The sequence below is a fragment of the Ictidomys tridecemlineatus genome, chromosome 13, assembly GCF_052094955.1.
Source record: "Ictidomys tridecemlineatus isolate mIctTri1 chromosome 13, mIctTri1.hap1, whole genome shotgun sequence".
Lineage (NCBI taxonomy): Eukaryota > Metazoa > Chordata > Mammalia > Rodentia > Sciuridae > Ictidomys > Ictidomys tridecemlineatus.
The window spans coordinates 16,949,042-17,080,811 of NC_135489.1; the positions used below are offsets into that span (position 1 = coordinate 16,949,042).

Below are 131,770 nucleotides of genomic sequence, written 5' to 3' on the forward strand. Positions count from 1 at the left end.
GGATCATGACATTGCCGAGGAGGACCCAGAATCCAAGGCTGAGCATGTCAGGGCCATTGACAGCATCTTTGGGGTTCATCACAGTTTACCCAGGGCAGACACTGCCATACTTTTTCTGCTCCCTCCTGCCAGCTGCAGAGGAGCCAGGATGCATGTAGTCTCTGCCTAGGACCCAAGACCTGCCCACAGCTCACTGCTGGCTCCCTATCTCCTAGCTTTCCCAGAAGTTCTGTGGTTTTGCCTGTAATTTTTGTGTCTCTCTCCTTTCTCTGGCCATTTGCCCATTTTTGCTTTGTTGAGCTACTCTTTAAAAAACCAAGTAAACAAAACCCCAAAACCTCTCTCTTTTTTTGTCTGGCGCTTTAGCCCAGGGATACTTTACCACTAAGCCACATCCCGACTCCCTTTTTAATTTTGATTTTTTTGGGGGGGGGCGGTTTACGGGGGATTGAACTCAGGGGCCACTCGACCACTGAGCCACATCCCCAGCCCTATTTTGTTTTTATTTAGAGATAGCATCTCACTGAGTTGCTTAGTGCCTTGCTTTTGCTGAGGCTGGCTTTGAACTTGCAATTCTCCTGCTCTAGCAGGTTAAAAGTTGAGCCACTGGAATTACAGTTTTATGCCATTGTGCCTGGCAAATTTGATTTTGAGACAGGGTTTTCCTAAGTTGTTGAGGCTGGCCTCAAACGTGGGATCCTCCTGCCTCAGCTTTACAAATTGCTGGAAGTAGAAGAGTGCCTCCCCCTTGTTCTCTAGTTAAAAACAAAAATCTCTTAAATGATTTATTGTGGGCAATTTAAAACATGTATTGAGTATAATATAATGAGCCTACAGGTATCAATTACCAGTTTCAACAATGATCAACTCATGGCAACTCATCGTAACATATCCATTTCCCTCCCAGCGGATTACTCTGATGGAAATCTAGGCCATTACATCATTTCTGGAAACTTTCAAATATCCCCTCTGGCAATTTGCGATCTTACCTAAAATGCACAGGTCCTTCACTCAATACCTCGGCTAGATCCAATCAGTTATATGAAGCTCAAGCTTTATTACTCTAATTACATTCCAATGTCATATCTCTCTAGGTATTCTGCATACATCTTTGGTAAAAGGAAGAGTATTTTAATAATTGAAATAAAAATCCCTAAATTTATCTGTTTTAATGAACAAAACATACTAATATAAAAGGGTTTTGTTGTTGTTTTAAGAAGTGAGTGTTTCAAAGGCAATTTTTTTTTTCTGTACTGGGGATTGAACCCAGAGAGTGTCTACCACTGAGCCCCTCTTGATTTCTTTTGAGATAGGGTCAGGGTCTAGCTAAGTTGCTCAGGCTGATCTTAAACTTGATAGCCTCCTGTCCCAGCCTCCCAAGTTGCTGGGATTACAGGTGTGCGCCACCACTCCTGGCTATCTCAAAGGCTATTTTTGTTGTCATTTTGCAGCACTGGGTTAAACCCAGGACAAGCATTCTACCACTGAGCCACACCCCCAGCCCCTTGAAAACGGTAAAGTGGTTAAAGGTTGCTTCTCTCTAGTACTTGATATTTCTGCTCTCTTTCTCCTTCCTCGGTGATATTCCTCTAATCATTTTGCCTAGCAAACCCTGTTTGTGCCGACTGGTCAGGGAAATTTCTCCCCAGAGCTGGCAAAAGTGAATGAGTGAAGCTGTGCTTAGTTTGCATAGCTTTCCTCCAGAGCAGAGGAAGTGCATATGTAATTCCTGGGCTCTCCGGTTCTAGTCTATTGGGAAGACTGGGTCTCTAGGCACCGGAGACTGACAGCTTCATTTCTTGGGTGGATCTGAACCTGTTCCTGCAATAGACACATTTTCCTAAGACACAATTATACCCTCTGCTCTTGTGTAACATGTGTCATCAGTACAAACCTGGATTCTAGGTTCCTATAATGGTAGAAATGGCCTCAGAGAGACCTGCTTAGCTCCTCAGCAGAACTCCAGAGCTTTGTGTTTACTGGAAACACAACGTTCCTAGGATGTAGTTTGTCTCTAAATTCTGTACAGTTCCCTTGCTAGTGACAATAGTCACTTCTGGGGGAGAATCAGTGACTAAGCAGGTGACCTGGCCTAAATGTTTAGTGTTGAAATATGACTCACCTAAGCCTGTAGGCCTATGTGTTGTTAATATTTTGTCAGAGAATAAACAATTTTCCAGTATATATTTGCAGGCAAATATTCTTATCACTATTATTGTTCTGTATGAAATGTGAGCTTCTCCTTCAGAAATACCATTATATGAAATAGCTTTATGAATATGGATCATGTTGGGGAAGGTATATTTTCTCCCATGAGTAATTCCCATTTACGTGTTTTTGGCAGGGGTACTAGGGATTGAACACAGGGGCACTTTATCCTGAAGCCGTTTCTCCAGGCCTTTTCATTTTTTATTTTGAGGCAGGGCCTTGCTAAATTGCTGAGGACCTCATTAAGTTGCTGAGGTTGTCCTTTAACTTGTAATCCTCCTGCCTCAGCCTCCCAAGTGACTGGAATTACAGGTATGCACCGCCAAGCCCAGCTTCCTGTTTACTTTGATTTAAAGCCTCTAAGTTTTAAGTTTTGGTTTTTTTTTCTTAAAATTCCTATAAAGGTCAGTTTCTAAATCTTAATTCCTATTTGTGGTTTGTATTATTTAGTGATTTCAGGAGAGGAGCAACTACAAATTTGATTCTTGAATTTTTTTTTCTCAAAACTAAGAGTGTTTCCTGGGTGTGGTGGTGCCTGTCAATAATCCCAGTGACTCTGGAGGCTAAGGCAGGAGAGTCACAAGTTTAAGGCCAGCCTCAGCAACTCAGCAAAATCTTACCCCAAAATAAAAATTAAAAGGACTAAGCATGCAGCTCAGTGGTAAAGCAACCCCGGGATTAGTTCTCAGAACCAAAGAATGACAAGAGTGACAATCTCAATACTTACTCTAGAACGCCTTAACATTCTGTTTTATTTAAAATAATTTCTGGGTGATTTCAGCATGATTTTATGGCTCAGTCATTCTTTAGCTACCTTAAACTGGGATTACATACTAAAATATATTTAGCTTGTCTACGATTCCATTCCCTTTATGGAAATAAACCGTGGAATGTCAGGAGTGATTGGAACTCAAGAGAACAATGGAAATGCTGGGGACAGAGCCAAGTGTAAACCTCCTGTGCTCCTGGGCTCTTGGCTCTTCCTAGAGAGAAAGATCTTCGGTCCTTTGTAAAGGGAGGATAGTGTCGCCCACTTCGCGGGGAAGATGAGTGACTTAGTGAGCATTGCACAAATAGTGCCCAGTTGCTGGGTGATGAGTGAGGAGCAGAGAGGCAGGAGGGTAGGGCTGGAAGTTGATGATGGTTAGCAGAAGGGCACGGCGTGTTCCATGCCAGGATAGATTAGCAGGGACCGGTTATAGTTCAAGATGAAGACAGTTTGAGGGAAGCATTGCACAGTTATGCATAAGCTGAATGGTAGAAAGATCTCCCTGACTACATCCGCTGTGCAAGACCGAAGATGAAATAAGAAAATATCAACAATGCCCCCAGGCCTGGTCACAACCCCTTGACCAAACTGAGATCCTCATTTAAATGCATTTGCATGTTAAAAGATATGCCCAGGAAAAGAACTAAAACAATTTTGTTTTTGTTTTTTTGGGAGGAAATGGGGGTACTGTGGATTAAACTCAGGGGCACTCAACCACTGAGCCACATCCCCTTATTTTGTATTTTTATTTAGAGACAGGATCTCACTGAGTTGCTTAGCACCTCACCTTGCTGAGGCTGGCTTTGAACTTAGGATCCTCCTGTCTCAGCCTCCCTAGCCACTGGGATTACAGGCGTGTGCCACCACACCCGGCTAGAACTGACACAATCTGAAGCACTTTTAGAAATTCGTGTAAACATTTAGACAATGTGCAAATTGGTGTAGGTGCAACAGGAGATTATAACATTGCTTATGAATATGTTAATGTCTGCCCCCAAATGCATGTAAGCTGTTTACCCCTGGACTTCCTTGCCACTCTGCCTATGGGGTGGCTACCTCTCCCTGCCACTCTGCTTGTGGGATAGACCCCTCTCCATGCCCCACTGTCTTGGAGTGGTCACTGTGTTGTCTGGCTACCTCTGCTGCTACTCTGCCTGTGGGGTAGAGCCTCCTTGCTAGACTAATCAATTCAATAGGTGATTTTTTTTCTAGTCCTCTCTCTTTTAGTCATGTTTGATTTCTATCCTGCAGGAGCTGAAGGGCCCGCAGAGCTGGTGACAACAGGAGTGCCTGTCTGACTTTATTTTAGTGTGATGATGGCTCTGGCAAAGTCAGGCTGGAAGAAATTGGAAAAAGCACCTGGTTCTCTTATTTTATAGATTAAAAAAAAAAAAAAAGGTGAGGCTCAGATAATGGAGGGTGTTGGCCTCGAATGGTCTCACCACATAAGGGAGAGGTCTCACCACGTTAGGGAGAGTGGAGAAGAGCTTGGAGAGTGAGTTGTGGAGACAGACAAACAAGAACACGGGGTGCAGATGCAGTTCCTAGGTTCCAGCTGCTCACCTCTTGCTGGCGCTTCTCTACATAGAGGGTGTCTAGTGTGCATGCTATCAAGGTTGGTCTGGATGGCGTGGATAACTTGACCTTGAATCCCGTTGTGAGAATGAGAGGTATTCCTTTTACAGGGAATACCTTTCCAAATCCTTTTGATTATTTAAAGTGAAATTTCTCTAGCTCTTGCTGATCTCCCCCATTCCCTTAGGCTGGAAGCTCAAAGGTCTCAGTAGCTGACTAGAGTAGTGTTGTTGTCGTTATGGTTTATGAATTTACATCATGTGTGACATACAGTAGTGGTTTTCCATTTATGGAAAAATAAACCAGTGTAGATAAGAAAGTGAGTTCTTTTGTAGGAAAAAAAAAAATGTCTAGTGAAAATAGTTTATTCGGCATGAAGATATGACAGAATTAGCAAGGTAGTAGTAGTAGGTGACCTGCCTGAGAAACACTGCAGCGAGAAGGTAAAAGTGGCCGGAAGGGCAGAAATGGAATTTAACACAGATCAAATGACAGGAATTTGTGTACGGCCTGGCTCATGCCTTTGAGGGGCTTAATTTGAGAAAACAAGGCATGTGCGTATGAAAATAAATATATCATAAATCTAAATGGCAAACAGTCCGAGAATGGCACATCTTGCCTCTTTTTCTGCCATAGGAGGGAAATCCTTGCTTTAGGTACATGGAGTAAAGATAGCTCCCTCTAGGCTGAGCCTAAGCAAGTGGACACTAAGTAGGTGGGACTTCAAGCCTAGAACAGTCCAACTTAAAAAGTAGACAGAACAAGACATTTCCCAACAGAGCTGGGGGTTCCAGCAGACTTTCCTTATGATTCTACATAGAAGCGTATAACTTTTTTTTTCATACTTCTTACAATTCTTACTAGTTTTTAGAAATGTAAAAATGTACACTCACATCCACTTCAAAGGGAAAGAAATTAGTTTGAACATACAGAGGCAGCGGCAGGTTGACTGTGTCTTCCACAGGCTAGCCTGTTTTGGAAGACCTCGGTCTCTTCATTACCAGGCTTGCAAATACAGACAATGTACCAGGGGTGAAAATAAAATAGCTTATTCCTTTATTTTGTTGAAAATTTGTTTTTGTTTTAAATAAGCAAGTAAAATTTATTTGGCAAAACAATCTTATCTTGTTTTGACAAATAAATTTGGTTACTTTGAAATTTTCAGTTAAGTGTGAGATTTTCAAGTTTCTTTTTATTTACACCAGTGAATAGTCATAATGTTATAAAATATATTGGGAGAGTTGTTTCTACAGACAGAAAAAATTTCAAGTGGCTTAGAAGGCTGTTCATTAACACCCTCAAAATTAAACAATCACCAATTAAAGATTATGAGCCCCTGCTAGCTACTTTCTCCACAGGCTTTGACTGGGAAATGGAAATTTCCTGTAACTCGACTCTCAAGCTTCTGGAGGACTTAAATGTGTCCTGAGATTCCCCAAACAAGCTACAATTATTACCATTTGCAAAACTTAACTGAGTGAATAGAAATTTTCTTGCTACCGCCAAACAACTAAAACCAAACCCTCATACCAGAAATAAATAATATGTAATTTAGACAGAATTCGCTGTTTTCAAGAGACGAAACCAGTAGGGACCACCTTATGTAAAAAGAAAAAAGGTAGATTTATTGCAAGAATTTCAGAAAATACCAAAAGATCACTGCAGAGATGATGAAGTAAATCTTGGCAAATGGTCAGAAACCAAGGTGGTTTAGAGGTCAGACCACAAGCAAAAATTCCACTGCATGTGATTGCCACTGGGGTCACCTCTGGTAATCTATGTTCCCGAGATTCTGGCCCATTTGGGTTTAAATTCCCAAAGGAAAACATTCAGTTGGCTGAGGTTAAGTCACATGACTCTGTTGGAATAAGGCAAAGAGCATTCTGGACACTTTTGTTTCCATGGTGATGGAGTCACCACCTCTCACCAACTACACACCCCATGGAAGACGGGGCATTACTAGGAAGAAGAGAAGACTGAATGTGGGTTACCCCAAATGACAAGTATCCGCTACAGATGGTGACCTGTTAAAAGACCACGACTATTAACCACAACTCCCAGGTTCAAAGTTTGTGTTTTTTAAATTCAGCTCATATTCAGAACTCAGTCTCTGATACCACGAATCAGGCTCCATGGTGGAAAGACTGATTCCAGAGCTGGGGTGGAGACAAGTGTTATGGTTTGAATATGAGGTGTCCCCCAAAAGCTCATGTGTGAGTCAATGCAGGAAGATTCATAGGAGAAATGATTGAGTTGTAAGAGTGTTAATCAGCGATTAATCCCCTCATAGGGATTAACTAAGTGGTAACTGAAGTGGTGGAATGTGGCCAGAAGAGGGGGGAATTGGGGCATGGCTTTGGGATATATATATATCTGGTGAGTGGACTCTCTGCTTCTTGATCACCATGATGTGAGCTGCTTCCCTCTGCCACATACTCCCCATGATGTTCAGCCACATCTGTAGCCCTGAGGAATGCAGTTGGCCTTCTATGAACCAAGACCTCTGAAACTGTAAGCCCCCAAATGAACTTTTCCTCCTCTATTGTGGTTCTGGTCAGATCCTTTAGTCATAGCGGCAAAAAAGCTGACTGAACTAGCCAGGCATGGGGTTACCTCTATGTTCATGGGAGACTAGGCAAATAAATTTTGTAAGTTCTCTATCTAGATAATATTTTTTTTGATTAAAATTTGCATTATAAAACTCATGATACCATATGAATTACAAAGATTTATCAGTAAATATGTAGATTTAGTGATAGAGAAGAACTTCTTATGTCCATTGATTGTTCAAACAGCACCCATGAAAGTGCTTCCTAGTATCCAGACACCACCTCTTCCCGTTCTTTATTGTCAAAAGTGTTGTTCTGGCTAGATTCATCTCTCTGGTCATGAGAGAAAAGCTAGCAACCTTGTGATTGCTCACCATGCCCTGGCTCTTCAGAACTGGTTTATACAAGATGACACAGTTTTTTTCCTGCCTTTGCTGTTCCCGGCACCTTTACTCATGACGCTGCCTCATCTCTTAGCTTCCTGGGAACGGGGCTTCCAATGACTCAATCAATTGTTGTTCTTGTGCTTTGTGGATGATGTTCATAAATGCCTCAAGTGCGCAGGTAAAAGTAAACTGTAATTTATTTTCTGGTCATATTAAATTTACCAGCAGACTTTTACAGGCTAAATGTAGAAGAACGTGTCTTCCCCCGTATCTTGTCTTGAATCACTGCATTCCCGAAACCTGCTCTTCCTCTTTTGGCTGCCCCTCCCCCCTGGCCTTGCACACACCACTTGAGAACAGGGAGGAGACGTGTTGGACTCCAGAGTAGAGTGAGAAGGGCAGTCCCATTTGTGGGAGAAATGTTTATCTCTCTGCTGTCACAGCTCAAGACTCACTGGGAGGGCAAGAGATAACGAGAGGAACGGCTCAATGACACTGCAGTGTATAATGGTGAATTGACCTTACCCAAACTGAGAGGTGGCCTTTGTCCTTGGATACTTAGAGGTGATCTCCAGGCCCCTGAAAAAGTCCTGCCCAGTGGAAGTATCTTGGTTCGCCTGGGGCCTTTGGCCATGGGACACTCTAGCAATGTCACTTATGATGGGTGTTTTGGGACATGCTGTACAGTTCTGACCTCTGGAGGAACTGGACATTATAGGCATTGGCCTGATCTGTGGGAGGGGCTGGCAACTCAAGATCAGTCATCTAGGCAGGCCCAATAAAAACTGCAGAGGATCACCAAAGGGTCAGGGCGAGCACCCCTTGTTGGCAATTCAGGAGGTACTGCCATGACTCCGTGGAGAGAGGTTGACTAGAACTCTGCTTTGGACCCCTCCTGGACACTGCCCTACACATCCCTACTTTGGGTGGATTAAAGCCTTCATCACTGCCCTTCAACTAACGGTAACTGTTAGTATAACAGCTTCCAGCAGGTTCTATGAGCACTCTTATTGAATTAGACAAGCTGAGTGTGATTTGGGGATCCCCTGACCTTGCAATTAGTGTCAGGAGCAGGGCGATCTTCTGAGACTGGTTTCTCACACTTTGCAATGTGGCCAGCAGACTTTATAGACAGGGTACAGAGCAAATCTCAAACACCTTCAACAGGGATAGTCAAGGCCCATTAGCTACAGATCAGACATGCATGGGCAGGAGCCGATGCCCAGGACCACCTGGGCTTCTGGTTCAAGGGCTTTTAGTAGACGGTTGGCAGCCCAGAGTTCTGAACTCATCCTGTGTCCAAATACATGAAAGTCACACCAAATCAGCATGTCAGACCATCCGAAATGATTCAATGAAAGATTCAAGAGAGGGGAGACTAGAGCTGGGAAAGTTCTTTTTAAAAATTAATTAATTAATTACTTTTAATTAGGTATATATGACAGCAGAATGTATTTTGATTCATTGTACATAATTGCAGCACAACTTTATATTTCTATGTACCTTACGGTAATGATGTCCATCTCATTCCTCCATCTTTCCTGTTCCCATGCACCCTCCCTACTCTCCCTTCCCTTTGTCCAATCAAAGTTCCTCCATTTTTTCCATGCGTCCTTACTCCCTGTTATGGATCAGCATCCACTTATCAGAGAACACTTGGCCTTTGGTTTTTGGGGATTGTCTTACTTTACTTAGCATAATATTCTCCATTTCCATCCATTTACCCGCAAATGCCATAATTATATTCTCTTTTATTGCCAAGTAATATTCCATTGTGTATATATACCACAATTTCTTTATCCATTCATCTATTGAAGGCATTTAGGTTGCTTCCATAGTTTAGCTACTGTGAATTGAGCTGCTATGAACATTGATGTGGCTGTGTCACTATAGTACACTGATTTTAAGAACTTTGAGTATAGACCGAGCAGGGGGATAGCTGGGTCAAATGGTGGTTCCATTCCAAGTTTTCCCGGGACTCTCCACACTGCTTTTTCCAAACTGGCTGCCCCAATTTATAGTCCTACTAACAATGTATGAGTGTGTCTTTTCCCCCACATGCTCATTTTTTGTTGTCTGTATTCTTGATAGCTGCCATTCTGACTGGCATAAGATGAAATCTTAGAGTAGTTTTGATTTGCATTTCAAATGTTGAACATTTTTTCATTTATTTGTTCATCGATTATATATCTTCTTCTGAGAAGTGTCTGTTCAGCTCCTATTTATTGATTGCGTTGTTTGTATTTTTGGTGTTAAGGTTTTTTTTTTTTTTTAATATTTAGTTGTAGTTGGACACAATACCTTTATTTATTTATTTTTATGTGGTGCTGAGGATTTAACCCAGTGCCTCACACTTGGGGGGCAAATACTCTACCACTGAGCTACAGCCCCAGCCCTGGTGTTAAGTCTTTTTAGTTCTTTATATATTCTGGAAATAAGTGCTCTACCTGATGTGCATGTGGCAAAAAATTGCTCCCAAAACATAGGCTCTCTGTTCACCTCATTGATTGTTTCTTTTGCTGAGAAGAAGATTTTTAGTTTGAGTCCATCCCATTTATTGATTCTTGATCTTATTTCTTGTGCTATAGGAGTCTTGTTAAGGAAGTCAGGGCCTAATCTCACATGATGAAGATTTGGGCCTACTTTTTCTTCTATTAGGTGCAGGGTCTCTGGTCTAATTCCTAGGTCCTTGATCCTCTTTGCGTTGAGTTTTGTGCATGGTGAGAGATAGGGATTTATTTTCATTTTGCTGCATATGGATTTCCAGTTCTTCTAGCACCATTTATTGAAGAGGCTATCTTTTCTCCACTGTATGTTTTTGGCACCTTTGTCTCATATGAGATAACTGTATTTATATGGCTTTGTCTCTGCATCTTCTATACCATTGATCTACATGTCTATTTTGGTGCCAGTACCATGCCATTTTGGTCACTGTAGCTTTGTAGTACAGTTTAAGGTCTGGTATTGTGATGCCCCCTGCTTCACTCTTCTTGCTAAGGACTGCTTTGGCTATTCTTCATCCATTCATCATATTCTTTATCCATCATCCATTCATCATTTTTCCAAATGAATTTAATGATTGCTTTTTCTATTTCTATAAGGAATGGCATTAGAATTTTAATTGGAATCATGTTGAATCTGTATAGCACTTTGGGTAGTATGGTCATTTTGACAATATTAATTTTGCCTATCAAGAACATGGGAGATATTTCCATCTTCTAAATTCTCATTCAATTTCTTTCTTTAGTGTTCTGTAGTTTTCACTGTAGAGGTCTTTCACCTCTTTTGTTAAGTCAATTCCCAAGTATTTTATTTTATTTTTGTGAGGCTACTGTGAATGGGGTAGTTTCCCTAATTTCTCTTTGAGAGGATTCATCACTGTAGAGATGGGAAAGTTCTTTAGAGGGAGAATGAGATAGGACACCACAGCCAGGCAACATGGATGTCCCTGGTGAAGCCAGAGGAGGACTTTGAAAATGATGAGGATGATGCTCCTCAAGCACATAGTCTCCTGAGATGCTGACCCAGGAGCTTGTCTGGACCTAAGAGCAGTGCTGGCCTGGAACACTTCCCTAGACCAGAAAGTAAGGAATACTCTGAAAAATGATGGGGCTTGTCAGCGTCACACAAGGAGCCAGTGTGAGGGGGCTGCCCTCGCCAAATATGGCACAACCCGAGCACCACAAAGAAGCTTAACCACAATTACAAACTCTTTATTAACTATTTATAATTTATAAACTACTGAAAAATAGGAATTCATGAATCCATACAGATAGATGATAGAGAGATAGGTAGACAGATAGGAGATTACCATGGCGAGGAACCAACCAATAAATGTAAAGAGCGCACAGGAACTGAAAATTACCTTTTTTGCAAACATCTAGTAAAGATGGCGGCAGACACGAATCATGAATGCATGCTCTAGCTGAGAGGATATTTTGATGTGGAGCAGGTATTAGTATAAAGTGTCTACTCATCAGTGGTATCTTACTTACAAGGAAGAAAGTAGCTGCTCTATATTGGAAAAATCAGATGATGCCTAGAATTGGTGATAAAAATGAACCACTAACAAGGGCCAGATGGGACTCATATACCTTCAAATATGCAGTATTCTGGCTCAGGGTGCAGAACCTCAATGTAATTACAAAGAAATATCAGATAAACACAAAATGAAGAATGTCTTATTTTAATAGAAGAGGTGGAGAGGGGAGCATATTCTTGAAAGATATTAATGAGAGAAAAGACAAAGGTTAGCTATGGAAATGCTCCAGATTGAAGGAGCCTGGAGAGACATAAAAACTAAATGAAATAATGGACTTGATCTTCTAGTGGAGGGGGGAATGTCATAAAGCACATTTTTAGGTTTACAGAAAAATTGGGAAAAGGATGGTTGAGTATTGAATCAATATGAATGTACCAAGCTGATAACTGTTCTATGGTTACATAATTGAACATGTCTATTCTTAGAAAATACACAAAGTATTTGAGGATGAAAGGTCATAGTGTATGTAACCTGTTCACAAATCCTTCAGAAAAAATTGTGTGTGTGTGTGCTTGCACATGTGTGTGTGTAGAAAAGGGGTGAAAGATATACAAACATACAGAGAAAGAGAGTGTGCAATGCTCAAATAAGTAGGGCAAAATGTTTATCGAATCCAAGTAAAGGATATACAGGCATTCTCTCTGTGCTATTTTTATTCTTGCAACTTTTAGTAAGTTTGACATTATTTGCAAATAAAAAGATCAAGTGTTTTGTGTATATGGGTCATAGATTGCCTTTCTTTTCTTTTCTTTTCTTTTCCTGTACTGGGGATTCAACCCAGCAGTGCTCTGTCACTGAGCTACATCTCCAGCCCTTTTAATTTTTTTTTTTATTTTGAGGCAGGTTCTCTCTACATTGCCCAGGCTGGACTCTAACTTATGATCCTTCTACCTCAGTCTCCCAAGTCACTGGGATTACAAGCATGTGCCACCACAGGCATATTATTGCCTCTCATATACATAAATACAGCCATCATAAATTTATTTGTTGTATGCAGCTTACACAAGGTTTTGTTGATCTGCTTTGAAACCTAGGTTTGCTTTCCAGTGATATAAAGGCATGATCCAGGAAAAGCATTCTGAATTAATTGTGGATAGCTGTAAATGAAGCAAAATCAAAAGCATATTCAGGCCAGGCATGTTGACGCATGCCCTGTAATCCCAGCTACATGGGAGTCTGAGGCAGGAGGATCTCAAGTTCAAGGCTAGTGTGGGCAAATAAGTGAGACCCTCTCCAAGAAGAAAAGAGCTGGGGATGTAGCTCGGTGATAGATTGCCTTGGGTTTAATCCCCAGTACTGCTTTAATAATGATGCTGCTGCTGCTGCTGATGGTGATGATGATGAAGAACAACACCACCAGACCCCATGCACATTAAAACACGTGTATAGACTCACATGTACTAAATGTATTTTGGAGAGAACCGAAGGGGACAATGGACACTGTTGGTCTAGTGTTCTTAGAGTCACAGATTTGAAAAAAAAAAAAATGTGAGAGTTTATTTGGTCAATTCTCTTGCTCTAATGCAAACAACTTAAACTATCTCAAGTTAAGGTTCTTATGAGATAAGATTCACAACTCCCTAAGACAAGTCGTTTCAGTATCTCACCATATTCTTTTTAAAATTTATTTTTTGCAGTACTGGGAATTTAAACCAGGAACCCACATGTGCTAGGCAAACACTTTCCCACTGAGCTATGCCCATAGCCCTTTTTATTTATGCTTTTTAAAAAATTTTGAGGAAGCATCCTACTAAGTTGCCAGGGCTGACCTGGAGCTTGGGATCTTCCTGCCTCAGCCTCCTGAGTCTCTGCAATTACAGGCATGCACCACCACACTGGGCCGAACTTTTTACTTTTTTCTTTCATGTTTTGGTTTGTTTTGTTTTAAAAGTAGCTGTCATTGATTTAGCTTCAAGTCTCTGCCAGAGATAAAAAATCTCCCATTTGTTGAAACTGTCACTTGTATTTATTTTGGGGACATTGTCCATCTTGCTGCTGTGCTTACTCTGGGGCACCCTTCACTGTGACCCTGGGACATGCTTCACTTCCTCCCATGATGCATTCTTGGTTTGCTAGATCCCAGGTCTTCTACTTTTGTGATTGAGCAGAAGCTTCTGGGTTCTCACAATAGACAAATCTCTTCACTCCTGGTTTGCCTGAGATTTTCCTTATTCTACGTTCACTATTAATTGAGATCAAGAATTTGGCTGCAAATGAAATCCTGGCCTGGAGATAATTTTCCTTCAGAGCTGTGGGCTGTGCTCCATTGTCTTCTGGCTTCCAGTGCCTGCCGCTGAGAAATCTGACGCTGTCATTCTCAATTCTTTGTGTATTACTTTGTTTCCTCTTTGGAAGAATTTTTTTTGGGATCTTTTCTCTACCACACAGGTTCTGCAACTTCACAATCCTAGATCTTGATGTAGATATTTCTTACTGTGCTGAGCATACAGAGGTCACATGGAGATTCAAGTCCTTTAGTTTTGGAATTTTTTTTCTTTTTCTTTTTTTATTTCTTTATTTGATATTTTATTTGATATCTTATTTTCTATTTTCAGACCAAGTGTTTTCAACTTGTTTTGAACCATGAATCTCTTCTCAAAATAATATTTTTAATGCACAAAATGAAGTACTTAAGATTGTAAAGAAATATGCATCTACTGAAACGTGATCGAAAAAACATTTAGAAACAAATCAATCACATAAGCATGTATGTGCTTAACTAATAACACCTAGCAACAAGTTTAATAACTATCATTTATTAACTAATACAATTTAAAATATATGTGATTTCTATTGGTGGCAAAGTTGCAGGTATTATTATGCTTTGTTACTTACATTTTTAACAAAGAGAAATGCTGTATATCTGTTAGGAAAAATAAAGCTGAATTTTTTTCCCATCCAGTTCATAGACAAATGTGTTCCATAGACCTTGGGTGTCAGTGGGTCCCAGAATAAAAATGTCTGACTAAGAGCTGGGGATGTAGCTCAGTGGTGGAGGGCTTGCCTGATATTCCTGAGGCCCTGGGTTTGAATCCCAGCACTGAACATAAAATAAAGTAAAATAAAATAAAGCCTGATTTAGATGTTGGATCTCTTAAATGGTTTCTCTGATTTTGTCTTTTCTCCTAATTTTCCATCTCTTTGTTCTTTTACTCTGATGTATAGGAAATGACCTTTATTTTATTATCCTATTCTTTAGTTAAATTTTAAAATTTCCAATAGCTCCTTTTTGGTCTCAAAAAATGTTCCTTAATTTTAATATCTGTGCCCTCACTTTGTATCTGTAATATTCTTTTCTGTGTTTTGAAGACAAAAATAAACGCTGCTTTGTTTGTTTTAGTTTATAGTTTTCTTATATGCTTTACATCATTATCTCTTTCACCATAATTACTTTTCAAAATTTAGTTGTTGGTGATTGTGACTTCAAAATAATCAACCACAGGACTTATATTGATTTGATCCATTATCCCTTCAGTACCTTCCCTAAAATGGTAGATATTTTTAAAAATTATTTTATAATTTACATAATATAAACTGCATAAATCTTAAGTATACAGCTCTAGGAACTGTAAAAGATGAAGAAGGTTTGTATTAGTCCACGGATGCCCTCTGATCCTTTTTCAATTAATAGTCCCCTCCTAAATATAACCCTATATTGGCACCATGACTAAGTTTTGCCCACTTTTCAATTTCATATAAATGGAATCATAAGAGGAATTGTGCACTCTTTTGGGTTTAGCTTTTTGCATTCAACATGTCTGCAAGATTCATCCATGTTAACACAGGGATCAGCTGCCCTTTTTTTCTTTCACCTGAATATTTTTTATATGAACATATCACATTATCAGCCATTCACCTGTTGTACATTGTCCTGTTTCCAGTTTTTAACCAGTCTAAATAAAACCTCTCGGGTCCTTCTCATACCTCTACACTAATACTTATTTCTAGTGTTTGAATTTTATCTTTTTAAAGATTAAAAAACAATTCTTAAAATGGCATTTCTGAAAAGTTGGATTGATTTCTGGGCTCAGTTATTTATTGTATCTTGTGCTGTTTCCTGGGTTCACGTGATTCCTTGGTGAGATGAAATTTAAGAGTGAACATGGTTGGGTAATAATGAGTTCTTGATGTCTTCATTGCCTTCATTCTTCAATATTAGTTTGAACAATAATTTGTATTTCCCTTGCCACTGGGAAGCTTTAGCTCCATGATCTTCCGGCTTCTGCTATTGCTGCTGAGAAACCTGGGACTTTTTCATTCTTATTACTTGTTACGTAATCTGACGGCTAATAGCTAAAATCGTCCTTCTGCACTTTATATCTTCATTATATCACTTCTAGGTGTGGTTTCATTTTTTTTAAACTTTTTTTTATAGAGAGGATACTCTTGATTTAAAGCCTTATTTTCAATTACAGAAAATTCTTAGTTGTTATGTCCTCAAATATTGCTTCTTTGCTATTTCTTCTTTTTTATTTCCTTCTTTATTCCCTGTTATTGCCTGCCAAAATTTCTATTAGATATGCAGTTCCCTCCTCTATTACTTTGCAGATCCTAAATATGCTTATTTTAGTGTTTTATCACTGCAGTAATTCAGAACAAATGAAGTTATCGCTCTCTCTCTCTTTTTTTGAACCCTGGAGTGCTTTACCTCTGGGCTACATCCCAGCCCTTTTTATTTACTTATTTATTTTTTATATAGAGACAGAGTTTCTCTAAGTTGCTGAGGGCCTTGCCAAGTTACTGAGGCTGGCCTCAAACTTGTAATCTTCCTGTCTCAGCCTCCCAAGTTGCTGGGATGACAAGTGTGCTCCACCGCACCTGGCACAAATTTATTTTGCAAATTTGTGGGACTTTCTTTCTTTTCTCTTTCTTTCTTTCTTTTTTCATGTATTCTGGAATTTTGGCCTCTCTCTCCTTCTTCCTCTCATTACTCCTCCCTCTTTGTCTAATCCCACAATTGCCTTTACTACTGGCCCACCCAATCAGATTCAGTTCTTTATTGGCAACATGGAAATTCTACCCCACAATGATATAGAGAATATTTAAAATCAGTCATCAAGCCCTTTGCAGCTTGTCTTTATTTCAGCAAAAGTACTTGTGTTATTTTTAGTGTCCTGTTTCTGTATTTTTTTTTGCTTTTATATTTTATCTATCACGTTTATATTGTAGTCAAAGTGAATCCTTAAATCTTGTACCTACTAAACAGTCTTTAACTGGAAGCAGTCCCCTCTTTAACCCATAGAAAGCTGACTTCTATCCCTACCACATCCAAAAACTACTTTTTGAAAAGAACGTTAGTGGTCATCATGTTGCTAAACTAAATCAACATCTTCATCCTAACTTTTGAGCATGCTTGCCTGCTCACTCCATCTTCCCTCTCTATATGCTCCGTTCTCCTAGCTTCCATGACAACACATGCTTTTTAAAAATGTAGTGAAATATACAGTCTACAGTGTACCATGTTAATCCTTTTTAAGTGCTTGGTTTGGTGGCATTGGGTACATTCACATTGTTGGGCAGCCATCGCCACCATCTATCTCCAGAACTCTTTCTGTCTTGCAAAACTGAAACTCTGTACCCAATAAGCAACTCCTTGTTTTCTCCTTCCCAGCTCCTGCAACCACCCTTCTTTCTTGTGTCTGAATCTGACTCCTCTATGTACCTCACAGAAGTGGAATCACACGGCATTTGTCCTTTTGTGATCGGCTTATTCACTTAATGTCCTCAAAGTTCTTTTGTGTGGCAACACACTCTGTTTTCCTCCTAAAACTCCTAGTAACTTCTGTTCAGTCTCCTTTTTGTTCATCCATGACTTAAATATTTGTTTTCCTTCAGGTTCTGCCCTGGATCCTGTCCTCCGTTCATTATCCTCCATCTCTGATGGTCTTCACTCACATGACATCAATGGTCACTGGGGACATGGACCTCTTTCTAGCACAGACTGCTTCCTTAGCTCCAGGCTTCATATTTCTAATTATCTATAACATGCTCTTTCTTGGGTGATTTTTTTCAGAATCAATATTTTCAAAGTTGACTTCTCATCTCTTTCTTCCCCATAACTAAACTGCTCATTCTGTTTGCCATCTTAGTGATTGTCACCCCATCTATTGCTGGCTCAGTCCATTCCCCTCTTACCCCACCTCCGATGTGGGTCAGTCATTTCCTACTCCCCACACATCCTGTCGGACCCATTTTCTCCATACCTGTATCTGATCTGGAACAGACCACAATTTCTAGCTTGAAATATAGCCTTCAGTTTCACTTCCCCAATTCTTTTATACACACACACACACACACACACTGGGATTGAACTCAGGAGAACTCTATCCCCCCCGCCAGTCCTTTTCATCTTATTGTGAAACAAGGTCTCACTAATTTTTTGAAGCTGGCCTTAAACTTGGAATCCTCTTCCTCAGTCTTCCAAGTCTCATATGATTACAGGCGCGTACCACAACACTCAGCTGACCTCAAGTCTTATGCCTCCCTGACATAGTGTTTAAATGGTACTGCTCAAATTATAAGTCTGATCATGACTATTCTACTTAAAACTTTTGGTGCCTTTCCACTGCCTTTGACATAGGTCCAAATTTCTTGGTATGGCTCCTCCTAACCAACTATGAACCCATCTCCAGATTGCACACTAACAACCAAATATCCACAGCAATGGTAGCCAACATTTCTTTCCTAGATCAGGAGAAGGAGGACAAATCCTAGAAGCTTACAGACTCCACCCCTTAGGCAGATTAGCAGGCAAATAATTAGCATATGTGTGCTGCTCCAAATGTCACAGGACCCTGGTGAGCAGGAACAGGGTGCTGTGCTGCTGACCATGTGACACAGGGTGCACTGGACATGAACATGAAGTCTAAAAGGGAGAGTCAGCATCTCACTCATGATGAGAAAAAAAAAAAATGTCCTTCTTTGGCTTGGATGCTGACTGTCCTGGAGTTTTTCTGTTTCATAGCATGATTAACTCGCCAGGACATCTTTGAGTAGGATCCACAGTTCCAGTTTATAAATGAGAACAAGTTAAAAATCTTAATAATGTCCATTCCTGGGGGGGGAAAAATTAACCACTTTAACTATTTGAGGGTGAAGCATTGTTCTCTATTTCATTGCCTGGATTTGGATTATGAACTACCTGATAAAAATGCAAAGGGAGGATTTGCAGAAGCTAGCTAGGGCTGATTCAGTAAAGAGGAGCAGCCCCCCAAGGCCCTGAAGAGCTGGCTTAAAGGGGAAGCACCCAACCAAGGAAAATCATTTGTTTGCAAACTTTTAAAAATCAAAATAAGAAAAACAGTGTTTGTTTGTTTTTTAAGCCTGGTTTTAGGAAACTTGTTCCCTCCAGAAGATGAAGAAAGAACTTTACCCTGAAGAGGCCCAAATGCCAGCCATGTCAAATTTTCTTGGAGTCTTTGAAAATAATCTATAAATTCTTAGGGCTCATGAGATTCAAGTTAAGAACTCCTGATGAGAAGTAAAGTGAGAACTGAAAGGATAGAATTTATTTGGGCAGGGTCATAAGCACTTTTTAAGAGTAAAGTTAAGGAAACAGTTATGAATGTAAATTGCTAAGGGCAGGAACAGGAGTGGACAGGGGAATAGCAGCAGTCCCCTAAGTCATGCAAACACTGGGGGACCAGCTCACAAACTAGAAATTGTTTATATTTAAATTGCAAAGATTTTGCCCCTCCCCCTTCTTTAACTTAAAAAAGACCCCATGCCTTGGAAATAGCTACCAGCTCAGAAAAGGTAGGATAGCCTGAGGCTGCAGAAAGAAACACTGAGAAATCACACTCAACTATCCTTATAGGAAAACTCCAGCACTACCTGACTTGTGGCTTCAATGAAGAGAAGAGAGGTATTTAAAATAAATAGATGATCACATTTTATAATAGATTCTAATTAATTAGGACCTCAATAAAGTAATAGAGTAATTAACACTGCCTGGAGGACTTGTCCTGAACTGGCAGAGGGGAAAAAAAAATGACACAGTTAATGTGTGATATGGGAAGAAAAGAGTTGAATAATGTGACCTTCAGGGTTGAGATGTTTTGACATGTTATTTCTTAAAAAATCATTTTTCATGAATATTGATAAAACATTCAAACCCCCTTCATGAATAAGATTCCTGAGATGAGCTTTCATGAGTGCAGTGTTCTGTAGACAGTGACATCCACAAACTTTCAGAGTTTAAGAAAAACCCCTTTCTTTCTTGCACCACCATTTCTACATTGATGAGAGAAAAACACTGTAGGGTCTCTGGTCTGTGGACAACTTTATAAAGTTGCCTAATCAGTCTTTACGAGGTTCTCCCAGAACAGCCCTGACAGCCCTTGACAGTCACTCGATCCCGCTCAATCCATCCCAGTTCTGGAACTGGAGATACCCACTACTGATACTGACTTGAGGTCTTCAGAAGATGTCCCAGGGCCATTACTCTTTCAGAGGGGTCACACTGATCTGTCCAGGGCCTCTCCTGGTTCTTGTCTTTTTTTATGACTCTAGACTCAACTAGGATATTGGCCTTTGCACTTGACTCCTTGGATACTGGCACCTCTCCTTGTGTGAACTAGTGTCCTCAGTAGGGCTTGACTTTGGGACTCTTCTTGCCCTCTAGCTTCCCTTCTGCCCTTGCCATTTCAGCACCCACCAGCCTGACTCCAGTTGCCAGTACCTGCCTCTTTGCCTTGAGGATTTTCTCTGGCTGTCAGAGCCTGCTGCACTCCAGCGTACAGCTGGTGAAACTGCTAAGTGGTCAAAATCCTGGGATCACTGATGGGATCACCATTGGTACATTCTCCAGTGTCCTTGCCATTCAGAGGGGACCACTCTGAAATGCATGCTGTAGACTGTGTTTCAGCATGAGGATCCAGTTGTTTGATAATGTATACCCTACTGGGTGTTTTCTCTTTCCTGTCTTATCCTTGCTTCCTACCCTGTGCTTCCTTGCATCATTTCCCAAATAAACCATTGTCTTCAAACTCTTCTTTTGAAATTTGTTTCTGGAAACCAAAACGAAGGCAGGAATCTCAAGTTCACCATCATCAAAATAGCTCAGTCTCCTTTGCCCCTTTATTTCCACTCCATACATACTCACACCTAAAGTATTTCCTTCTGTCTTCCTTGTCTTAGCTAAGGCTCCAACCCTCTCTTTAGTTGGGCAGGCTACAAATCTAGAGTGATCTTTAGTTTGGGAGTCATCTTTAGTTCTCTTTCTCATACCTCATCTCCACCCCAACCACAAGGCATATTAGCCCTACTCAGTGGAGCTGATCCTAAAGCTGACTGCTTCTGGAACAGCTCCACTGTCATTTCCCAAATCCAAGTTTCTATTATCTCCTACCCTGCTGCGCCTTACAGCAAATATAAAAGCTCATCTCTCAAATGCAGTTTCTCTTGCTGTGCAGCACTCTCCTGGTCACTTCTCTGTCGCATTAATTGGTACTGAAAAATGCAAGCTCATTTCAGCACCAGCTTGAGCAAAGTACTGGAAAGAAGGGCACACCAATTGTGGGAGGAGATCAGTTGTCGCCATCCCAATCTAAAGATAAATGGTGAATTTTTAAAATCAACCTTTGATTCATATAGTAATCAACCAATGAAAAGTATTTATTGGGTAACTATGTGTCCAAAATAGGCAGGGTACGGTATTGTTCTTCTCCATCACCACTGACAATGGAGAGACTTTGAATAAATGTCGTTGACTGACAGATTACCGGATTAGTTTATATGTCTCCCATTTTAGAGGGTGCGTTTCCAGAGTCTGGCACAGAATATACTGAGAATGCACAGGAATCCACTCTTGATTTTAACCTGTGGCCCTTATGTGTTATGCAACTCCACAGCGCTGACCTCATGTGACATGTGGATAATGAAAGAACTGGGCTAAATGAATCTTACATTGAAAATGAATTAGTGTTACTGCATTAAGAAGTGCTCACTGAGCTCCTTGGAGCCTTTCCAAGGGCTTTCAGTGGGGCTTGCCTGCAGAACACACTGTTTGTTGTCAGCAGAGCCTGGAATCTGCCTTAACCCAAAAAGAGCAGAAGCTGCCACTCAGCTGCCCTAGAGGTTCCAGCAGAAGGGTGGCCTCTCCACCACCCTGCAGCGACCCACATGGCACTTAGCTCAGAAGTGCTTCCAAATCACTGCTGGCAGAAGAAGTGGCCACCTAGACCACAGAGCAGGGAACACATCATCTCCCACATGTACCAAAGCAAATGAATTACTAATAACGGGGCTGGCTTTTTGATCTTGAAGTACTTTCTCCAGCACTCTGAGCTGTACCACAGTGTAAAAATATTGCAGAGCAATATATTTTTTTTCCAAATAACATTTCCTTTCCACAAATTAAAACTACTCAGCATTTGTTTCAGCAGAACTTTAATCCAGTTTGCTAAAGTATTTATGCAATGCTCTGCTTAAAGTGAGGGCTAGAGGTATCCTGGTCTTGAGACTTGAATTGGTCAGCGACCTAGCCCAGAACTTAAAACCTGGAAAAGACTGGGATTCAGTAAGCACACTTTGAAGGAGAGTTTGAGGAAGTCATTTCCACAGTCTTTTTACAACAGGGTGCTGCCTGCAGAGGCCCAAGTCCAGTTGGATGACCCTTTCATCCAACATGGAAAATAAAATAAAGCTGATATTTTTAATTGATATGTTAAAAATTAGAGATTATCTTGAGTAGACATGGTTTTATACATGGAGGAATCAGTGCAAGGATATAGTACTGGGACTCAGAAACCAATACCGTAAAGTATGGTGTTTGGGCATACTAAGTACTTTGAACTGATAGACATGGGAAGAGCCTTGGAAGTAAAGTTTCTGTTCTTCTTCTGCCCTTCTTTCTCCTGCCCTTCTCTCCCCTCAAGACAAGACCTAGAAACTAGAACTCCTTTTCCCCCCGAGTAAGTTTCAGAGCATGTGTGTCTACATTGGTGAATTTTACTTTGAATTTCCATCACCTTGGACGGTGATGGGAAAGGCTGTCATCTGCAGGTGCTCTTACTATTTTCGGAAACACCTGAGGAACTGTCTTGCAGGGGAGGAACTGGTTCTAATGTGAATTCTCTAGAAAGCAGAGTATTCGTTCTGGCATAGGTAAAATAGTCTGTGAATGAGGTCATAGTGGTGGTGTTGACACAGATGTGGTGTTGAAAAAAAATGTGCCAATCAGGAGGGCAAGAGACAAAAAGGAACATAATGGATAACAAATACTGAGAGAAAGGCAGTTACCATGATAGTCTGCCTTCAGCATCATCCTGAATGTGTTCTTCAGTCAAATGTCAGGGTGTGAGTCACTGTGGAGCACCTTTTCTGTGGAAAAATGAATGGATTAGGCAAATCACTCTGATTCAATTAAACAGTCGGTTTCCAAAACTCATTTGTTTTAGTCTTCTATGTTGATTGGCCCATGGGGGACCATGCACTGGATTTTCAGGCTTATGTAATTTTTTTTCTTATCATGAATTATGAGGTAATATCAGGGATCACCATTATATTCTTGTGCTTAGCTGTTTTTGAGGTCATCCCCCCAAAATTGGATCTCATATTACTGATAAAATTGGGGATCAAGGCCTTCTGCTCAGAATTCTGGCCTGGACTACAGTGAACTCACCAAAGTGATGTCCCTGGGAAGTTCTTTTGCATATTGGCAAGCAAAGTTGTCTTACAGTATCTATCCCTGCTTTGCTGAACCCCAGGTAAACCTTATGTCTGCCATCTTAGAAATGGGGAAACTAAGTTGAAGCACAGGACAGGTTTAATCTTCAGATCCCCAGTCTCTGTGTTTCTAATATCTTGATGCTGAACATGTTGCTTAAATAAATATGGAGGTGGGAGTGTAGGAAGCTGTCTCTACTCAAAACAGGTACCTCTATTAGTGGCTTCTCTTTGTGGTTCTGCCATGGGAAGCTATTATCTCTTCCTCCAAACTGGCCTTACTCATCTTTCCACCCCTATACTTAGCACAATATCCAAACAGAATGGACACTCATAAATAAATGAGTAGTGAATGACATGTCTAAATTCTGGCCTCAGAATTTCTTTTCTTCTGACCCTATAGCTGTCACCCTGAGCCTTGATTGTTGTCTACCCATGTAATGGAGATGCTAATGCCTACCCACATTATCAAGGTGTTGTTCCATATCTAATGCATTTGGGCTTGTGAGCAAGCTTTTACAAGTGGTAAAAATATTATTTAACTATAAATATTTTAAGTGAGTTCATCTCTAAGATTCCACCCATACACGATGTGTGCATATCCTCACTGCCCTATCCAAGTGACAGAGGTTTTATTTGTTCAAGACACTGGAAAGTTCTGTTTTTCAACTCTTGGCAATTTCAGGAGGTGGTTGCCATTCCTACGTGTATTTTATAGACGTGAGACTCAAAGAGTTTCAAGAATCTGCCCAAGGCATAGCTAGGCAGGGAAGAAATGGGATTTGGATCTAGGTATTTAGTTATTAAATTGTTAATTGCACCCTACTTTAATGTGATTAAATAGTCTTTGCCATACCCTTTATGGAATTTTTTTTTCTAAAACTGTAAGATATCAGAGGTAGAAGTGGTCATCTAGTCCAACCCTCTTCATTAAAGAAACAAAGAGAATGAGGTGCAAAATAAATAAATAAATAAATAAATAATTGGACCTTGAAATGTAAGAACTTGGCTGTGGGTCTGATCCTTGGAACGTGGTCTTTCTGTATGGCATGACCCAAAAGATGGAGTAGACTCCCTCCCAGACACAACCAGGGACATCCAGGTCACCCAAGAGAACATCTTAATTTCAGTGCACAGAACAGGTTAATGCTTCAGATCCCCAGTCTTAGTGTTTCCAATATCTTGATGCTGAACATGTTGCTTAAATAAACATGGAGCCATGTGGGAGTGTAGGAAGCTGTCTCTGCTCAAATTATTACAGCCAACTATGAAGTAGTCTGTCACACCAGCTACAGTCCCCTCCCTGTATACTAATGACAAATGAGGCAAGAAAAGATGGAGCAGAGTTTGGGAAAGGTGGGTCCCCAAAAAAGGATTGTTCAAGCAAGGCTTTGACTACAAGGTTAGAAAGTCTGAAGATGTGGAGAAACTTGGAGAAGTTTAAAATCAGTGAACTGCGAAGTGGAGCGGAAGCTAGAAAGGGGAACAAAGAGGTAAAGAAAGCCAACAACTCACTCATCTCACACACATCCACCCCCAGTGCAGGAGAGTTTGGGATTTTAGTGAGCTAAGCCCCTCTCTCCTACACCACCCAAGGCTCCTCCTCATCTGGAAGCCCTGGTCAGCCTACAGCAGCCTCCCCAGGTAGCCAGGAGTGGGATCCCCTGCAGATTGTATTTCTTAAGGTAAGAGACAATAAAGGTGAAAAAGAGCATCCTTTCGCTGTGGGAACTTTACTGAACATGATCCCCTTTCTGCAGGAGACCCTTACTGCACAGAGCTGAGGATTAGCTTTTCCACTGAGGTGATGGAGAACCTGGGGCAAGGAGAGGACTTCTCGTGTTTCCCACCTGGTGTGTATGTCACCTAGGGTTACCTTCTGTATATTGCAATAGTAAAAAATTTTTCCCTTATGAATATAATATGACACATCTGAAGTTTCATACACATTGAAATTTATGCAATTATTATATAAACATAGACCATTTATGAGAAATCAAACAATATAAGAGAATTAAAAAGCAGAGCCCACCTTGCCCATCCCAGTCAGTTCTCAGTTTAACCACTTAGCATGTTAACATATATGTATTACTGTATCGACCTCTTAATATGTGTTTACATTTAAATACTTCTATCCATCCATCATTGTATTTCATATATAATTTTAGCATTTTGATTCTTTCTTTCCTTCCTCTCTTCGTTCCTTCCGTCCTTTTTGTAGGGCTAGGGATTGAATCTAGGGCCTATGTTCTCTATAAACCTTGGATGATAATCTGTAGTCAGGGTATAATTGCTTGACTAGTTTTCTTTTGTTGTACATACATGTTGTTCCAGTTTTTCTGTTTCTGCAAACTGTGCCAGAATGCATATCCCTACACATGTATCTCTGTGCACATGTACAAACATGTAGAAAATATTTCTAGAAGTGAATTTGCTAGGTCAGAAGGTGTATGAAGACTTCCAAATTGTTCTCCAAAAAAGTCTGTTTAGATTTAGGCATTTTCTGCATAGCTGGTTAACATTGGATGTCTTGCTAGTAGAATGAGTTAAAATGGTACCCTGTTTCAGCTATTTTGCATTTCTTTAATCATTAATTTCTTTAATTGTTGGAGAAGTTGGGTTTCTTTGCACATAGTTTTTTTTTAAAAAAAAAAACAACCTGATTTTTAAAAATATTTTTTATTTTATTTTTTGGTTGTTGTTGTAGTTGGACACAATACCTTTATTTTATTTATTTATTTTTATTCGGTGCTGAGAATCAAACCCAGGGCCTCACACATGTTAGGCAAGCACTCTACTGCTGAGCCACAACCCCAGCCTCTCTTTGCACATATTAATTGCCATTTGCATCCTTCTTTTGAGGATTAAGTCCTAAGATTTTGCAAAGAAACCAAACATACCTCGATTCCATAAGATATTACTATGGACTGAATGTGTCACCCCAAATTCATTGAAATCCTAACCCCTAAAGTGATAGTGTTAGGAGGTGGGCCCTTGGGAACTGACTAGTCATGAGGGTGGAGCCCTCATGATGGAATTGGCTCTCTTCTGAAAGTCACCCCAGAGTGTCCCTCACCCACTCACCTCACTCTGGATAAGACCAGAGTCTGTGGCCCAGAGCGGGACCCTCACCAGAACCCTCCCATGCTGGCACCAGGATCTTGGACTTCCACTCTTCAGAACTGTGAGAAATAAATGTCTGCTCTTTATAAGCCACTCAGTGCATGATATTTTGTTACAGTAACCCAAGCTAAGAAGAGAGCCATATTTTCTGAGGTGTGGATAAAAGGCAAAAGTGGGCCACAATTATTGATAGAATTGGACCGTTAACAACATATGCATTTGGTGGCTTGTTATAGAAGTGATATTCTAGAGGTTGCATGGATACAGATGAATTCTAATTAGAACGGTGGATAAATTTGTAGAGCACTTCCTTCAGATGAATCTGATCTAGGATACCAAAGTCCAGATTTAGAGATAAATTTATTCAGGAAGTGATTATTTGCTTTACAAATGGTTTCATCATAGGATTCCCTTATATGGTCAGCTCCCTATGTGTATTTAAAATAAAATATCCTCTTATAAACTTATGTGGCACAGACACAGTGTTAAGAATACATCTAACACTTGAAGGTAGGTCTCCAAAAATGCATATTGTTGTTAAAGGTGAATCTGTTGCATTTTTAAAGATGTGTGTTGAGTTGGGCAATGGTGCAGGGTATATTTATTCCCTTTAATGTTTCTTTTTAAGAGTTGATGTTCTGTCCTCAGGTAGGCATGGGATTATTAGCTGGGATCAACTTGGTATGATCCAGTTGGTTTTCCAGCATAGTTGGCACCTCCTTGCCCTCAAATTCTCCAGTAAGACAACCAGTAAATACACAGCTTCTTTGACAGTCCTGGTTGCTGATGACCAGCTTTTATTCCAACCATAACTCTACCATCCATCAGGGCTGCTCCCAAGGTTCAGGGTCACCCTTGGAATCGCATAAGCAGCACAATGTAGAAACATTCTGACCCTGGCCCTAAGATCCAATGGCACAGATTTCCTCCAAGGTCCTTCTAGAGGCAGACCCCTAGCTTACTCTCTGCCTCCTAAAATATGCAGGACACAGACCTCTTTGATTTTTTTCCTCTTCCAGGGGAGAGTGGCCACTAACTTTGGAACACAAAAGTCTTGAACCTTTATCTGGAGGCTGATGTGTTTCAGATTCAGATACTTGGGTTGGAGAGCTTGACCCACCAGTGGGAACAGGCATGCTTTATCCTTCTGTATCTACCACAGCTACCTGAAAATAAGCAGCTATACCTGCCCCAGATCCAGAGTCATGACAACATCCAGAACTTTCCAGATCAGGAAATTCTCTCCTTTAACTCAGTGACATGCAGAGAAGATGTCCCTGATCGTAACAGTTTGTTAAAAATGTGCTTTTCTTTGCAAGTACTTCTACTGCTTGAAAAATGTTTACTAATTTCTTTCTTCAGTAATCTCTTTCTGTATTCTGTTTTTTTAAAAAAAAAGTTTGTAATTAATTAATATCCTTCATGAAAAGTGTGGGTTCAAATTAATTTTCTACTTACTGAATCTAGCCACAGGGATACCAATTTATGACTAATGATTCCACTGTTCATTGTTTTGCTTGATTTCTTACATATCAAAGTTTTATAAATAGACCAGAGCCTCTTATATTAATGTCCTGTTCTGTTGTTCTATACCTATATTTTATTTTATTTTTTTAGTTGTAGTTGGACACAATACTTTTATTTTTATTTTTTAATTTTTTTAATGTGGTGCTGAGAATCAAACTCAGTAGCTCGCACATGCTAGGCGAGTACTCTGCTGCTGAGCCACAACCCCAGACCCCTATGCTTATATTTTATAGCAAACTCCTAAAATGCCATTTTGCCTATTTTGGTATTATAATAAAATAAAATTTCAGGTAAAGCTTGCTGTCATCTGCTGTTCTTTTTATCAGTATTATCTTTATTTTTATAAATGAATTTTAGGTTTATTTTATTAAGTTTTATAAAGCAAGCTATTAGAATTTTAATTGAAATAGTGTTAAAATTCCAATTGATAATTGGGTAGAATTACCAGCTTGACTATATTTCTTCTTTCTCTCAAGGAACATAACATTTTGCTCCAATTGCATTAGATAAGTTCCCCAACATTTTCTATTTTTGCCTGCTTTTATGAACATTGTAATATTTTCATTTGAAATAGAGCACTGAAATTTGGAGATGATTCTTATACATTTTATTGAACTTTTTAAATGGTCATTACTAATTTTCATGTCTACTTCTTTATGTTTATTAGTAGTTCATTTTTGCCACTTAAAAATAATTTTTTTCCAGAATTTAAATTCCCCCAGCCCATCTATCTAGGTCCTATGACTTTAATGACCAGCCATATGCAGAAAAGAAAGATTGTAGGTTCACATTGAGAGCCTGTTATGGAAGAGAAACTGAGGTACTTGAAGATAATGGTGACCCAAAGTCAAAGGAAAGAAGAATTTCTAGGTGAGAAGATTTTTCCCAGAAATTCTACTTAGTAGAGTCTCCCTTCGAAACGAAATATTAATAATAAAAAATGTGGACAAAGTCTGATGTGTGCAAATGTCCTGAATACAGCCAACACTTGAAAACAACCTAAATGCACTCCAATTGGGGAACTGATAAATAAGATATGGCATTACATAAAGTGGAATAGTATATAGGCATTAAAGAATAATGTTTGCAAATGGTATTTGATCATTTAAGAGAATAAGCATGAATTGTTTATTTAAAAAGCAAGGCATGAATTAAATATACATATAAACTACAAATCTAAGTACATATGTGTAGAAGAAAGAATGATGGGACACATTTCTTGTAGTAGATACCTATGGATAGATGGAGATACTGATATGGTTACCTGTGATGAGCCATCCTGTGATGCAGGTGCGCCTCCACCTCTATGGAAGATCCCACACAGCAGCTGAGATGGGTGTGCCTTGTCAAGATGTCAATCAGTCCCCTCACCGTGAGACATCACAAAGCAAGACTCCACCCTTGAAACCTTATGCCCCTCCAATGCCCCTGCTATAAAATAAAAGGATTCTGGGCTTGCTCTCTATTTCAGGGCTCTTTCCAGTGTGGAACCTGACCCTTAAGATCACAGATCCATTCAGACCTCCATCTGAAAAACTTAAGTGTGTGAGTTGTGTGATTTTTTGCCACTTTCTTAGTTTAATATTGCAGCCAGCTCTTTTAAACCAAGTTTGTCTGTCTCTGCGGGTCACAGGCAAGAATTATCTCCAGATATATGTAGTAGTATGACCATTCCCTCACATAGCTTTTTTATTTTTTATTTATCTGTACTGAGCAAGTATTAGTCTGTAATTTAAAAGAACACTGCTATGGACTGAATGTCTGTGTCCCCCCAAGTTCATACATTGAATCCTAATCTCCATTGTGAAGGACTAGGAGATAGTGCCATTTGGGAGGTAATTAGATCATGAGTGTGGAGCACACATGAGAGATTAGTGCCCTTATAAGAGACTAGAGAGATGATCATTGTCTGAACCATGTGAGGACACAAATCAGGATGTAGATCCTCACTAGAATCTAGATCTGTCGGCAATTTGATCTTAAACTTCCATAGCTCCATAATTGTGAGAAATACTTGCTTGTTGTTTAAGCTATGCATTTGTCTTAGTCTGTTTTATGTTACCACAATAGAATAATATAGATAATGGGTAATTTATAAAGAAAAAATCTACTTCTTATAGTTTCTTCTTCTTCTTCTTCTTCTTCTTCTTCTTCTTCTTCTTCTTCTTCTTCTTCTCCTTCTCCTTCTCCTTCTCCTTCTTCTTCTTCTCCTTCTCCTCCTCCTCCTCCTCCTCCTCCTCCTCCTCCTCTTCTTCTCCTCCTCCTATACCTCTTCCTTTTCTTCCTCTCTCTCTCTCTCTCTCTCTCTCTCTCTCTCTCTCTCTCTCTCTCTCTCTCTCTCTCCATTTACCATCAAACCTAAGTCTCCATGCATTCTGGACAAGGGCTCTACCACTGAGCTACGTTCCCAAGCTTATTATATTTCTTGAGCCTGAGAAGGCCAAGGTTGAGGGGGCTGCATCTGGCAAGGCCTTTGTGCTGCATCGTCCCATGGCAGAAGGCAAAGGAGCAAGATAGCACAGGGAGAACAAGAGGAGTCAAACTTGCTTTTACAGTAAAACTACTCTTGATATAACTCAACTCTTCCCTTCAAAATGACATTAATCTATTCATGAGCCCTCATGATCTAATCACCTCTTATTACATCCTGCTTCCCAACACTCTTGCACTGGGGATTAAATTTCCAACATATGAAGGGCTGGGGTTGTGGCTTAGTGGTGTGAGGCACTGTATATAAACAAATGAATAAATAAAAACAAATAAATAATAAATAAATAAAAACAAATAATAAATGAATAAAAACAAATAAATAATAAATAAATAAAAACAAATAAATAATAAATAAAAACAAATAAATAAAAAGGTCAGTCAATAACTAATAAAATTTTTTTTAAATTTCTAACATATGAACTTTAGGGAAAATATTCAAATCATAGCAGCATGGTAAACTATTTTTGTTATAGCGGCCCACTTATACTAAGACATACACTATAATATTTATTACTGATACAAAAGAAAGAAGGAAGAAGAGGTTGGGTCAAGTAGAAAAGAAAAAAACACAGACTACAGAATTGGAGGTAAGCCATTAGCATTTGGGTTAAGTGTTATGGGCTTGAGGACAAAAGCCCTATGTCCTTGATTAGATGTATAAACTCTGATGACAGCCAAGCAGCAAAACTTATAACGGAGCTAAAAACTCACTTGCCTTGCTATGGGCAGTTTTCCTTTTAAGGTGGGATTAAAGATGGCTGTAATTCATTGCTACTCTTCCCACCGAATGGAGAAATCTAATTCATCGTCCCTTGACTACAGCCTGGACTTATTGACTTCCTTCATGAATAGAATGCAGCAGAAGTGACATCCTGAGACCTCTGGGGCTATTTCAAGAAGCCTTGCTCTCCCCCTGGCTTCTTAAAACATTCTCTGTGGGAGCCCTGAGCAGCTGAGGGCATGTTCAACTGCCCCGAGACACCTGTGGGATTGGTCCTGTATAACTTCTGCAGACAGTGCCCCAGCTGAGCGCACCTTCAGCCATCTCCGACAAGGCAGCAGGGCCAGGACAGATGCCTCTGTGCATCTCCAGACCCACCCCACCAGCAGTCGCTCTATGATTTGTGGCGTGGAAGAATCATCCAGCCACGCCCTGCCTGAATTCCTCAGCCACATATTGGGGAATATCACAAAACGGCTGCTGTGTGAAGCCAGTAGGTTCTGGTAGCTCTTCAAGCAGCAAGCGATAACTGGAGCTAGGGAAGTGGTCTGTTTTTGCATGAGCTGCTCTTTATTTGGGTTGGGAAGTGGCTGGATTTCCTTGCTTGTTGAATTTCCTCTTGGTACTCTTAAGAATCCTGGGGCACACTGTGGGAAGTGCAAGGGCCCCTGATTGAGGAATTCCAGTAAGAATATTCTGCATTTCACAGGCCTCAGTCTCTTGAAACCCTTTAAAAATTTTTACCACGCCCCCCCCACCCCAGGGGGGGACAACTTTCCATGCCTGTCTTCCTCAGTGAGTATCTACTAACTGAACTTATCCAACACGGCATTGGATGGAGTGAAGCCACTTTGGAAAGAGAGGGACCATAAGAAAATGCCAAGGGAGAGCCCCGGTGCTGACCGCATGCTGGCCCGGGCAGGAGGGCAATGATTTATCAGTGGGGTGGTTCAGAGCTTCAGCAGGCATTTTCATTGTCCCCCTATAGTCACCCTCTCCATGTTTGGGCTGGTTCTAATACTCCTAGAGGAATCCTCTCAGATATGTGGAGTGTTGTCTTGGTCACTGAGTTGTCAGAGCTGGGATGGTCCCCGGGGGTCATCTGATCCTTGCCCTCTCCTTTTACCAAAGTGGAAACGGAGTTTTCATGTGTATTGGGGGGTTCTAAATGAGATCGTCTGTAACTGGCAGAGAAATGGCAAAAATCCCAGGCGACTGCACCAGACCCACATTTGTGTGTGGGGGGTGTGTGTGTTTGCATATGTACACTCATGTGCACGCCCTCGCATTCCCTTATATAACATCAGTATATGATTAGACACAGGAGAAAAAAAAAACCCAGAAGTTCATTCACCTGCTGGTTTATTAACTTCCTCCACCAATAATAAGTGTTGGAAATTTCTCTCTCACAGGCACTGGTCAGTAGGTTGAGGTTATTGGACAAATGTCAATGGGTCCTGAGATCATCCAAATGGGTGCCAACTAGAGTCGAATTTGAGGGAAAAGGGGAGACTTCAGGGCAAATGGGGAAGAGGCCGTGGCCTCCCACCTGCAGAGCTTGGGCAGGTGCAGGACCCACCCTGCTGCTTGCTGGCCTGAGAATGCCTACGATTTTGGAGCTTTTGGAACCACCGGCAGGACATTGTGTTTGCTGGAACATGCTCTCGGAAAAATCTTGTACTGGGTACGTGCCTTGTGTCCGCCATATGTTGTTTTCTCTTTTTAGCTTCTGAATATGAATGTGTGGTTCTTTGTATGAATAACAAGAAGTTACATAAGGAAAGATTCAATAGGTAATATTTACAACCGGGCTAATTTTCTTAATGAAAATGTTGTAAGAATTCCCTTTTAGTAAACTCTGCTCTCCTGACTATGTATCTATCTTTGCAGCTTCCCAGGCATTTTGAGATCTGCTCACCTTAATTCTATTGCTGAGACCAGATAAAAGTAAGCAGCACTTAGCTCCTTCTTTTCTTTCACGTTCTCTGAAATTTCAGGTTAAGGAGGAAGGGGGTTGAGTTAGTATTGGCCAGGAATGCTCTGATGTGGACTCGGTTTGAGTGTGTTCCCCAAGGGTTCCTGTATTGGAAGCTCGCTCCTCAGTATGGCATGGAGACTCTTAAGTGGGACTCTTAAAAAGAGGTGGAGCCTAATGGAAGGTCACTGGGGATGCTGCCTGCAGAGGGGATTCAGGTAGTTCTCATGGGTTCGAAGTTAGTTCTTATGAGACGGTGATAATAAAAAGGGCAAACCCAGAACTTCCTTCTATTTGGCAATGTTATATCTCCCACTTGCAGGGGCTCCTGCCAATTTGGTGCCATCCACTGCAAGTCAATGCTAGTACCATGCCCTTAAACCTCTAAATTGTGACCTAAATAAACCTCTTTACCTTATAAAGTTAACCTGTCTCAGGTATTCCATTATAGCAACAGAAAATGAACTAATACAACATATCTCTAAAGTGTGCAAATGTGTTCAGGATATTCTATTATGTCCCCAAGTTGATCTCTGAGCTGGTTCATACACACAATTTTTAAAAATGAAATGATTGCAAGCTCATGTAATAATTTCACACAAAAATAAAATGCTCATGACCCAGAAGCTGGGCGAATACTGCTCCCCCCCCCCACCCCGTGCTATTTATATGGTGGTAAAGATGAGTTCTGTTCTATTTGTTCAGACCCTGTGCTTGTTTTTGTATGTAGCATTGGTATTTTATTTTTGTTCCAGACAACATCTGTCTGGTGCAGAATCCCAGCCAGTTCCTGTAATACCTGAGTGAAGAAGACTGTGTGGAGTGCCCTCAGTGGCCCATAAATTAATTCTGAAAACACCAACACAATCAGTTCTCTGGGGTTTAGCATGGTGATGCATGAGCCTGACAGTAAATCTGTCTACAAAGAATAAAATCGAGCTTGGAGTTGTTAAAGGCAATGATCTTTGTTAAATTTAATGCAGAAGAAAAGGCTATTGAAGTAATAACTCCAATTATTCCCACCTGCTTTTCTCATTTCTTTAGGGTTTCTTGACTATAATCAGCAGGGAAGTTTTTTCTTATGAAGGTTCGTGAGACTTCACTGTTGGAATAAGTTGACAAAGTCATATTGGCCCAATGTAAAAAATGTTCCTATTAATTATCACTTCTCGCCAGCACACGCTTGCTCATGTGGGCTAAGCAGACCCCGACTAATCCCACAAACCCTCACATGTGGCAAATTCACCGTCAATTGCTTAGGACTCTGCATACTCAAAACAACAAGTTAAAGCGTCAAACATAAGACTTCCCAGGGCTACAGAATATACAGTTGGCAGCTCCTGCTGGAGAGGAAAAAAAAAATGTGATTTGACATTTGTGTAACTATTTTAAAATTTAGTCAAGGATTTTGCAGCCCAATATTTAGCAGCATGAGCTGAGCCTTGTCAGAGCTCTCTACACTGATAGGAACCCAGCCAGAGACCCGAGGGCCGCTGGGGCCTGGTCCAACTGGGAAAGGAAGCTGAGCAGAGCCAAGGCTTGCATGTGGCCTTCTGCCAAAGGTGGCATTGCCCCCGGAGTGCTTTGAAGGTAGGGAAGGAATATTAGATGGGATCAAAATTAAGGAGAGGAAACCTGGACAGAGACTCAATCCTAGTGGAGGAGGGTGGGAGGCAGTGGTGTGCTGCTAGATCTCCAACAACCAGCTCTCTGAGAAAACCATATGTAGGTTATGACATATAATGATATATAATGGAGGCATAGCACACATTTTTCAAGCAATAGTGACATATACTATACTGTTTATTATATATTCCATATAGAAAGTTGATCCTCGTGGGGTTGTTTTCTCAGATTTTTGTATCTGTAGTCAACCTGTGGTTTGTGAGTCCATGATCATTTGATTAGTGGAGTTGTGTCCCAATTGTATACCTATTTTCCAATAAATTCGTTGTTATGAAACTTGATGTATGATCTACAATTAGACTGTTTCTCTCTCGGACTGATTATATTCATTAAATTGAAGGTTCTTCCAGCTTCATCACAAGATTACTGTCATTTTGGCATTTCAGAGATTAGAATGTAAAAAATAATTTTATATGACATTGGCAAGAGTCACAAGACCATTTGAGGATTACTGTAGAATTTTCTGATAACAGTTTTTTATATAATGATTTTAGAAAACTTTTTTTTTTCCCCAGAGCTGTGGATCAAACCCAGGGCCTTGCACACATTAGGCAAAAGCACTCTACCATTGAACTACATGCTAGAAAAAGAAATTAAGCTAAAACATTTACCTTGGCTATCCATCTTTTCCTCCACATTAGTGTAATTCAAAATTTCTTAAAAATCCACTACAGTTTTAATAATTCTATCATCAACAATAGGGTCAAAAACATCAGATGATGAGTAAGTGTTTGATTACCATCCAGTTCAGCAGAGAAAGTTTCTCACATCATTGACAGATGAATGTGGCCATGACACAGATGTTGGCAGATATTTTCACGTAGTTCACCATGTAAAACCATGAAATAGTGAAGAGGAACACTGGATCTTCACTCACTCTCCACAACAGGAGTGACTTTGCTAAATCGGGCAACAGTTTTCCATACGGGAACAGTATTTTCTCAAAAATATTTCTAATGCTTCAGTATGTAACCATTGCTGACATTTTAAAGTTTAAGCCACATTATTAACTTTCTCAAGTTTAGAAAATCAACAAAACAGTAAATCGATGCCCATTTTGTAGCCAAGTCTAGAGTCTAAATACTTCTACCCAGCCAATTTCAAGCTATCTTGTGGGTACATCATTGAACTTGGAGTTGAAAAGAGATACACAGTGGTATACTATCATATATTTCCCCCATACAGATTGGACAGATGTAAACAATAGAAAAATGTAGCTGAGATTATGAAGTGGTAAGTTTTGAGTGTTTATCATCTCCATTTTTAGTAACTTATTAAATACGAGAAAAAAAAAAAAAGAAAGATGGGCCGGGGTGGACTGCTAGATGCCCTTCCTCATCCATGAACTTTGAACCTGAGTCTGGTTGGTAACGGGGTTATTCTAGATATGGCATGGAAACACCACTTCATCTGGGGCCCACTGTCTTCCAGGTGTGGGTGGGTATTAATTCCAGGCTTATTTTCAATGTGATAGAAGAAGTTGATTATGTCCATCGTGTTCTCTCTTTTTTTTTTTTTCCATCTTGTTCTTTTTTGGCTCCAATCAGAAATGAAGTGGCTCTTGGTTGCTTTGGGGTTGTTAGTAGGTGATGTTGTGAGAAGCTATAAATGAGGCAGAGACAAGAGAGAAGTGGATTCTGTGGAACCTGCCTTTACTGGGCACTCGACAGCTAGTCCAGCAACCATGCACATGTCAACTCCTTGCTTGCTCATGAAAAGACTCCACATGAGCCAGGGGTGCTACCGTAGCCGCATCGATCATTCCAAACCTTCCTGTGTTTTCTCTAGACTGTTCCTTCTGTCAGCTCCCCTTACAATCTCTTTGGGACATGCTGAACTTGGTATTAATCTCTGAGGCCTTGATTCTTGGATGCATCTTAAAGCTCTGGCTTGAAAAATGCTTCTAAAATTATATTTGTCGGTGGCAAGGTTGCATGACATAGGCGTCTTCTAAACTTCAGTGGGAAAGTAAATTAGTATATCCTTTATAGAGTTCAATTTGGCCGTATTCGGTAGAAGTCTTTAAAACATATAGTTTTGGACTCTGTATTTCCACTTCTAGGAATGTACATCATAGGAATACTCAGAGTGCTGCAAAGCTACTTATGTGAAGGATAATATGTTGATCATAACATGTGATCATATGTTGTAGCAAATAATTAGGGCCAGCCAGAATACCCAGTAATGCAGTTGTATTTAAATTAATTATAATTCCATACTAGAAAATATTATATGATTTGAAAATTGAAATTTTAAATAATATTTAGTCATAGGCAATGATTATGGCTATAATAAAAGAAAAAAGCAGAAAACAAAGCTGTGCATGCAATATGATTCCAATTTTTGTTACACACACAAACACACACACACACTTACACACACACACACAAGGAAATATACAAAAGGCAACCAGTGGTTTTCTGTATTTATTTTGGGTGATTTCTGTTTTCCTTTTTAAAATTTTTTATGTGTTATCAACCTTTCTAGAATTACTACTTACAGTTCTGTGGGGAATTGATTCCAGAATCCTGTGAGGATACCAAAATCTGCAGATGCTTAAGCTATGTATATAAAATGTCTTAGTGTTTGCAGCTAACCTACACATATCCTTTTGTATATTTTAAAACATCTCTAGATTATTTAAAATACTTAATATGATATAAATTATATGCTAATAGTTATTATACTATTTTGGAAATAATGACAAGAAAAGTCTGTTCATGTTTAGTACAAATACATTTTTTCACATATTTTCAATCTGCAGTTTGTTGAACCTGCAGATATGGAACCCACAGATATAGTAGGTGGACTTTGTGGGGTTTAATATTAAAAAAGTAAATGATAATTTGCTTTTTTAGATATTGGCTTGTGACAGCCTTCAGCTGCTGCTTGGCTTATCGCTCTGAACATAGAGTTTGCAAATCTATGTCTTGAAAACATTTTCCTCTAATTTCATAAAAAGAAGCAATGAAAAAATACAATTGAGCATAATGAAATTAACTTTACAATCAATTTGGGAACATAAACAAAACAATAGTTACATATGAAAATTTGCTTTATTCACAGTAAAAGAAGCTATTGGGGTTGGGGTGGTGGCTGAGTGGTAGAGCACTTGCCTAGCATGTGTGAGGCACTGGGTTCGATTCTCAGCACCGCATATAAATAAATAAAATAAAAGTCCACTGACAATTAAAAAATATTAAAAAAGAAGCTACTAATGGGGTAAAATGATAGTATAAGTTTATATTTGGATTCCCAAGAACATTTTCTGAAAGACCCCTCTAAAAATGTAAAAGAAACACATGCCCTCTGGAGAAAAATCTGTCATTTGGTGGCTCTACCTTGTCATTCAGTACCTGTTCAGGGGGGTTGGAGAGTTAGCTTTGTCCCGTGGAATTTGGTGCTCAAGACTGTGACAACATGGGGCTAGGGATTTGGCTCAAGCGGTAGCGCGCTCGCCTGGCATGCGTGCGGCCCGGGTTCGATCCTCAGCACCACATACCAACAAAGATGTTGTGTCCGCCAAGAACTAAAAAATAAATATTAAAAAGTTCTCTCTCTCTCTCTCTCTCTCCTCTCTCACTCTCTCTTTAAAAAAAAAAAAAGACTGTGACAACAATTTACCAAATGATATTAGGAGGTAAGGTTCAGTAGCTTAATAATAATTTTATTTTAATTTTTAATTACATTTTCTGCCATTATAATCAATATTTATTAAGTGGTCTAAAAGCTAAAACAACACTCTGCAGAGTACTTTGTGAATTATTCAAAGGAAAGTTTTTAGAAAAACGAAACCAAGTCTTCAGCAGGACTCGCATCATCCTTTCTACATCTCGTCTCTCTTTTTGCTGCTTTTTTATTCTCAGATCCTGACTTCGCCCCCATACACTGTTTTCTTCCTACATTTACGGCTCAAATTTTCTTCCCCACATGATTTCAAATTTGATACAGTTTGTCTCTTCTTCTTTAAAATGTTTTTATCTTCATTGATTCATCAACTCCTTGAAAGTTGAACCTCTGCTATTTGCTTATGTCTCCCTAGGCCTTGAACCAGTGCTGAGCAAGAAATTTACACTGGATAGGTTCGTGGGCTTGACTGGACTCTCCTTGCAGAGGCTAATTTAGGATTATAAATTCCAATGGACTAATACAAAGTAGACAATGTTCTGAGGCTCAGTGGATATGTCAAAAGAACTGTTTTACTATAACCTAAGGGGGTTTTTTTCCATCAAATTTAGACTATTTGCAAGATGAACAAAGATGTTCACAAGCCACATCTCTATGATTGACAGTTGGGGTCTATTTATTTTCATTCAAAAAGCATCAACCAAGTCCCCAAAAGAAGTAGAAAGAAGAAAAAGGCAGTGGAGTGACTCCATTTCCCTCCTGAGCTATCAAATAGAACAAAAATTCAAATTCATTTTATTGTATGTAGGTGTTTATCCATGAGGGTCTGAGAAGTGGGATGGACAGGGTGTCTCAAGATATATTTGCAATGTTTGAAGCAAATAAGGTGAAATGCTAGTATCAATTAAATCTGGTTGATGGGAACTGAGCTTTTAATTAAAAACAAAACAAAGAGGGAAAAGATATTAATATTTATATTTTGATCAGAGAGTAAGATGTCTCTACCCTGCATCTTTCCTAGAAGCCAGCTCGGCAGGTGGGAATCCATTTATACTCTTTATACTCTTTAGAGCTTAAGAGGACCTTAAGTTATATGTAGAGTTATGATAACTTATGGAGTATGAGCCAGACCTTCCCAATAGACTGATGGCGCACATGTGCCCCCTTCCCAGACAGAGAAGGTGAAAGTGCTTAATGCATCCAAGAGGTCATTTCCCAGGAAAAGCATTATAAAGGAGTTTAGGAATTCGGCTTTAAAAAAAGAAACGGGCAAGAGGAAATTATATCCCATTGAATAAGAAGATAGGTAACATCAAACTTCAAGAAGATGAAATAATATGAGGATTCTGTCCTCTGAGGGCATAAGCACCTGGTGGGCAGAGAGCTCTGTCTGCTTCCTGGCCACGTCCCCAGCTGCTTTCCTCCACCACACTCTACCGCCATGATGTTCTGCTTCATCTTGGGCCCAGAGCAATGGAGCCAGCTGTCTAGGAACTGAGACCTCTGAAACTGAGCCCCAAATAAAATTTTCCTCCTCTAAAATTTTCCTTGTCAGATCTTGTGGTCGCAGTGGTGAAAAACCTGATTGAAACACAGGAGTATTAGGAGCCAGCCACTGTCAATGTTTCCACTGATTCTCCTGGGAATGAAGAGTACTTGGGAGCAAACTCGTATTGATGGTCTTGGCCTCTGCTTCCATGGGGCATACATAGGCAATAAATGGCTGTCTCTGTAGGTGACACTGATAAGCAGTTTGAACCTTCTGGATCTGACTTTAAAACTGCAATAAAGAGGTCTTGGCATCTCATCAATTCTGCAGAGAGTGTGTTTGCTAGGAGACTCATTGGCCCAGTCCAGATTATTTTTTCCCAGTGCTAGCTGAAGCCAGTTTATTGAAAAACAAATCATTAGGTTCATAAGTTAACAACAATAACAACAGCTGCTGATTAGCAGCCCTTACCAGGGGCCAGGGCCTCCACAGGCTCCCAAACCTTGGCTTTCTTTATTACTCACTGCAACCTCTTGGGTAGGAGCTATTATGATTCCAGGTTTAAAGATGTGAAAACTGATCTCCAGAGAAATTAAGTGATGTCCCCAAGGTCACACAGTAGGTGAGTGACAGAACTAAGACTTGACCCCAAGCTCATTAAGCCCAAAGCTTTGCTTTAATGGCCAAACTGATGGTAAAAGATGCCTATGGTGAATGAATTCCTACTTGTTCTCTAAATTTAATAACAGAAAATTCAGTGTCTTTTCACCACTGTTTATGCTTAAAATAATGTTACTTGCTCCTTCCTGCTTCCTTCTACAAACACTATGTAGCATTAGTAGTGAGAGTAATATGTATTGATATCATCATGGGTTATGTATTAGTCCCCTTGGGCCTTTGTAATAAGTGCCACAGCTGGTTGGTTTAAAGTGACAGAAAGGTGTTCTCTCGCAGTGCTGGAGACCAGAAGTCTGAACCCAGGGCCTGTGCTATCTCTGAAGGTGCTCAGAGAGACCCTTCCTCGCTTCTGTCAGCTTCTGCAGGCTCCCAGCAATCCTTGGTATTTCTTGGTTATATTCCTCCAATTTCTGCTTCCCTTGTCACATGGCCTTCCCTCTGGTGTTTCTCTGTGTCTCCAAACCTCTCTTTCCCTCCAAAGACACCCACAACTGGATTTAGGGTCCATCTAAACGCCCGTGTTCCCCTCACTGTAGCCCAGCACCTGATCTCATGCTCAGCTCTGCTCTGCCTTGTTCCACCTGGGCCAGCTGCCTGCTTCTCCTGCTCTGGCCACTGGAGGGAACCTCCTGGGGTTTATGACCACCACGGCCCTAACCAAGCATGCTAAGCCACTCTGCTCTCCTGGTTGTCTTCCGGCCTCTGTCTGAACAACTTCTGTAATTCATCAGAATCTGCCAGCACAAGTTCCAGGTCCCAGTGACAGGAGCATGGGGTCCTTTTCCCTTTCTAGCTCTCCATGTCCCAGGGCACACAGTTATGGTATCCTGAGGACACAGAGCTACCTCCTGATTTGAAGGATTCTGGCACCAAGAAACGAGGCGGAGCTACTGGCACAACTCCTCCCCCTCCCCCTCCCTGCAGCAAACTGCACATCATTCTGATTCACCTCTCTCAGGGGTGTCTCAGCCTCACCCAAGATCAGACCCCCAATCTTGCAAGATCTGCAAGACCCCCGATCTTGCTATATAACCCCAAAGACATAAAATCTGGCTCTAATAAAAAGAGTTCTGCACTAAGTGGGATCTCTATTCCTTCACATTGATGCCTCTCATGTAATCTATCTTTATTGACCCTCTTTTCACATCTCTATTTAGAGTGCCAGGCAGTGTGCAAGGCTGGGAGACAGAGACCCCTGGGGTATGCAGGGTAGGCCACAGCAGTTCTTTAGCTTCTGGTTGTTTATCTACTGCCTACTTGATGGGTATTTTGGCATTGTTGATGTTTTCACAACTACAAACTATTTTGCAATGCACATCATCATACATGCATCTTTGCACAGTTGTATAGAGAGTTTTGTGTAATAAATTTCTGGAAGTAGAACAGCTGCATCAAAGGGAAAGCATTCTTGGGACTGGAGTAGCTTCATGGTAGAGTGCCTGCCTAGCTTGTTCTCAGCACCACACAGAAAAAAAAAGCATTCTTATACTTTTAAGATAAATTTTGTTGAGATATAGTGTGTGTGTGTGTATTATATATAATAGTCCTATATAAAATGTATAATTTAATGGGTTTTAACATACATATTGCATACCTGTGAGTATTTATATGTGTTTGGGTTTTAGACCCACCACAATCCAGTAGGATCTCCCCTTCACTTGATCTCATCTGCAATGATCCTATCCCAGAAAATCTTCATCAAAGAAGGGATGAGAAGATGGGGAATGAGGGATTAGGTACCATTTATCCACTCATTTATATTCCTCCTTGGTTAAGGTTGCTTATGGGGAATGAGTCCCCCCGTTTTCTAGCTTGTCCCAGGCTTTGAATTCCTCTGACAAAAAGACTCAGGAATTTGAGATAGAAAGCCATTGATATTTATGGAAAATGAAGACAACACGTTTGCCCTTGAACTTACTCTCTCACTTCAAAACATACTCAAGTGTCAAATATCATGTTGTGGTGGGATTAACTCAGCAAAGAGATAGAAGAGCTGGGTCTCTGTTGTGGTTCTGCTGTGTGGCCACCTACGCCCTCCAACCCCTGGGCCAAACACATCTGTGAAAAGAGACTTGGATGCCATCTGAATTCCTTCTTCTCTCCATCTTCTCTTCCAATTTGTCTTTGTAACCAAGCATTTTGAGCTTGGGGGAGGAAAAATGCCAATCCACCAAACAAGTAACTCATTAAAATAGAAGAGTCTCATTAATTTTTTTTTTTCTGGAGAACTGAATTCTTAAAAATAGGGAGGCATATGGAGTAAGAGAGGAGGAGCAGCTGTTCTATTTTGCTCTGGGGATAGGATGAAAGGGACTGGACGTAAATTGTGCCAAAAGGGATTTATTTAAATTAGACATTAAGAAAGTTGTGAGACAATGCAACGTGTCACCCAAGATTTTGGAACCTGCTATCTAGAGAAATGTTTAAAAGGATGTGTTTTATTTTTGTTCTTTAAAGTGTACGTTCTATCTAGACTTTTGTACGTATACTATATATCGCCATGAAACAGGAAAGCATAGCTAGGTCTTTCTAGGAGATAATGACAGATAGAAGGCACTCATCACCACCGCCCCCCATCTCCAGCCTGTGGCCATGGTGCACATTACTAATTAATCACTGTTCCCATCCCATCCAAGCCCAGGCAAGGCCTCATAATTTATCTCAATGCCATGATCCAGGCAGCAACGACCAATCAATCACAGCTGGCAAATGAAGTGGGTTGATGAACAGATGATGTTTCTGAGTCTCTTCAAATAATATGGCCACCGTGCTCCTGCCTGGGAGTATGTAAGAATTATTTGTTCTTATTAAAATACAGGTTCCAGAGCCCCATCCTGGAGTTTTGGGTTGTTAAGAGAAGAGGCCCAGATCCCACATATTACACCAAGTGAGTCTGTGTCACTGATGGAACTAGTGATGACTCTCTGGGATGCTTTGACGTGGAAGGAGGGAGGTAAGTTACAGGCTCACAGTGCGGTCGAGAGACCTGCTGGAGATAAATGTTCTATGTCTGCATGCTCAGTTCTGAGTTGCTCCTGTTCAGACCCATCTGGAGTCCAGTTTCCAGGATGGCCTAGATTCTGCCTTAACTTTCTTGATTGTTTCTTAACTTCCTTTCTTAACAACAACAAGGCCTTCTTGATTGGGTCTCTGGGGAACAGGTCAAATTGAAACCCAGAAAGGTCTCCATCAAATAAATGGCTTGCTACCTGCTCAGCAGGTCAAGAAATATCACTCTTTACTTTCCTGTGGATTTTCCTCTTAGTTGTCTCTGATTATTTCAGATTTGCACAGCCCATCCATCTGTGGATACTTCTAGTTGGTTTGGAAATGGTTTTCTTTTTGTTGACTCACACTTGACTTTCTTAACACCAGGACCAAATCAGTTTCACACATTTGGGAGCCCCCTGGCCGTCTCTTTCAGCCCCCTACGAATTCATATCCACTCAGCTCTCTAATAGGGAGGGCTAATAACAGGAATCATAGTAAAAATATTTGACAACTGGTCAGAACAAACCTAAAGTTAACATATAGACAAACAGCGTAGACCTCAGCTGGTCAGAACAGACACCAGTTCTCACCAGCTCGTGAAGACTCGGGCATCACGCTAGGTGTGGTAGGCGAAATACTGACCCCACAAGGATGCTCTTGCCCCAGTCCCCAGGACCTGTAAATGGTACCTTATGTAGCAAAAGGGAATTTGAAGACATGATTAAGGATCTTGTGATAGAAAAACTGTCTTAGCTGGGTGCAGTGACGTACGCCTGTAATCCCAGCATCTGGGGAGGCTGTAGCAGGAGGATCCCAAGTTCAAAGCCAGCCTTGGTGAAAGCGAGGCACTAAGTAACTCAGTGAGACCCTGTCTCTAGATAAAATAAAAATAGGTCTGGGGATGTGGCTAAGTGGTCAAATGCCCCTTATTTCAATCCCTGGTACCACCCACCCTCACCCCACAAAAAAAGAAAAACGGTCCTGGATTATCCAAGACAGTCCCAATGTAATCCCAAGTGTCCTCCTAAGAGAAGACAGAGGAGGACTTGACCATGGAAGACAGAAGGTGCCACTGTGGAAGCAGGATGTGAGGCTGCTGGCTTCGGACACAGAGGATGGGACCATGAGCTAAGGGATGTAGGTGGCATCTAGAAGCAGAAAAAAAGCAAGGAAATAAATTCTACTCTAGAGAATCCAGAAGGAACCTTGTCCTGATGGCACCTCAATTTCAGTCCAGGGAAACTAATTTAGAAACCAGACCTCCAGAGCCATAAGAGGATACATGGTGGTGTAATGAGTCACAGAGTTTGTGACTTCTTATTATAGCCATAGAAACCAACTCATCTGAGATTATCAGACAGAGGATGGGCCCAAAGTACAAGGAGAATCAGGACCCGCAGATCCTGACAAAGCTGGATTCTGTACCCCACTGCAATGGGGAATTCTGGGGTAGGACAAGGGCCAGAGTAGGATATAGCCAGAAAAATCCTTAAGAAAAACTAATCAAGTCCTGTATACACCTGTCCTGTGGGAAAGACAGGACTGTGTGTTATGCATGGTACTATAGGAGACACACACACACACACACACACACACACACACAAAGGCACATATAACATACGTACACATCCTACATGTTACTGGAATATCCTTTTATACTGATCAGTGTGCAACTAAATTATCCAGACTGACTGCTGCGTATAAATTCTTGCCCCTATCTTGTTGGTAGTAGGAAGTACAAAAAATATAAGTTTCTATGTTTCCTCCTAAGTCTCCCATCTCCTTTCCATATGCACACAGAAATACTCTAGCACTCAAAGGATCTTACTCTGGTACTGTGGAAAGCTAGCTTTGTTAAGAGATAACATTCTCCATGGGGTGATTGGTGGGCCCCATTTCTAAGAACCACACTGCTGATCTTTTGAGTCTAAGAGACTCTGGAATAAGAATAGACACATAGATCAATGGAATAGAATCACAAGTCCAGAAATAAACAATGTGTTTATGGTTGATTGATTTTTGACAAGGTTATGAAGACAATTCAATGAAGAAACAATGTTTTGGGTTTTTTTTTCCCCCAACAACTGGTCTTAGGACAACTGGATTCCCACATGGAAAAGAATGAATTTGACTTCTATCTCATACCATATGCAAAAATTAACTCACAAGGGTCACAAACCTATATGTAAAAGAAAACCATAAGGCTCTTAGAAGGAAACATTGGGATAAATCTTTGTGACTGGATTGAACAATGCTTTCTTACCTTTTACAGCTAAAACACAAGAAATCAAAGAAAAACAACTAAACTAAACTTCATCAAAATTTTAAAAAGTGTGTACTTCAAAGGATACCACCAAGAAAGTGAAAAGACACCGGGAAGAATGGGAGGTAATGATGGTAACTCATACACTCATCAGGAACTTGTATCGCCATCTGTAATGGGTTCTTACAATGTGGATGACCCTGGAAACACCAAGCTAAGTGCAAGGAACCAAATACAAGAGGCTATAGAGTGTGACTCTATTTAAATGAAATGTTCAGAACAGGCAAATCCACAGACTCGGGAAGTACGTTAGTAGTTGCCAGGGAATAGGAGGAGAAGGAAGTACTACTTATGGGTATGGGTTTTTTGGGGAGTTATGGTTATTATCTGTAATTATATAGATTTTTGTTTGCTTTGTTGGGTTTTTTTTTGGGGGGGGGTACCAGGGATTGAACTCGGGGGCATTCAACCACTGAGCCACATCCCCAGCTTATTTTATTTTGTATTTTATCTAGAGACAGGGTCTCACTGAGTTGCTTAGTGCCTCGCCATTGCTGAGGCGGCTTTGAGCTTGCTGTCCTACTGTCTCAGACCCCTTAGCTGCTGGGATTCCAGGCATGCACCATCATGCCTTGCTTAATTATATAATTTTGATGGTTGCACAGGTCTGGAAATATACTGAAACCCACTGAACCATACACCTTAAAAGAATGGCCTTTATGATATGTGGAATTCTCCTTGCTGTAGCTGTTATTTTATTTAAACAGAGGGGTAGAGATCGTAGAATTATTGGAAAGGCTTAAGACCCATGATACAGCCAGGCACAGTGCCCTGGAGCCCACTGCAGATGTGTCCTGCTGAGGCCACCTTGCCAAGGCCAATTTGTGCTAGGGACTGCATGCAGCACTGTCTTGAGCACTCTGACACCTTGGACCAAATAGCCAAACTTGCTGCCACTGAGGGCTCTCAATTCAGTCTCAGGTGGGGAGAATGAGTAGAAGATTCTAGAACAGATGTTTATGTCCAGTTGCCAGGAAGACTGGGAGTGAGCATCAGTATCTTCTATAATGCTGTTAGATCTCCCAACTCGGGAGTCCCTGATGTAGGAAGATGGGTCAGATGCTAAGCCACCAAAACAGAATGGCAAAGGACCCCTACACCATCACCTTTATATTTTTTCTCAAACTTCTGCAGACTAGAACAAAACAATCTCAATTACAGTTCCTCTCCTGACTCTTGGTCATTATTTCAGGTCCCTCAGCCATCCACTAATAATTGGTTTACTGAATCTCTATTTGCTGCCAACCTGAATTTCAATTAGCATAGTCAAGACATTAGCTCTTAGGCTTAATATTGCTCCAGACTATTTTATTTTAATAGAAGACTACTGCAGACAGAAAAGCTCTTATGAGAGAGAATCTGATTGGTGCAGTGGGAAAAAAAACAAGCTTTGGAACAAGGTGAATTTGAATATGAATCTCAGCTCTGGTCTTGCTTTCTGAGCTTTAGTTTTCTGTAACTGAAAATGGAGATAATATTAACTTTGAGAGTCAATGTGAGTGTGAAGAGAATCCTAACTGTAGAGCTCTCAGCAGTCCCACCAGCATGATGCTCAGGAGAAGGAAGCTGTCATGGGAAGTCATGTGACACAGAGGTTCTTTGAGAAGAGAGCAGATGCTTATTCATTGCCTGTACTGGGTGCCTTGGGAATGGCTGCATCCCAGTACCTCCAGCAGCACCTGGTGCCAGGAAGAGAGGAAAGGACCCCACATGTGATGTTGAGGTCACTTCTGGTTTTGTTCTGTGTAAGTCCTTGTATAATCTGCCTTCTTAGACTTGCAAATCAAGCCAATGCCTCTGATTTTCCATCTTCAGCTAGTAGAACCCACCACCCCATGTTTACAACGCTGTAGTCATTGATTCTGGTAACTTCATTGGAGAATAAAAAGGAAGTTCAGACTTCCGTGGAAGAAGTCCAAGTGTATTTCAAGGGAGGAGGAGTCAATGGAGTTTTAGCCCAATAAATACAGAGCTGTAGCTACGAAGATAATCTATAGGAGAATGAAAAACCAATAAAGTGCTTCTAAATTATACATTCGATCATTCAGATATGATTGTTGAGAATCTAGTGTTGGGGGGGCTGGAACTAACCCCTTCTTTGTTCCATGTTTCCACATGGGGAACAGCCATCAGTGGCACTATAAATATCTTTCAACTCTCACTTTTCCCTAGGAACACACACACACACACACACACACACACACACACACACACACACACTCATGCACACACTCACACACACATGACAGACGTGGAGGTTTACCTCCCTCGCTGTGGGAGTAAACTTGGTTGTGAAAGAGAACTTGTCCTGAGAAGGCCATGAATCGAAATGGAAATGGAGAGAGGGAAATCGGAAAACTATCTGCTAGTTGCCTGCCCGGGCCAACTTTCTGGGGAAGCATTGGTTTCTGTCCCCTATTCTTCCCTGATGGCCTAGTGTTTCCTCTCAGAGAGCACCAAGTCCTCAGGTACATCCCACTCTACTTCCTGTCTTCCTGTCCTGAAAGCAGGTTGTTCTTCCAAGCCTAGCCACCACCCCCCTTCAGTTTGGGGAGTCGGACCAGCCTGGTGATCATTTTTCTGACCTGTGTTGGCTCCAGTTTCTCAGAGCCCCCCTTCTAACTGGGTTAGTGCCCTTGGGTCTGGTGGTTGAGACCCCTTCCCTGGTTACCTCCTTGCACAAGGCTCTCCCTTGCGATCCTGGTCCTGGTGTCTGACCTTGTCTCCCACGCCCCTTCTCTCTAAAGCCCTGGCAGGCAAAGTAGGACAAAGGGACCAAGAGGAAGGGTTAAGAACCCTGGAAGACTGAAGCAGCCTTTGTTTTCCTCTGCTTCTCCCTCTGGCTCCAACCTCTCTGAAGAGCTGAACTCACACGCTGCAATGTTAACATTCGCCCCTTGATCCAGAGCACATGGCCTTCCCTTCCCCACCACCTGTCACCAACATAACTGCCTGGTTGTGCTTACTGCAGACTGTAAATAAACCAGGAGTCTCAACTTCGGAGGGGAAACCAAAGCACCGAAATTATGTTAATATCATTCGGAACAATTTCCGTGCATATATTAATATGAATCATGTTACTGCTCCAACTGTTTCATTGTTGCAAATAATCTGCAGTGGTAAAAAAAAAAAACCCATCAGGTATAAAGAACCAAGCCACTCTTCTTCAAGCCCACAGCCCTCCACAACTGTAACAAAATCTTGCTTAACTACAGCAGAAAACCTGCTGTAGCAATTGGGAATTTAAAGCCCAATTTAATTTAATGTAATTTCCCTAAAATGGAAATCAACTCTGAGATGTTCCCAAGACAATGTCAGACAATGGGTAGCTGGTCAGAGCTGGAAGTTATTTTAGAAGAACTTGAATCCCAAGCACACAAGTTCATACGCTCGCTAAGATCAAGGCACGTCACACTCTAATGAGTGTTGGATCTTACATAATCCTTGAGCAGATGGGCCATAGCCATGATTTTGTGCAAATGTAAATTATCTTCTAAATGAAATATGCTTGGGAGAGATACACCAGGTTCAAATTTCCAAACACAGAGGGGGGAAAAAACAACTCACCAAAGAGCCATTATTTATTCAGCTGCTTTTGAATGCAAGTCTCCTAGCCAATGTTTTGAAAGATCTATCCCACAGTCTCAGGAACAGGGAAAAGTCAAGGGCTCTGTGTGCTCTCTCTCTTCCAGCCTCCATCAGCAAGCCATCTGTGGAGAGGGAGGAACTTTGCTATTTTGGGGGCATGGTGTAGGAAGGTTCACAATCTAATCTTTTGAAATATATTTCAAAGTGAAGGTAATTAACATATATATATAGTGAAATGTGCAGCCCTTAGATGTTCAGATGGATGCATTTTGACAATTATGTATACACAAGTAACCAACGCCCCAAATAGGGTACAGAACATTTCCATCATGCCAGAAGTTTCTAGCCTTCCCCAAACCAGAAACCACTAATTTGCTTTCTGTCACTATAGCATCAGTGGTGGCTGTTCTGGAATTTCATGTAAGTGGAATGGTACAGTAAGAACTCTTGTGTTGTTTCTTTCATTCAACATAATGTCTTTGAGATTCATTCAGAACACTGCATGGATTTATAACTTGATTTTTAAAAAGTTGGAAAAGCATATTCCATTGTATGAATCTACCGTAGATTGTTTATTCAGTTACCTGTCAGTGGACATTTGGATCACTTCCAGTTGTTGGCTTTAATTCATCGGGAAAGATTTTTAAATGATATTGTTGGAACCAACTAGATACACATGTGGAAAAAATTGAACCTCAATCCTTGTCTGACTCCATATTCAAAATTAAATAGATGATACACCTGCATGTATTACCCACAGCTAAAAAGCTTCTAGAATAAAGCACAATAATTTCATGATCTTGAGGTAGACAAAGAGACCTTGGAAAGAACACAAAAAGTCCCATCCAAAAAAACAAAGTTAGAGTTCTTAAAAATTTAAAATTTCAGTTCACAAAATGATATTATTTTAAAAGCGAACAGACTAACTACAGACTGGGGGGAAAAATAGTTTTAACATGCATCTGACAAATGATGTGCATCCAGAATATATAAAAATGCTTGCAAATCAACAATAAAAAGACAAAGAGCCCAATTTAAAATGACCAAAGACTTGAACCATATTACAAAAATGATGCACAAGTGCCCAATAAATACCCCCAAAAGTGCCATCTGATCTTTTTTCAAACCCCTAGGTGCTATTCTTCTAGTGAGTCACTCAGAGCTTCTTCCCCCATCCCTCTTAGCCTGCTGGAAAGACGAGATAGAAAATGGATGTGGATTTTGTATTTGAAGACTTAGCCTCCAGCCCCCTCAAAACTACATGCTTTCTGCTTAGTAATTACAGAGTGTTTTCTAGAATTGCTGAGGTGAACATGCCTGCAGTTGCCAGAGCCTTTCTTTGTGTGCTTCAGTGTGCAAAAGGGAGAAGCTCAGAGAGTTCACAGCTTCAGGTCAGGCACAGGGAAGGAAAAGGGTGGCGCGTGGGCTGCAGGCAGAGCTGGTCAGCCGGGGAGGGAGGAAGGGAAAACGATGCAGGTGCACAGGGGCTTTTTTGCTGCCTGGGTGATGCTCGGGTTTGCTGTAGCTTTTAAAAGCAGAATAAAGTACAGCGCTTGCCCAACATGAGTAACTCCCGGAGTCAACCCCCAGCACTGATAAAGGGGGTGGGGGGAGAATAAAATTTAAATCTTCAGAGAGCAAACTATTCGTTTTTTTTTTTTTCCAAGTGCTTTAAGAAATATTTATTTCATAACCCCAGGCATGTCAGGCACTTCCTTCTCTGGGTGCCTGGGATATATCAGTACAGGAGACATTAAAACAATTTTGTCCCCACATGGTCTGTTCTCACCCAGAGGCATCCAAGTAATTAGGCTGCATGGCACAGTCAGAAGCTGATGGTTCCCCTGACGAGAGAAAAGAGCAGGGTGTGCATGCTGTGAAGAGTAGGGGTGGGTCACCCGATGAGCAGGATGCTCTCAGGGGACCCATCCTGATGACACCCTTTTAGGAAATGCTTTAGTGAGTTCAGAAGAAATAGGTATATTCCTTTCCCACCCATATTATGTATGTGTGTGTGTGTGTGTGTGTGTGTGTGTGTGCATGCTTTTTTTTTTTCTTGACACAACTGAATAAGTAGTTTCTACAGCCTAATGTTCAAGGACAATAGGTACAATGAAGGCTTCTCCTTCATTTCTGAATTTAGGTGAAATATTTTAATAAAAGATAATATTCACCGTATTTTTTGTAGGTTTCTTTCTTTTTATCAGTCAGTACTTATTAGAAGTTTAAGGAAGATCTTTTTCTATTTATATCAATAAAGGTGATATTCTATTAAATTTCTATATTTTTTCAGGAAATCATATATATATGATATGTATACATGATATATATATACATATATATATAAAATATAATATTTGACTTAATTTAGAAATATTTTTCATTTTATCAGTAAATAGTCATCCCTCACTATCCTTGGGGGATTGATTCCAGGATCCCCTGTAGATATCAAAAGGGACAGATGCTTAAGTCCCGAATATAAAATGCTGTGCCACTTGCATATATCCTAAATGCACCCTTCTGCAGACCTTAATCCCTTCCAGGTTACTCTGAGTACCTAGTGCAATGTAAGTGCTATGTAAATCCTTGCTGTACTGTATTTCTTAGGAAATAAGGACAAGAAAGAATTATGTACATGTTTAGTACAGGCACAACTGTTTTTCAAATATTTTCAGCCCACAATCTGCAAATATGGCACCCACAGATAAGAAAGGCTGATTGCACTCCATTGCATAATTCCTGGAGCACAGAAGTTTTCTTATGCCACTAGAATACCATTATCAAAATGAAGAATTTCAATTTTATCACAATGTCATTCTAAAAAAATACTATTATTAACAAGCAATACAATGTAATATATAATACTCTGCCATTATCCATCCCAAGATTGCCAGTAAGCACTTTCCCTTGTGCAGGATTAAAACCAAATTCATGTATTCCACTCGGTTTCCAGGTCTTCAGATTCTTCTGATAAACAGTTCCTCAGCCTTTCCTTTAATGCCTTAGACAGGTCATTTGTATAAGATTACAGAGCAAATAGTTTGTAAAATTTCCCTCTGTATCTCTAATGTTTCAAAAAGATTATGTTCAGTGTTTGAGTATTTTCAGGGAATCGACAGAAGAGATTCTGTGACTTCCTGGGGCATCATATCAAGAGGAACATGATGTCTGTGTTTTGGAATATTGACTGTTAATTGGGGTCACTTTAATATTTCAGGTTTTTTTACTTTAAACTTACTATGGCAATATTTCAAACTATGTAAATATCCTGAAGCACACCAGCATTTCACCCACGGTTTTAGCCACTATTGATGATTTTCTAACTTTCAGTCCATACTTACTGTTCTACAGTAGAATAGACATTCTCATCTCATCAGTATTCTATTTTTTTCTTTATTCTTTTCATTTATCTCTATCACGATGGATTTGGGAATTCTTAAAATGTTCCATTGGGTTTAATTGACACTGTCACTATTTATTCTGATGCTCAGCTTTTCCCGGATTGGGCCAGTGAGAACTTCTTCAAGTTGGTTTCCTTGTGTTCGATCATGTCATCGTTGCTCCTTGGGGACCTAGTTTCAGAGGTCTCAGTCCATGGCTGGACGACTGCATTATTCTGGGTTAAGCTGAGGCAGAACATCTTGGTGGTAAGGCATGACAAAGGAAATCTGCTCAGTTCATGTCACCCAGGAAGCAGACGGCCATCGCTAACCATTTAAAGAGAAAACATTGATCCCTCAGTGCCTGGACTTAGTTTTCCTAAAGAATAGCGATGGTTTGTAATCTGTTGGTGTAATTACTACTGAGCACCTACTGTGAGTCAGACATTGTTATGAGCATGGCAACAGTACAACTTCATGGTACCCATTGTCAGGGAGCTTAAAGGATTCTAAACAGGCTCTTGTTCACCCAAGTAGTCCCATCCCAGGGAACTTAGGAGAAGTTCTCATCTGTAGGAGGAAACTCAGTGACAAAAGGACCCCTGGCCCGAGGCACTCAAAACATTAGGAATCTGCAGTTGCTAGGGATGTGTTTTGTGTTGCACCCCAATCCAGGAAGCAAATTTCTGGAATCAAGAGCACTTTGAATCTCAACTGGAATCAGACTGGGATTCAATTCAGGTAGAAGCAGAGGCTGTACCTTCTAATTAGTTTTAAGGGCTGCTGCAGTCAGGAGAAGGGACACGCCCAGAAGGTGGCCAGCTGGATAGAACTGAGTTTACCAAAGACATCCAGTGACACTTCACTGAATGTGAGGATTCTCACACAAATCAATTTGTCAGATCAGTGATGCAAAATAAATGAAAAACTGCTAAAAAAAAGCCATAATATATTTTGTTAACGCAAATGATATTTTAATTTACCCACAATCTCATTCTAACATGTAATCAGATGAAATTTATAAATGTGATGTTTATATTCTTTTTTTTTTTTTGTACCAAGTTTTTGGCACCTGGTGTGTATTTACGTGCTGCACCTCTCAGCTGGGCCTGCAATGAGAGTACTCAGTAGCCACATGTGGCTTGCAGGAGCTTCCATATTGAACAACAGCGATATAGGATCTCAACACTCGTGTTCATGTGTGAAGGATATCACTGCCGTCACACAGGTGTGTTTTTTCTCTCAAGGTTGTAGCTCCTTAACAGCAAAGCAGACATCTGTTTAAAGTCATAACTTTCCCAGTGTCTGGACTAAAAGCGCTGCTTATGGAGTACTAGCCAATTCAATTTAATTGAAGGCTGGGGGTGTAGCTCAGTGATAAAGCACTTGCCTAGTTTGTGTGAGGCCCTGGATTCCATACCCAGCACTACCAAAAAAAAAAAAAAAGTTTTTTTTTTTAAACTTAATTGAATAAAAACTAAGTGATTAATCAACTGCCTGATTTTTCTGAATTTATATTCAGAACATTAACATTATTTAAACTGTCATTTTAGGACTTAAAAATATTTTTTTCTCTGTTGGATATCTTGGGTATATGTAAGCTGAGCTGCGTTTTCTGTACAGGGGTGAGCCCAGCTCCCCATCCATGCCACCTCATCTACCCATGTGCTGTCTCCTAGGGACTGTCAGGACAGCCAGAATAGATGCCATTTGTGGTTCCCACACCTGCCAGAGAGAATCCCGGAGTGCTTGTTAGGAATACAGATTTATTAGCAAAAGAAAACAAAAATGGTTCTTCATTTTTCATCATTTTAGATGGAAAACTTTCAAAGATATGCAAACACTCCAAGTCTGCATAGTATTTTACCATTCACAAAATGTTTTTGAGCTTTACCTCTTTTGATCCTTAAAATAGCAAGTTCCATCTGAGAATAAACATTAGGTACCCCATCTGTCCTGGGAAGAAACTCAACCCAGGAGGCTCTGGGTGGATTGCCAGAAATCACATAGCTCACATAGCTAGTAGTGGTGGATATAATTTTTTATTCCAAGTGTTTCTCAATGTCAAAGGCCCAATGGTTTTTAGAGATTGTTTCCATAAGATACTCAAATTATATTGACTTTAGTCCCAATTGGCTAATTGTTGGGAATAAGCACCTTCCCATGTGTTCTCCAGAGAGTTCTTGGAGCTTCGCAGCAGGCACGCTGCTCTGCCCCCCCCCCCCATCTCCATTTTGACTGCCTTATGATGTCACCTACCTGCTCCTTTGGCTGCTAACTGCTCTGTGGGGCACCTCTGCCCTCTGCTGGTGACCCCCCATGCATAGCACCTCTCTGGCCATCCGCAGTTTCATTCTCACCTAAAACCCACCTTCTCTATTCCGGGGAAGCACCTCAGGGGGTCAGGTACTCACCACAGCCAAACGTCACTGATATGTTCTTTAGAGGACAGAAAAAAGGAAATGCAACCCAATGGACAACTGATAACGCCTCATAGATGTGGCTGCACTCTGAACTTCCAAGTCTGGGCCCATCCTCAGAGTTCCCAACCATGTTTGGCCTGCTTCCAAATGTGAGTGCCAGTTCCCACACTGACAGGCACCATCACTGGGTCCAGAAGACTGGCATGCAAAGGCAGGGGAAAAAGGAACTTTCTACCTGTCCTCCCTAGTCCGTAGTTCACCTTTCAAATTTTCATTTCCTGGCCTCTACTCAGGCGAATGGGATTGCCAACAGAAATGGCCACTGTCCAGGAAGTCCCTGTCCCTCCCAGAGAGCTTGCATTATGGCCTTGAGTGGAAGAAATTAAATTACAGTGGAAAGTAGCAACCTACATCCTTGTGTTCCCAGGTACTTAGACTTAATTGAGTGCATCTAAGATATGCCCACTTCTTGGAAAGGTCTTTCCTTTGGTGTAGGGTCAACTTCAAGTCTTCAGAGCTCTCCTGTTCCACAGAAACTCAAATGAAGATCATTTGCTTGTTTGAGAACACACACAAATCTCAAGAAGGATAAAAATTCTCAAGAATATCCTATAGACGCAGAGCAATCTAACTCCCCCATGAAACACCTAAGTTCTTCTCTAGGAAAATAATACATCTTTGCTAAAAAAGAAAGAAAGAAAAGCTTTTCTTGATTATTTTGCAAAAGCAAGAAAAGGCTGAACACATTAGTCTAACAGTCTGTCTTTGGACCACTTCATCTGGTCCACATTTTCTCCCCCGGGGAGGTCTATGCACCACCAGTTGTTCCTCTGCTTTGTCCTCAGTGAGGGGCTTTCCCTGAAAAGGGACAAAAAGGGACAGCCTGCCCCTAAGAAACAGTTCACATCCACCTCTTAGGAAGTGCATCCTTTGGAAGCAGTTTCTGCTGTTGATTTTAAAGTGATGCTTTTACCAACTTCTAAACCAATCAAGGTTTCCAAATACAGATGGAGGTTCCCGCAAGGGCAGCCAATTACACCTGCTGTTACGCAAGCCTAGCGCTCTGCCGGGCTCCTGTGGCTCCTTGAATGGCGTAAAGAGAACAGGGCTTCACCTCTGCTGATGACTCAGTCGTTTGGAACCTCAATTACTCCCTGTTCTTCTAAGACAATGATGCCTTCAGGGAAACTGGGCAGGGCAGGTCAGTTTGTCCTGGTCTGTTAACAGCCCCAGACAATTCCCCCTGGGAGTTCAGTCTCTGCTTTAAAGGGTTTCTGCTTCTTACTTGGCTTCAGGTGGTTGGTTATGATGTTCCTTGCTTCTGCTGTCTATAAATCCACTTTCCTGAGAGGAGTATGTCTTTCAGCATCCCTGCGGCGGGCTGAATCTTCATATCCAAACTTGGGAGACTTGTTTTTAACTGAAAGGAGGTGTGCGTTTTGAGGAAGGATCTTGAGGTCTTAATTGTTTCTTCCTTTTTTATTCAGCTATTCATTAACAAATGATTACTAAGTGCCTCTGTGTTCAGCACCAGGACAGCAGTGCCTGACCTTGGCTACATGTTGGAATCATCAGGAAAACTGAAAGACTCACAGTGCCAGGCATCCTCCTCCAGAAGATTCTGATGCAATAGACCCTGGGTATGGTTTTGACCTTGAGATTTTCAGCCTGGGTCTGACTTTGACCTTGAGATTTTCAGAAGGTTCCCAGGTGACTCTAACATGTAGCTGGGGACAAGTACTATAGTTCCAAAAGCTAAGTGACTTCTTCAGAAGCCTGCTGATACCTGTGGGGATCTGCCAGCTCCCTTCCCCATGGCACCTGACAGCCCTTTTTCACTTCCAGGTGTCTTTGGAACTTGACCTTGCCTGTGCCTGTGCTTTTTGCTCCTTGGAATATTTGAGCTTTTAAGGATGGTGTTCCTGGATTTATCTCTTTTGAATAATGTATGGAACATATGACTAGAAAGATTGAACCTGGACTAAAGTCTGACATCAACGTAAATAATAAAGTGTTATTAGTCAGTGACTTGTAATCACATCTTGATACTCTAGAAATCAGAGGCTTTTCCTGGAGCAGAATTTAATCTTGATCTAAAGAGAGCACAATAATTGTAATGCAAAAAAAAAGAGTACATGTATAATGGCATAATTTGGCGTGAACAAACTTTATTTACAGAATCATGAAAACTTATGGGTAATAATGAGTGTAATACATTCCACTATTGTCATGTATGTAAAAAATTTTAAAAAATAATAAAATGCCCTAAACATCACAACCTGCCCCAAACATCACAACTTCCTTCCTTTTTCATCTTCCAGAATTGAAACTTCCTCTTGAGCACAGAGGTCTAGGTCTAACTTTACCACTTGCTTACTGTGTGATCTTGGGTAAGTTGCTTAACCACTCAGAACTCTGGATGCCTCATTTTAAAATTTTGAATAATATATACCAGAAAAATTTTTACAATCAGGGCTGAGGTTGTTGCTCAGTGGCAGAGTGTTTGACTAGCACATGTGAGGCACTGGAATCGATCCTTAGCACCACATATAAATAAATAAAATAAAGGTGTTGTGTTCATCTACAACTAAAAATATTTTTTAACTTTTTTTTTTTACAATCAAAGAGTTATTGTGATTGTGAATGCATTTTTTTTGTGAAAAAAACAATTTCAACATGTTGTTAAAAGGAAATGTGACTGTGGAGAATTGGTGTTGGCCCTTTGCACCTTTCTTTCTTTTCCAGAACTTTTAACTCTAAGTTTTTAAAACCACATACAGAGATTACTGTATTAAAAGTTATTTCTGGACAGGTGTGGTGGAGCATGCCTGTAATCCCAATGACTCCAGAAGTTGAGTAGGAATTTCACCAGTTCAAAGCCAGCCTCAGCAAAAGCGAGGTGTTAGGCAACTCAGTGAGACCCTGTCTTTAAATAAAATGTAAAATAGGGCTGGGGATGAGGCTCAGTGGTCAAGTGCCCCTGAATTCAATCCCGCATATCTTCCCCAAAAGTTATTTCTGAGACTTCAATAAGGCACAAATCATATAATATTTTAATTTTGGGTGGATTTCATTTGTATTAAATGGCTTTGGGGTTGGAACTAGGAAAGTGTGAAAAGATACAAGTTTAATGGAGCAAAGTCCAGTCTTCTGAATGTAAGAGAAAGTTTCCAGGAGCTGCTGGGCTTCCCATCTCTCTCACACCTGCTGCAAACAAGTGTGTGTGTGTGTGTGTATGTGTGTGTGTGTGTGCGCGTGTGCGTGCAGGGGGGGGCGGGGGGGGCGGTGGTGGTAGTGGTGGTGGTGGTAGTGGTGGTGGTGGTGGTGGTGATGGTGGTGGCGTTGATAACCCAGCGAGAGGGAGGGGTACTTCCCAGGGCCCCAGGCCCCAAGAAGGTTCTTCAAGAAGTTCAGGTTGGACAGTGCTAGTGGCAGAGATTAACCCCCAAGTGCGGCAGGGCCAGTTAGTTTGAGGGGAGTAAAGGAGGTGAGGAGATTCTATCAGGGGTCACCTTGCAGCCACACAGGTGCCCTTCTCTGGTCTCTTTCAAGGCAACCTGCTGCTGGAGGTATATTGGTGGACAGGTCCCTGCATCTTCTGACCTGCCCGACCTCCCACCCACCCACTGCGTTCCTAGGCTGCATGTGGACCCCTCCTCTCCCTGGGTCCCATCTCCCCTGACACAGCTCTTCCTCTGTCCCCTTCCTTCACTGGCTACCGCTACAGGGTGGGGGCAGGTCTGAGCAGTGCTCTGAAAACTGTCTTTCACAGACTGTCCCCTAGTAAATCTCTTCCATGTCTCACTCCATCTTGGTGTCTGCTTCTGGAAGAACCCAAACTGGCACTGACCTGGGCTGTGGAAGGCAAGGTCTAAGTCCAAGGAGCCTGTCCTCAGCCGCCCAGCGTAATCGCCCTCCCACGTGCAACTTAGGTGCTCGAGTGTCAGTATGAACACTACCCTAGGGGTATTAAAATGTCCCAGTGCCAAACAAAACAATTTGAAATACCTTTTAATCAAAATATTACAAACCCACGATCCGTCCACTCTTAAGAATATTGCTTACATAAGACACAGTGTTTTGGTCCACGCCATCTTATTCTTGTTTTATATCTCTTAAGAGACTGGTGCAGTCGAAGCGATGACGAGTTTCATTTAAACATTTCCAGGAGTGATCATGAGCAGACCTCCAACCCTGGGGAGCTCAGTTGACCCAGAGCCACAGATGCCAAATCCATCCGCAGGAATGTGCGCCCGCCCATCGCCACGCCCACAGGCTGCTCTCCGCCAATGACTGGGTTTAACCAGGAAACTGAGGTTGTCTTGCTCCTGAGCTTGGAACTCCTCTGACCAGCAGCTTTGGCTGGAGAATTCCCTGTCGGCCTTGCTGGGGCTTCCTCGGGCAGCCTAGGACACTTCCACCCACTGATATTATCATCTGGCCGGTCTCAGTCTTCCCCAGCACTGCCCCACCTCCATATTCTCTTATTCTTGCTTGCCTAAGTCCATCTTGCTACCGGATTCTTGGAGAATCCAGACTAACTCTCCTGGCTTCTTAACCCACCCCAAACCCTGGTCGTCAGACTAGGTGGGTACAAAACAGCTAAGGCAGCTGTCTTTATTAGCTCAGGCATGACATCTGTCCTGGTTCTCCATCACTCCAGATGAAGGAGTCAGAAATGCAAAGATGCCTCATGTGAATATGATGATCTGAATTTAAAAATGGAATTGGATTTCTTCTAACAAAAATAAGTCACCTTTGATCGTGAGGACTGGCCTTGCTATTTAGATTACCTGCAGGCATTTTTACTTATTGAAGGAACTAAGCTGGTTACTCTAAGATTTGGAGGGGGGGTGGATGGGAGGCACTCCATTGTTTAAGCAGGTTGTTTAAAAATTAAACTATTTTAAAATTATATTTTAAATGTAAATTGCATATGTATTTTAAATGCACTGATAAACAAGAGCTGACGTTAATGATATGTCAGTGTTTCTAAGCTTTTTGCATATATCAAGCATGGAAAAATGTTTCCAAAGTGAGAGTAACTGGCATATGTAATTAAGAGCATGTGGAAGTCTCTGCAAAGCTTTTTGGTGTGCTTCCTGAAGAGTAAGAGAAACGAATGACTCTAATGACTGAGAAATGAATTCTTTTTCAAGTCAAGTGGTTTCCAGTTCTCTGCCTTGAGCAAAACTGAAGGAGTTACTTAAATGATCTGTCAACTGAGAGATGAGAAATATGATTCTTGGCATATGCCTCAGAAGGAGATTAAAGAATTGTGAGTTATTGTTATAAGATAAATATTCTGGTTCTGCTTGCTTATTTATGTAAGTCAATGTTTGCAAGCACTTAGATCTATGAAATGAAGGACAAAAATAAAGTCATTAGAGTTAGGGGTGTAGCTCAATGAGGGAGTGCTTGCCTAGCCTGCAAGAAGTCCCGGTTTTAGCTGGATGCAGTGGTGCACACTTATAATCTCAGTGGCTTGGTAGGCTTAGACGAGAGGATCACAAGTTCAAAGTCAGCAAAGGCGAGGTGCTAAGTAACTCAGTGAGACCTTGTCTCTAAATAAAATACAAAATAGGGCTGGAGATGTGGTTCAGTGGTTGAATGCCCCTGAGTTCAATTCCTGGTACCCACCTCCCCACACACAAAAAGAAACCCCATTCCATTTCCAGCACCATACAAAATTAACAAATTCATTAGTTAATTAAATAAAATTGTTGCTAACCTTGTCTCATTCATCCCTGTAAACACAAACTCACTGGAAAACAATAACAACAACAAATACTTTCATTTAGCTCACCAAAAAAATGCATTTCAAAAGCAATTTAATTTTTCCTGTTAATAATTATTTTCATGCTCAATAATTAATTTGTGATATCTTTGTTCTATGTTAGCTAATTTGTAACACTGATAGCAATTTATAACAGAACTTTTTAATGCTGAGAGCCTTAAAGACACAGGAAAAGAGTTTTATTATAAATTTCAATTTATATACATATTTTTGTAGTGCAAAGCAAGGGGATTGACAATAGGCTTTTGAGCATAAAATTACATTTCATTAGGATAATGTTCTGTTAGGGAAAGGCAATGAAAAATGAGTTCAAAGCGAAAAAGAAGTAGGATAAAATTTTATGTCATTGTAAAGGAGTTCGTTTGTGCATTTTTAAATAGGTAATGGAGATCCCTGAATAAACTTAAATAATAAATTCAAAGTAGCTCAATTTAAAAATATCCATATTTTTAAATATTTACAATGTCAGAAATAACCATCCTATACAGTTATACTAACTTGTTTAAGCTTGTGATATATAGGAGAGGGGATTTTTAAAAAATAATTTGTTGAGATAAAATAAAATGGAGAAAAAGAATGTCTGAAGACCATTGCTGGTTCAGGAGTGGTCAGGAGTCTGAACCTGGGTTGCATTTTAGAATCATCTGGAAAGTTTTGTTTTGTTTGTTAAGTATTGATATCGAGCCCCACTCCAGACCAAATAAACCAGTTTCTGGGGGTGCACCAGGACTTGGGATCATTTAAAATCACCCAGGACTTTTCAGTGCATCCAGAGTTGAGAATCCCTGGAGGCCCAGATATGGGAGGACCCCTCCAGGGGAACTGAGAGTGGCCTGGAGCTTGTGGGAGGAGCAAGAGACTAAGGCTCTGGGGTCCTGGGGTAAAAACAAGGAGGACCCCAAAACTTCCCAAGTCCCCCTCCCCTGCTTATAATCTCTGGTGAAAGACAGAGTTATGCCCAGTGTCTTTTGAGACTGCACTATGTCCCTGTCAATGACTTCCAGTTCTCAGGGTCCCAGCTGTCCTCCTCTTGCAAGGGTCCTACTTCTCCCAGTGCTGGGACCTGGGACTGCACTTTGTCATGAGAGAGGCAAACTCCTCCCTCACTGGACCCTTAGGCAGAAACCTGGGTCGACCTCTGAGCCCAGATGGTGAGAAGAAGAGGAATTTAAAAACAGGAACACACGATGGAAGCTTACTCTCTCAACCCGGAGGAGCACGTGGAGTGCCCTGTTGAGGACTCGCCATCTCTAATTGATTCTGTTGATTCTGACCATTCTAAGTCCTTGGGGATGATTTAAACTTGACTATGCCTCACATACAGGCAGAGAAACAAAGGCTCCAAACTGCATGAACTGTTGAGTCATGGAAGGTAAATAGAACCAGAAATAAAAATAGCCGAGAACTAGGAAGCTTGAGACACTTGGGGTGTTGGGCGAGGCTCCCCTGTGGCAAGCTGTGTGGTCCTGGCACTTTGTCAGACAGGTGGATGGAGCCAGGTGAGTGCCAGCTATGCTCCAGCACCCTAATGATCTCTCAAAGGCCTCCTAGCGTTATGAAAACTTTGTGACTGGGAGCCCATTGTCAAGCAGAGATCCTGTCCCCCAGGTCTGCCTGGAATGTCTGTGTGAAGCGCTCGGATCTAAAATAAGGGCTGGCCTGACCCTGGCACGGCCTCCTGCTCCTGGTTTACTTGTTTAGGTTTACAAAGCTCATACATCCTCCTCCTGTGTCTTTCTCATACGATCAATATGTGACATCAAGCGATAACATTTACTAGCCACACCCAATTCTGGGAAAGGCCAAATGACAAAGGTGTGTCCCAAGTACAGGAGACCTTTGTTAAAGTTCCACACCTGGCATGTTCCTTCCCTGGGCCTGTTACAACAAAACACCACAAACTGGGTGACTTAAAACAACAGAAATCTATTCTCTCACTTCTGAAAACCAGAAGCATGAAATCATTATCACAGAGCCAAAATCAAGGGGTTGGCTAGACCATACTGGCTCCAGGGGTTCCAAGGGACAATTGCCCTTGCCTCTTCCAGCTTCTAGTGGCTACATTATTCCATTCTCTGCCTTTATCTTCATACTTTCTCTCTATGTGTATCAAATTTCCTTCTGCTTCTTCTTTTAAGGATAAACGAGATTGCATTTACGTCTCAGATAACCCAGGATAATCTCTCCCACCCTTTATGTCATCTGCAAAAGCCCCTTTCCCACACAATGTGACATCTATAGATGTTATGGTTTCAGTAGGTCTCCCCCCGCACAATGTGTTGGAAACAATTCTCAACGCAACAGAATTGGCAGGCAGGGACTAACAGAAGGTATTAAAGTCACGGAGTTTCCACCATCATGATTAGTTTAGTGCTGATTATAAAAGGAGGTGGGGGGGTACTGCAAATTCAGTCTTTCTCATGTACTCTCTTACCATGTGATACTTTCCACCATGATATGGTGGGAAAAGGCCCTGGCCAGATGCAGCCCCTCAATCTTGAACTTCCCAGTCTCCAAACCACAAGCCAAGTAAATTTACATAGTTTATGCATTTCCCCCCCCCCCTGTGCTATTCTGTTTACAGCAGCTGAAAATGGACTACTACAACAGGTTTCAGGCTCAAGTTCTGACATCTTTGGGAGCCATTATTCAGTCTAGCACACCTGGGGAAGTGATATTACCCTGACTGTAATGAGCTGCCCATCAGTAGCTGAAACTTATCCACTATGTGGTGGTCCCTGGTCATAGCCTTCCCCATAGGCTTGGCTTCTGGGCTCTTAATCATGTAGTGCCACCTCCAGCTACCAGCAATGCCCAAACTGAAGGGCCCTCAAAGTCCAGGTATCTTCTTGATATAGGAATCTGGAGAAAAATGTTTCAAACACTTGGTATCTAAGGACAGCATAGATAGGAGAATAGGACAGTGGGTTCCAGAACTTGGCCTTCCCCCATAAGGAAGCCAGGGGGATTCATCTATCTAATATTGCTCTGTGCCAGGGATGCAAGGCATTCATTCCTTGAATCCTAGGGACCTTTAGGGGATTCTGCATAGTAAAAGGAGAATCTTCTCGGCCACAGGGCAATAATAGAGGGATTCAATAGAGCTGGACAATCTGGAACCATATCTCCTAAACCTGACCTTGGATGGTGGTAGAAAAGTAGGGAAGAAGGGAACAAGGAGAAGCAGAGGGTAACATAAGCTCATATCCATTTTTTGGATGCTATTGGAAGAAACAGCTAAATACCAAGAGAGTAGGGATACAAAATCTTGCGAGGAAACCTCCATCTACATAGTTCTTTTAATTGAGGTATGGATCAGAGGCATAATTAGTAGACATGAGGGGATCTCTCCAGACTGACACAAAAATGGGTTGCTAATTTTGGAAACTTCCCTGTGAGTATCCTGCACATGGTAAGTCCCATTAAAGATTTCTCAACACATTGAAATTTCCACTGAGGAGAAAAAGAGTTTCATTCATGCAAAACATTTTTAGATTTGAGTAAGTAATAGTTTCCTTCTATTCTGTCCCCAGAATTTGCTGTACTAATTCTTTAATTCTAATTTGAGCAGTTTGACATTGTGTTTGGATTAACACCAAACTCTTTTTAACCCACAATGGTGGAGAATAAAGGGTTTCCATATGGGTTTTGGGAACATCAGCTCTATCCATTTGTGGTCTTTGGTCCATTCTAATCAAATCAGTCATGTAATTCAAATAACTGGATGCTTTTGTTCTTCAATAACCTTTTTACTCATTTATTTTCTCACCATTCTCTACTTATCTACCTCTTCAAATATACATGTACCTTCCGACAGGTATTTGCTGTCCCTCCTAATCTGGTGCCGGCTGCCATAGGCCACAACAGTTGCCTCTTGAGGGTCAGTGGAATAATAGACACTGAGTCCTGAAATGGGGGCCAGTTTCACATTACATCTGAAAAACCACTGGCCTACAACAATATTTTCATCACAAAACCAAACCTGGACATCTGGCTGCGACAGGGAGTATGGAGAGTCAAATTCAACTGGACTCTGCCTCTATGTGCCCTATGACTTTTCTGCCCAGGGGACATACTCCAAGCTGTTCCCTCTGCCTGGAGATTTGTGCCTGTCTTCCTATCAGATGGTTCTGACCTAGGCATCAGGTTCCAGCCTTAGGGATGCCTCCCTGACCCTGAGTCTGGTTTGCATCTTCCCTGCCCATCCTCCCTGTCCCTGGTCACCCAACAACCCATTCATTGCCTTATTTATCTGAGTGTCTAATATACGCCAGGCAATGTGCTCATGCTAGTGTGGTGTCATGTTCTGAAGTATTGGGGATTAGGAGTTCAACATATGAATTTTTGAGGAGACACAGTTCAGCCCGCAACAACCTTCATTGTTTTAAGCCAGCAAGATGTGGGTGCTGTCTGTTACTGCAGCATGACCTAGGCCACGTTGACGGACCTAAACAATTACATGCAGGTTCAAAATGACAGCATCAGGCTTGATTCCATATTTTGGATATTGTAAATTGTGCTGCTATAAACACTGCAATGACTGTATCACTGGAATTCACAATAGCCAAATTATAAAATCAACCCAGATGTCCATCCTTAGATGTATAAATGAAGAAAATGTGATATATATACAAAAAAATGGAGTTTTACTCAGTCATTAAGAAGAATGAAATTGTGACATTTGCTGGTAAATGGATGGAAATGGAGAATATCATGCTAAGTGAAATAAGCAAGACTCAGAAAAACAAGGGAACAAAGGCAGTAAGGGAAGGGCTAAGACATCACAAAGACCTATGGAAGATGAGTGGAGTAGAAGGAGAATGGGGGGGAGGGAGGGAGGAAGGGGAAGGGGAAGAAACACTGAATCTAACAGAACCACGCTGTATACATATATAAATATACCAAAAGAAATATCTCCTTTATGTTTATGTAGAAAGTACAAATCAAAATAAATAAGTAAAGATGTGAAAGGAAGATCAGTAGAATAGAGAGAAACGGGGGAGGGAGGAGGAGAGGAAAAGAGAAGGGGAATGGGGATTGAAATCGATCCTCATGTGTATAATTATGTCAAAAGGAACCCAGGTACTGTGTATAACTATAATTCTCTACTGAAAAGAACCCCAGCATCTTTGAGTTGTCCATGCATATTTACAATCCTATTAAAAAAACACACCAGGTACTTTATGAAAAAAATTATGTGCATCATAGCCATGGATAAGGGAGCCCACACCAGTACACCCAGAGCTCCAACATCATTATTTTTTCCAGTTTAGGAAGCTGCAGGCAGGAAAGAGCAAACATGTCTTTCCAGGCAGACAGGAAAGCCCACTCCACAGGACTCCCAACCTTGTGCTGTGCTGTGGCTGCTACTTCCCACCTCACGGGGATCCAAGATGGCGCGCCAGTTACCCAGGTAGATTTCCTCCCCTCAGGCTTGTCCATGGGTGCCGACACCCCGGAGCCTGTCACTTCTCCTTGACTGTTATGACGCTTCCTGCTCACCAAGGTGTCATCATCTGACTGGTGACAGGTTGATTCCTTAATCACCTCCCTGAGTGTTTTCACTGCCTACCAGGCCTCACCTCCTGTTCCCTCGTGGCTCTGACACAGCCAGGAAGCTGAAGGAGGTTCCTTCTCCTGGGAAGGGCTTTCCTACTCAGAAGAGAACCCCGGGGGGAGCAAAAGACCTCATTAGTTTCTGTGGCTGCTATAATAAATTATCACAAACTTGGTGACTGATAACAAAAGAAATTTTGTGATTTCCAGAGTTGTGGAGGCCAGAAGTCCTAAATCCAGGTGTCAGCAAGAGTGTGCGTCTTCTGAAGGCTCTCACGACAATCCTTCCTGGCCAGCTTCTGGTGGCGGGCTCCCGGCATCCTTGGCTGTCTCGGTGGCCTTCCTCTGCCTCCCTCTCCACAGGGCTCCTCTTCTCTGTTTTAAGTCACCTCTGCTTTTCTCTTCTAAGGGTGCTTGTCATTGGATTCACAACCCACCTGGCTAATCCAGAACGATCTCATCTCAGAACTCTTCATCTGCAAACAACATTATTCCAAGTAAAGTCACAACCCCAGCTTCTGGGGATGAGGATGTACATACATCTTTATGGGGGTCACCCTTCAACCCATGACACTGTGAAGCTTCACAAAAACATCGTCCTAAGACAAGAGTGGGATGTCAATGAAGCCTGTGTGTCTGTTTACCCTTCTTCACAGGTTGGTCTCCTCACAGCTTCTGAATAGGAAAAAAACTGTTTTTCCTTTCTCACCCTCAAACACCCTGTGCTTCCTGAGCACTGACACCTGGGAACTTTGCCACACCAAGCAATGCTCCGGTACTCTGGACACACATGGGATGTCCTACAATCCAATTAGCCGTCCGACACAAAATTAATGCTGACCCCACAGGTTAAGGACTCCGTGAGCCCACACCAGTACACCTAGAGCCCCCTCCACACACTTCCGATGCCAATCCCAAATCCAGGTTGTTGCCTGTGCTTCTGACCCACCAACTACAAATCAGTGGTTCTGTGATCCCCTCCTCAGGCTTGGCAATTTGCTAGAATGGCCCACAGAACCCTGGGAATACCTTACCTGCAAAGTCTTCCAGTTCATTACAAATGGATACAGCTCAGCTCAGCAGCAGCCACATGGAGGAGATGCACAGGACCAGGTGGAGGGAGGAGGGCACAGAGACCTGGTGTCCTTCCCAGGTGCACACCACCCTCCCAGCACCTCCGTGGGTTCAGCAACTGGGGAACCCTAGGAGCGCCTTGTCAGGGATCTCAATGGGATCTTCGTCACATGGACGTGGTCTCCAGTCCCTGGTTCCTTCCCAGAGGATGGTGGAGGGGTGAGGCTGAGAACTATAAGCTTCAAATCATGACATGGTCTTTTTGGTGACCAGTTCCCTTTCAGGACCCCCAAGAGTCACCTCAATGGAACAAAAGATTTCTTCCTGCCACCGAGGAAATCCCAAGGAATTTGAGCTCTGCATTAGAATCACAATTAAAGACCAAATATTAGAAAAGATGCACCTAGCACTATTTATTTATTTTGTCATGCTGGGGATTGAACCCAGTGGTGCTCTACTACTAAGATATACTCTCAGCCTTTAAAAAAAAATGTTTTATTTTGAGACAGCGTCTCACTAAGTTGCTGAGGCTGACATCGAACTTGCGATCTTCCTGCCTCAGCCTCCAAAGTCACTGAGATTACAGGCACAAGCCACTGCCCCCAGGAAATACCTATACATATGATAATCATATGTATCATGCCACAGTCTCCTTTGATTTCCCCCTTCTTTCCTCAGCCCAGAATACTCATGTGTATGTATCATCAACTAATTCAGTCTAAGTTTCTAGAGGGTTAATATGTAGTTCTTCCACAGATGTTTATATTTCAAATTTGAATAATAGAAGGACAGTGCTAAATGCAGCAGAAAAAAAAATTCTCTTCATAAACTTTTTGGACATTGGTGAGAAATATATTTCTGGAAGAAAAGGGGGAAGTGGAGCGGTAGGTGCCTTCCACTGGCGCACTCAGCTTCTAGCATTATGTCACTTCCTGGGACTGACTCAGAAAACACACTGGCCAAACAGGTACGTCCTTGAGGCTAGGAGTTGTTTTGTTTTTGTTTTTGGGGTGTGTGTGTGTGTGTGTGTGTGTGTGTGTGTGTGTGTGTGTGAGAGAGAGAGAGAGAGAGAGAACATAACACAGAATTAACAGTCAAAATCGCCTCAATGAACTAGATCGCTGAAGCCAGGACAGTCACACTTCACAAGGATGATACAGTTAAGAAAACTAATAAAATACCCATTTTTTCCTTTAGTGCTTACCACGTCCAGGCGCTGTGCTAGTTTTTAAAATGAATGTTCCCATTTGATTTCCAGGGTTAGCTATCTGTGTTCAAGATGAAAAAAGAAATAAAGAAAACTTGCTTCAAAGCGGTTCCCACATGCACACACACACCAAAAACCAAATAAATAAAATCTGAAACTTTCAGCTGATCCCAAGCTCAGTAAAGGAGTAATATCATCAGTAAACGTGGCTGCAAAAAGGGGTCACAGGGTCAGACTGTCTTCATGACTCTGTGGTGCCCGGATCAGGGGTGGTAAATAAACCTGATTTAGCAAGAGGCTGCCTCTTGCACCCCATCAGCTGAGCTCAGGGCCCCCAAGGGACACAGATGAAGGAGGGAACTTCCAATGTTTCATATTTGTGGAAAGAACATCTTCCTGGATCCTGGCTGACTTCTTGCTCCTTGGAGATGGCACAAACATTCTGGGAGCAAAGCTTAAAACTTCCCTGTGGCTATCTTTCCCGCCATAGGCCCAACCCTGAAGTGGTCATCTCTGGGCTCCAGGTCTTCACCCTGCCTCCCTCCTGGGGCACCGCCAAGGCCTCCTTCCTACCAGAGTGGCCCAGCCCTGACTTAAAATCCTTTCATTCCTACTTCCAGATCCAGCTGCACTCATTCTTGCTTGAGCTTCTCTTCTTTGTACGTCTCTCTGGGACAAGGACCAATAATAGGGCAAATTGAGGCAGAATGGAAGCTCTGAGGCAGGGTTCCCAGGGAGGCAACCGGAACAGGGCTGGTCACCAGACCACGTGGGGACGGCTGGAGGAAATGAGGACAGATCCCCAAGAGAAGACCTCAGGAGTACCGAGAGCTAAAGGCCATCAGTGATAATCCTAACCGTCTTCTGCTCCACACTCTACCCTCATGCTGCTGCGTTCTGCCTATTTATCTTAACTTCCATGAGACTCTGAGGAGCCTTCAGCACCCCTCTTTAAAAAGAAGTGAATCAAAGAGATGAAAAAAATGCCAGGGCCAGCATTCTACCCCAAGGCCCTCCCGCCACCTCTCCCCACGGCCCATCCAAAAGGAGAAATCGAGGAGATTTATTATGCTTCACACCAGAAGATAAATGTAGGAACAAGGGCCAACATTCCAGGAGGCAGAATTTGGCTCACTCAAGGCAAGGATGCTGTTAATAGTCAAAGCTGCCCGGCAACGTGTGGGCGGCCTCTGGGCCCTGAGCCTCCCAGCACGGGAGCGGCCATGCAGAAGCAGAAGCCGGTGGACCATCTGCCACGGGTATATTAAGGAATTCCGCCCTGGAATGAAGGTTAGGCCAGGGGAACTTGAAGACAGGATGTATACGCTTTGTTCAGATTTTAACAGATTCTAACCTATAAAAGCCTGGCACCTTGGAGCCCCCAGAGTCTGACAAACTCCTTTGTGATATTAAATCCACAACTTAATGTCATCTGATCCTACCAGAGAAGAGCAGTTTTCAGGCGGGTTCCTTCCTGGGCGGCTTCTCCTCACCCATCCTCTCCCGTTCAGGATGAATTTTACACTCACTCATTTTCTTTCTCTTTATGCGATGAAGAACAATGGTGCCCTGGGATTCTGACAGCATTCCTGAGACATGAATAAGGCCGGAACTCTCCACTCTCCCAGTGCACAACGGCACCTGTGCCAAACAGCAATTCACACTTTACAACAGAGTTTTAGTTTCCCAGGCTGTGTATTCTAAGGATCTGGTGCGGGAACCTCTGGCCTCCCCTGATTCATGATGGTTCTCCATTTCCTGTAGTGTGTAGTGTCTTTGTTCTGGAGGCAAAGAGCTCTGATACAAGAAATGAGGGATCCGAATTCCCTAACTACGACAGTCACCATCTCCTGGTACTTATTATGGGCCAGGTCCCATCGCAAACACTTTAAATCTGTTAACTCATTTCATCTTCCTGACAACTCCATGCTCTAGACTGTTTGAATCATCCATTGTCCACACTTAAACCTCACTCTCCTGCTTGGACTGTGGGTTGAGGACAATCCAGGGACCTTGGGTGGGTTTCCCACTTCCCTAGGCTTCAACCTTCTCATCTGTGAAAGGGAGAAGAGTCTGGGTGCTGTAGTGCCACCTCCAGCTTCTGAGAGGCAGCGTGTCAGGGCAGAGGCTGTGCAATGTGGACGCCTATCAGCAGCCTAGAACCTCCACCCAGCCAACAGGAGAGGCACCTGAGTCTGCCTGCAGACCTCTCCACACAGCAAGGGGACTTCATTCGATTCAGAAACCCATTCCCAGGTGGCGTGATGTTCTCTGTAGCCATTACAATCCATTCCCCCCCATGTATTCCTGAATGCACTGAGAAAACAGTGCCCATCATGTAGTGCAAACACCCTCCCCACTCTAAAAGTCATTTATTAACAGTTTTTAACTTCCTTTTGACTAAGTATCCCATTAGTCACATACTTTAGACTCATTTATTCTTTTACCTAACATCCGTTTCTTGAGTGCCCATAGCGCATCGGACACTGTGATAGGCTCTGTGTTTATGTTTATAGTTTGTTGAAACCTGACTTGGCAGCTGTTTTAGGGTTGTAGTAATGAAGCCAGATTTAAAGTTAGGTAGTCAGTGTAGTTAGGTAAATCGGGTCTAATATCGAGTGAAATCTAAAACGGAGGCCATGTTGAGAATGAATTTCCGGAAAAGCTGAGCAACTCTCCGAATGTTAATGAAGCCCAGAAAACAGCCCCCAACAGATTTGAAGACAGCCCATCCCAAAGAAATGTTAATGAAGCCCAGGATACAGCCCCCAACAGATTTGGAGATAGTCCATCCCAAAGAAATGTTAATGAACAGCAAACTTGACTCGGAAATGCCCAGATTACTTCTTTGGCTCACCTGTGTCCCAACCCTTCCCACCTACATTCCATCACCAAACCTATAAAAGGGGAACACCTTGCCCGCTAACTGGATTCCACCTTTTGGGTCCCCTTCTTCCTCTGGGAGAAGTCTTTTCTTCTGTCCTTTAATAAATTTCTAATCTCTGGCCTTGCCTCGGCGTGCTTCTTTGGTGTTATTCTTCAACATCGGGGAGCAAGAACTCGTCACCGGTCAACAGTGGTAACAGTAATTGCTGTGAATCTTCACAGTTCTAAAGCTAAAAGAAAAAAATCTAGTTCCTATTCGAGTGAAGTTTGTCAATTTTCTGTCACTGTGACAAAATACCTGAGACAATCAACTTATAGGGAGAGAGGGTTTATTTTGGCTCCTGGTTTCAGAGGTTTCAGTCTATGATTGCTTGACCCTGTTGCTTTGGGCCTGTGGTAACACAGTACATCATGGCGGGAATGTGTAGAAGAGGAGGTCTGTTTATCTCACAGTGACTGGGGGGCCGCCTTTTAAAGGTTCTATCACCTTCCAATAGTGCCAAGGTAAGAACCAGCCTTCAACACCGAGCCTGGGGGAACATTACTGATACAAGCTACAGCATAGAGGGGAAATGCACTCTGACCCAGATTCTTTCTCCCTCCTGGGACTCCCCTCTCCCTAGGGGAATAGGAGTCAATTGTATTTAGCTCCTGACAGGAAATGGCCAAGAGCAGACAGCACACATTCCTCCTATCGCTGCCCAAACCGCACACATCCTTCTACTCGCATTCCCTTGCTGACCACCTGGATGGGAGGGCTGGGGTGGATGGCGAGGGCAGGGTTGGCAGCTAGACTGTCAGGCCAGCTCAGCAGCCTCCTCCCTCTCCCTGGGTGGCCAGCTCGTGCAAAAGCCCTTCAGTGGCTATTTGTGGAAAATGGACCAGAAAGCAGCCATCTGGGACAGCTGGACTCCCCCCACAGGGTTTCCCTGGGTGGCCATGCCTATGTCAGGGGTGCTGACATTGCTCAATGTAACTTTGGAAGTTACTCTTAAAGCAATGCGTGAGCAAAAGATCATATTTTGTGAGCCCCTCAGTGGTAGTGAGACACGTTCTCTGATGACTGGTTTTAGTTCTTACGCAGCCATGAGTCATTCAGAGTGGAGTCTGGAGCTCGAGGTGGGCGCAGAGGCTCCGTCTTGCTGTTTTGAATGAATGTCAAAATGTATCAAGAAAGCAAAGGGATCGATTATCTCATGTGTCTGCCAATTGGCTCAGGGAGCAATTCCCTGAGATGAACCGCACCTCAAAAATATTTTGAGCAAGGGAAGAACTATTTGATTACGGCAGCCAGAGGTAGAGTGCTGTTCTCTGGATATTAAATATGTGATCTAGGGCAGATCTCCAGATCCTCTTGGGGCCTCTGTTTTCTCATCTGTAAGTTGGGGGACGGGTGTAGACTAGAGCCCCCCTTGCTCTAGTCCTGGAGCCCTGGAATTCTGGATTCTAGGATAAAGCTTTCTAAGGTGGCTGTCTGACCCCACCTCTCTGGTCCTGGACAGTCTGTTTTACGTGCTGTCTCTCTATTGCCAAGACAGGCTCACGTTTCTAGTTATTGACCCATCATTCCCATAAGCGATGTGATGGACATCTTCCAGCCTGGCCTCCTTCAACTCGAGGAATGATGTGTCTCAAAGACATACTGGAAAAGGACAGTCCCCACCCCAGGGGAATGGTGTGGACTCAGTAAGATCATGCAGTGTCTTAACACCATCCTGGAAAGCATGCTGTAGGACTGGGGTATCATGATGGCTACTATTCCCCTTCGTATCCAGGATCTGCTCTCTATCAGCCCCCGGATCAGGGATCTGGTGGGTGGGAGGACACAGTGCTGCCCTTAGCAATGTCTCTCTTAGGTTAGGTCTGCTTTTAAAAAGTATCAATAAAAGCTGCTGATTCTCCTCCCTGTTCCCAGCTCTTCACCTTGGGGCCAGCCACAGGAGCGTTTGATCCATCTGTACGGGGACAGCCTCTCTGCTGAGTACTAGATATAAACTTCCTACTGTCTCTCCTGAGTCTTCAACTTTGTCCTTTCTCTAATCATTCCTCTTATCAAAATGAATTCTTGTTCCTTAGCAGCTCCAACTCCTGCTGCTTGAATGGGAACCTACTTGTCCCCATGGTCCTTAAAATGGAACACATGGAATGAAGCATTCAGCAGGGAGACCTGTGCCATACAGATGGGTCAAACTCTTGTGTGGCAGGCCCCAGGGGAAGAGCTGGGAACAAGGAGGAGCAATTTGCAGCTTTCATTGTTACTTTATAAAAGCACACCTGGCCTGCCCTCAGCAGAAGAGGAATGTCACAGCTGCCAGTGCCAGTCACTGGGGTCCCTGATGCCCAGCCCCCACTCTGCACCATTTATAGATTCCCCGAGAATTTGACACCATTATCTTTAAGCTTCCAGGTGATACCAGTGTGTAGCCAAAGTTGGAACCGCTATTCTGGATGCTTATTCCTCTTAATGTGGTCTCGTATTCCAATCAATTTTTGTCAGTTTCATTCACCATGGTGTTGAATTGTGTTGAGTCTACTATTTAAAACATTATTTTAGGGGCCGAGGATGTGGCTCAAGCGGTAATGCAATCGCCTGGCATGCTCGGGGCGCTGGGTTCAATCCTCAGCATCACATAAAAATAAAATAAAGATGTTGTGTCCACCGAAAACTGAAAAATAAATATTAAAAAAATTATTTTACATAGTGAAAAAACAAGGGTCCTCTCTTCCCTCTTGTACCTTGGTTTTTAAAAAAGTATTTAAATGCAAATATTTTATACTTATTTATATTGCTCATTTTTCTGGCAGGGGGTGTAATTGTCCTTTTTATATAACCTGGAAGTCAGGAAACTACTTCTGAAAAGGGCCAAATGGTAAACGCTTTAGGCTTTGCAGGCCACATGGTCTCTGTCACCAGTAATCAGTTCTTCCATTACAGTTCAAAGCAGCCATAGATGTCCATAAACAAATGAGTGCAGCTGTATTCTAATAAAACTTTATTTACCAAAACAGGAAGTGGGCCAGATTCACCTATAGGCTGTAGTTTGTCAACACCTGTGTAAATAATCAACTTTATTTTGGTTCCCAAATGTGTCATACAACACTTCGGCTATGCCCTCCACCTTCCTTTGATCAACAAATCAGATGAGCAACCTTGTTTCTAAATCATTGATAAAACTGTTGAACAAGACTAGTTAAAAAAAAAAAAAAAGCAACTGTCAAAACCATGATAATATGCTACTTCATACACATCAGGATGGCTATTTAAAAAATAGGAAACAACAAGGCTGTCAATGAGGTAGAAAAATTGGAACTGTGCCTTGCTGCGCAACAAAATTGTATGGCCACTGTGGAAAACAGTATGGCAGTTTCTCAAAAAATTATAGAATTACAATATGATATCCTTTGGAGGATATGCTTCAAAGGATTGAAAGCAGGGACTTAAATATATATTTGCTCACTAATAGTCACAGTGGTATTATTTTCAATTGGCAAAAGGCAAAAACAACTCAAATGTCCATCAAAGGATGAATGAATAACAAAATGTTATATATATACATATAGTGAAATGTTATTTTCAAAGGAATGAAATTCTGGGGCTGGGGCTGCAGCTCAGTGACAGAGCACTTGCCTAGCGTGTGTGAGGCACTAGGTTGGATCCTTAGAGCCATATAAAATAAATAAATAAAATAAAGACATGCAGTACATCTACAACTATAAAATTTTTTTTTAAAGTAATGAATTCTGACATACTGATGAACCAGGACACTGAGTTAGATGAAATCAGTCAGGTACAAGAGGATAAATATTGCATGACCCCATTTATATGGGTACATACAGTAGTCAAAATTGTAGAGACAGAAAATAGACCAGAAAGTAGACCAGAGGTTACCAGTGGCTGGGGCAAGGGGTGCATGGCTTGGGGAATTATTGTTAATTGGTGTAGGGATTCGGTTGGGAGAATGAAAAATTTTGGAGATGAATAGATTCTGGTGATGGCTGCCCAAGGTGTGTATGTACTTAATACCACTGAACTATACACTTAAAAATGGTTAGAAGGGTAAATTGCATTTTATGTTTATTTCACCACAGTTTAAAAACTGAAACCAAGGACTGAGAATAGGGCTCAGTGGTAAAGTGCTTTTTCAGCATGTGTGAGGCCCTGCATTGAATCCCTGGCACCTCCAAAAAGCTAAACTGAAAGCGGACCTTGAAGACTGCCTCTGAGGACCTCCCTCCCATTCACAGGGATGCCTGTGCGACCGTACTTCCAGTGCAGCCATTCAGAAGGTAGTGAAGAGCTAGTGATCGAAAATCATGAATAAAAACAAATAAATGAACCTGATGTCTGTCTTCAGCTATTTCACCATTTCCCCATCACAGGTGATCATAATAATAGATCCTATGTACTTCAGCACATCTGCCAATTATTAGCACATCAACTCCTCTACCAGCTCAGTCACCTGTCAAGGAAAGAACGGAGTTTGGCTTTTATTATAGAAAAGGTACTTGATGGAAGGCCTCAGCCCCCCCCCCCCCCAGGAGTGTGCAGGCTGTCCAACCAGGCATGGTCCAGAGATGCTTTGTCTTGGTCCCCTAAGCTCCCCAACCTAAACACATACCTGGGAAAGTCTTTGCAGGACCCCATGACAAGTATACAAATAAAGAAGGTCCTTTCCTTCCATGTTTTTGCTGATCTCTCTCTGCCTGTCATGCAAAATGCCCGCAACACAGCCAACCATTAGAAGAACAGTGGGTTCTGGTGGGGACGGAGCCGCTCCGTGGTGTGTCGCGCCCTCTAGTGTTGACTCGGGGGAAAGGTCAGACGAACAGGCTTTGGAAACTTTGTCTTCTGTGTGTAACAATTTTGTTTCCTTTTTTGATGATGCTGGGGGTGGAACCCAGGGCTTTGTACGTAGGAGGCAAGCACTTTACCAACGGAGCTATATCCCCAGCCCTCTGTTTGGCATTTTTGTAACACAATTGAGTCTGTTGTGTATTTTCCATATTGTAACTATAATTCTAATGAAAATGTTCACCTGTTAATTTGAAAACATCTAGGATTAAGATAACTGTCAAGAAAGGAAAAAAGAAGGGAAGAAAAAAAAAGTACAAAAGAAAAATGGAAATGAAGGTGCTTTTTTGGTTTCAGTTCTCTGTTTCTCGAGACAATGTTCTATAGAGGTAAAAGTTATCTTGGAACATCCGATTTATTAAGGAGCACTGTTAATTTCCATTTGTTCCCTATATCCTCCTTTCACCCTTATGTCACAGTTCTAAAATATTTCTTAGGTTACTGCAAAGCCAAAGGAGTCTGCCATCTAACCTAAAGTGAAGAACTACAGCAAAAGATAAGCTTTACAGGCAGAATTTCACAACCCAGACTCTTACCTTGTAAGATTTGCTTTGAGTATCTTTTTTTCTTAAAAAGAAGTGACTGGCTCGATATTTCTTGAAGTCACAGACTCAAGAAATCATGAAAACCCTGTCCCAGTCCCTTTCTATGCTTCTAAAATGTCATGAACCTACTTGAAACACACACACACACAATTCTAGGAGATTCAATCTCACTAAAATCCATTCTTGGACTCCAGATTCCTGCATAAAAATTCAAAAGAAGCTCAAGAGAGCAGAGCTTGCTCCTTTCCTTGTGGTCAGAGGTGAGGGGAGTGTGGGAAGCCCGCTCCTGGCACACAGCTTGCTGTTTTCAAAGACTGTCATGTGTATTGGCTCAAGATCCCTCTCAGCCACCTGATGAGGTCAGCAGGAACAGAACCACTCAAAGCAGGCTGACAGCCACCAGAAGACATGTTAGAGAAAGGCAGACAGAAAACAAGGACATTTTTGACATTAAAGTCAAACCTTCATAAAATATTTACTTGTCTTCTCTATGCCCACAAAATCATATCTTTTTGTGCAAATGGCCACAGAAAAAGAAAAATGGTAGAAATAGTCTTACGATGCTTGGGGGAGGCAACAACATCCCCTGGACACCCATTAGCATGGTGGTGAGCCACAACTATCTAGGTGTTTGCAGGGAAGACTCTAAGAGGCTGGCCGTTGAACACCAGGCCTTTTGTTAAAGTGATTGGTGTGTTTTCAGGGGCAGGATATGTATCCTACCAACAGCATCAGCTTCTACCACCCCTAAGGATGTCCAGGTCAATACCCCAGGTTTTCTTACTCTGCTGTCCTGCAAAGATCAGTGATGCACCTTGACTTAGCATTGGCCACCCTAGCACCAGGCATGGCAAAGAACCTGGTACTGAATCCGACTTTCAAACTCCAGTTGAGAACATTTTGTCAGGGTACATCCTTCAAGAAGCAGATGCCAAGGATTTGAACAGGGGAAGTGTCTGTGTGAGAGGACATAAGGGAGGAAGTTGGGTAAATGTGGGAGAGCTATCGTGAGTGAAGGAAATGGGAGAGAAGTTGGGTGCAAGAGTCTTAGAAAGCCTTGCAGTCTAAGCAAGTTTCGTCGCAGTCAGGGGACAAAGTCAGCCTTCTAATGAGGACGTGCTCGTGAGCTTTCACGGCCTTCATACATTTACTTGTCACGTGAATTTGGTGCAAACATAGGCCCTTGGTCAGTCCTGCTTCTTGTTGTTGGAGACCTGTGAGTACATTCTCGTGACCATAGCTCCTTTCATTTCATTTTAACTCTCCACCTTCATTGCCAAGGTCTCCTAACCCCAACACTCTTCCACCATCCATCATTCTTTTGTGACTTCATTTTCCTTACAATCCTTGCTTCAGGACCCAGCCCTAGAATGTCTTCATTCCAAACACCTTTAACTCTGCAGAACTTCTCCCACTCTGAGGTGCTCACCTGATCCAGGAGACACTAGTAGGTACCGATTCCCATATCCTCCTTCCCCGATGAACCTCGTTCCGTTCAGAGCGTTCACCATCTTTACCTAAGACAGTGACCTTCAACTTTTGCTGCATCAGAATTGTCTATTGAGCTTGTTAAAATTTGGTGGCAATATTTCAACACCAGAACTTCTGATACACTAGGTTTGGGATGAGGCTTAAGAATTTGCTTTTTAGCAAGTTTCCAGGTGATACTGATGCCGCTAGTCCAAAAGATTACACTTTGAGGACCACTGATTTAAACCCATCCTCATCAGCCTGGCTCTCACCAGGGACTGATGCAGGAGGCCTGATTAAAGCTAACAATTAAGCCCATGGCATTCCTGTGGTTATGACTGAGCTCTTAAGGAAGAAACTTCTTGTCCCTGGTTAGGAAAAGATTTTCTTTCTTGCTTGCCTCCCATAAATAAGGAAGTAGATACACCTAATTGGCACTCACAGCTATGCCACAGCAGAGGTGCAAGCCACGAGAAGAAGCTGATCATGTGGACAGCAGAGTGGAGAGAGAAAGAATCTGAGTCCTTTGTGAACTTATGGAGCCACTGGATCAACCAATCCTGGAGTCTGACCTCTCTCTGAACTTCTCTTGAAGTTAAATAATTTATTTTCTTAATGACTTGTGAAAGGTTTTCTGTTACTTGCAATCAAAAAAAAATCCTGATACACCTAGGAACACCAAACCCAGACCTACCCAATTATTCCTGACTCTACTCCTATATCTTAAATAGGTGAATACCTTTTAAGAAATAATTCTACCACCAACTTGACTTGATTTGCTTCAAAATTATGACTGGAACGCTCATGTGGCACCTCTGAATGTCTGTCGATACTCTTACAACTCACTAGAACATTCTCTTCCTTGCTTTCTGTGATGGTTATTCCACACTTTCTCCTCTCTTCTCACATCACCTCTACCTGTCTCAGTCAATGGTGATGCCCAAGACTTCATAGAAAGGTGGACACAGGCAGAAGACAGCCATTCCTTCTCTACCGCGAAGTCTGTCAACTTCCCTGTTTGTCTGCCTGCTTCACCGACCCTCCTGTTGAAAAGAGGGAGGTCACCTTCCACTTTTGCTTTGGATTTTGTGTTACTCAGCTTTTTTGTCACTGTGATCAAAATGCCTGAGAAAAACAACTTCAAGAAAGATTTCTCTTTGGCTCACCGTTTCAGAGGTTTCAATCCATGGCCAGTGTCCCCATTGCCTTGGATCTGAAGCAAGGCAGAACATCAGGGTGGAAGTGTGTGGTGCAGCTGGGAAACAGAGGAAGGGACCAAGGGTAAACATAGAGTCCCCAAGGGCACTGCTCCAAGGACCCATTCTCTCCAATGGTCCCACCTTGTACAGCTTTGGCCACCTTCAAATAATCCATTCAGCTATGAATCCCTCCATGGAATAAGCTGCTGATGGGGGCAGAGCACTCGTGATCCAGTGGCTCATCCAAATCCCTATCTCTGAAAGTTGCTGCATTGGGCAATAAGCCCCCAATGTGTGAGCCTTCAGGGAACATTCCAGACCCAATCTATAACCAGTTTCAGCCCCTTCCTTCTCTCAGGGACTCTGTTCTTACAAGGATCCCCTTCTCTTACGCCACATTGATTTGTTACTCCACCAGATGATTCCCACTGGCAAGCTAGCTACACCTCTTTTTTAAAAAATTCCCTCTTAGTACTAAAGCTTCTCCCCGCCCCCACCCACCTTTTCCTTTCCCACCTCTGATTGGCTCTTGAATCCATTCCCATGGGCTTTCCCAATGTCTACCATTCTGCTGAAATGGCACTCCTCAAGGTCAACCTCTTGTCAAATGGTGATTCCTGCCAATGTCATTTCCCACCCTCCACCTGAGCAGATCTTTCAGCAGCAACTACACAGTTGAATTCCCCTCCATTCTTAAAACACCTGAGGCTCTGACTCTGCTCTACCACACTGGCCTCTCCTCCTGGGCCGACTCCTCCTCAGCACTCTAACTTCTAAATATCAGTGTTCTTAAAGACTTCTTCACCTCTGTCCTTCTCTGTATCTGCACACCTCTCCCGTGTGATCTCTCTCAGCCCCAGGGACACAGATGTATAACTGATTTGCTGTCAAAGTCACAGTTCCCTTTCTGGCAAGCCCCAGGCACATCTACCTGTCAACTTGGAATCACTATGTAGATGTTTAACAGGATTCTCAAACTTGGAGTCACCGGTGAAGGAAATAAAAGACCTGAAATTACACTAGACAAGCCAGCAATCATCACAAAAAAAATCATAGCAATGATTTGCATTACCTATAAAAAACACAGTTCTCACAATATTTCCCAGAACAAGCTCTATGTGTTGTGTAGTTGTTGAGAACTATTAGCTGACCCAAGTGCACTCTCTTATAGATGCAAGGGTAAGGTCATTTCATGTTACAGGAAGCTGAAAATCTTTCATTGGCATTGAACACATGCTGAATGTTTTACCTCTCATGGGGAGCAACGGGTACCTGCTTTTCCCTATTAAATATCCAGCCCACCTTTGAGGTCCAGCTGACACCAATTTATTTGCTGTAGCAATGTGCTCCTTTGTAACAAAAATAAGTACATATGTCTGGCAGCCCAGGTTACTCTTAATCATCTTCTTTGAGATCAACATAGCTACTCATTGACTTTAAAAGAAACTTTTTGTTATGAAATAATGATAGCTTTAGAGCAGGTTCTGCATGAACTTTTATTCTTCTGTGTGTTTTAGAGCCAAATTTTCTAGGTCTTCAAAATATCAAAACTGGAATTCTAGCTGATATTCCATTGATGTACTTATACGGGGTTATCCCATTTAAGAACAAAATGTCCTAACATTTATTCAGATCATCTTTAATGTCATTTATCAGCACTTAAAATTTTTGTTCAGAGAAATCTTAACATATTCTTGTTCAATTCCTGGTATTTTCTAGTTTTGTTGCTCTTGTAAATGGTCTCTTTTCAAAATTATATTTTCTGGTTGGTAAAAATTATATTGGTAGAATTATATTTTCTGCCAAGCAGAAAAGTGCTAACAATTTTAGGGGTTGACCTTGGGTCAGGCAACCATGTTTAACTCTTATTATTTCTCGTAATTTTGTACTGTTCTTTGCTTTTCTCTGTAGATAATCATATTAATGCATATACTGGAAGTTTCATCTCTTCTTTCTAATATGTTCTTGATTTCGCTTTCTTACTTTATGGAATTGATCAGAGCCTCCAACACCAGTAGTAGTGGACATCCTCATCTTGTTCTCAACTTCAAAAGAAATGTGTCTGAGGCCTCTCCATTAATTCTGGTATCTTCTACATATGTTTTATAAATTACTTTTATCAAGTTAGAAAGAACAAACTTCTTTCTATTCCTAGTTTTCTGACAGCCTACCAATTTTTAATGATGTTGCTAAAAGAATAAACATGTAGATCTATGGGATACCATAGAAAGTTCAGTGATAGATCACATTGAACCTGAATTCATAACGAAGGAGTGTCCACACAACAATAGGGAAAATGTTATCTAGTCGTTTCTTTTGGAAAAACAAATGTACTATATGAAGAAAAATAAAACTGAATCACTGCCTGACAGTACAGGTAAATGTAACTTCTAGAAGGATTCTAGAGTGCAGACTCAATTAAAGGTTCTGTTCTTCATTTAAACCTTTTACATTAACAAGTCACATCTCCTCAATTGGCAAAAATGCCAACCATATTCCTGAACAACTCTACCTTACAAAACTGTGCTTCTAAAACATCCCTCCTATTCCTTTCTGCTGCTATCAATGTATATTTTACTTTTTCATTTATTATAAATCACAATTACTACTCCTTTGCTGTAGAGTTGGTTCTTCTTCAGAACCATAAAAAAAAAAAAAAACAGAGAGAGAACGTGTCTTTGATGTGGACTTTCATTGCCAACGGTTCTGTTCCTCTTCATTTCTTCTTGTTATCCACTTTTCTCCCTACCACATTCTTTCTGCCCTGGGTCTGTTCTTTGATATTCTTGTAGAAGTAAGTCTCCCAGCAATGAACTGTCAGCTTGCACTTGCATGAAACTCTCTTTCTCCTTCATCTTTTAAGAGACATTGTCACTAGGTATAGCATGCTGGGTTCCCAGTTTCTTCTCTCATACTTTAGAGATGTTTGCATCTTTTATTAAAGATGATTTGGGTGCTTTCTGGCAAGAAAGCTGCTGTCATTCTTTGCCCTTCTAGGAGTTAAAGGCACAGAGAGTAAGTCTTTTCTTTGGCTGCCTTCCCATTATCCTGACTACCTTTGGTTTTCACGGGTTTGGATACAATGTGCCTCATGTCTATCTTTGATATTTTAACCTATTAATCTCAGTAATTTTGAATTTCTTATCTGATAATTTTGAACACTGGCTGCTTTATGATTCTTAGGTTCTGTTGACTGCTTTGTCTCTTGGGGTTTTTTTTTTGTATGCTTGCTTTTTTGTTGTTGTGGTTAATCTCATAATTTTTTACTAAACACCTGACATCACAGTAAACACTAATGATAATAGGACAGTAAACGCTGGAGGCAATAATGTTTATATCTGAAATAGGCACAACTCTCAATAGGTCATGAGTGTGGAGAAGATGAGCCAGGAGCTGAGTGGGTTTGGTTTTTGCCATGGTTTCTTTTGGTGAACCACCAGCCTCAGATTCGTGTAGCTTTGCCATTTGCTTCAGGTGTGGGGTGAGGGCCACGCCTACCCAACCCTTGGCTTTTGGCTATCTCTGCCCACCGAGTCACAAGGAAGGTCTTTCTCTATGCACTTGCACTTTCTCTAGGGGGCATTATTACTGCAGGGTGCATGTTGTCAGGATCAGAGGGGTCTCAGGGGGTTCTCTGTTGCCCTAGTCTAGCCTCAACATCCTTAGGTTGGCTCTGTGGCTGGGCCACTTCCAGCTTTGAATTTCTGCCTTGGATCTCTCAGGAGAAACTGATGAAGGAGTTTTCTTCTCTTTCCCCATGATAGAGGACATCTAAAGATACTGGTTGTTATGGTTTGGATATGAGGTGTTTCCCCAAAAGCTCATGTATTAAAGCAGGAATGTAAAATGATTCGATTGGGACAGCTGCTGCAACTTAATCAGTGCGTCCTAGTTTGGATGGAGTAATTGTGCAGGCAGGTGAGACGTGACTGGAGGAGGTGGGTCACTGGGCGTGTGCCCTGGAAGGGTGCATCTGCCCTGAGGCCCCTTCCCTGCCCCCTCTGCTTCCTGACTTCGCCACCAACTGAGCAGCTTTCCTCTGCTGGGCCCTTGCCCCATGATGTGCTGCCTTACCTTGGGGACAGACCAATGGAGTCAGTTCTGTATGAACTGAGACCTCTGAAACTGTGGGCCCCAAATAAACTTTCCCTCCTCTAAGTTGTTCTTGTCAGGTATTTTGGTCCCAGCAATGCAAAAGTTAACTGAAACACTGGCATAGGGCCCTGGATCCACACTTCTTTTCCGTTCTTCTTTCATGGGTAGAGGAGGCCCTCCGACTTCTATACTTTCCCCAGAAACAGTCAATCTTTAGTGACATCTTGGAGGGGAAGGTAGGCTGACCTTTCCCCAGTGGCTTAGAACTTTTGATGTTTGCATGAAGGGTCCAAGGAGGAAAGTGGATTTCCTCCTTCCCCATAGTGTTAGCCAAACCTCTCTGTGGGCCTGCACCACTAGGAGACCTCTTTCTGAACTCCTGTCCTGGCCCCAATGTTTATCCTAAGCACCTGGCAGAAGCCCATGGAGAAGCACCTGTGAGTGACAATTTCCTTCTGTCTGAGTGCTCAAGGGTTCTATAAGGTTGTGCTAGTCCATCCTCAGCCTTAGCAGCTTGTTACAATGTTAGCTGATTTCTCTTTTCCTGCATGTATGATGGCTGGTGAACTCTGTCACTCTGAACTCTGAACTCTGAACTCTGCCTCCTGTACATGGCCACAAGAGTCAGGCATCTTGTCCTATTTAATGGGAACTTTCCTCCATGAAATTCAAGCAACTTGATTGCCTTGAAATATTTGCCCTATGAAGTACATAAAAAAAAGTTATGAATTTGTCATTTACCCAGCATGCTAAGAGAAATTATGGTTAAGGTAAGAGCAATGCTCTTGCCGGTTTTTCTCATCCTTGGAAAGAAGAACCATCATCCTGAGGTGTTGTGAAGCCCACATGAAGAAATGTAAAGAAAGTCACTTAGTAGCTCCCATAGTCTTCGTAACAATAAGGACTATTACACTTTTACATGAAGGCAGCAGGTAATATGTATGGGATTTTTAATAGCAAGCAAGCTAACAATGGAAATAATTAAGATGTCAATAGCAGAATAGATAAATGGCAACATAATAGAGTACAAGGCATGACAGAATAACAAAGAACAGTGAATTCACAGCTACTGCAGGCAACACTAATGACCTGAAGGAATATCAAGTTAAAGAAGCTAGACTCAAAAAGCACATCCAGTGTGATTTCATTGATCGGATGTTCAGAAACATGCAAAAGTCTAAAATATATTTCTGATGTATCATATATGTCAAATGCTATAAAGAAAAGAAAGGAAATGACATACATAAAATTCATAGTAGTGATTATTATCTTTAAAGTAGTAAGTTGGTAGAAAGTCAGTATAATCTAGGATATCTGTTTCCCCGGTGACAGATGTCCTCAGGTCAAATGGGATTGCTGATGGTGTGATGGTCTGATTAGACATTAATTCTCCAGCTCCAGAGGAGGAGCCTGAGTCACGTTCTTTTCTGCACAAGAGACACAGGCTCACAGATACAGGAGCTTAGTCACCACTGCTTCTTACCTTGAGATCCAGGAGAAGAGAAAAGGAGGCCCTCCAGCAAAAGGAGGCATTCAGAGTTCAGACAGGACTTAGCACAAGTTGACCACGAAGAGGGTGGATGAAATAATGGCTTAACAGTTCTCAAAGAGCCAGATGTAGTGGTGCACACTTATAATCCCAGCAACTTGGGAGGCTGAGGCAGGAGGATCACAATTTCAAGGCCAGAGTGGGCAATGTAGCAAGACCCTGTCTCAAAAGAAAATAAAGGAATTGGGGGTTGAGCTTAATGGCAAAGCACTCCTGGGCTCACTTCCCAGTACAAGACAGACAGACAGACAGAAGGAAAGAAAGAAAGATGAAAGGAAAGAAAGGGAAAGTCCCCAAAGAAAACTAGATCCCATCTCGTCTCACTAGGAGAAGACCATTTTCTTGTTCAGGAGGATCACAGCATGTGGAAGAACAGAATGGTGGTCCACTGGAAGTGACCACTATCTTGGGTTCACGATGGTGAACCAATAAAACGAGTTACATTTCAAAGCAGGATGTGTGTAGCCAAGGTTTAATTCCTCATTCCTAAGAGGCACCGGAGGCCCATTACCAAAGCAAGTGGCAAGTGCTCTGAAACATATTTAATAAAGCACTTACTAATTCTTACTAAATGCCAGGAACTGTTCTAGCTCTTCACAGCAAGACCCCTTTTACCCACTCTTCTGCTGGTTCAGTTATTCATATCAACTGTGACTCAAAGATATTAAACGGAAAATTTTCAAAAATAATTCATACGTTTTCAATTGTGCACTATTCTGGGTAGCCTGTCAAAAATCTCACACTGCCCCACCTGGGACGTGAATCAATCCTTTGTCCAGCATATCCATGCTGTATATGCTACCCACCTGTTAGTCACTTAGAAGCTCTCTCGATTAGCAGATCAATTGTGTCAGAATTAACAGTGCTTGTGTTCAAGTAACCCTGATTTTACTTAATAAGGCCCCCAAAGCGTAACAGTAGGAATGCTAATAATTTGGATATGCCAAAGACAAGCTGCAAGGTGCTATGGTTAAAGTTTATCATAGGTACATGTGTTTACATGTACCTATGATAAACCCTATATATAGGGTTCAGTACTATCTAAGGATTCAGGCATCTATGGGAGGTCTTGGAATGTTCCCCCACCCATAAGGGAGGACCACTATATTAGCCCATGAGATCTTCACAACACCCCTATGACGTGAGAAGCGGCCTTGTTGCTGCCTTACAGAGGAGGAGATTTGCCCAAGGGGCATAGAAAGTAAGTGGGAGCTGGAATGTGGAGCTACTGGTCTGACTTCAGAGCCCGGTTCATCAGCACCACACAGGGCTTCCTGGCTGGTCTCTAAAAGTTCTCCCTAAACCATGGTCTTGCTTATCTATGGTCTGGAGTTTTAAGGTCATCCATTTGAATAGACAGAGGGAGGAACTAGCCCAACTTCCTGTGCCAGTGAGTAGGTATTTGTTTTTCCAGAATTTAATTATGGGCCTGTATCGAGCAGCAAGATTCTCAGGGCCCAGAGACCAGCCCCAAATAAATGCCACTGGTGGCCCTCGGTGCTGGAAAGATTGTTTCTTTCCTTCCTGGGACAGGCTCTCTATAACAACCCTGGGACGGAAATCACAAGAAACCCAAGAATCAGGGAAAATGTGCATTGAAATGATAAATGGGATGACCCCGGCAGAACCAGTTTGGTAGAAGATCAAAGGTCAAGAGAGAGCTGTCAGCCTTGACCCCCTTTGGGCAAATTCTCCTGTGTCCTCATTGGGATACAAAAAAGTTGCACGGGATTCCTAAACACAGCTCTGTCTCTGAATTCCTTGGAGATAGATACAGGGAAAAGAACAGACTTTCTATCCCAATGTGCAAAATCCAGTTCAGCACAGAAGCCAGGCACAGTTCTGGAACAGTCCATTCTCCAATGATTCTAGATAACCAAGATTTTAGCACATAATGAGCTCATAAGAATGAGTTTCACAATACTGTGAGGTTTACCTTCATTACAGAAATCCAACAGATTTCTACCAAAATGTCAACAACTCTGATATTTACAGGACATTCTTATCTGAATGGGAAACAGCCCTGTATTATGTTCCATCATTCTCATTTACTGGAGAAAAATGGCATCAGGAAAAATTGACTATTTGCCAGGGATCACAGAGTTCATAAAGTTCTGCTGGGCGCTAGAGGAAAACATTTTCATAGAAACTTTTCATGATTCAGAGAAGACTTACATCCAAAGAAGATTCAAGAAAGTCAAAGGGAATGTAGGGTGGATGGGGTAGAGAATGGAAGGATGAGAGGTGGGGTCAAAGAAGAAGAAGGAGCAAAGGATGAGTGCCGCAGTCTGGCCGGGCACAAATAATCGGGAGGTCACAAGCCACTTGTAGATTCAAGCAGGAACGAACTGTATTCCAGAACCCACGCGAACTCAACGGGAACTCAACGGGAACTCCGTAAGAACTCAAAAGTAGCGGGCACCCGAGGTAGCAGGAGCCGCCCTATTGCCGGACAGCAGAGGTCCATATACACAACTGAATACACAGCCTGCCCCAATCCAGCATCATCCAGTTACAGCAATCAGCCATCATCCCAATAATTATACACAGCTTAACTTAACCATCATCATCCTAATGGCTCGCTGGTGCTACCCCTCAACCACTCCTTCTAGCAAAATGCCAGGCGCCATCCTGACTTGGTTGTGGCTCTCAACAGATGAGAACATAAGTGCTTTGTAGTTTGCCCACTTACATAGTAACTGTCCCCAAACTTCTCCCCTGCTCTGATGCATGAGGCCACAGAGTGGGCCCCGACCACCAAGATGACATTCCGGGCATATCTTCCTCCCTGATCAAAAGCCCTCACCTTTCAAGGCCCGATCTGAGCAGGAAGAGGCCATGCTTATCAGAACTCTGGGGGTGCTGGACTGGAGTTTTGAAGTTCATCTAACACACAGCAGATGGGCTGTCCTCCACCCAGTCATTCAGGAACCTGGCCTGACAGAAGGTTTGTCACCTGTTTCTAAAGTCACCCTAGGCATCCAGCTGCAGCTAGATGGGGAGTAGGGTCACAAAGGCACTTCTAGTCACCTCACCTTATATTCCATTGTTTTGCCTTGGGTGGAGGGAAGGGTCTGGAAAATGCAGAGCTGAGAGCAGCTGCACCCAGAAGAGCTCTTCTTAAGGGAAGAGGAAGTGTGAGTTGCTGGTGGCCATTTGTCTGACGCTGCATGTGGTATCATGAAATCCAAGTGGAGAAAGCTGTTCAGGAAGGAGACTGTGTCGACTGGTTGAAATTCTTCTCACATGTCAATAAATGAGGCCTGAGGTTTGCCTAGTGGGTGCAATGACAGCAATTCTGAAAGAGCTTTGGGTCAAATGCCTGAGCAGGCACAAGAGAGAGGGATGAGACAGTAGCTACAAGTGTTTGGAGGGAATTTTTGATGTAAAGGACAACAGACAAAGAGACAATTTGAGTCAAATATTGGAGGATCCTTTATTTTAAAATATCCTTTTTTTTTTTTCCTCCTTTACCTTTATTTGTGAGATCCACAAGTAACTCTACAATTGTCTTGGTCTTTGGGCTGCTAAAACAAAGTCCCATAGACTGAGGGTCTTGGAAACTACAGATTTATTTTTCTCAGTTTTGGAGGCTGGAACCACAAGATCAGGGTGCCCGTGTGACCGGCTTCTGATGAGGATGCTCTTTGGGTTGCAAAGACTGAAGTCTTCTCACTGCATTTCACATGGCAGAAAGAAAAAGAGAGAGAGAGAGAGAGAGAGAGAGAGAGAGAGAGAGAGAGAGAGAGAGAGAGAAAGTGTCCTATAGTATCCCTTTCCTAAGGGCACTGATCCTGTTCATGACAGCTCCACCCTCACGACTGAATAACCCAACAGTCCTGCCTCCTAGTATGTCACACAGAGAGGAAGAATTGTAATATATGAAACTGGGGAGAATGCAAATGTTCACTCCATTGCAATAATGTTTTTTACAATATTTTAATTTTCCTCTCCTAGTTTTCCCTTTTGATATAGAAATTAATCTCTTCATGTCATTAAGTTAGTTTTTGCTGTTTACCATCAGGAATCAGGTGGCCTCTCACAAGTACCTAAAGGAACAACATGCAAAAATAAATAAATAAATAAGATTATTTTTATGTATCCTCCCTGGAAAGTTGGTGGATTTTGTTAAATGGATCCGGGATTTTAAGTTCCAGTGGTATATCTGATTCTGGCTTCAATATCCCCTTAAAACAAATAGCAAGCAACCAGAGAGCTGCCTCCAGACTCCGCAGGGAAGGCTCAACAATCTTCTCGTCGTAACTACCTTCTCAGCTCAAACTGGGCCACAGAGGCAGGAGCTCAATGTTCCCAGCATCCAGTCCTCTCTGTGAAAGCCATTATCTTTTGTCACCTTCTCAGGTCCCTCGGAGGAAAGTCTCCATTTGTCCAATATTCTGGCCATTAGCAATTTGCAATTTCACCCATGAGAGTGGTGCTTACAGAGAATGGGGCGATTTGCAGCCCATTTATTGCACTCTTTGTTCTTTAAAAATTATTAGGTCATTTCCTTTGGACCTTATTGCTGAAAGTGAATTGACCATTAGCAGGAGAATATTAGTTGCTAAGTGGAGTCTGTTGTAGAGTGTTCTCAAAGGCCATTAGCTTTTCATTGGTGGGCAATTGATATTTACTGTTTATTATGTGGTTCAATGGTATACATTTCCCCCTGAGGTTATACAACCTTTAAAAGCATTAAGAATGTTTTTTTTTTTTAATACACTTGAAAATGTACAAGCAAGATAGAGACAGGGCTAGTGAGTAAGAGAAAGAGCTGGTAGCTTTATTTTGCTCATGATCCATCTGATGTATCTGCCTTCTAACTCAGTATATTATCCCCTTCCCCTGAGCTTCAGAGTTAATCATGAATAAGGTACACCAATTCATTTCACCCTAAATGAAAATATCAATCCGGGAACAAATATTTAAATAGTGCCAATCAGAGCCTTTTATGTTCTTTTATCAAACCCCAAAGTAAACACAGCTTCTGAAAAGACTTTATTTTCTATGAATGCTCTTCTCAAATACAGCTTATAGGCCACATAATTTTTTTGGTGGGGGGTACCTGGGATTGGACTCAGGGACACTCCTGAGCCCCATCCGCAGCCCTATTTTGTATTGTATTTAGAGACAGGGTCTCACTGAGTTCTTAGCTCCTCGCTTTTTACTAAGGCTGGCTTTGAACTCGCACGCAATCCTCCTGCCTCAGCCTCCCAAGCCACTGGCATTACAGGTGTGTGCCGCAGTGCCTGGCCAGGACACATGATTTTAACTCACCTGTGGGCTTTGCCAAAGAGAAAACTGGGGACTCGTGTAGTTGTGTCCTGCTCATCCAGGTTTCTAGCTGCCATCTCAGCTCCCCCCTACACCTTTGCCCTCTGTGGGTACCCTTTACAGGGGCAGGGGTGCTACAGGGAAGGCGGTTCCACAACTTGCTCCTGCCGGTACCAGCTTGATGCTCTTTCAGGGGAGGGGGGATTAAAAGAAGCAAGGAATCCCCTCATGACCAGAACTTTCTAGAAGGAAGATCCCATCACTGCCCCAGGAATGCAGGATGGAGCCTCGGTTCCAAGACATCACCCACAAGGCTGCTCGTGGTCTGAACCCACTTGTTCCTCCAGCCTCACCTCACATTCCTTGGCAGAAACTTCCCCTGGATCCTCTCCAGCCCAGACCTCTGCCCCTGCTGCTCTCTGACGGGTTCCTTCTCTCCCACCACCTCTTGGTACAGTCACCCATTTGACGTCTATCTCTCCCAATAAGTCCCACTTCCATTGTAAGTCCCACAACGAGATGGTTATGCCTTTCTCCGTCACTGTCTGTATGCCTAGCTTTACAACAACACTTTGGACTTTAAAGACCCATGATATGTGTATGCAAATTAAGCAAGCAAGCAAGGGAAGCTTGGCATGTTTTTGGAAGGTCACAATGGAAGTCACCCCCTGGGTAGCTTTCCCAGTGCTCCCCTTACATCTCATATGACCTTGGCCCTTCTCACACTGGAGTGTCTTTGCCCATCTTCTTTCTCCATCTCCTCCAAGCCCGGATGCTGGGCCTGGGAGAGATGGAGAACGGGCTGGTCTCTGCTGGCCTCTTCCCACGGCCCAGCTCAGGGCTTAGCACAGGGTTCATACTCCGTGTTTGTCAACTAAATGATTCTACACCCAGCGTTTCTCATTCCCAGATTTAAACCAACATATTTTGCCTCTAAGAAGAGTGGAAAACAGTCTCATCCTCATCATTAGCATCCACCTCCTCTTGGCTGTGTGTCAGGCCTTGTGACTCACCTTCACACCTATCCCCAGGTACACACAGGTCTCCCTAGCTTGGGAGTACAACTGAGGACACCTGTCGCACTATTACCCAAATTATCAAAACCCACTTCCCTGACACCAGCTAGGTACATCTTAGATGGAGACCGGCGCTGCCTGTGTTTTTCTCTCTCTCTCAGTAGGCTAAGTCCTGGCCTTTTCTGGTTTCTGTGAATCTGAATCTGCTTCATCTCTCTCCCTTGCCTTCCCCTCCCTTTTCTATCTCTTCTCCTATCCTCTTCTCATCTTTTCTTCTGTTTTTTTTTTTAAATATAGTCTTTCTTTCCAATTTTTTATGCAAAGCTAGCATTCTAGCTAGAGGACTTTGGATAAAGTTTTCAACCTCTGAGTTTTCCTCTTATAATAAGTTGGAGGTAATAATAATAATACTTATCCCTGGGTTACTGGGAAATTTTAAGAAACGGGTACACATAAAGCATGGAGAACAGTACCTGCCACATAAAAAGGTATAGTGCCAACTGTCTACAATGGCCATTTCTGGAAATCCAGCAACTCTGGAGGCTGAGGCAGGAGGATCAGAAGATGGAGGCCAACCTGGGGAATGTAGCAAGACTCTGCCTCAAAATATTAAAAATGAAAAGGGAGTGGGTATGCTGCCTGTGGTAGAGCCTTGTATAAGGCCCTGGGTTCAATTCCCACTCCTGAAGAAAAAAATGTAGACAGCTATTGCTGCCACCAATACACAGGCCCACCCAACACTCCACCCTGACCCAGTTTCATCCTTCTCCCAGGTAAGCAATCAGCAAAGATCAGCCAGCATCCCTGACCTGTTTCTGAACCTAGGCCAGACATTTAGCCAGCTACGGCAGGGCCAGGGGGTGAGGGAGTGGAGAAAGAATGCGAGATTATATTACTTAGTATGACTGAATTGTGTCCCCCAGAGTACATGTGTTGACTAATCCCCAGCACCTCAGAATGCAGCTGTATTTGAATATAAAATCTTTAGAACACAGCGCCCAGGACAGAGCAAGGGACTGATCACTAGTACTGACCACGCAGCTTGATGCTGTGGTTGCTGCAGAGCAACTGCATGTGGTGGTGGCCACAGTGGTGGCCCTGGTGGTCACTCTCACAGTCCAGAGAAGGACGGGTTCAGACACCCGGCAGCCCCAGGAGGTTCAGAGCCCTCAGGGAAGGGGCAGGAATGACTGACACGCTGGCCTCTGCTTACCTACAAGGTTATGTTCCAGCCTCTACACACAAGGTCGTTCTAATTTTAAAACTTCCCAGATGGACCTGAAGAGGATTTGAATTTTAAAATCAGGGTTGAGAATGATGAAACAGTAAAAATGGAGTCAGGGTTAAAAAGCAGTGAAGGCTGGAAGGAAATTGTGAATAAAGGTGAGAGGTGGATCCTGCCAGGCTCAGTGATGGAGGAAGCAAGGAGAAATGAAAGCACTGCAGGTAAATCATTGATAAAAGTTCACCCCAGTGTGTGTGTGTGTGTGTGTGTGTGTGTGTGTGTGTGTGTGTATGCACGCATACGTATATTTCAGTGAAACAAAATACTTTTTGTATAGATTTTTATTTTCTTTTTTGAAGCCAAAAATCGACCTGGCCTCCTTCCTTCCAGAGTGATAAGGTCCAGTGGGCATTGAGTCCCTGTGGACCACTTGGACTTCCCTTGTTTGCCTCATAGTCTAGCCACCACTTGTATATTGTTTCCATGGGAAAACTGTGTCTTCCATTCCAAGTAACAAAATTCCACATGAGCTCTGGATTGCCACATGTGTATAAAATAGGCTTGCTGATTTGCTGCTTCCAAAGAGAGGCCACGGCTCTTGCCAACAATCCACATCCTAGGTAAAGAAAAAAGTAGACATTATGACAGAATTGGAATTCACTCCCTGCCTTGTAAATGTGTGACAATAGGGAAGGCTAACTTGGGCCCTGTTGAACTATGACTTACATATTTCTGAATTATTCCTCTTTTTGTGTGTGTTTGTGTATCGCACAGTTTTTACAATAAATATGGTTTTGTTGTTTTTGTTTTGTTTTGTTTTTGGCATTAGGGATTTAACTCAGGGGCACTCAACCTCTGGGCCACATCCCCAGCTCTATTTTTTATTTTATTTAGAGACAGGGTCTCACTGAGTCACCCAGCGCTTTGAACTCATGATCCTCCTGCCCCAGCCTCCCGACCCACTGGGATTATAGTCGTGTGCCACTGTGTCCGGCTACAACAGACATGTTTCATTTTTGCAATCAGAAACACAATGTAACAGACTCTTAAAAAGAGAGAGAGCAAGAGAGATGCTCTCTAGTTTCACACAATTTAAAAAAAAAAAAAAACATTAAAGTTGTCAAAATTCCATTTGGCACTGAAAGACTTTTTTGAATCCTGCCTCTCCAGCAGCCAGCACTACCCAATTGATCCTTCATGTGCTACCTTTATCTTTTGAGAAGAACAGTGAGGGGGGCAGGTGTCCTTTGTTTGCACTTAGCTTCATAAACTTTAATTCTTTGCCACCTGTTACCTACCACACCTGTGGGACAGACTGTGGATAACAAAAGGAACATTCACAGGGGCCGGAAGATGACAGTTACACAATTCCAAAGTCAAGGTCACCACTTTGGTGGGTCCACCCAGATAGCTGAGGGATTTTCTTTTCATTCTCAATAGTTGATACACTCACATAGCTCATTGATTTCAGAATGTAAAATGCTTTACAGTGAAAACATTTTTGGGTCCCTCATCTTTGCAGTTTTTGTCTCCCCAGCCCTCACAGGTAAATGATTACTTATCTTAGCTTCAAGTATATTCTTCCAGAATTCCATTAGGCAAATACAAGTATTTATGACCTCATATATATTTTAATTTACAGATCACTTAAAGAGCATCATATCTGGTGGAAGTAATCTTTCTCCCAGGATTTTTTGTTCCTTTTTGGCATAAGAAACAATGGTGAACCTTATATATCTATATAAACAATAGCAATAGTAGAAATGGCCCAGACTATTAACTAGCACCATGAGTAGATAGGCATACAATAAGTTAGCAATATAACATGGAAATGTAGTTCTTTGTGCTTCAGCTAAGAGGTAGAATTTGCATATGTGAGCTTGAAGGCAGAATGGAGAGGCAGATGTGGCCTGCTCTGCACAATGCACACTCCAACGATTGCCTTAATGCAGACCATGGCACCTTCTGGACCTTCTGTGGATGATACATGAACAGCCTTAAATTGTGGATTAACATTATTAAGCTATTTTACAAAGCAAGACCAATGCTATCAGATATAATCTCTATAATGGACTCATCAGCCCAACCTTTTTTAGGGTGCACCTGTCACTTCCATTAGCCAAAGTTTGTTGAGCCTCAGTAACATGCTTTCTACAATGTGGTATGACCACTGACTTCTCTACATCCAGAAGGTACATCAAGACAGTTGGCTCTAGCCATAGAAGAGGCTTGTGAGAATTTGCAAAGCCTTATGGGAACTTGAAAGTTGCCCTCTTTCTTTCACTATATCCCAAAACAAGTATACCGAAGAGACAGATGGACTTTTACAAAAGTATTGTTTGGCACAACTAATATTTATTTGTAGGCTACATTTTTATTTTTGTTTTTTATTTATTGTAATTAGGCTACATTTTTACAAATAAAATGTCTTTGAACAGTCTCGTCTATGGGGAAAGTCTTTTTCATTTTATTATCTATATTTATTACACATAAAAATACATGTTATTTTGTAGATATATATGAACATTTTAGACCAAGTAGCAGGAGGCTGGGTGTGTAGCTCTATAGTAGAACAGGTGCTTAGCATGTGGAAGGCCCTAGAGTCAATCCCCAGCACAAGAAAGAAAAAAAAAAAAAAGCACAAGTTCTTAGAAGAAATTCTACTTACCCCAAATTAGATTGTAGTCTCAGCTGGTCCAGTTTGTAGTAAGTTGGAAGGTAGGGTAGCTCTGGGCCTGTGGGAAGGGCAGCATTTCTAAGAAGAGATGATAGAAGGTGGAGAGTGAGAATTTCATATATTTAACAAAATAAGACGGAACAAAGCCAGGCATTGGATGGAGGCCACTGAACAGGTGGGGTGAGTGGTAGATGTAGAAAGATATTGCAGGACCCTGTGTAGAGTGTACAGGGGTTAATTTGTACCCTGGATCAAAAGATTTATAAATACACTCAGAATCTTTAAAGGAAAGGCTAAATATTTGAGGTCAGAATGGAAAAGAGTGGCAAACTTTTTATAAATGTGATCAAGTCAACCAGTGGAAAGATTCAACAAGGAGGAGGCTAACAGTGAGATTTGAAAAAACAAAAACAAACAAAAAAGCCTTGAATAAGTCTGATTTGCAAGTGAGCAAATAGAGTTTCACATTGAAATAACTTTTACATCAAAATAGGAGTTCTCCGAGGCCTCAAATTTATGAATGTGTGACTCCAGTGCCAGTCAGAGTTTATTGAACACTTACTGGAGACTGTGGCCCTGAATGCAAAACAGAAGTCATCTAAAATACTTTGTGCTTTGAGCGGCAATTAGATTAGCTGGAACTCTGTGACACAGGCCATGGTGTGGGCAGAATGCAGCTCTTCTAGCCATTACTGGCTACAATCTCCAGCACACTCAATTGCTTCCTTTGAAGGCTTACATATGAGTCCTATGTGTGGGTGCCCCACCATGACTTACCTGATGAGAACACAGCATCTTTTCCTCCAACCCTGTCCTAAATATCACTGGTATGGGACACTGATTAGTGTTACTGAAGGTTAAGAAACAAATGAGAGGTATCAGTTGTTGTCCTGGGAGTAACATAGAACTGCTGAGCAAATAGCCCAACACTGAACAATGAACAACTAGAATTTCTTAGCCACCTTTATTCCCAGCTAGACTTTTCTCCACTGGCTTCAAAGCTTCCACCATGTTTCCCTATCCTCCTGCTCCCTGTGTCCATTGCAGACTCTGTCAATTGGCCTAGTCATGGCATAAAACCTTTCAGGTCAGCCAAAGACTCATTCATGGGCTATTTTTGGACCCTGACCTCCACAAGAGAACAGGTAGATCATTGAAATCTCAGTCACTCCTTTCTGCTCCTTCATCAGCCTGGGGAGAGGAAGAAGGCAGCAAAACATTCTGCTTTCTCAGTGAAATAATTCCACTGGGCCTCTAAGAAGGAACAGTTGGCTGACTAGAGATGGCTGAGGTCTTAAATAACTGTACTTTTCTTTCTGTACAAGTGAGAAGATTGATGCTGGGAACATTGAAGTTATTTACCTGAAGGCTTGCAGTGAGTAGGTGGAGAGACAGAAGTCTAACTCAGACTGAAGACTGTAGATCTAGTGGTTGTAACTTAAGGCCCTGCTACTTTGTGTCTAAAACCAAAATTGTGTTTGAAACATTTTTTTTAAAGTCATTCTATCTTTCAGTCACAACTATTTTGCTCCTTCTTTATCATCTACCTTATTTAGTAGGCCTGGCTAATTTTTAATGTTTCTATTTTTCCAGTATAAAGTAATAGGAAAAAAATACTTGTTACAGATGAGGGTGTAGCTCAGTGGTAGAGTGTTTCCCTAGCATGTGTGAGGCCCTAGGTTCCATCCCCAAAACTGCAAAAGACAAAACAAAGAAACAACAACAATAACAATAAAAACACAAACCAACCTGTTATACTGGATATTTGCTTCCTCAAAATTCTGGTCTATCCAGAACCTCAGAATGTGATCTTATGTAGAAAAAGGTTTTTGTTGTTGTTGTTGTTTGTTTATTTTTGTTTTGTTTTGTTTTTGCAGACATAACTAGTTAAGATGAGGTTATACTGGGTTAGAGTTGAGCCCAATCCAATAACTGATGTCCTTGTCTGAACTATCAGGGAAGAAGGCCATGTGATGACGGAGGCTGTCTTGGAGTGTGGAGGAATGCAGCTACAAGACAAAAGTTCCAAGGATATGGCAACCAACTCTCAGAAGCTAAGAGAGATAAGGAACTCACAGAATTTCCAGAAGGAACTGGCCCTGTCTACATTTTTATTTCAAACTTCTGGGTTTGTGAACTTCGAGAAAATAAATTTCTGTTATTTCTAAGTCATCCAGTTCGTGGTGTTACTTTGTTATGGCAGCCCTAGGAAACTCATGCACTGAGTAAAGGGGATTGGTAATTAAAACAAACCTCAGATAAATGCACTTCTGATACGTAGCTGTTAGTGTGGGTGGTTTGCAGGAACGGGAGAAGGAAGAGACAAGAGAAATAGGTGGCTGTATAAAGGGGCCCCTGACAGGCAATCGACCCAGAGGGCTCAAAGTCCATCGTGCAACACCATAAAGACAAAAATCCCCTCTCCCATGGTGTGGGTGGGGCTATAGAAGAAATTCATCACCAGTCTCTGTCCACTCCACAGAATGGGATCTAACTCCCTCTCTCCATAGACAAGGGCACACATCATGTTCCCAAGGTCACACATGTGCCCACAAGCTGCTCCAAGAGCCAGCCGACCACTATGTGATCATCTGCCAGTGATGGCTGGTCAGAAAGGTCAAAGCGGTCCAAGCACAGGAGCATTCCTGCAGTTTCCACACAGTGCAGGGACACAACTTCCTCAAAAAGAAGTAGCTGCACAGGCACTGGACCTGAAGAGCCATGTCTGTCTGCCACTCCAGGGTTTCACAGCCCTGGAAATGCGTATCTCTAAGCCTAATCATTTTGGTGGATTTTAGATCTACCTACCCCTCTTTCTGGGTCTATCTCACTTTCTCTTGCCTTTCTCTCACTTTGCAATAGACCTACTCTGATTACCATCTCTGTCCTGCGTGCCGCAGAGATGTTTCTGTGCTGGAGTAATTGCCCTAATCTTAGATTTGACTCCTAAGGACCAAGGATTACTCCATAGTTGACTCTCTACCTCCAGCAACATAGCCTCCATCGACAATTTTTTTTAATACCTTCATTTTGTTTATTTATTTTCATGTGGTGCTGAGGATCGAACCCAGGGCCTCACATGTTCAAGGCAAGCACTCTACCACTGCCTCCATCGACAATTTTGATGGTTTCTTTCTAATTTTTCGCTCTACACAAGATGATATGTATAACCAAACTGGAGACACACTTTTGTTTCCTGATTTTTCCTTATGTCATAAGCTTTTATCTACATTAACAGGTAATTTTTGAAAGCATAATTTCAATTATTATGCAGTTATTTCATCAAAAGAATGCACCAGGACTGGGGATGTAGTTCAGTGGTAGAGCATTTGCCTAGCCTAGCACACCTGAGACTCTGACTTCCTAGTCCTGAATAAGAGAGAGAAAGAGAGAGAGAGAGAGAGAGAGAGAGAGAGAGAGAGAGAGAGAGAATGGCCCACATTTTACTCAATGAAGATTTATAAATGTATTCCTGTGTTCATTTTTAATTAACAGGTGACAATGGCTAACACAGTCATACCAGGAAGGATTGCTTTGGACATGTGTATTTCCAAATTGCTTTCCAAAAATTTGTAGCAATTGATACTGTCTCCAGCAATGCAGAAGGTTCCTGTTCTCTGATTCCTTGATATTGGAGATAATTTTATTTTATTTTATTTTTTTTTGGTGGGGGGTGGGAGTAGCAGGGATTGAACTCAGGGACACTCAACCACTGAGCCACATCCCCAGCCCTATTTTGTACTTTTATTTAGAGACAGGGTCTCACTGAGTTGCTTAGACCCTCCTTTTTTTTCTGAGGCTGGCTTTGAACTCGGAGTCCTCCTGCCTCAGCCTCCTAAGCCACTGGGATTATAGACATACGCCACTGTGCCCCACAGCAGATGAATTTCTTTAATGCTGTGAATGAATAATACTACTTTGTTGTTTTGATTTGTGATGAATTGCCTTTTTTCTCTCTCTGAGTGCCAGGACTTGAGCCCAAGGCCTTAATGTAGGCAAGGGCTCTACCAATCAGCCACAAACCCAGCCCTGTTTTGAAGATAGATCTAGTTATTTATTCAGGTAGACATAGACAGATAGATAGATACATTCTAGGCTTTAAAAGATGAATAATTTCCACAACTAGTACTGCAATAGAAGAATATGCTACAGAATAGAAAGCAATCTCCCCAAAAGAGTTGAATGGGGCTGTGAATAGCACAGTGTTGCTGGAATAAAGAGGGTTGAGAATGACAATTATTCAGGTAAAGAACTTCTTAGGCTTATGTTTCAAAAAAGAAAGAACATAGTCACTGGAATCATTCCACTGGATTAGCGTGAGTTCTAAAATAAAAGATGCAAAAAAAAAATTCTGAAAGATCAAAATGGTATTGTGTGTTTCTTAAAGGTTACATTATTTCAAAGACACACCTTAAGTGTATCTGATACATTGGCAAATACATCAAAGCATCAGTTCAGGAAGTGATAGTGATGGAAAATGCGGGTAACTCTCCAACGCCCCATGATCATGTGGGATTGCAGACTGTGTATGTGTTTCAACAAGACTTACCATGAGAAGTTCACAAAGCAATCACAATGCTCAAACCAGTCAGCCTAGTACTGCACACCTATCATAGACACCTTTAGCTAAAACCTAGAAAAATCATAGAAAAGTGCATGGCTTTCATACCAAACATACCATATCACTGCAGTTAGCAACAAAACCCAGGAATTCAGTGGGAGCCATTTATTTATCAGTAGATATACTCACCAAAGCAAATTAGGATTGTGTATAAAATGTCAGTGTATATGTCCTAAGGTAATTTTAAATTAAAAAAAAATTGTTTATGTTCCCCAACTGCAGTTTTTTAAAATTTTGAAATAGTAATAGATTGACCAAAAATTGGGGAGAAAAATCTGAGAAATCCAGTGCACCTTTACCCATTCTTTCCCAGTCTTAAAATTTTGAGTAACTATAATGCAATATAAATACCAGGAAACTGATATGGATATGCTCCACAGAGCTTATTCGGATTGCACCCATTATATAAAAACTCAAGCCAGGCATGGTGGAACACGCCTGTAAATCCCAGCAGTTAGGGAAGCTGAGACAGGAGGGTCATGAGTTCAAGCCAGCCTCAGCAACAGCAAGGAGCTAAGCAACTCAGTGAGACCCTGTCTCCAAATAAGATACAAAATTGGGCTGGGGGTTTGGTTCAGTTATCAAGTACCCCTGAGTTCACTCTCTGGTATCAACAAACAAACAAACTTGTGTGCATATGTGTGTGTAGTTCTAAGCAATTTTTTTTCATGGTACTGGAGAGAACAGCCAGCCATGCACAGTGGGAATGTGAGGTTAAGGAAATAATTCTATAAACTGGGCTTCCTGGCTGAGCCCCATGTGCATTCTTTTTTAAAAAGCAATTCAACTACAGCCCTGCCTGGCTAAGTCGAAAGGATATATGGCATTCATCAGCAAACTACTATTTACTTATGGGAGAACTGTAGCCTTGAAACACATAAAAATAACACAAGTTATCTTCAGTGTGGGGAACTTTTGTGACCCTTATACAGACCAAATCCCAGAAATCAGGAAGATAAGGACAAGCCCCCCCAATCTCAAAATCTGTAAGAACAAGTTTTGAAGAGGATCTTCGTGGCTGCCTCATCTCGGTGGCAGCCCCTTACCCTGCAACAGGTCTATATCCCCCAGCCCTATCCCTAACCCCTGGCATCACTAATGTTTTCTCCTTATTTATAATTTTGTTATGTCACGAAGTTACATAAGTGAAATCATATGATATGTGATCCTTGGAATTGGCTTTTGCTACTCACACTAATTCCCTTGAGATCTGTCCAAATTACGTGCATCCATGCCCTTTCTATTTTATTGCTGAATAGTTTTCCAGGATATAGACGTACTGCAGTTGGTTTAACTATTCAGTGATCTTCCTCCTCCAGCCACTCCTCAACTGCCTATATCACTGCCCAGTAAATCCCTATCAGTGGATTAACGAACTGATTTGGTTAAAGACCTTGTAACCCAATCGTTTCCCCTTTCACCCAATCATTTTTTTTTTTTTTGGCATGGTCTCACACATGAGTTTGAGGGAACAGCACAAATCCAAACCATAACAGATGGCATGTTTTGGTCTCCTACACCAGTAATGCATTGGAAATACAGATATTTCACATCCGTACTATGTTTTGTGTTATCACTATTTTTTATTTTAGTCTTTCTGATAGGCAGGTGGTAATTGTTCATTATGGTTCCAATTTGCATTTCCCTGATGGTTAATGGTGTTGGGCATCTTTTTTATGTGATTTATTTATCATTTGGATATGCTTTTCACTAAAATGTCTATTTTAGACATCTAATTAGTTGAGTTTTTTTTTTACTGCTGAGTTTGAGAGCTTTTTAAGCATTCTAGATACAAATTCTTTGTCATATAAAGAATTTGCAAATATTTCCTCCAGATTTGTAGTTTGTGTTTCCATCCTCTTAAGAGTATTTTGCAAAGCAAAAGTTTCTAATTTTGGTGAGGTCCAATTTGTCTCTTTTTCTTTCTTTCTTTCTTTTTTTTTTTTTTTTTTTTTTTTTTTTTGTGCGTGTGTGTGTCAGGTCTAAAGGCTCTTCTGAAGATCTGGCCATTGACTCCATAGGTTTTACCCTGTTTTTTTTTTTTTCCCTTAAAGTTCTTGATTTTTATATTATTTATATTATATTAATTTCAAATCCTTTGGGTCCCTGTGCAAAGCTTTCCCCTGTCCAGCTGCACACACCACATCACTGGGAAAGAAACCTTGTCACTTGTGAAACTCATCAAGCAGAGGTTATACTAAGTCAGGCTGTTCAGTGAGGCAGATCATCAGCCATAATCCTTCAATTGAGGATTTAAAGGTAACTTGGAGACTGGGGGTGTAGATCAGTGGTAGGGCACTTGTCTAACATGGCCCTGGATTCAAACCCAAGCACGGCATACACATGCACATGCACATGCATACACACACACACACACACACACACACACACACATACACACACACACACAAATGAAACTTGAAGGAAATAGTCAAGATTTCAAAATCCTATACACAACAGAATCTGCCTTAGGTTCACTAGTAGTTTTTGTGTTTGAACTTGTTTCCTTGCAAAAAACAAGATTACTCATAGTTGATGTCTTACGAAACAAAAATGAAAGTGTCTAGGGGAAGGATCTCCCCCATAATCAACAAATATGGGTGAAACTGCAACCCCAAAAGGAAATTATGAGCACCTTTTCTAGCTCATTAATATTAATAAGTATTAATATGGATAGCTCAGGCTGTGTCAGAGCTGTGCATCCATAGGATTTACATGAAGCGTCTTTCTCTCATCAAGTACCTGATGGATACATAATTTAAAATAAGTAAGCTACATTATAGAGTAGAATGCAAATTCGCTTGAACCTTCAAAATAACATTTCAGATTTTAGAGAAATGTTTATTTGTGGGCTTGGGGAGCAAGGAAGAAGGAATGCTATTGCAGGGCAGGGGCTATTGCAAAGCTCAGGCATCATCGAGTCCCCCTCTTCAAACCCCAAGTCTCGCAGTCATTCCAGAAACATTTTAGACGTGTAGCTCAGAGTAACAGGCATGAGTTTATTGAAGGGGTAGGAAAAGGGAAAGGGGGACACACTCAAGGGAGACAGTGGGCTCTCTCAGACGAGAAGGACAACATGCCTTTCCTGCCGTCCAGTTTTACTAGGGGTTCCAGGGAAATTTCAGAGAGTCCCACCCAGGTCCACCTCCTGACCTTCGTCAGCAGGATGACATCAGACTTTCAAGTCCCCTCTATGCATGACAACTCTAGGTCCCTTTGGCCTAAGGCTGACCAGTTCTAATTGGAACTTGTTCTTGCAGGTTTTATGGTTACAGGGAATGATCCTTATGTCCCTGAGTTCTGGGATCTGGTCTTTGTCAGGATCACAAAAGTCCCCACACACAGGGTAAGTTGTGTTTTTCTTTTGTTGTTGTTTGTTTGTTTAAAGGCATTTCAGGGCTACATTTCTCCTGCAGGTAACTGGTAATTTATTGAGAAATGTAACATATTCTGCCAACTTAGCCAGGCAGGTAAATTCCTTTTTAAATAAGAACACATGTGGAGGTCAGCACAATATGCCCAATTTATAGAATTTTTTCCTTAATCTCATGTTCCCTATCAGTATAAGAGTGCCATTATCCAAACTCCTGGTGGGATCCTCATTCGGTTTCCTCTGCCTTTAGGGACATTTTAAATTTAATTTTATTTTAAAAAAAAATTTTAGATGTTGATAGACCTTTATTTTATTCATTTATTTATATGAAGTGCTGAGAATTGAACCCAATGCCTCACACATGCTAGGCAAGTGCTTTACCCCTGAATCACAACCCCAGCCCTCTTTAATTTTATTTTTTAAAAATGATCCTAATTAGAATAAGTTATACTCCACATATGTATAATATGTCAAAATACACTCTACTGTCAATCTATATCGAAAAAGAACAAGTAAAAATAGAAGAAAAAAAAGGTTTTCATTCAAATTTATTTAAAAGTGAGATGCCTTAAACTTTTAGTTATCATTTATTGAATGGTTATATTTCAGGCATTGCTCTAAGTAGCCTATTAGCTCATGAATCTTCACTATTCTATGAGATACCTAAAAACAGATACTTACACAGTGTTGACCATGTACCGGGTGTTCTCTAAGTTGCACACTTATTTCCACTCACCCTTCACACCACCCTGTGAGAGAAGGACTATTATGATCACCAACCCCATGTTACAGATGGGAGGTCTGAAGCATGGAAGGACCAGTAATTTGTTCACAGTCACTCAGTTGGGAAGAAGCAGAGCCCAGATGTGAGTGGAGGAGGCATCCCAGGCTCAGGACCCATGTTTAAATGACGTGCTCCACTGCCCTGGGCAGGCTGACCACAGCTTCTCTCAGCGACAAGGAAATCGCATTGTTGGAAGACTCCATAAGCTCACCAAAGCCACTCTGCACATAAACAGAGGAACCCAGTATTCAAATCCAGATATGAAATTTGGAAAATTCAATTTGTCTTTTTCTAATTATTCTTTTTCAAAAAGTGCACAACATAAAATTTATTACCTTAACCATTTTAAGGGAAGAGTTAAGTAGCTTTAAATATGCTTATGTTGTTGGAAAACAGATCTCCAGAAGTTCTTTATTTTCCAAATCTAAAGCTCTATCCTCATTAAATATCAACTTCCATTCCCAGCTGTCCCCACCCCTAATAACCACCATTCTGCTTTCTAATTCTGTTTCTGAAATTGCCTACTTTAGGTACCTCATGTAAGCGGAATCATGTATTCATGACTGGCTCATTTCACTTATCCTAATGTCCCCAAGGTTTGTCCATGTTGTGACATGTGTCAGAATTTCCTTCCTTTTTAAAGATGAATAATTTTCAATTGTTTGGATATACAAACCAAGTATCTTTGGCCCCAAACTCACACTGTTGACCATCACACTTTATTACCTTCCACAATATCTTCTGGCACCTTCTCGTCTCGAGTGTAGTACGATTGCCAAGCATTATAGATTCATAACACCTTCAATCCTTATTAATGTGAAAGGATTTTCATGTTTTCCCCTTTTAGTGCATAGAAAATTCACTCTACCATATCTTGCTTTATGTACATTTCTCTAGAACTGTTGCTATGACTTCATGTCTGTGACAGAGAAGATTCAAAGTGTATAAAGTGAAAAACTGAATTTTTGTGGCAACTTAGATGGACTAGTGGTGGCCTTCTAGAGCATGGTGCTGAGCCAGAGATTGGATCTGAGCTCAGAGACCAGAGTGATTTTGGCTACAAGTTCAGGAGGAGTAGTGATATGAGCCAGTCAACTGCTAATCCCTCATCTAGAGTGACATCAAGACGGGGGCAGCACAAGTGTGCTGTTGAGGGAGTTGAGTGGCTGGATTTTTTAATGGTCATTAACATGAAAATTTTTATGCCTTGATGGTTTTTATGTTCGAGTAAATTGAAATAAAAGGCAAGGAGGAGGACCCGCACCTCGGGTCTCAGTGAGGAGCGCTCTGCCTACTGAGCTTGCAAGTTCTTCCAGGAAGACATTTATTTTCTGGGGTGTGACTGGACCTCCAGAAATGTGGCTCCTCCCCTCTGTCTGGTGCATTCAGCCCAGGAAGAAGGGGAAGGGAAGCAAGGCTCCCTTCCTGCACCCGCCCATCCAGATGATCCTTGGACTTGGATAAAAGAGTGCAAGTCAACATTTTTCTTTGTCATTTGATCCGGCAAAACAAGAGACCCATACAGATCACTGGCCACCCCAGGAAGTGGAGGCCCAGCCTCCCTTATGCAGCCAAAGACTCTGAAGACATTGTCTCAATGTCTCAAAGATGAAACTTTGAAATAGTGTAATCATGTTTAAAATACCCAGGAATGTGCTCTTTAAATGATTATTACATTACGTCATTTGTTAAAACAAAGTCCCTTATTTCTTTAGTAACTTTTTATTGGTCTACTAGGTTTCTCTGAAGAAGAATACAACTATATTTAGGCATAAGCTGTTTTCAATCATTTTCTTGGCAGCTACATTACCCTCCTTGTTTTCAAATGTTCTTGTCTTCTTTAACCTGCATCTCAGGAACTCCATCTCGGTTTTCTTTTTTCTTTTTTTGGTAGTACTGAGGATTGAACCCAGGGCCTTGCACAGGCTAGGCAAGTGCTCAACCACTGAGATATACTACCAGCCCTTTTTAAATTTTATTTTGAGACAGAAGTCTTGCTAAGTTATTCTGGTTGGTTTCCTACTTGTGATCCTCTTGCCTCAGCCTCATGAGTTAATGGGATTATGGGTGGGGCCTCCGCTCCTGGTTCCCAACTAGTTTTCATACACTGGGATTTTGAGGGGGCAATAGAAGGAACTTGTCTTTGTCAATGGTCTCATCAAACGGATAAACTGACTTGAGAATAGGAGAAAGGAAGCTCACTATTTTTGACTGAAATGTTCTTGAGACCAAAAATAATGACATTAGACTTCAGATGTTCCTTGGATAGTTTTATGGTTGAAAAGAGATGCCCCACTTTCCCACCCCTCAACGCTCACACAAGTATGCACGCGCATGCACACACGTGTGCGCTGCTGGACTTAGTGACGCCACACAGGTGCACACATAGCCTGTCAGGCTGCTGTGGCTCAGGGAATTCCCAGGGACCAGGAGTCAACTTCCACTCACCTGGGGGTGGAGGGCAGAAGAGGAGGCCCTGTGTCCATCTGTGGTCAGCCTGGGAGCCGCCGGGCAAAATCAACTCAGGCGGAGGCTCCTACAGGAATTTTATTCTGAGACAACTTTGTGCCACTTTCTCGGGGACAAAAGGACGAACCAGGTGGGAATGTAACAGTCCTTATTCTTTCCTGTGGTCTCTTGTTGATGCATTTATTTATTCAAGAGGTGTATCCTGGGCACCTCCTGGGACCTTTGCTGTCCTGGGCCTGGGTTTACTGACGACACACAGGCTCCTGGCCACCATGGCTCCTAATCTAGAGCAGAGCTCATCAGTAGAGACACAGCTTGGGCGACAACTGTGAAAGACACATGTAACTGTACAGTTTCTTGTGGCCACACGAAAGAGAGAGAGAGAGAGAGAGGGAGAGAGAGAGGGAGAGAGAGAAGAAGGTAGGAAGGCAGTAAGGAAAGAGGGAGGGAGGGGAAAACTGGAGAAATCAATTGTAGCATATTTAACGTAGCCCAATGTATCTAAGAGGTTTTCAGTATTATGTTATTAATGACTTATTTTACCTTCCTTCTCTTGTACTAAGTCTCCAGTACTGTATTTCAACGTACAACCTTCACCATCGCATTAATGAACATTCATGAGTATTCCATGTATCCTAATCATGCACCAAAGACAGTTCAGTAATAAAATGATTTTTAAGTAATACTGGCACATTTTTTTAAAAGCTTCATGTGATGGTCATACCATCCATTTTAATCCATTTTAAATTTTGCAAAACATTTGGTATAAAACCTGAGATGATTAAGTGATCAAATTTAGTTGCTGCGTCTGGACGTGGCATTTAGTACCTGGTATGTATTTCACAACTGCTGCACAGCTCAATTTATTGTAAGTGCTGAGGACATGTGGCTCTTTGCTACTGTCTAGTACACAAGAGCTGTAAAGGAAACAATTTTAGGTATCACAATTTGGATGTGAGAGCAATCTGGCTGTGACATCTGTCACCCCATTGATCACCAGGGTTGATTCAGCTGATCTGGCTGGCTAGGTGGGTGTCCCCTTTCTCCTTCACCACTCCATGTGTGTCTCTCCCGAAGCTGCGCGCTAACTCAGTCCAAGAGGATGACCTTCTCCAATAGAGAATCCGAGTAGCTGCGCTTCCTTGCTACAACCTCCAAACAAGCTCTCAAGGTATCACAATTTATACTGGACGTTTTAAAAAACTAATTATGTGTGTGTATATTGTTGTGTAGGTTTGGGGGTGTATATATATGTATATATATATATATATAATTAGGTGTGTATCTATATATACTATATATACACATATATATTTTTAAAATATATGTTTTATATACACATTCACAGTATGATAATAATTTTCACTACCTATGTGTGGTAGTGAAAATTTAATAAACTAGAGCCATAGACTTCAGCCACATGAATCTTTCAGTTCTTGAATGAAAAAAAATTGTTGCAGTAGTATATACAGCATTATTCTATTTATGAAAATTTAGTAATTTATTGTTTAGAAGTACATGTGTCTCGCTGCATTCTTGTTGCTATAACAAAATACCTTAGTCTGGGTAATTTATACGTAGTAGAAACTTTTTCTCTCAGTCCTGGAGGCTGGAAGTTCAAGATAAAGTAGAATTGAGAACTGGAGAAGGCTTGCTGTCCTCCTTCAAAGACGACACCTTCGAGCTGTGTCCTCACATAGTAGAAGGGGACAAAAAGGGACAACAGGCCCCTCAAATCCTTTTATAAGGGCACTAATTTCATCCATGAAAACAGAGCGTTAGTCACCTATTGAAGATCCACCTCTTAATACTCTTGTACTGAGGATGAAGTTGAACATAAATTCAAACCACACAAACATTCAAACCATAGTGACATAGTGACAGGCATATTCATTAAAATAGAAATACAAAGAAATGCCTGGGAATGAGAAATTCCAAATTAAGAATAAGCCAAGTGGGGCATGGTGGCACATGCCTGTAATCCCAGCAGTCTGGGAGGCTGAGGCAGGAGGATCACAATTTCAAAGCCAGCCTCAGCAATGGTTAGGCACTAGGCAACTGAGTGAGACCCTGTCTCTAAATAAAATACAAAATAGGGCTGGGGATGTGGCTCAGTGGTTGAGTGCCCTTGAGTTCAATCCTAGGTCCAAAAAAAAAAAAAATAAAAATAAAGTTCAGAGAAAAGAAATGAAGGGATCCTCAGGGGCTTCTTCAGGTGGGAATATTTTCCCTCTTAAGTAGATGGTGAGTGTGAGATGTTTGTTCTGGTGCCCTTCTCCACCCCTTTGGAAATGTCTTAAATGTTCTGAGCCCCAAATTTCCAAGGATTATTTTGTGAATTGCTTACACAGCTGATAAACCTAAAGACTACTCCAGAAGGAAAACTTCAGGAAAGCAAAGAAGGAGGGAGAGAAGAGGATGCCCATGAAGGTAGTGAATTCTGTTGCTCCCAAAGGGTTTCTGAGCAGAATTGAACTTGCAGATCTTTTTACCTGTCAGCCGAGGAAGGCCTGCTACTTTCAAAAATCTTTTACTAATGAGAGCTTAAGTAGAGTGGATGATTGACATGCCCCGCCCCATACCGCCCCACCAGCAGGGAAATGAAGGAGCCGTTGAATGCACCTGCCAAAAAACCACGGGGTCAGATGACCCCACCTCCACTCTTCGCCCCGTGGAACACAAGCTCCAACCCAGGGGAGCTCAGGCAGGTCATTCCCCTGCAACTCAGCCCTGATGTGAAAGAAGAGGGACCATTTGTGGAAGAACATGAACTAAGTGCAAGGCTTATCTACTTTGCAAGGTGATCGAACACAGACATGGGAAATTCCTTCTCAGAGGAGAATTCAGTAACTGGCCCCTGAACCTGTAAAGCACACTGGTCATGAGACTAAAGGCAGAGACCAAAAGATGCTGCCAAACTCTAACCTGATAGCGGATGTCCCTGACATGAGATGGGTGTCTATCTAAATCCTGCTCCATCATTCACAAGAGAGGAAATGAGAGTAAAAACTGTTGTCACCGGAGGAATTTGTTTCTGTGTATGCATTGCAGATGTTGATATTAATATTAATATATAATATTACTACATTTTTTTCAACAAATTCAAAGTTGTTTTTAAGCCAAACTGTGAAGTGAGTAGAATTTGACTTTGCCCCTCCACCCCTCCATCACGTTTTTTCTTTTGATTGTACATTAATTAGGATACTAGATCAGCTGCCCAAATTAACATTGGCTTAGGTAAGATGGAGGTTCAGTTCTCTGACCCACAGAAGTCCAAGCTAGGATGGTAGTTTGAGCCAAACCAGGGGTGGATTTAGGGCCTCTAGCTCTTACCTAATTCCTCTACAATCTTCAACATGCAGTATTTCATCTTTTCGTAATCCCACAAGGCTGCTCCTGCTCCTGCAAACTCATCCTCCATACAAAAATTAAAAGGATATGGGACACAGCCTGAAAATTGCACTCATCACTTCCACTCAAGCCCCACTGGCTAGAACGTAGTCATATGTCCATTCCAAGTCACGACACTGTTGTACGCTCGTTGAAAGTGCACAACAGTGATCTGGGTTCACAATGAAGACCTTGAGTAATTTAGAAAAGGTTACATCTGTTCACTGGGTGATAAGTTGGTGGTGGATTCCATGCTGTACTATGGAGGAGAGCCAGAGGACCAGAGTGCACCAGGAAGATACCAAAAGACTCAGCAATGACAGGAAGTGGCCCTCTGACCTGGAGAGAAGCTCTAAGCAAAGGAGAGAAATTAGGGGACTCCCAGGAAACAAGGTTGCTATCTTCTTCACCCCATTGACTCCAGACCTTCCTGAACTATTGCCAGGGCTGCCATGTGCAGCAGATTCCTGGGGAACCCCAGGAAGTTTAAATTGGGAATAAAGTACTGACCTTGGTGAGTCAGAACACACCACAGCACAGCTCAAGCTCCACGCCTGAAGCAAGGTCAAGGTTCTCACCTGGGCTACAAAGTCCAGTGTCTGGCCCCTGCCTACATCTCTCCACCCCCCTCTCCTCTGACCCTGCCACTTTTTCACTGTGTGACAACCACAGTGCTGTCCTTGGTATCTCTAAAGTGTATGGATGTGTGTCTGCCTGAGGGACTTTGTGCTTCCTGGCCCACCTGTCCAGATTGATCTTCCCCCAAATATGTACACATGGCTGCCTCCTTTCAGTGCCTGCTCTGGGGTCTCCTCTTCAGGAAATGAGGCAGTCTCTGATCAGACTGTTTGAACTGGTGATACCCCAAGTGGCCTAAACAGTCTAGAATGTACCTCAGGGCACTGTGATTCCCTAAGGAACAGACAACTTTGGGTGTTGTTGAATTCAGGTGATAAGTCACATGTATCATGCTGCTAAGACTCTACCACATTTTTATAATTTATTACATTTTCAAAATTTTAACTCTTAATCAAAACTTCTTCTTCTTCTTCTTCTTCTTCTTATTATTATTATTATTATTATTATTATTATGTGTGTGGGGGGGTGTATGCTGGAGATGAAACCCTTGACTTTGCAAGTGCCCCACCACTGAGCCACACTCCAGTCCTGGCCTAGTTTTTTAATTTATGGTTTTGTTTTGTTTCAGTACTGGGGACTGAACTCGGGACCATGTGTGTGCTAGGCAAGTGCTCTACTTAATGTACAATTAGTTGATCATTGTTAGTTGTAAAGAAAATTTTGTATTATTTATCTTTGACCCTAATTCTCTGATGGTGAGACAATCTGCACTGGGATTTTGTTTTGTCAAGAAAAGATATGCTTTTTCCCCAAGCAGTAATGACGATAAATCAAATAATAAGAACAGAATTTATTCCAAAGAAAGTAAGACCAAAGTCACACATACTAATTGTTATGGTTTGGATGTGGTTTATTCTTCAAGGGTTCGTGCATGTCTTGGAAGCTTGGTCCCCAGTGTAGACATGTGGGAGGTGACAGAACCATTAAGGGGTGGAGCCTAGTAGGAAGTTCCTAGGTAACTGCAGGCATTGCCCTTAAAGGGAATGAATGTAGTTCTGGTGGACCCTGGCTAGTTCTTGAGAGAGGGTTATTGTAAAAGGGCAAGCCTGGGCCCCCTTCTCTAGTTTCCTGCCCTCCATGTTATCCCTTTCACCATACCATCCACCATGGAACCCTCATCAGAAGTCAAACGAATGAGGCAACCTGACCTTGTACTTTCAGCCTCCAAAACGGTAAATGAAATAAAGTTTTTCTTTATAAAATTTCCAGTCTCAGTTTTTTTGATATAGCAATGGGAAATGAACTAATACACTCATTTTACTCAGATGTCTAACCCCTTGTATCAAATTGGGTTCAGCAGCTGATGACGGCAAAATATTAAAACTGTGATGAAAACATTTATAGAAAGGGAATGGCTAATTAAGCAATGAAACCACCAAGATTTAAGCAGAATTTACATACAAAATATGAAAAGTTTAATACTGAAATAATTTTTAAAATTTGTTCTTTTTAGATATACATGACAGTATAGTGTATTTCAACATATTTTACATACTTAAGTATAACTTCTCATTCTCATGGTTGTACATGCTGTGGAGTTACACTGATTGTGTATTCATACATGAACATAAGAATAATTTTTTTTTAAAGAAAGAGTATCAAGTTAAAAACCTGATGGAAACAGCTACTGAATACTACACTTATAAATATTAGTACTTTGCAAATGTCTTATGAGTAGTATTTGGGATTACAAGACTAAAAACATAATTGCTGAGATACTAATAAAATCAAGGATGAATCAAGGCTGTTTGGAAGAGGGTGAATCTTTGCCCATGAATGTAGCTTAAGTACCATTTTTCTATGACACAATAGCTTGACATATTCAAGAATTGACTCATGATACAGAAACCAACCAACTAAACAAATAAAGATAGTACATTCATTGAGATTTGACCTATGTACAGATATTGTTAATGGCAATTTTTAAAGAACATATATGTGTGATTTGAATATAATGCTATTAAAGGAAGAATTATTTAATTTGACTTCCTTGCCTATAGGCATCTGTTTCTGAAATATATAAAACTCTGAAGGATTACATTAAGTGCAGTTTGAAGTTGAAGCTTTTATAGAAATGAGTTCTGATCGTATAGCTATACTAACAAGAAAGCTTTCTAGAATAGATTATCTGATTAAATGTCTTACACTAGAATGCAAATCGACATACTGCTTCCTTCATCAAAAAAGTCTTACTACAAAAAAAGCAGCTGGACAAAATTGTGTGCATAGTGTCATTGCAAAATTTATGAATTAAATAAAAGCTAATTGTGTTAAAATTAAAGCTGTTTTTCTTTACTAACTGATCCTGCATAATTTATTGCATCCTGGTGTGTGATGTTCTTAAGGGAAGGAGTTCTTCATGTGTGGGCTAGGGATGGAACCTAGGGCCTTAAGCATGGTGAGCAAGCCCAGTGCCACTGAGTTATGTCTCCAACCCCATAGAAAGCATTCCATCAGGAATGTTTATTGTGGGGTTGCCACCACTCCTCCAGGGTAGATTCCTGCTCCGAAGGTGTAAGCCACCTGAGAAATAGAAAGTCTGAAATAATTAGTAAGAAATAAGAGACAGAGACAGAAATTAAATATAAAAGGGAGCACCTGATAAGTCCTCCAGGCCTGTTAGGAGCTGGAACTTAAAGGCTGAAAAATGCCTCCTTATTTAAAGGGGAATACATCAAAGGCAGGCATAAGGTTTCAGTGGGAGGAGTCTTGCTTCTTTGTGTGGCAGGGGTCTTGCCTCAAACAGGTTGATTGACATCTTGGCAAGCCACACCCATCTCTGAAAGGCTGTGTTGCTGTGTGGCTCCAGCGGGTCACTGCACCCATCTCTGGGACAGTGCTGAACTTAGAGCTGGGTAGGAAGTCGCATGTGTTGGGCATTCTCAAACCAGCTGATTGTGTTCCTGATTCAGACTTTTCCTGCCTAATGGCTTCCACGTCGTTTTGGTTCACTGCACAGTTCAAGGATGGCTCCCAGCAAATGCTCAGACTAGAAAACAAGCGTTGTGCCTCTGAAAGGTAAAAACTAGGTGTGCCCCAACTTCACAGACATGAATTGTAAGAACACTCCGGCTCATTTGTCTATCATCTTCAGGATTTCTAGTAAACTTAATGCTTCTGTGCAAAGAAAAAATACAGCATTTTTTTTTTGAGAAATTAAAAGGCAAAGTAGAAGTTAGAAGTTTGCTACACAGTTTCTATGGAAGTTATAATTAGAGACTGTTACATGTGCCATAATTATCAGTAAAACAGGCAATAATCTTGATATTGCACATCTGTCAAAACTTATCACCACATTTTTTATGAATTTAACAAAATGCTTTTAATTTTATTTTCCACCAAAAGAAGATACACAAATAGGAAATTCTCAGATCTAGAATCCATTTCTTTTATCAAAAGATAATTTAAATGGGCCTATAATTTTACAGGATAAATGGCTAGAACTGCCCACTGATGAATGGGTTCAAAATACATTTTGAAAACACAACTTCCCTTGCTTCCTTTGCATAAGGGTGAATATTAATATCCCTATCTCAGTTCAAGGGCTTTAAAATTTCTTCCTCTATTTCCATCACTTTGGTGAGATAGGGTTTGCTATTATGAATGTTTGTAAAACATAGAAACAGTTTAGAAATACATTATCCTCTGCATCGGTCCAATCTCTATTAAATAAGTTTTAAAGGCAAGAAAAAATTGTATTTGTTTCATTAAAAACTCTCTGTGTGTGTATGTGTGTGTGTGTGTGTGTGTGTACAACCTAATTGTGCTTATAGGCATTTAATATAAAGCATGGATATTTCACGTTGGTATATATACAAAAATATATTTGGTCTTTACAATTGCACGACAGGTTTTAAGTTTAACAGCAGTTCTGTCTATGCCCCAAATGTGTCTGTTAACACACTTTCAATGACTATTGTGATAATTATTTTTGTCATCCCTTTCTTTATCCCTGTTATGATTGTTCTGGTGTTATTTACTGAAATATAATTTTATGCCTGCTGACTTTAATAATTGTTTGAGCTTACAGTTTAAGTGTCTTTGATTTTCCCATTTCGTTTTATTTTTCTAGTAATTGATTTCAATTGTACTTTTAAAAAGTATTGCTCAAAAACGGATTGGAAAAAAAAGAACGGTTCCTTCTCCTCAGATAATGTTAAAAGGGCCAGTCTGCACTGCTCTCCCATGTATCCTTGCCCCGTCCCTGTCTCCTTGGCTCTTACCTCACCCAGCATTGGCATCATGTTCCAGTAACCCTTTGATCATTTGTCTCCTGACCTCTCTGACTAGAGCGTGGCTCAGGGAGGACAGGGCTCCTAGCTCACAGTCATGCCTCCAGATCGTCAATGGGAGTAGGCACTGAGCACATGGTCTGCACGTGCTTTTGTGGGGAAAGGACTCATTTCTCAGGGATGACAAATAAGGTGAGTGGGTTTGATCAATTGGAGTTGCCAGAATTTCTTCAGCATCCAGATGAAGAAATCTAACATTAGACATCTCTGTGACCAAATACTGTCAATTAATTAGCCTTGTCAATAGGTTCTGGGGGGCTGGGGATGTGGCTCAAGCGGTAGTGCGCTCGCCTGGCATGCGTGCGGCCCAGGTTCGATCCTCAGCACCACATACCAACAAAGATGTTGTGTCCGCCGATGACAAAAAAATAAATATTAAAAAAAAAATAGAGTTCTGGGATCTCAGCTCTTGTTCTGATTTTTCAAGTCTCAGAAACCCTAATAACAGAAATTACACCACCTTGAAATACTGCATGAGACCTAAGCATACCAACAAATACTTGAATGAGCCATGGGACTGCAGCTTATAAAGTGGGGAAATAGGGGTGCATTTTAGAAATGATTTTATCCAAATGGTGGCAATATTAAATGTTTCTGTCACAATGTGGTTACATTTCAATGATCTAGAAAACAGAGCAATCTAAACTGTTTTATGCCTTGATTATGAGGTCTGTTAACCAGAAGTCACAGAAAGTCTTTCCAGTAAACATTTAGTTTATACAAAAACAAGATGATGAGATTTTTCAAGCAGAACTTCAGAGTATTACATTCAGAAATGAAGTTCCAGGGCTGGGGATATATTTCAGTTGGGAGAGTGCCTCCCTCACATGCATATGGTCCTGGGTTCAATCCTCAGCACCACACACACAAAAAGAAAAAAGTCTCAGTGGCTCGGGAGACTGAGGCAGGAGAATCGGAAGTTCAAAGCCAGCCTCAGCAAAAGTGACGTGCTAAGCAACTCAGTGAGACCCTGTCTCTAAATAAAATGGGGCTCAGGATGTGGCTCAGTGCCCTAAATTCAATCCCCCGTACCAAAAAAAAAAAAAAAAAGTAAGAAAGAAATGAGGTACCAAGAAATGAATATGCTGGGGCTGGGATGTGGCTCAAGTGGTAGCGCACTCGCCTTGCATGCGTGTGGCCCGGGTTCGATCCTCAGCACCACAGACAAACAAAGATGTTGTGTCCACCGAAAACCAAAAAAAAAAAAAATAAATAAATAAATAAATAAATAAATAAATAAATAAATAAATAAATATATATATATATATATAAAATTCTTTCTCTTTAAGAAAAAAAGAAAGAAAGAAATGAATATTCCCCCAGATGAAAAAAAAATTATGAAGCATTGAAGTACCAAATATTAGAAGAGAAGACAACCTAGACCAGTGGATCCCATTGTTGCCAGCACATTAGAATTCATGGGCAAACAATTGTAAACCCTGATGCCTGGCTACACAGGACCATCAAAGCAGTAATATTTATTTATTTATTTATTTATTTATTTATTTATACCAGGGGTTGGACTCAAGGATGCTTAACCACTGAGCCACATCCCCAGCCCTTTTTATTTTTTTAGTTTGAAACAGGGTCTTGCTAAGTTATTAAGGGGCTCGCTAAGTTTCTGAGGCTGGCTTTGAACTTGTAATCTTTCTGCCTCTGCCTTCAGAGTTGCTGGGATTAAGGCATGTGCCACCACATCCAGCAAAGAAGTAGTTTTAAAATTCCCAGTTGATTCTCATGTGCACCACTGGCCCAGAGCAGCCCCCTCAAACTGTAACCTGCATAGGAATCCTCAGGTGATCTTATTAAATGCAAATTCCAATCCAATAGGGCTGGGGTGAGCCAGAGATCCTGCATTTCTAACACTCTGCCAAAGGATGCTGCTGCTACTGGTCCAGGGACCACATGTGAGGAACAAGCTTGAGATGGTAAGTGGGATGCTCTGCAGAGGTGCAACTGATGAACAGACAGGATAGTTGACAGGGCTTCATCCCCAGACTCTGGAGATGGTAAAACATAGATAACATAAAATTTACCATTTTGACCATTTTTAAGTATGCAATCAGTGGCATTAAGTGCATTTTCATGGTTGTGTAACCACCATGGCCATCCACCTCCAGAACGTTTTCATCTTCCCAAACCAACTCTGCACTCAGTAAGCAAAAATTTCTTATCCACTCCTGCCTCCCTCAAACCCCCCGGCCCCCATGTCTGGCAGCCACCATTCTACTTTCTGTCTCCATGAACCTGTGCGTTCTAGGTACATTGCATAAGTGGAGTCTTCCGTATTTGCCCTTATACAACTGGCTTGTTTTACCTAACATAAAGTCCTCAAGGTTCATCCATGCATCCAAATTTTCTACCATTTTAAGGCTGAATAAAAGTCCATTATATGTAAAGACACATTATTTTGTAGTAAATTTATCTCTGTGGAAAAAACAGACAGGAATCAGCTATTTTTGATTATAGGAAAACACACCCCAAGAGCTGCATGCATAAAGAATCTATGTTGTAGGACAAAGGTCACTGTCTGAAAAGACTCTCCTTTATAATATGAAGATGCACCTTGCCTAGGAGCCCTGACAGGCCATGCGTTTCTCACTTAACATGAATTGGGAAATTCCTGGTTGGAGAAAGAATGATTCGTGGCATAACTATATCAGCAAGTAGTCATCGCCACACTTGTGATGAAGCTGCTAGGCCAGGTCCAGGGAGATGAGGTCACTGGTGAACCTGGCTCACGTGCTCTCAGGTGACCTCAAAGCAACAAGAAGCTTTAGATGGAAACGCCTCAGTGACAACCGTGCAAAAACAGCTAACCCTCTGGGGACAGCCCTGACAACCAGTTTTTCCTGATAGAGGAACTCCTACCTTAAAAAGAAAGGAAAAAAATCCCCCGAAGGAAATGAACAGTGAGTTCTTTACTAGATCCCCAAATAAAACAATGGAAGAAAATTCCCAAGGAAATACTCTGTCTCCAGAAAGCGCAAGAACTTCCTTGGAGCAGCCACTGAAAACCAAACTGACCCCCAGTGGGGAGGCCCTTCCGTGTCTCAAATCTCAGGAAACTTTCCCCGAAGGAAGGAACAGAGCTAACACAATCTCATGCCGCCCCTGTGACCCTTGGTCTTGCTCTCCGTGGAGCATAAACTTCTGCTCTTTCTCTGTGTCTACTTGGCAGTTGGGAAGAGGGACTCATTTAGCGACTCTTGGAGGAGAAGTGTTTGCGCCCTGCATTCCAGGAACATACTAGGATTAGGGGGGAAACCTGAGTATTCAGCAGACCCAGGACAGAATGGTCCCTCTTGCCAATGGGTAACCTTGGGCAAGTTATTACAATGTGTCAGCTTCATTTATCGCATTGGTAAAATGAAGCTGATACTAACTTCCCCACAGGGTGATCGTGAGAATGACATGAAATATTGTTTGCAAAGGTGTCTGGTTATTGGGGGATCCCTATGAATATGGGTGTCTATATCCTTTCTGCATTTAAAATCCAGGCACAGGTAGGTAGAAGGATCCAGTGATAAGCAGGATCAGCCAATGCCCTCCTCTAAGGGCCTACAGCCTAGAGGGGAGGAAGGTCTTCATCAAATCATCACATACATTCCCTTGAGCCTGGGTTAAGCCCTTTTTAAAAGGAAGAAATTGACAGAATTATGAGAGGTGTGATGTTACTGTGTCAGGGAGGTTTTCTTTTGGAAGGGACAACTGACCTCCAGTCTACTGGATGGCCAGCATTCCCTGGTGATAAGATGGAAGACTGTTTCAAGCAGAAGCTTCAGAATGAAATGGCAAGGAGCAGACTGGAGAAAAGAGAGGTCAGCCAGAAGAGGGGAGCTGAGTCAGACTCCTGCTAGGCCAGGGGATGGGGTGGGGTGTTGTTAGCCACCAGGAATTTTGTCTCTATTCTGAGACCTTGGGAAGTCCTTGGGGGCAGGGAGGTCACCGTCAAAGGCAACATTTCACTTTTGGAAAGCTCCCTGGTCCAGGAGACTCATAGTAGCAAACTGGGATGGGAGTGATGGAGACGGAGACGTGAGGATGGATTGAAGCCTAGGTGTCACTTGGCTTGTAGGGCAAATCAACAAATCCATGGCATTTTTTAATGTGTAGGACTGATGGTTGGCCCAGGTGCCACGACCATGACATGTGCTTTGTGGTATCATTTGGCCACAAAAAGGGAGGAAGAGCCACATCGACATGGATGAACTTCAAAAAGATGCGAAATGGAAGAATCAGTGACAAAGGACTGTACAAGTGATTTATATAAAATGATGAGAGTAGGAAAGTTGTGGAGCCAGAGTAGCCTGGTAGTTGCCAGGGGCTGGGGGGAAGTTGAGGGTGACAGCTGGAGTATTCCTAAAGGGGGTTCCTTTTGAGGTAATTTTCAAAGTTCTAAAATTACTTGTGGAGGTTGGTTGAATAACTTTATAAGCATCCTGAGAACCACTGGATCGTCCACTTTGAACTGGTGAATGATGCTAAGTGAATTATATCTTTTTTGGGGGGTGGGGGGAGTACTGGAAATTGAACCCAGGGGCACTGGACCACTGAGCCACATCCTCAGCCCCATTTTGTATTTTATTTAGAGACGGGGTCTCAACTGAGCTGCTTAGTGCCTTGCTGTTTCTGAGGCTGGCTTTGAACTCCTCCTGCCTCAGCCTCCGGAGCTGCTGGATTACAGGTGTGTGCCACCAACCCCAGTGGTAAATAGTATCTTGATAAACCTTCCAGATGGACAGATGGACAGAATGGAAGAGGGCGTGAGACGAGGGTCCATACTTGTAAATAGGGTTGAGAATACCCCAGTGGCAAGACCCTCCAGGGGCCAAGGTGGGCATTTCCTGACCCAGCATCCTCCGGAGGAAAGCATCCTGCCCTTACTAGCTCCCTGACCCTGACCTCTGACTCCTTCCAGAGCAAATGAGATGGCACGGGAAGGGAAAAGAGAGCAATTTAGTTTTCTGACCTCCTCCCTGCCACCTACCGCATTAGGAGGACCAAGGTGGAGCCACCTGAACCGTGCCTGAGGGTGGGACAGAAACTCCTTCTCGTCCTCCAGGTCTCTGTTTAGAGGTTCCCTTCTCCAAGAAGCCTTCTGGGACTTTCAGGAGTGAGTCAGGGGCGCCTCCTCTGTCGTCTGCGAGCACTTACGCTCCCGGGTTGTGGTGGCCCTTTCCTTGCTCTAGTACCAACTGAGCTGTCACCCCCTCAGGGAGAGCGCTGGGGCTTCTCTCCAGGTGCGTTCCCAGCTCTGCCACAGGGGCTGCTGGATGCGCCCCGGGCGCCACGGAGCCTGCGCTGCGGGAGGAGGACCTCGGCTTCCCTGCTGCGGGACCACCTTCGCCTTGCTCAATCTCTGGGAATCTCCCTGCAGAACAGCACCGGGTGGTACAGCCATGACACCTCCCGACTGGGAACTCCTCTCACCTCCCAGCTTGCGTGGGAGGAATACTAATCCTCAAGGCTGATGCTAAGGGTTTTGTTTGTTTGTTTTTGTTTTTTCTTGTTTTCATTTTCAAGGGGAAGTTGAAAAAAAAAAGTTGTTTTTATTTTCAAGTGAATGCCTGGATCCGCGGAGAGTGCCCAATCCTCTATGTACTGGTTTTTCCCTGTGCATTCTTTCCTGTGATAGAGCACAGGATACAGAAGATACAAAAGAGAATAACTAATAATAAAATAGAACCATCATAACCATAAACTGTAGTAAAATTAATGTGATCGTGGTCTTTGTCTCTCTCTCAAGATTTTTTTTATGTGTGTGCGCGCTACTGGGGATTGAACCCAAAGACACCGTACCACTGAGCTGTTATACCCAGAACTTTTAAATTTTTATTTTGGAACAGTGTCTGGCTAAATTGCCCAGGCTGGCCTGAACTTGAGTTCCTCCCACCTCAGCATCCTGCCTCTCTCTGTTAGTGTGCCACCATGCCCTGCTCTCCAAATATCTTACTTCCTCATTGCAGTGCAGTAGTGTTTTGAGATCATGGTTGACCATGGATAACTGAGACTATGGAAAGTAAAACTCTAACAGTGGTCTACTTTCTGCTTTGAATATAGATAGCCCTTGTTATTCTGCAACTGCAACTTATTTTTCAAATGGACATGTTTCTTTCTCTTCCTCTTTCTTTGCTTCTCCCTAATCTCTCCACCTCCCTAATATCTTCCCCTCCCTAATCTCAGGGGAAACAGGATTATCTTTCTGTCCCGTTTTAGGCAAATTTATCTGTCCTTGAGTACATACCCACCATAGGAATAAAGTAATCCAAACTTTGGGGATGGTTCCAGAAGATCTCAGAAATTATTATCTCCCAAATTAACAAATGAATTGCAACTCCAGCAGAGAACACATGGAATGCAGCCTTTGAGTCATCTCTTTAAAAGCCCCCTGTTCCTGATGATGGACAGAACCACAGCCTCTGGGACAGGAGTCCCCCGTGTTTCTCCTTTTCTATCAAAGCAATGAAGCTTCCTTTTTCTTTTTCTCAAAACTGTGTCCTCACTATTGAATTGGTTTCAGTGACAAGGACAGAGCTTTGGGCAACTAAACCAAGGATAAGAGGGCCACTATACATATTTGAATTTCTGGAAAGCAGGTTTACATGAATGAACCCTTGAGTAGGTCCCAATAAATATATGTAATTTTCTCTAGCCAAAAAAATATACAAATTAACTAATTCTGGTTTCCTGAAAGCTCTGACTATTCCAAAAGCCCACATCTGCTTCGGTGTCATCTAGTGTTTCAAATAACTGCAAAGCATTTCCATTTAATTGGAATCACAAGTACCAGCCTCCACTTTAAAAGGGCAAAGCAGGCTGTGCCAGGGCCCCGAAATAGTCCCTTTTGCTTTGCTCACCACTCCTTTCCCTCAGGGCCTCGGTGTCCTCTGCATAAAGTGGATGGGTGATCGAAAGTTTTAAGGTTGTTTCTACCTCATAGACTTTGATCTATTTTTATTTGCTGAATTCTTTATTTATAATGTGGAAAGTTTACCATTATATCAGTGGGTAATCATATGCATCTATGAGTGACAGTGAACTTAGAGCGGCTTAAATACATGAAGATTTCTTATTTTTCAGGGAGCAAGCCCACAGGAGGCAGCCGAGGCTGATAGAATGTCACCATGATGTCATCAGGACTGGGGATTGAACTCAGGGGCATTCTACCATTAAGCTGTATTCCAAGCTCTTTTTATTTTTTATTTTGAGGCACGGTCTCACTAAGCTCCCAGGGCTGGCTTGATACTTGCAATCCTCCTTCCTTGGCCACCAGAGCCTCTGGGATTCCAGGTGTATGCTATTCCAGGCGCTTGGCCTCAGGTGAATTTTTTTTAGCTGCTCCACCCTCTCTGGCAAATAGCTTCTATCTGCAGAGTCCCCTCAGGCCCCATACAGCAACCAGCCCATTGGCCATCATGATCACATTGCTGGCCAGGACACCAAAGGAAAGGGGGCGTTTCCTGATTCTTTCTGAAGTCTCCTGTAACATTCTGCCTGCACTGATTGTATCAGAACTTGTCCACACGGCCACATCACCTGAAGGGACATTGGATGTGAGGTCCTTTAGCTGAGCACATAGCTGAGCACACAGGGTCTGTGACCGGGAGGAAGTTGGAAATGTATGTTGAGGTTGTTGCTGAAAGCTCAGTCCTTGTCCCCGTGTCAGTCCAATAGTGAGGACACAGTTTTGAGAAAAAGGGAAAAGAAGGTTTATTGCTTTGCTAGCAAAGGAGAAACATGGGGGTCTCCTGTCCCAGAGGCTGTGATTCTGTCCATCAGCAGGAACAGGGGGGGCTTTTAAAGAGGTAACTCAAAGGCTACATTCCAGGGGCTGGGGATGTTGGCTCAAGCGGTAGCGTGCTCTCCTGGCATTAGTACGGCCCGGGTGGCAGCACCACATACAAACAAAGATGTTGTTACAAAGATGTTGTGTCTGCCGATAACTAAAAAATAAATATTTTTTTTAAAAAAGGCTCCATTCCACATGTTCTCTGCTGGGGTTGTAATTCACTTGTTAAATTGGGAGATAATAATTTAAATTTGCAATAATTTAAAATTATTATTGGGAGATAATAATTTCTGAGATCTTCTGGAACCATCCCCAAAGTTTGGATTACTTCATTCCTATGGTGGGTGTGTACTCAAGGACAGCTAAATCTGCCTAAAATGGGAGAAAAAGGTAACCCTATTTCCCCTGAGATTAGGGAGGGGGAGAGATTAGGGAGAGGCAGAGAAAGAAGAAGAGAAAGAAACGTGTTCATTTTAAAAATAAGCTGCAGAGGCAGAGCAGTAAGGGCTGTCTTCAAAGCATAAAGTAAACGCTGTTCCAAGATGGGCAGCTCCAACATGTGAGGGCTTCAGTTTGTCAGCTGTGGCAGTGCAGATGACATTTCCTGAGGGCTGTGTTGATAGGTCTCCTGTGTCCTTCCACCTAGGGGGTCTGTTTCTTCTGAAAAAATGGGTAGTGGCCCCTTGTGCCTGGTAGGTTTCTGAAATAATGCCTGCTTCAGGAGCTCAGGGGGAATGTGGAATTCTCTAACAACAAACGATGCTGGATATTTTTTCATATGCTTATTTGCCATTTAATTATCCTCCTCAGTGAAATACCTGTTTATGTGTTTTGTTAATTTTTAATTATATTATTTGCTGATTGTTGAGTTTCCAGTCTTTGCATATTTTATAAACAAATATGTGTATTGCAAAAATGAAAAATAAAATATAAACTTGGGAAAAAAAAAAAGAGCTCAGGAGGGACTTTTTAGAGATGATGGACAGCAGCTGCTGCCTGAAATCCCACCACTGGAGAGTCCCACCACTGAGATGAAACACCAGTGTCTATTTAAAATGGAGACACCCATGGAAGAGCCAACACAGAGCTAGAACCTGCCATTTCTCTTTCATCTAAAGGAAGAGGAGACACTGGAACAGGGGACGGGAGTTGGTGGTCCCATCACAACCACGGGTGTCCTTGTTTGAAGAAGGTGGGCCAGGGGGCAGGGCTGGGCAGGCCCAGGATGCCAGAGGGCTTCTTAGAAAAGGAATGGATGGGAGACACCCTAAGGGGGAGTCCGACGTGCCTCAGGGGATGAAGGATCAAGGACTGAGTGTCAGAAGGGACCTGTGAGACCCAGGACCCTGGCAGGTGTGAAACCAGGTTCTAGGGGGCCTGAAGTTTATACAAATGAGGAAAGGAATTTTTTTAATATTTATTTTTTTAGTTGGACACAATATCTTTATTTTTTATTTTTATGGGGTGTTGAGGATCGAACCCAGTGCCTCGCATATGCCAGGTGAGTGCGCTACCACTTGAGCCACATTTCCAACCCCAGAAAGGAATATTTTTAAAGAAAAAAAAAAATCTAAAACTTAAGAATAAAAAATTAGGCACAGGATCTTGGAGGATCCCTTAAGTTTAAATGTCCTGAGGTTCATGGTTAAGCTGCTACTGGGTTCTTGCCCCTCTGTTGCTTTAAACATATCAATTTCTTCAATATGTTTTACATATGACTCTCCAGTTTTGAGATATTAATTTTTAAAAAAACTGGAAAAAGTTAATATAAAACAGTTTGAGAACCATTGTTCAGGTGTCACCATCCCTCAGCACTGCTGGAACTACGACCGCGTTGCAGACACATCACCTGCCAGCATTTGATTGCCCACATTTGAGAAATTAATTTATTTCAAGTGAGTCATGGGAATTATGCTTGCCCAGGATTGAAGCACTCGGGACTCGGGGAAGCACAGTAAGCTGTGACTCACAAGATGGAATCTGAGAAATTCTTGATCAGCTACTCCACAATTAGATGTCACAGATGGTTTTGATTTAAATACAAGTGGACTTAAAAATTGCTTTCCAATGAAGCACACCAGGATGCCGGGTGCCCGCCCAGACCTGTGTGTGAGCGCAGGTGAACTGGCCTCTGGGGACAGTGTGTCAGTTTTAAATACGGGGATTTACTTCCATTTGTGAATAGGGGCAGGAGACAGCTAGAATTCTTAATACTTGAGGATATGAGGACCATGCTAGAAATGTCTTCAACCTAAGGGGAAAAGCAGATTGGAGCAATGAACTGCACATGAGAGCAGACCCTTAATTCAAAAGACAGTCATTCTGAATATATTATACATTTTAGTAGTTAGGTCTACCTCATGTCCTTAAGGGCAGATGTTCTGTCCTGTGGTTGGATGTGATCTGCTCTTGCCAAAACTCACGTTGAATTTGAATTGCCAATGGTGCTTGGTCTCGGGGCTTCATCCTCATGAAGGGATTAATGTTGTTCCCTCAAGAATGGGCCACCCTGTCCAGAGTGGGTTGTTTTGACAACCCTGGCTCTCTTTGTTCTCTCCTGCCTTCCATACTTGACTTTCCACTTCCCACCAGGACTTGAAGTAGCTAAAGGCCTCACTAAACATGGCTGCCTGATCTTTCTGCTTTCAGAACTTTAAACACAAACAATTTTTTTTTTTTTTGGTACTGGGTATTGAACTCAGGGGCACTCAACCACGGAGCCACATCCCCAGCCCTTCTTCTTACATTTTTTTTTTATTTTGAGGCAAGATCTTGCCAAGTTGCTTAGGGCCACACTTAATTGCTGAATCTGACCATGAACTTGTAATCATCCTGCCTCAGTCTCCCCAGTCACTAGGATTACAGATGTGTGCTACCACACCCACTGATGAAATTTTTACCTTTCACTATCTCATTTGGAATAAAAATACGGAAGACAGTGACTAGGTGCCTATGTGTTTGGTACAAGGAGGGCTCACGAATGTACTTTAAGTTATTACTACCTTATTGGGAATTAATTTATCAGACTGCAGGAAGCCTGAATGTAAAAGGTAAAAATCTGTGATTTTCAATCAGTTTAGCATGTAAAGAAATCTGAAAAGGATGATAGGCATGAGGTTTCCAGTATAGGAGGCTAAGACTAAGGTTCCAGAGAGGACGAAGGACTCCTAAGGGGAATCTCCTGGAAGAGATAGATGTTTCATTGCTGTCAAGGTTGCCTCCAGCCAATTGCAGTTGGACAAAAGTAAATGGGAATGAGAAATACAAATCAGGTACAAATTCTTGGTGGTTGTTTAAAAATGCAGTATAGCTGGATACAGTGGTGCATACCTGTAATCTCAGCAACTCAAGAGGCTGAGGCAGGAGGATTCCAAGTTTGAGGCCAGTGTTGGAAACTTAGCAAGGCCCTAAGCAACTTAGCCAGATCCTCTCTAAAATTTAAAAAAATTTTAAAAAGACTGGGAGATGTAGCTTAGTGGTAAAGTGCCCCTCAGTTCAATTCCAAGTACCAAAAATAAATAAAATGCAGTATAAAATTGTATAAAAACTGCTTTTTAATTAGAAAAATTAATGCATGTCTCCACTAGGACATATTACAGTAAAATTTTAGAACCAGAGAGAAATCTTCCAGAAAGTGGGAAGATGGTCATATACAAAGGACTGAGAATCAAAATAACATCAAGCATCTGACCAAACCACAGAATCCAGAATATTATGGAAACATGTCTTCAAAATATAGGATGAAATGCTATTATGAAAGTAAAATAAAAATATTTAGGATACACATGATGAAATAGGCCTTATAGAACCCCATTCTCTCAATTGAAAGAGATAGATGCTGAAAGTGCTGCAGATTCTCCAGCCTTCTCCCAGCTCACTCTCCCAGGCTTCCATGTAGCACGGATCAGCAAATGTGACCCAGTTTCTGGCAACTGAAACTTGCCAACAGCTGTAGCCACTTGTGCCCTGAAGAGGAGACATCACCATCACCATCGTTGTGATGAAAGAACAAAAGTATAAATAAGATTCTGGGTCCTGCTCACATCATCGGCGCGGGCCACCAACCCAATTTTGAACTCTGCACTTTCAGAGAGTTTGAGGTGACAGAATAAGAGTAGTAGTAGTAACAATGATACTGGTAATATTCCCACCTGTATTCCAGAATCTCATGATTTATAGTTGAAAGGCAACTTAATCAATACTGTAGGCCTCCAAAAATTTCTGTCTCATGTTCTGTTTTTCAGACACGCCACTAGAATTAGCAAGCAAAACCAAAAGGATGTGGAGAAGAGAGGGAAAGGCGATCCTCAGATGATGGCCCAGGGTGGTCTTATAGGACAGCAATCTGTCCGTCCTGAACACAAGGAAAAGAGGCCATTGCTGGGAATGTCTCCAGAGCAAGAAATGAAAACTGGTAGATTCTCTGTTTGGCCATACTGCTAGGACACATGTATCCATTTTTCGGTTGTTGTCCACAGTTCCTGGCTTATAATTGTCTCTCCAAGGCAGTTCATAAAAATCAGAATTGCCCCTTCCCCAAGGAAGTTCAGAGGCACTCTAATATTTCCCCAGTTCTCTATCTTGGCATTGGCCCTAAAGAACTTCTCTGACCTACCATTCCTGAGAGAGCATAAGACCCTCATTTCAGAACGGGTCCTAACCCCTCACTTCCAGAACAATCTAGGGCTCACTGTGCAGCGGGGAGTGAGGCAGGTGGACATGGAAAGACAATGGGAAGCTTCCCTGGAGTTGCATGCTAGAAAGCGGGGGGGGGGGGGGGGGCTGCCATCTGGGGGATACAGGGCACAGCTTTCCCAAAAGAAGCCCCCTTGGAATGGAGATGTGAAGGATGAAAGGATTAGACAGATGGGGGATAATGTTTCAAGCTAAGAGAATAACCCATTGTTATTCAGAAACTAGCAGCTTAAACAGGGGACCATCTGGGACTGCAAATTAGTGCAATCTCTCTGGAAAGCAGGATGGAGATTCCTCAGAAAACTAGGACTGGAACCAACATTTGACCCAGTTACCCCACTCCTCAGTCTACACCCAAAGAACTTAAAATCTGCATACTATAGTGATGTGGCCATATCAGTGTACATAAGCAGTTCAATTCACAATAGCTAAGCCCTGGAACCAACCTAAGTGCCCTTCAACAGATGAATAGATAAAGAAAATGTGGTGTATATACACAATGGAATATTACTCAGCCATAAAGAAGAATGAAATTATGGCATTTTCTGGTAAAGGGATGGAACTGGAGACTATCATGCTAAGCGAAATAAACCAATCTCATAAAACCAAAGGCCAAATGTTCTCTCTGATATGCAGATGCTCACTCAAAATAAGTGGGGAAGAAGGAGGAGGGGAGGTTCACTCAATTGGTGGTAGGAGGAGTGGAGGCAAGGGAGGGGATGGGAATGGGAAAGACAGTAGAATGAATTGAACATAACTTTCCTATGTTCATATATGAATACACAGCCAGTGAAACTCCACATCATGTACAATCCCAAGAATGGGAAATTATAATTCATGTGTGTATGCTATGTCAAAATAGATTGTACTGTCACGTACAACTACAAAGAACAAATAACAAATTTTTTTCAAAAACCCAGGGGACCATCAGAAGTAGCTTAGAAAGAATAAAGGATGAAGGTCAACATGTTTTTGTGATATAATACAAAATTATGAAAACAGAACACCAGATAATATGACAGATTGTTTACAACTATAGGAGAACATGGCAACATGTCCTAATGATGATCATAATATAGTTTGGAAATTATTAAGTAAATGTTGAATTAATAATGGTAAGTTTAACTGATGTTGTATTATCAATTCCAGGTTAATCTAATGTTCATTACATTTCCACACAGACAATAATGGTTTACTAAATCTCTTCCTTATAAAAAAGAAGAACTGTATATAAATTCTACATATTTACATATTTATGATTATGAAAGAGAAATGACTTTTAATAGGATGCTCAGGTCTAATTCCTTTCTCAACATCATCTCATGCATTCTAAGCCTGGACCATTACCAAAATAACTGAGACACACTTAGTTCCCTGAATGCTAGTGTTTCTTTTATTACCTATTTTAATTTTATTTCTAGTACTGGAGATTTAAAATCAGGACCTCATGCATGCTAAACAGGCACTTTGCCATTGAGCTACACCTCAGCCCATTAAAAAAAAAAAAAAAAATTGGAGACAGGATCTCACTAAGTTGCCCAGGCTAACCTCAAACTTTTGTGATTCTCCAGCCTCAGCCTCCTGAATAGCTGGGATTACTGGCATGCACCACTGCATCAAGCATGCAATCTAATATATATGGTTTTTTTTTAATGCTGGTTCCAAAAAAATAGTGGTAAAGGAGTAGAAAGTTTAAGTCACTCAGGAGGAATGTGGAAAATTATTTGTGAGAGAGACAACAGAATATATCATCTCTATCTGTCATTTATAAACAGCATTTTAAAGGAAGCACACAGAATTGAAGCTTAAAATACCAACCATTGCAAAGATAGGTTCATGTAAGAAATGCCCTCTATATTTAAAATTTTTGGAACTGACCAGGCATAGGAAGCTAGACAAGAGGATCACAAAAGTTTGAGGCCATCCTGGGCAACTTAGTGAGACTCTATTTCAGTATAAAAATAAAAAGGGCTGGGGATGTAGCTCAGTGGTATAGCCCTTGTCTAGCATGAGTGAGTCTTTGGGTTCAATTCATATTACCAGAAGAAAAAATACTTGGAACTGGGTATAGTTTAAAGGAAGAGCTCCTGCATAGCATGTAGGAAACCCTGGGTTCAATCCCTTGCACCCCATAAAACAAAAGAATAAAATTCTGAAGCTAGTCTGGGCAATGGCTATGAAGAATTCAACTTGCAACTGAGTTAATCTTGACTGCCACCTTAGGGTTAACAATGGCACTTAGTGGGCCCAAATATCTTTCCATTGGCATTAAATGATTTAGCTTAAATGACTAATGGGCTTAGTAAACAACTGAATACAGGTAATATCACACCTCCCTTTCAGTTCATCTTTTATTCCCAGCTCTTAACTTGCAGAAGAAAAAAAAATTCTAGAAAAAAAATTTCAGTAAAATTGAAGTAGTTCTCTTGGCAATCACCCCAGCCTTTTTATCCACCTCGTGTAAATGTGCACGTTGCCAAGAAAAGAGGAAAAAGAAAAAAGTTCTAGGAAATTATGAACTACAAAAGCTTAAAGCCTTGCGGCATTCTTTTAGAAATGGCTGCTTCTGCTAAATCTCAGTTTCCCCCAGCAGCTTGCAAGGTGTAGACTACTGAATGGGAGAGGCATCTAAATAACACCAGAGTGCTTGCTTGTTCAGTCTCACTGGAGAACACTGAGAAAGAATTGCTGAGGCAAGTGAGATAGAGGCTCTGCCAAGACAAAGAAGCCATCTCTCAGTGACTCATGAAAGACATTTCAAAATTAATCCTTGCTGCATGCATGAGATAATTTCAATGATTGACCAGACAAGGCACTCCAAAATTTTGCATGTCCTTTCAGAGAGGACAAGGGTACCAAGGACAGGACTTCAGGTGAGCTGGAATTTTCCTAGCACCCCCAAAGAAGAATTGTTCAGGGTACCTTCCCAATCAGGTCTATTCTAGTTTCTCAAAGCACTTTCTATCTTTTAAGATAACTTTTTTTTTTAGTTCAGAATGTACCTAAGCAACCAGAAAGTGTTGGCACATAGTAGGTACTCAACAAATAGTTTTTGAATTAATTAATCTTTGAAACAATATCCACACCTCCCCTCCACTGTAGCCTGTAAGGGGAGGAGAAACCCAGCTTGAAATCTCTGATGTTTGCACAGCCATGTTAAAAGTAGCCACTGGGGTGGGGTGTAGCTGCTCTGAGGTGTGGATTGAATGTATCCTAGTGTATTCCCTTCTAAGCAACCTTTTCTTGCACAGATTGAACACTTCTAAATGAAGCTGCAAGAAGAAGATCCCTCTTTTAATTTGGAGTTCTCTCTTTTGGGTGGGTGGTTGCTAGGGATAAAACCCTGGACCTTATGCACACTAGTCAAATGCTCTACCACTGAGCCATTTCCATTGCCTGCTATAGTTGCAAGTTTGCTGGTCTTTTCTCCCATGGAGGCAGAGCTTCCTAATGGCTTTCTTCATTCTGCCTCTGCCCCTCTTACCATGCCTTCACCCAATCTTGAGAATTTGACTCATCTTCCAGGCTCCCTTCTGCCAGTTGGTCACAATTTCGGGCCACTCAGTTCCCTGCCCATTTCTCTCCAGTGATGTGGGTTTAATCTCCTCCTCCTGCCTTCCACTGGCAGCCCCTTCAGACCCACTTTATGTTGCTAAACTAGCCTCCTAGGTGATATGGTCATCTTCACTCTTAGCTATTCTTTTCTCTAAAAGGCAACCTTGATCATGTCACTGCAGTGGTCATGAACTTTCAGTGGTCACGCACACTACCAAGACAACTCCTGAGCCTTGCACTCAAGGGCTAGGGCCCAGCGCAGCCTCATCCTTCACCACCACACCGCAGACAGACCTGTGCACTCCACTGTCGCTGCACAGACCCTCTGTTCTCTTGCTTCAGCCCCTTTGCTCAGTTATTAGGTTCAGAAAATAAGTGCTGGAAGGAACTTCTTGAGATCATCTAGTACAACTTCATTTTACAAATGAAGACAGAGAAAAAGACTAACCAGCAACACCAAAGATCAATGCGACAGATGAAAAGGAACCCTGAGGCAGTCTTGAGCTTAACAATACGAGTTG

General features: G+C 41.8%; 1 long non-coding RNA gene across 1 annotated transcript; it reads left to right on the top strand.

The window, feature by feature from the left end:
* Positions 1–6,939: 6,939 nt before the first annotated feature.
* On the top strand, positions 6,940–97,811 carry LOC120886567 (uncharacterized). The gene is made up of 4 exons (XR_013429544.1): positions 6,940–7,063; positions 43,331–43,465; positions 45,776–45,891; positions 97,597–97,811. It is a non-coding gene; the product is annotated as an uncharacterized LOC120886567 (long non-coding RNA).
* Positions 97,812–131,770: the final 33,959 nt, after the last annotated feature.